Source organism: Urocitellus parryii, chromosome 1, assembly GCF_045843805.1.
Source record: "Urocitellus parryii isolate mUroPar1 chromosome 1, mUroPar1.hap1, whole genome shotgun sequence".
Classification (NCBI taxonomy): Eukaryota; Metazoa; Chordata; class Mammalia; order Rodentia; family Sciuridae; genus Urocitellus; species Urocitellus parryii.
In genome coordinates this window covers 255,679,876-255,824,054 of record NC_135531.1, presented here as the reverse complement: position 1 = coordinate 255,824,054, position 144,179 = coordinate 255,679,876, and the positions used below count along the sequence as shown (strand labels likewise).

Here is a 144,179-nt window from a genome sequence, read left to right as displayed (position 1 = left end):
CAGTCCTCACTTATTTCTGCTCCAAGCCACCTCGAGACCACCCCCACACCTGGTAAAATACCATAAGTGCCCCTCTCTGCCTCCCCTTTCCAGAATGTTGAAACCCTGCCAAGCTGGAACTTTTTCCTGCTCAGCAAGTTTAATAAACCCAGTTTTGTATGATCAGCAGTGTTCCCTGGTGGTCTTGAGCTTTGATAGCTCAAGAAGAAATTCAGGTGAATTGGACTCTAAGGCTAAATAGTTTCAGGAATGCATTAAATTATTTAGCTTACATTTACCTTTTAATGTATGTACAAGTGTGATCTCTGATAAAAATACATGTCTATTAAGTGTAGAAGGATTTTTGCAGAAGTGTAAAATGAACTGTAAGAAAGCATGTGTTAGAATTGATGAGTATCAATCTTTTCTTACTGATACATAAAATAATAGTAACATATCTATCATACCATTCACAGCATTTTGTGTTTACTAAGACATGGTAAGAAACAGTAATAATTGCTGGCTAACTTGTGCTGGATGCTAATCCAGAGCCAGGCAGTGTGCCACATGCCTCACCTGCACTAATTATTACTTCTACCTTTGCTAGAGGTAAGTCCTATCATCACTCTTTATTTTGTAGAGGAACAAACTGAGGTGTGGAGAGGGTCCACAGTTGCTTCAAATTATAATAAATGATGAAAGAGTTAGGATTCACATCCAGGTAGTCTGACTGTCAGGCTAGGCAAGGAGGAGAGAGATGGTGCTTATAGCACTATTTTCTTAAAACCAGCAGAAAGCATTAATTAACATGATAGTGCTTGTACCAGGCATGTACTAAATTGGGGGCTTTGGGCTTTTAAGGGTAATATATTTAGCAGTTCTTTGGTTCTTATGGCAGTGAAGTTGTTTCCCTTGGGTACTTAAAAAAAAAAAAAGATGCCTTCTGAACCTAAAATATATGCCAGCTCCTTTCTTCTTAAAAAAAAAAAAAAAAAAAAAAAAAAGAGTCCCTTGGTGTTTAAAGCCATGTATCAGGGTTAAAAAACATGCAACCAAATAAAAACAAACCCTGCACTGGGTCATCCATTTAAGTCACTGCTTGACAGCTGTTCTGGGAATGGCTGTTGCCAGGGGTTACTGCCAGGCACTCCGCATCCCAGCCTTACCCATCACCCCCAGCCTGGGCTTTCTCTCTGGAGAAGTGACCCTGCCTTCCTTTCCCCGCCCCACCCCCACTTTGGTGGTCATATTAAAGATTTTTTTTTCTCCTTTGCAAGAGAAATGAAGTAATCATATGCTGAAAATTCCCTCGGTGTTGCTAGGGTAGTCTCTGCCTTTGATGTTTTCCTTGCCCCTGGTTTTTCCTGGCAGATCACAGCATCAGCACCGCTTTTTCTATAAGCCTCAACACAGGGTTCCAACCTGCGGCTTTCCACAGGTGGGGCTGCCATCAGGCATTATCACCCACGGCTGTGCCAGTGTAGATAGGAGTAGTCCATCGTGGTGTATATTTTAAGACTGGTTTTGTTCTTGTTCTCCGTTCTCAAACTCTTCCTTCTTCTCTTGACAGTACATCCATATATTCCTTTTGACCAAGAAATTTGATCAGGATATAGTGATGTTCCTTCTATCACCCTCTTTTCACAACGTCACCTCCACCTATATGTTTTGGGAAAGGGGGGTGATTTAGTCACATCACCCTCTATAGTACTGTTTATTGGAAACATACCATCAAATAATCTGCTATGTGGGTTGATTTAATAGTTCTGTTCCTTAAAAGCTTCAAAGTCATGAAATGTATTTTCATCTGTCACACTGAAAGATGATTTGTGGGAAGCACTTTGAGATTTTTGTAAAACAAAAAAAAAATTGGCATATTCGCATTCCTTTGTTTTGGGTATTGGGTAATGTTTAAGAATCACAGCTCCCATTGATGCTCCAAGTCAAACCAAGTCTTGTCAGATGTGCTGTTGGGTTCTCTGACATTTTATTAAAAGGAATCTGTTACCCATTATACTTCTTTTCCCTTGCCTTTTCTCCCCATCACCTGCTCCCCAACCATTACTTTCTATTCGCACATGCCCCCTTTCTAGGGTTTGCATATAGATTATTAAGAAAAAAGATGTAAACGCACAGGGAGGATTAAGGTAGACACAGCTGGTGTCAACAAAAACAGAGAGAGATGAAAGTGCATTGAGCTTGTCTGAATGGACAGCCCTGGGGCTTTCTCATGACTCATCCTTGACCTTTACCCTCCCAAACCATGCCCAAGGCAAGTAAACAGCTTTTCAAAGCAGACTACCTTCTGGGACTCTTCATACATTTTCATTTTAATCTCTTTGCAAATTGGTCAAAAATAAATGTACCTATGAAGAGAAAGGCTACTGACAAAAGTCAAATCTGAAATGACATAGAATCACTCCGTGCCTTACACACAGAGGGTCCTAAATTGCTTATCAGTTTATATCAAGTGAAAGGGAAAGGAAATGTCCTCAACAATCGTTTTAATGTCTCTCTGCATCTTTCATAAGGGTTACAAAGGCTTTTGAAAATATTGCCTTGAGGCATTTCTAAGTGCCTTAATTTCTTCTTTGTGTTTTGTGGGTTATCTATTACTAGTAGATATACTTCTATCATGAAAAAACACTGCTCAAAAAAAAATGGAATTATAGTATAAATTTTTTAAATAAGAAAAGTACCACCCAGTGAGTTATTTTTATAAATGACTGGAATAAAAGAAGCAGCTTCTTAAAGTTGTACTACTCGATGATGTAGATAAATTGTCATATGGCTAAGAAATACCTTCTGATATAAAAGGCAGGTTAAAGATGGACTTAAATTCTTCTTCATTCCCAACTTAGTATTATATCTAAAATCATACAATAAGTTTCCCTTTGTATATCCCTTAGCCCAAACAGGAAATGGGAATTTTTCTACCTATGTTTTTCATTTGCAATTTTTTATTAGTCACGTTCAGTTATAAAAAGAAACTTGAGACCACAAAATCATTTGACCTATAAAATCTAATGTCAGTCTCATGCATCACTTGATAACAAATGGAGCTTTTGGAAGAGAATACAACAGAATGACACCTGGGCAGAGGTCTCTTATTATCCTTCTATCTCATTTTCATTTTTTTTTTTTTTGGTCTGACAGTACAACTTTTTACATTTAAAGTTCTAGTGGTTACATATTAAAAATATGGATAACCAGTTCTCAAGGTCAACATAGAGAGAGGGGAAAACAGTCTTGTCCCATCCAGTAAGTTCACAATGGAAGGGAGAGTCTACCAAGCAGTCATGGAGCTTACTTCTGTTAAAGAAAACTAATACAGAGATGTGTTCTAAGTTCTAGTTACACTAAATCCTAAACATCCTGCTTGAAAATGTTTTCCACAGACTTAAAAATCAAATTGCTTTATGGTTAGAGGAGCATTTAATACAGTGTGACCAGTTTAAAGTTAACATTTTGCATTCAGGATGATTAATGACACTATATTGTATTTCAATTACTACAAGATACTTCTCTGTAATAAACGATGGCAATAATATTCACATTAAGTCAATAAAAAGCATCTTCAAAGTGTGATGTATAAGTGCCATTATTATAGTATAAGTTGATCACATCATACAATGAATTATCAACAGTGTAACAGGAAATCTCTATATGAAAGCATATATTTTCATTTCAGTGCACAAGGATTTTGGCAGATCACCCTCATTAGTATTAATAGGAGTCAAGTGAAAATCCTCACACTCATCAGATAGAGGACTACTCCTTCTTTCCCCAGTCTAACTATCCTTTCTTCAAACTGAATTTTAGGAGGTTCAAGTATGAGAAACCAACCCCGCCCCCTCACCCTCACCCCAGGGCATTCAAATTCAAAGAGAGATGTGGCGAGTGACTTTACTATGTCCCAGTGGCTTTACTATGTCCCTTCTGGGAAAAAAAACAACACTTGGGAAAGAATAGACATTTATTTCCCTAAAGAGACTTGATCACTTGCAAGAGGGATTTGGAGCACCATGGAACATGGAGAAGTTTCTGGATGATAAATCCCCAGGGGATTGCTGCTTTTTAAATTGCTTGGGATAATACCTGGTTACAGAAGCTAGGTCACTGATGGTCCAGGGGGCTGTGAAAGTAGGCAGCAAAGAGAAAGTGAGGAAAGTGGGTAGTTTCTGCTTCTCCTCTGTCTGTATTCCTGTCCTTCCCCACATACTTTCAGCTGACTTGGTCATCATGACAGAATGCCTGAATGATAGGCATCAATGGCCATGGTTCTGAGTCTGGGAGCCAAGGCCACCCACCTGACAATGCCATAGAGCTCTAAAGGTACCTGTTTGTTGGGAGGACGGTGATGTCTGTTGGTAAGGTTGTCTCTGCTTGGTTGGGTAGGCCTGTATTGTCTGGTTGCACTTCTGTAAAAGTTACACATAAATATGATCTCCAAAAATAAGGGGAGATCCACAGGATCTCTCTCTCTCTTTTTTTTTTTTTTGCTTGTATCATTTTAAAATATTAATTTTCTAAAATAAAATTCTATCTTGCAGACTTCATGATAGTATAGGTCCAGGTAATTGCTGGTGATGTTGTGGAATCAAAATAGTTTTAAAAATAACTTTAGATGTTCCTTAAATTCGACATTAGAAGAAAATTATCACTAGTGAGAAAAATACAACCCAAAGTCATCAATAAAGAATTTCTAAGTACCCAGAGATAATGGAGAGCCAATAGAGTAGTCATATGAGATGAATGCAGACTTCAGAATGTAGTTTAGTTAGATCTTTTTTCTTAGAAATCTGGATTTACATGGCCCTGCCCTGTGACTCTGCATAGTTGAGGATAGTGGGATCCTTATAGTCAAGTCCTAACCTGCCCGTAATTGTAGTTTGGCAGATTGCAACTGAGTTCTCAGATGACTATGGGAAGGCTGTCACCCACCCAGGGCCTCAATCCAGCAGGTGTATGGAGGCTCTCACAAGTGCCTGCTACTTCATAAATCTTCTCTTCATCCACAATCTCTTACTTCTAATTCTGAAAGTCACCAAAATTATTTTTAAAAAATGTTTTTTTTCCTTGTTTGTAATTTGGTGTCAAAACCCATTTGGTAGAAAATCTGACCTGAGCTGACATGAGGCTATTTATTGGCTCTAATTCCACTTAATATAATTTGCTGCAGAAATGTTAATGGATAAAATCAATTTAATTAATGTATCTAAAATCCCAAAATTACAAATTCCAAAAAACATTCAAGGCCAAGGAGTTCAGAGAGGGGACTACAGACATCTACTGCTGATGATGAAGAAGTTGGTAATAATACCAACAACTCTCATGAGCTTGCTTCATCCTCCTGGTTGTGATGCTTGGTTTCTGATTCTTTATGTCTATATGTCCCAGTGACCTTCTTGTATGTGCCTTTGATCCCTTTGTGACACAGCTTCTCCAGTTTCTGGCACTGACTTGCCAGCATATCTTTGGTTTTGAGTTCACTCAACCTCTGGTGATCTGGGCTCAACAGTCAGTGGCCTCCAGGAATGAAGAACTTGACTTTGTGCTTGTCAATTGGTAAACACTCTATTGTGCAATTTTGAGTAAGGGTGGAAGGGCACAGAGCATGGGGATGATTCGTCTCCTATAAATTAGTATCCATTCACATGCCAGTAGCCTCTTTGTTTCTTATTCATCCCAATTAATTCTGGCTCCACTCAAACAACATGATCAGAAATAGGAATTCTATGGGAGGTCCATGGATGTCACCTGGGATGTGTTCTCTCTCCTTGATCCTTCCTTAGTGGATTATGGCTTCTTGGTCTCTGCCCCATTAGATGAGGGTTCTGTCTCTATTCACATATAGCCATAGCCTAAGGGATGCTTAGGAACCTGCTTCAGGCACCAGGGAGAAATTTCCTAGGCATTAAAAAGAGCCTGTCGCTGAGATACTCACTTATGGGCTTTGCATCAGCTATTTCCAGGACACGAACAAGGACACTGGAGCTTTCTCACTCTTTTCTGGGTCCTTTCTGATTCACATTGTCTAGAAACACCTTCTGGGGCTGGGGTTTTAGCTCAGTGGTAGAGCACCTGCCTAGCATATGTGAGACACTGGCTTTGATCCTCAGTACCACATAAAAATAAATAAATAAAACAAAGGTAATGTGTCCATCTACAACTAAAAACAAACAAACACACACACACACACACCCCAAAAAAACAACCTTGTTTCCAAATTTATCAATCTCAGTGTCATGCAAGATGCATACATTTGAACTACATCCAAAAGAAAATTAGTTCCTGAAGAACCCAAAGGCTTTATTCTAAGTAAGTTTTACCTGTAAAGTGGTCCCTTATCTTAGAACCAAAGGATATTCTCATTGAAGAATAAAAATGGGACATAAATCCATGAAAGATGAAGTTTCAAGGTTGGAAGGATATGATTTATAGCATAAATGACTCAGGAAATAGGTGTTAACTACTACAGAGTTTGGTGAAGAAGGCAGGTTGAAATATCAAAAAGATGTTTTTAAAGGATGCTGGATTTAAAGTGGACTTAACATGTGTGTTTGACTAATGAAGAAGAACAATGGTGCAAACTGTGGATTAGGGAAAAAATGTGGGTCCAGGACATGTGGTGAGAACTACTGAGGAGTGGTGTTGGGAGAGGCATGTTTGGAAGGCCTTTAAGGGTCTGATGGTAAAAGACCTTGACTGAGAGACCAAAGTTTTTGTCATTTCTCTGATGCCTCATTTAGGTTTTGAAACAGCTTTCCTCATTTTTGCTTAATTCTAGTAAGAGAAAATTGAAAGAGGAATATAGAGCAAAGTAAAGAGGGAAGAAATTGATTATGCAAAACTGCTGAAAAATAATGTAATCACTTGGCATACATTATCTTGATCATTGTTACACCCTGAGGGGTAGTTACTTATTGTTATCTTTGTTTTTCAGATGAGGCTTGGAACTGTTAAGTCACTTGTCCAAGGGGACACAGCTAGTAAGTGTCTGCTCCAGCATTTGAACCCGAATTTGTTTGCATCCAGAGCTAAAGTCTTATCTGCTCGCTCACAAATTAATGATCATAATGACTCAGTTTTTAGATTATAAAGACCTCCACTAGAGTAATAGCTTGGAGAGTCAAAATAGAGGCTGGAGATGAGAGATACTGTAAAGGAAGTATCCACAGACCTGGCAACTGACCGTGAGTGGCAACAGGGGGGCAAGTTGAAGATTTGCTTTCATTGCTTCAAGGCCGGATATTTAGGAGGATTGCAGAAATATCAGTTGAGAAAGACAGTTAGGAGGAAGCTTTGGCTTGAAGGGATAGAATATGAATTATTCATGAAGCCACGGTCAACACTGGCCTCCAGTTCTTTCTCCTCTATCTTATCCCCCATCTCTGCCTTTTATTACCAGCATCTTTGGAAGGCAGTAAGATACATGTTTTAGTCCTATTCTGAGCCATGTAAGATAAAATTTATATCATATATGAGAGGGTGAAGCAAGTACAGGGGGAAAGGGGGAAAGGGGGAATTAGTATTTAATGAGAATCCTCAACTGAATCTATCCTCAGTCCTCAGGATTTATTGCAATCAGATTTTTTTTTTTTTTTTTGTAAAAACACTATTATACTTACTTTGCCCCATTCTCCCCATGGTGGCATTGGGCCCATGGTGCAGTTACAGGACCAAATCTCAGTAGGCACTTAAAATTCATGATCTTGCTGCTGCACGGCAGAACAATATAAATTGAAAAGCACAGCCTGGATACCATCTTGTGGTTTTTATAAGGGGAAAATTAGTGGCACTTTGATTCACGAAAGGCTTATGGCAAGCCTGGGCCCTGTGGTGGCACTAATATAGCCATCACTGGAATGCCAAGAGGTGGCCTGCTGTGTTAACAGCTGTCATTTCATGCCAAACTCATATAACTGAAAGGTTATGGGCCAATAAAAAAAAAAGAAAAGAAAAAAAAAAGCTGTTGCTGCTCCTCTCCTTTGGTTATGAGATGCAGGAGCAAGCACTTTGGAAAGCAAGCTACCTTGTTTCCTGCTAAAATATGCCTGTCAAAGTGGGCAGTTTCTACGGTGAGAGGGATTTCATGAGCATGTCCATGTTGGCATTTCTTTGTCTAGCAGTGAGCCTTGCTGGAATATGTCCTTAGAGCTGAATACAGAGCCAGCAGGGGAGAGTGACTTAGTATGGTGTTGCCTTGACAGTTCAGTCAGGATGGTGGCCAAGGCAACTCTGGGGCGGAAGGAAGTAGGACAGAATGCCGGAGCTCAGGTCTGAGCGGTAGATCTGATTCTGCCACTTAGCAGTTACTCAATTTGATGCAAGTCACCTGTCTGGTCTGTCTATAATGTCCTATTTGTACAAAGGATTTAGTACCATTTGTAATTGAAGTTTGTTTTGTTTTGTTTTGTTGTTTTTTTAAAAGATCAGAAATAATATATGAAGGGTTACCTTAAAATAATAATCAGAACAAATGTATTTTTTATTATCCTCCAGCCCCATGTTAAGCAGTTTCCATGCATTATATCATTTGATTGTCATTCTTGCCCAGCGAGGTAAGTGGCATTCTTATTCCCTGTTTTACAGATAAGAAAACTGAGTCTTGAAGAAGCAATTTGCTGAAGTAATTTCCCCTTTCACCCTATCTTTGGCTCTGAATAGTGTATTACTGACTACCAAGTTGTAAGAGCTAGTCAGGCCCCTTAGAGGCTGTGAAAGAACTCATGCTCAAGGATCCAGGGCACCAAGGTGAGCTCCTTGGGGAGTTTCTTGGCTCTGTAATCCCAGGCTGTCTGGCACACTGTGAGCAAAAATCTCCCTTCCTGAAGAAAAGTCCCTCACAGAAGCTGATTTCCAAAATCCCATGTGTCCCCACATCAGGGCTGGACTGCCTGCTTCCCCCCTGCTTTTTCTTGCCATCAGCATTCACATATGCCTCTGAAGTGGGCTACTCGGGCTGGGCTACTGAGCAGGGAGGCCCAGGGAGAGGGCTCAAAAGAGCAGCATGGTGGAATGGCTTCCTTCTCCCAGGGCCAGAAGAGGTAGAAAAGAAGACAATCTGAATTGGAAGCCCCGTGAGTAATCCAGAAGGCAGCAGTGGCTCGGAAAACATGTGCTCTGCCCCCGATGAAAGGGAACAGAGAGTCTGTGTGCTGACTTTGCTTCCTCAGGGGTAGCCTGAGTGCAGGTGCAAAGTCAACCAGGAGACAGGCAGCCTCGGGGGTGGCCAGAGTGCAGGCATTGATATCCTCACTGCGAGCACAGGAATGCTCAAAAGCAAGCGCTGCAGTCAATTTTTCGGTAGAGAGAGTTGGAGCAGCTCCGCGGAAGACAGGATCTGAAACAAGGCCACGGCAGGGTTTGGTTCGCTGGGGTTCAGTGTTTCCTGCGCAGCAGCTTTCAATCAAGGGCCGCCCCTCCCAATGTCTCGCGGAGGACACAAGTCTGCTCCCTATAAAATAAACCCGACAAAACAAATAAGAGTTAGTCACGCTTGTGATTTAGATTCTGCCTTGCCCTATATAATGTCAGCGTAGTAGGTTCTGAGCATATCTCATTTATAACCCACGTCCATGTTGAACTAGCTCCATTCTTGTCATGCTCTGAAACTGCAGGTCCATGATCCGGAATATTTATTGTTTATATAGTTACAGTTATTTGGAAGAGAAAGAAGCTTAGCATTTATAGAAATGGGAATAGGAATTGTGATTCCTCCTCCTTTTTTTTTTTTTTTTTTGTCTTTTCACTTTTCATTGCCACAAACTCAGTGTGTATTTTATTCAAACTATTAGAAGTCTACATTTGGATTAGCCATCAGGAAAATGCAAATAATCGTCTTATCTAGGAAATGTTTCAAGGAATCAATTAAAGTACAAATAGTCTTGCTAATCTCCCTTGTGGAGCTGTTCTGGTGCCAACACAGCGATTGTGAAGTGTTGAAGATCATTATCCAACCAATGGGTGGTACACAAAACACAGGGCATTTTAATATCCAGCAAGCCACTATCAGAGAGGAAACTTATCTTCCCTTCTAGTGTGAATAGTTCTAGAATGCTCTATGGTTTTGCATAGTAATTGTCCACACTTTTTCCTAGTAGTTGTTTCTAGGGAACATAGGTAACCCCTATGAATTCACTCTTCCTTGAAAATGCATTCTAGCATTCAAATGCCTATAGTTCCAAATTAGCATATCTTAGACTCTAGAGACTTCTTCAAAGTAGGTGATCAGATGGCTGAAGTCAAGATGGGTTCTGCATCTATAAATACCTTCCAACATCCAAAACACTAGAACATTTCCAGGTGTTCCTCTGAATCTCTTTTTTGGGCCCTCAATGTTGTATTTATGCTTCATGACTACCCTATGGGTAGACATTATTTTATCTCTAATTATGGATGAAAAAAGGTGCAGAGAAATTGAGGTCACCCAGCATGTGGTAACTAGACTTCAAACATAGGCTTGGAATTCTAAAGCATAAACCACAGAATTCTATAGCACTCTGAGTCTTTCATTTTAGCCTTGGTCAATTACTAACTTCTAAGAAGTACTGGGGAATTTCCCTGGAAACATGATGTGATGGTTATTGAGCAAAGCACTGAGGTTGAGTTGGGGCTCTGGACATTGTCTGATCTTAATCTTGATTTTGCTACACATCTGTATAATCTTAGGCAAATTACTCACTGTGTTTCATTGTTATAAATAAATAGTTCTTAGGATAGTTATAAACATTAAATGGGTTAAGACTTAAATAACACAAAGGAACAGAGAATACACTCAGAAAAAATAGGCACACAGTATGTACCCAAGAAACATTTACTCTATAAACGATTAAATTAATGAATACCTATGGACATATTAGAGATAATAATCCAATTCTTGGGGCCAAGTAAGATTTAGACTTTATTAGCATGGTCCTTCTGTTTGAGCATACTGTGGAATTTAGGAACAAGGAAAGATCTGTAATACCTGCTTTTCCTCACTGTGATTGAGAAGCGTGAAGTCCCTAGAGGATAGGTGACATTGTGAGAGGTAACTTCATGAGTTGACAAAGCCTGAATTTGATTTTACCTCATTTTACTTTTGTAAAAACTTTGTAAACTTGGGTGATTTGAACCTGCTAAAATTGTTAGGAAATTACTTTTTCTTTAGGTTTCCATGGAAGGAGGGAAACAGTGGAAAAAGGAAAGAACATCTTAGTTTTGAAGTCATGAGTTAGTTCAGAGTGGAATGTCCATAGTATTTGTGATACAAATCTGCATTTTGGATCTGATTCCTACCTTTGCATGTCGGTTAGGATTTCAGCTCTGTACTAGGTAGACTATGCAACTTCCAGAAAATCACTTAACCTTTCCAAGCTTTGGCATATCTCATCCATGGGATTAGTTGTCATGAAGACTCAGGGTCACCCTGAGGAGGACCAAATGAGAACATGTAACTTGAATACTTAGTACAGGACTTGGCCCAGAACAAGTTCTCAGTAAGCAGAGCAGCGGACCATGTTGATTCTTTCCATGTAATGTCTTACTCGACTATACTTTTTCATGTGTGGACAAATCTACCTCATATAGCTGCTGGTTTGCTAAATATCTCCCAAGTCATCCTTTGGTTCTGGCTTCCTATTTAAACACCAAATCAGAACTTTCTGATGTTTTTCAAAACTCTCATCATAAAACCACACTTCACCTCTCCTACTACTTTCCTCAGGACTCCCCTCAAAGCGCATTTTTCCATCCAACCCATCTCTGCTCTGTCCATGGTCCTGACTCCTTGGGTTCCTATTCTTTGTTCTCTCTTCTTTTGGCCTAGTCAAATCCTCCTTATGTTTCAAGGAATGGCTGAAGTTTCAGACCTTTTAGGAAACTATCTCTGATTACTTTGAGTTGTTATTATGAGTTTTGACAGTGCTTTGGGAGCTGTTGAGATGGCTCCTGATGTTCACTGCAGCAGGGGACCATCAATTGTGACTGAGGTTGAATTGCATAAACTATTAGTGCAGTGTTATATTAGGAAGTTACAGCTAATAATAAACTGCATTAAATATGTAATTTTAATACTGACATATCACATTGGTACAATGATATATCAGCAAATTATATAGAGTAATAATGAATATATGTATGAATTTTATAACATAGGCATAGATGAGTGAATACCTAAACTTAATTTACTAAAGGGAGACCATGATATTTAAAAGAATATTTTGTCTTATGAAAACCATGCAGTTATTAAAAAGAACAAAATGGATCTATATATATTGACAAGGAAAGATGTCCTTGATATATTATGTATAAATAGTAGGCAGAGTAGTTTATATGACTGAATTTCTGGAAAACAAACATATAGTTTGTTTCTCTATGGATAGGAAAAATTAGATAACCTACTAAATCGTTGAAAGTGCTTATCTCTGAAGAGTTAGAGATTGGAGAGAGTGACAAGTTTCAACAAAATCAAGATAATTATGCATATTTAAAACTACCCCCCCAAAAAAAACCCCCTGTGCTTGTTTTCTTACAACTTTAAAGTGCTTTTTAAAATATAGCACTATGATTCTAAGAATTGAAAGTTTTCTCTGTGTAAATTTTCTCCCAGTGTTGGAGATCATTTCCCTTGACCTTAGAGCTACATTTGGATTTGACAGTATTTCTCTCAAAAGCCAGCAGTAAGTGTTCTCCAATTTCAGAGATGCAGTAAGGACATTATGGGTATGATATCTTATAAATATATAGCATGTTAAATGGCTTTTACACTGACCAGTCAGGATGGATGCTGACTGGTGTGTCAAGGCACCTTGGCAGGATACCAGCCCTGGCCTTCATAAACTGGCAGAAATTGGTCTCTTGAATCTATTACTCACTTCAGAGAGTTAAGATGATAGAATAGAAAGAGTGTGGGCTTTGGAGCTGGTAGATCTGGACTTGAGACCTGACTCCATCATTTCCTGGTTTCATGATGTAGGGCAAGACAGGTAATCTCTTTGAGCTGCTATTTCATCATGTGTAAAGTGATGATGATAATCTCTATTTCCCAGGGATGTTGGTTAGGTAAAATGAGCCAACCTGTCAAGTGTCTCAGGCATAATAGATATCATGAAATGTTAATAAACTTCTGGTACTCCCCTTTCCCAGTCCTCCTTCCCATATGCCCTTGACCTACTCTAAAAGTATGTGACTCAGGTCTTTTCATCATCCACTAGAAAATTAATTCTTTCCTCTGCTATGTACTATCTTTATTATTGCCCAGTGCCAGATCACACACCCATGATTTCACTGGATTAAAACAATGGTGTATGGAAAACAGGTGTTTATTAGGCTGCTATGAACTTACAATCCTCAAACAGCTTAGAGCATAGAATACACCCATGGAGTCATTTAGGCCATAATGGCTAAACATATCAGTTTCACCTTTTTGAACTCCATCAGAAGCTCTTTGAGGATAGAGACCATTATTCTCCTAAATATACAGCAATGCCTTGCATAATCATGAGTACATTTGTCACATAGTCATTAGCTGATTGACTGTCTCAGGGGTTGTAGATCCTCTTTAAGGTGTGGGCAAAGAAGGCTTCAAACTGGTCACAGGACTTGATGAGAAATTAAGCCCAAATCTGGCAGTTGACGCTTAATTATACTCCCTAAGCAAATATAACTACACCTAACATTGCAGATTGTATAAAATCTTCCATCTATAGCTATTTTTCATTTTTCTCATTGGCTTTCTGGTGGCTGATTAGTGCAATAGAGATGCCTTCAGGCAGATTTTGATAATTTTAGAGCTTAGGCAGACATCCCTGGGCTTCAGGAAGTACCTGGACAGGCCTGAAAACATGAGGGAAAGCTTTGGAGAAGGCAATTGAGACACCTCCCAGTGAGACATTGTCTGCGGATCACTGGCCCGATATCACATAAAAGCCCCATCTGAGTCATTACAGCCTATTGTGTCAATGTGTTTTCTGGGAGGCTGTCATCATAGATCACGGTTGGCAGCGGAGGTACTGCCTCCATGGGAGCTGTTACTATTTCCCATCGGTGAACTCTATTAAAGGTCCGTGGGCTACTGCCACTCGAGTTCATATTAACTTGGCCAAAGGGATGGTGATTGATTCTGTGGAATTTTGTGAATACACACAAAATACATTTCATACTGTCATCCAGGTTTTCTATTGCACTTCTATGAGCCCTGCTACATGGTAAATCCAATATCATCTACTGACATTGCTATAGAGGAAAAAAACCCACAAATTCCCCTTGCCATTTTAAGGCTGAAATACCTGCCCATTTCCTTTCTTCTCCAGTCATGAAAGATTTAGATCTGACTATAAACCATTGACTTCTCTCCTGACTTAACAACTTGATCTGATGGAAAGGGCATTTATTGTATGCCCACTGTGTACTAAAAAAAAAAAAATAGCAGGGGGAACGACAGGATGATACTAAAAACTTAATACATTAAGGTTTGTACTCTCAGGGAATTTAGTTAGAAGACACCTAAACAAGGGTTAAAGAATATAATTATGAAACCAATAGGAAGTGCCAAACTAACATGTAGGTGTGCCGCTTAGTGTAATAGCTATGTTCGTCAAAAGATGAGTGTGTGCTGAGTCTCGTGAGGCAATTTGAGGGGTCTTTAATAGAGTGAATAGTGAGTGATTCCTTCTGTAGTCTAAAGTCCTGATATTAAAAGTTCTAAGTTTTGTGAATCATCCTTTCCTTTGAAGTAGCGGTTGTCCCTCTTTACCCACAAGGGGTACATTCTAAGATCCCAAGTGGATGCCTGAAACCCTGGATAGCACCAGGATCCAAATAAACTGCTTTTCCCTAAACACATATACATATGATAGTTTAACTTTCAAATTGGGCACAGATTTAAGAAAATAATAAATTAGACAATTATAACAATACACATGCATACATAGAGACACTTAGTGGTCTTTTGACCCTGTGTCTGAACTCTTGGAAGAGAAACAGTCCCCTTCAAGTCGTCCTGGGCTACTGTGGTCAGTAGCACCTGAGTGGAAGGCCCAAATGTCTCATTTATTATAGCAATTCCTTCATTTCCTCTGCAGCTCATCAAGATGTGAAGATGGTCTCTCTCAAAAGAGTTGAAACAAATATTAGTATGTTCAGACCGTGTTTGACCATAGGTATCTAAAAACCACAGAAAGGAAACTATGGATGCAGGAGGAGGGAAATATCTGCATATGTTTGGGGCTACTGGGTCAGGACAAGCATCCAGCTTAGGGGTAATCATGGAGTTTTCTACATGAATTGAATTTCAGTGAGAGGCTGAAAGTGAAAGATAGGAATTGGTTGTAATTTTAGTGAAGAACAGCCACATGCTCTGAGAAGAAAAAATAGCATCGGGTCTCCATTTCCTTCCTGAGTGGGTGTTGCTCAACACAAGGAGAGCTGGTACCAAGACGCTCATGTGGCTTGCATGTGGAGATGTGTTACTGTGATGAGTCCTTTCTTTAATATGTCTTTCTGAACTGCATTCTGATATATCCTGCATTTAGTACCATGACAGCCTGAGACCACATGCATACGTAGAGACACCCCGTCGTCTTTTGACCCTGTGTCTGAACTCCTGGAAGAGAAACAGTTCCTTTCAAGTCATCCTGGGCTACTGTCGTCATTAGTACCTGAGTCGAAGGCCTGAATCTCATTCATTATAGCAATTCCTTCATTTCCTGTGACTCCTCTCTGTGACTCATCAAAATCGCAGACCATGTTGATAGATTTATGGGCTGGAGGTTTCCATTCTGAAGATGGAGCGATGATCCAGATGGGCAGAGCTACTTCTCATTCCTTACTAAAGCCTTTTACAATGTCTTTTCAGTCTGTACTTCTCTTTAATTTCCATAGTTCCCTTGTGGTATGGGTTCTCCTAGATAGATAGATAGACAGACAGACAGACAGACAGACAGCAACAGTCTCTGAGCTGATTCCTCTAATTTCCATCTCTCCCTTATCTAATCATTCTAAACTCAGCTGGTTATTCAATTGTCCTCAAGCACAGAAACCATCACGCTCTTATTAATGGTTACCTATGGCTTATATCAACAGATTCCAATTCTTCACTCTAAGGTCAGCATCCCTCACAAACCCCCTCTTAACACAACTGAAACCCTCTCTCAATCTCCCTCGTATCACTGACTTTTTCCTTCCTCGGTACTCTCTGCTATCTCCTAAGTAAAATCCATTTCCTCTGCTTCTGTGGCTTTCTGTGGAATATTCTAGGGCTCAAAAGCCCTACTCACTTCTCTCATCCAAGCCACACCCTGTGAAGCTCAGATTCAAATGCATCTTTTCTGGCATATCTTCTTTAATGCAGGATTCCTCCCTTCTCCTCAGCTTTAACCTACCCTTCCCAGTTCATATTTTGGTCAGTACAGACTTGTTTATCTAATCATGCTTAAGGAGTTTTATGTTTGGGTTATGTTCTTCAGTTAGAGTTCAAATTCTTGTGGACAGAGGCTGTTTTTCCATTTCTTTTGCCTTTCCTTGGCCCCCGACAGCACCCAGAATCCATTATTGTTTTTAAGCCTAAGGGTAGATACAGGCAGTCACCAAATAATGACTAGATTATTTTCTAAAATATTTTAAGTTGACCTTTTGGATTTGGAATTATTCCCCCTTAAAAAGAAAATTTAAAATGGTGCTTAGGCTTCTTGTCAAGTATTCAAATGTCTGTTTGCATATTCAATAGCATTAGTAACATTAAATTAATAGAAGTGCTATATTTTTCCTAATAACGTTATAAGTAATGTATTCATTCAAATATTGCGTATAGTGGGCTTTCTTTGAGCTAGTACAAGGTATATGGTGGAGAAAGCCTATCTTCTTATGAGATAGGTACATGCTATGGAGGTAAATAACAGCAAGCTGGGGTAGGAAATAGAGTGATCATGGAAGGCTTCCCTGGGGAGGTGACATTTATACTGAGACTTAAAAATATGGGAAGAAATCATTCATGCAGTGAGTGGAGATGTGTTACTGAGCACCCAGACAGAAGTAATCCAGTGTGAAAAGGCCCTAGAGTAGAAAATAGCTTGTGATGCTCAAGAGCCTGGAAGGTCAGTGTGGCTTCAACAGGGAGGTAAAGATGGTGGCAAGAAATGAGAATAGAAAAGAGACAAGGACCAGGTCACATAGGGCTTTGGCCACAAAGAGGAGTCCACATCTAATATGAAGGTGACAGGAAACTATTAAAAACTTTCCAGTGAGATTGTATTTTTTTAAGATAATATATTACAAGAACTAGCTAGATATGGAGATGTCATGTTTCCATGGGGCGATGGTTTCCACAGAGTGGACAGGAGGGATCATGGAGGATAGAAAATGTGTATGTGGGATTCCAAGACAAGGTCAGAATGGAGCCAGATACCCAACCATCCCCCTTGGCAGGGATTCAGGGATGGCCAAACAATTTGAGAAGGAATCTGGGGTCCCTGCCTCAGGCAACCCTAAGGTCTGAGAATTACCAACAGAGGGGCAGTGTAAGCTAAGAAAGTTGCAGGGAAAAGCTGAGGCACAAGTTCCAGAAAGACCAAATCTCAAATTCTGAGGTCAGAAGGCAAGGGTCACACAGTTGAGTTAAGCAGGAGGCAAGAGTGAGTCAGTAACAAAGAACCCCAGGGAGCTTAGGGTTTCCTCCGGGTGGGGGCAGAAGACCCACCTCTTCCTTCCCGGAATCCAGTGACAGGGATCCTTCTCACTCACTTGGCCTTGAGGGATTAGAGTGTTCCCTTGACATTAACAAGGAAGTTCAGGGCAGGTGAGAATTCACAATAGGGATGATGGTATCACGTGCTCAGGGAGTTTAGCCCAGGAAAGTAAAGTCCAGATTTGTCTAGCTCTCCCTCAAGCCTCGCAGGTTACTTAGAACTCAGTTTCCAATTTGTATGTAGCTGCTGAGTAGGGATGGCTGTAGGGAAATTCAGATGAAATAATATTTGGAAGGGCTTAGCCAATGCATCATATATATTGAAAAGCTCATTTAAGGATGATAATCAATTAGTGAGCAGATGAAATTTGCAATGCTACATACAAGTGGCAACATTTTGCCCGTAGAGTGATAAATGTATTTCAGAAAGAAAGAAAAGACACAACAAAACGAAAACGAAAAGTCTTGTTTGTACTCTGCAAAAACTCACACCAAAAATACCAGTGCTTTGCAGGGGTGGGGTGAGGGTAGGGATTAAGATTGAGACAGACCAATTAGCCCTGAGGCAACACTTCAACAAAGTACCAATAAGAACAATAATTTTAATTAAATTGTAATAGTTTAGAAATCAGTCATATTAATTTCTGACTAAATATACTATAGCAAACATAAGATTTTTAAAAATGAAGGAACATTTAAGGAAATAACAGATTTTGTCTATAGATCATGAGGACACAGTCGACATACACACAGATTAAGGGAAACTAAAAAATAACTTCTAAGGACAGAATAAAGAAGACAAAACTGAATTCCTCTGTGGTTTGCTGCACTGAACTGACCGAATGTGCTTTGCAGTCAGCAGCCATTACTGTACCGGGCAGGCAGAGAGCTCTGTGAGAACCAGTGTGTCCTCTATATATTCTTAACACATGTCCCTATTTAGATAATTTAAGATATGAGCTATTTCATATTCTGGAAAACACGTTTGAGCATGGTGGACTGGTTTTAAAAACTTTGGATAAAAAAGGTCAATAGAATGCTCTCTCTTAAATCACAGACTTGGCACTCTGTTAGGCCCACGATGACTCCTTTTATGTGGTCTGAGCAGTATTTCAAAGTTTCTGAATTTTTAAAATTCAAACATTCAGACATTTATGTCAAAATCTGAATTTTTCTGTTCTTTATTCCTTAAAGGTAATAATTCAGTGGACTGAGAGTGGTTGCTGCTCACTCAGTTGGTGGCTCTTTTCATTTGTTACCTGCATGGTACTGTAGGCACTGGGGTTGGCAAGGCTGGTTAAACATTTCTTTTCTGCAGGGCTCTGCTCAAATGTATGTGTATTCGTAAGTGACATGTTTGTGATTATGGAATGCCTACATTTTATTTATATCCACAGTCTTTTTTTTTTTTTTTTGTATGTGTGTGGACTTCTCATTACCCCAAAATGCGTACTCTTTCATTTAAAAGTGACCCAGATCTATACTAAACAGGTCACAGGTAAGTGAGATAAATGAATTCCAGAAATAGAAAAAGAAATAATGAGTTTTATGGGCAAATCAAACATTACCCTCCTAATTATCACAGATGCTTAAGGAAGATCTGTTGATCACCTTTGGGTAGTGAGTATTTTAGTGCATTCTTTTAAATTTAATTTGATTTGATTGCTATGGTTCTTGTAGAAAGACAAGAATATATAGTGTCAACATAATTTTATTAGCTGCCTTCCATATAATTGCTTAAAATAAGCTAATTCTTCATTGCTATACCTTGAGGTTCTATTCTTATTATTAATGTAAACAGAGCTTAAAACCTTTAATTTTTTATGTCACAACTGTCTAATTATTATTTGAATGTTGACCTTGTTATTGAGATACAATCAATACACACATATTTGATTTGTATTTTTCAAATAAGATAATGCATACCTCTCTATATTAATCTAGAAGATAAATCTGGCACTAGGCTACTGCCAATATAATTCTTACATCTAAAAAAGTTTTGCTTTGGAATTTGGCATTTCTTCATATCTGATTCTCACATTATGTAACCATCCCACCCCATCCCCAACAGAGTGAATAATGAAGATCCCTGTTTCTATGTTTGACCATGGAAGGGCTTATATGATATTTAAGCCCTATCTCAAACAGAGATTCCAAGCCATAGACTTGCACTTGATGGATGTGTGTTCATTGCATCAAATTCACCCTGTCTTGTTCCAACAATGATTGATAGCTTTGATTTAAGACCAATAAGTTAGAGGCAGATTGTTCTAAGAATGCTCACCATTTCTTATCAAGATGAGAATGTTCTATAGAAGATACAAAATGCACAGCAATTATTAATTATGGAGAGATTATAAAAATAGGCTATATGAAATATTAATGTAATAGGTTCTTTTCTCCTTATTATGATTTTACTTGGTTAAAAGATTATTGACAAAAATCAGGAGCAATCATCTGGCATGAAGCAATTTAGTGAATTATAACTGAATTTTTAAAAATTATGAATCTAATATCCTCTCACACCTTTAAGCTCAATTTACTATTCCTTTTGATGTTATTGCTAAGTATTGCTGATTTCAGGGTCAGAAAGATTCCATGCATTTTCCCAGACCCCTCCAACACTCAGTGTTATGTAAATTTTTTTAATAGATCCTAGTTGTTGACTCTGTTGTCAGTCATAGATGTTATGATTTTTTACTATATCACAGTATGTTTCCATGAAAAGTAATGTGTAGTAAAAGATCAAGTGTATTTCTCTCCCTAAAAGGCATATTTCCTCTCCACTTGTAAGTACCATCTACTGCGAAATTTACTGCTGATGGTGTTTCAAACCATTCTTTACAAATGTTTCTTTTTCTTCTTCTTTTTAGGTTATATCACTGAATTGCTAAGTCAATATAAAACTACACAAATCTCTCTCCTTCCATTTTTCTAAGTTCCATATTATAATGGTTTCTAATAGGGCTTCTGTTTTCTCATTTTTGGTCATTTTATTCATGATTATTAAAGAAGTTATTGAACAGATGTATAAATTTATTCTGTTTTAAAAAATTTTTTAAATAATTTTTGAAGAATTTCCACTTAGAAAGCCTATGAGTGTGCCTAGCACAGTGCTTGTACTGCAACTCCTTGAGGTCCCACGGACACAGCAGGTGTCAGTGACTGAGGAACAATGAGCCCACAGTCCTTCTGACACTGGAGAGAGCACTGAAATGAGTGTCAGGAGAGCTGTCCTGTCTTTTACAATATGAATATTTATCCCCTCCTCCTACCATAAGTGTTTTGAGACTACTTAACAATACTAAAACAATAATAAAGCCATAAGTAGAGGTTATGATCTAGGACAAAGGAAATGAGAACCAGAAATGTCCCAAGCCTAAGACCAAAGTAGTCACTGTTGTTGAGTTGAATTCTAAAGGATGTGGTGATAATCCCACAGGATCTGTCCCTTAGTATGCTTGGGCAAGACACTTCATCTCTCTGGGCTATGACTTCCTCAACTGGAAAGAGGAGGGTGAATTGTTAGATAATTCCTGTGATCTCATCCAGCTTCACAATACTAAATCTCTGTGATTTGGATCATCTATGATATTTAGCTAAATATAAAGGGGAAAAATTGTTTTTAGGGCTGAGGCACGGCCTTGCAAGACTTAGCCAGTTATCTTGCAGAGGGGTAGCACTTTTGATCATGATATAGATGGCACAAGAGAGTATGGGAGATGTATGCTGTCTCCACTGAAGGTGGAGAGATAGGAAGGAGACTCAGAGCTGACCACAGGGACAGCGTGTGCAGTTAGCACCAAAGAACATTCAATTCTGCTTGGGTCTGATCTGAAGATCCCTTAAACACTGAAAGTGAACACATTTTCATGTTTATTTATCCTTCACGAAGATGTGGATATCTGACTTCTTTTAAAGGAAAATTACTTTATAGATTTTGATACAATATTTACTTATATGACATAGATACTTTGAGCAAACCAGAAGTGTAAAAGGAGGAAGCAAAAACAAAGCAAGCAAACAAGAGCTATATATACTAAAGTCCCACAAACCAGAAATGAAATCATTGATTGCTCAGGTAAAGCTATTTTAAGAGAGAACAGGTAAATAGGAATGGTCTTATTATACTGAGTAACATCCAATTTACTGTTTTAAACAATAAAAGATGATTCCAACTTAACTCAAATTTGATACAAAGAAAAATAAACTAAAGTAAAATAAAAGGAATTTCCAAGCTTAAGATAAATGCTTGCTCCCCAATACATATTGCACAGAGGAGACTTTTGTCCTAGTTTATCCCAAGTATTTATGGTCACTTATAAGGAGGGAACAGAGAGCAGAAATCCTAATGCTGAACTTGTCCACACACACCATTCTTGTTTTCATCTACTGTGATGTTAAGTGTCATGAATGATCACACCTTGGAGTATGATTCCAGCTAAACTTGAGTATTTGGACCAATGGTACCATGGGCATAGGGATTGCTTAGCCAAAGCTGATTAGAGTTGATGTGTGGCCCCGAGTTTGAGCACTGCATAGCACATACTCCTTCACCTGCACAAAGTTACCTCCTTTTTAAAACTGCAAGATGATCAAGTATATGTATTCAAGGAAGCCCAAAGATCTGCCCCATTTCCACACCCTACTGAATCATTTGGGGATTTCTCAAACAAAGTGTGCACATGGAGAATGCAAGCTAATCCCTGAGAAGAAAATGACTTTGACTCATTCTTACAAAAGCTCTGTTTTGGGTGTATGTTTTATAACGTCCATTCTATCTTAGTACCATAGTGCAGGTATATCATTTACGAGTAAATGAATAAAAATATATTCTTCAGGAGTGCCTGCTTTAAAGACCTTCCTTAGAGGTAGGAGTGCCCAGTCAAAAGCTATAATCCTGCATTAAATGGCGGATGTGGAACCAGTCGGGGACTTCCTCTGCACCTTTGCCTCTCTGTGTGCAAACTGAAGTTCTTCTCTCTTTTTTTTTTTCCAGAAAAGTTGGGAGACCCAGAAAGAACACTGTGGTCCCAAACAGCAAAAATCCCGTAAACACTGTATATTACCTGGGATAATGTAACTCAGATTTAAATATTATTTTGCTAAACTTATTTTAGATCCTGTGTTAATGGTTTCCATTTCCTGTGTTTAGTTTATCCTAGTGAAAATTCTCCCAAATGTATATTCAGAATTAAGAAGTGCACACTCTGACCCCCCCACCCTACCCACCCCAAAAAAAAATCTATGAGAAACTTTCAGTCTACCTTACAGATTCATACTGTCTTCGTATCTTAATATATAACTAAAGGGGAATAATATAAAAGTTCTCTGGCTTTCTCCTATATAGCTTGTTTATAAAAATACCTTGGCTTGTTAAGAATTTGCCTCTTGTTGACCATTAGAACACTTATTAGAATATTTATTGATTATTAACACTGAAAGTGTGTTTTCATGTGTGTGTGTGTGTGTGTGTGTACTCACTGAAAGAAACAGCTCTCTGGCTACTCACTGCTGGGCTTGATTTAGATTACACACATTCATGGAATTAAAAATCACTAAATCCAAGAGCAGATTTAGCTGAGGCTCAGGAGTAGAAGGCTCAGTGTCCAACAGGGGCAGAAGAAGAGAAAGAGAACTTCCTGCTTAATCTTGAGTTTCTAGGATTCAGAGACCCAATCACCCAATAAATCCAGACACCAGGGCTAGTTATACCCAACACCTTGCTGTTATTTGTTTGCTAGGGCTGCCCTAACAAAGTACCTGGGTGGTTTAAACATAGATATTTATTCTCTTACAATTCTAGAGGGTGGAAGTCCAAGTTCAAGGAATCACCAGGATGGGTTCTTCTTAGGTGTCTTCCCTTGGCTTGTAGATGACCATCTTCTCCCTGTTTTCTCATGGTCTTTTCTCTTGTGTCAGTGTCCTAGTCTCCTCTTCTGGTGAGGTCATCAGACATATTAGACTAAGACTTACCCTAATGACCTCATTTTAACTTAATCCCTTCTTTAAAAATTCTTCAATCACAGTCATATTCTGAGATACAGGGTATTAGGACTTCAACATCTAAATGAGGGAGCTGCTATTTAGCCCACAGACAGGGGTATTCCCCAAGGTGATGGCTACACAGCCATCTCGACAGCATTCTAGATAAGTTACAGCTAAATTTACACTGGATGAAAGCTTTCTGTGACTTGGACTACCTTTACACACAATTGTGAAATGCTTTATTGTGTAACTGTTAAAAAAGAGTTTGTTGCTTTCCAAGGCAGAGATGACTATATTCCAGAAATGAATGAAGGTTTCCTGTGCCTTTTCTGTAATGAAGGAAGGAGAGGAAAGAAAATTGGGAATATTAGTGCTGTCAGTTACTATTATAAGATATTCAGCAAGTTTTAATCCCATTTGGAGGTTTCATTTACATGGAAAGAATCAGATTTATATATTAACATAAGTTTCATTTGTTTTTCTCCTGACTCAATCCACCCGAAGGGACTTGAATTTGAACTCTTCAGATGGTAGAGAAGAGGGTCAAAATACAATTGGTTTGCTAAACTGTCATATGAGATTCTCTTACCAATATCTGCAGTGTTTTTCTTGGCTGACCAAGCACTTTTTTTTTTTTTCCTGGAAAGCAAACAGAAAACAGCTGTCTATGAAATGGGTCAGAGCAAACATATTTGGTCAGGTGCAGGATAAATAGATCACAGGTTGACTAAAATTGTCCTCTGCAAAGAAAAACTAATCTTTAAGCCAGACAGACCCAACCTGAAGACTTTCAAAAGCAAAAAAAACAAAAACAAAAACAAAAAAATCAAGAAATTGAATGTGCTCATGACTAGCCCTTATTTCTATAGAAGGTATGTTTCCTAAAGATTTATTCTTGCAACTACAGGTGACCAAAGCACCAAACAATCAACCCAAAACCCTGAGCTTGACACCTTTGTGACAACTCTGATCTTCCATGATGTCATGAACAACAAGGTGGTTTAGAGACGGTACAACCCTAAAAATCATAAAGGACATAAAGGAAAGGTCACTGCATTAAGAAAGAGATGGGTAGAGAATACGCTAGGTTGATAACAAAGTCTTATATTCCAGATAGTTATCTGATCTTTTAATGAACAAGAAAGAATTGGAAGAGATTTATGGACAGAACATCTAGAGAAAAAAATTTAACTTGAGGAGGAAATAAAGTCTATCACCTCCACTAGAAGTGAAGCAAAATAGTTGTTCATTTTGTGTTTGCAATGACAATGAGAAATTGAACTAATCCAGTAGATATCAACATTTTTTGTTATTCTATTTAATTATATCAGTTCTCTATCAAAACTCATGATCATTACAGCTGTCAACTGGGATCACAGAATCCCACATTAATGAGAACTCAGAGATTTTCCTTCCTTAAAAGTCCTTTGGTCTTGATGATATTGCTCTATCTTGGCTCCCCTCTACCTCTTTAGATCATTTTTCTCAGTCCTCTATGCAGACTCTTTTTCCTTTGTCCATCCTTAGATGCTGATGATCTTATGCTTCCTAGGTGATCTTATTCACTCTCAAGCTGTTAGTTAATATCCCTGAACCGATGACTTCCAATGTATATCTTTCTTCTGAACCACAATCTATTAATTCACCTAGTACTACTTAAGTACTTTATATTTAAAATTGGACAGTCCAAACTGTAGTTGTCACTGGCTCCATATGTGATAGCCAGGACCTAAGATGAGCCTCCATTATCCCTCCTTCTTGGGTTTTATGTCTTTGGGTTTGTCTTCCCATGTTAGATAGGGCTTATTCGTATAAATAAAACTTTATAAAAATGATAATATGGCTTCCAAGATTTGGTCAAGATGACACTGTGGCTTCTTTCATCATTCACTTAGGGGAATCCTGATGTTATGTCATGAAAAACTATTTCCTATGGAGAAGACCACGTGACATAGAAGATGCCTCCTGTCAGCAACCAGCACCAACTTTCAGGCATGTGAATGAACCAAACTGGAAACAGCTCTCCAGCCCCGGATAGGTCTTCAGATGATTGCAACTTTGGCTAACATCTTGACTACAACCTCCTGGGAGACACTAGGCCAGAACCATCTAGCTGAGCCACTCTCAAACCCTACCTCACAGAAACTATGAAATAATACATTTCTATTAATAGTTGGGGCCACTAAGTTTGGGGGATAATTTGCCATGTAGCAAATACATAACTAATACTCCAAAAAAAAAAAAAGCAAACTCTTACATTTTCTCTGTCAGTTGCCCATAGAACAATCCAAATTCAGTAATTCATGGAAGAAGTAATGAGAACTTTGGTTAAGATAGTGGGAAGAAATACATGGAGTAAATGGACATTTTAAAATATTTTCTGGAATTTAGTGATAAGAAATGATTATGGGGAATATTAGGAAATAACAGGAGTTTAGGATGAGAGGCTTATTCACTTGGTGTTAGGTTTTCTTGAGCTCAGTTCCAAAAGGAAGGCAAGAAAAAGCCATCCAAATAAACTTTAATGATCTAAGACTTCTTTCATAAGTCAGTTTGCACAATTTCTTCATAGGAATTGGATTTTAAATATCTTGACTAAAGAGAGAAAAATAGCGAGAAAGGTCAACTTTAAGGTCAAATGGAAATAATCTTTCGTATTTTGGTTTGTACTCTTGAAATTTTCTTTATATGCTTTATCTTATTTGTCATTCATAACAATACTGTGGTGTATTATTAGCTTAGCCAGTTTTTATGCAGATGTAAGTAGTGAGAAAAAATAAGATAGTATGTCAGTTGGTAGATTTTTTATTGAAATTGTGACAGGATCCAACTCAAACCAGCTCAAGTTTTTAAAAAATTGATTTTATTACTAAAAGAACAGAAATTGGTACAGTTTCAAATCACAGTGATTCAACCCGTCCCCAGTATCCATTTCTTGCTATGCTTCATTGCTTCCTCTGGGCTACCTCATTCTTCCACTCTATGTGGTGTGGCTCAGTGACGTCAGGCTCCTAGTATGACAACACTGACACCACACCAGATCAATGGAGCTAAAGCAAATCTCTTCAGGTAGCTTCTAGGGAAGCCCTGAGATTCGGTCTGATTGGCTGCCCACCCCTGAGTCAACCACATAATGAAGGAAAATATGAGCTGCTTTCATATGCTTCAATACTTGAAGTTGAGGAGGCAAGTCTGTCCTGAAGTTCATGGACTCTGTCTTAAGGAGACAGTTCTCAAAGGAAAAAATCAGAGTAGAATTGCCAAAACAGGAAACCTAAACTGCACATCCTAGGCGACCAAAAATAAATCACTGTCCAATAAAAATATTGTATGTAAAATCTGAGACATGCACCTGAGGAACTGCCAATAATAATAATAATAATAATAATAATAATAGGCTTAAATATAAAAACTAAGGCAAAAAAAATGTGCCTGAACTAGAATTAGAACCCAGGTTGCTTGCATATCAGATTGATAGTGCTACTTCTAAGGTGGGAGGTGAACAGTTTCAGATTGCAGACGAGATGGTTTCTCTCCCTTGTCGACCCTCGTTCACCTTCTCATTTCATGCTGGACTGAATCACTCTGTCTTCCAAGGGCTAACCGTGGAGATCATGGCCATGCCCATCCTTCTACTGTTTTCTCTGAGCCTCAGAGAATCCTGGGACTAGTAGAGCAGAACCCAAGTGGGAAACGGCTCCGGTGAGAGGACACCTTTACCCTGAGCAGTGGGTGGGACTAGTTGGTGGCACAGGGAACATGTTGCACATTCTTCCTTAGTGCTGACACCAGCATCTATCTTGGAGTCCCCTGGAAGGGAGACTGAGCTCTAACATAACGGGGCAGAGTCTGAGCAGGGACACTGGTGCAGAGCTGAAGTACCATAGGAAAGTATGTTTCCCTGGAGGGCTAAAGCAATTCTCCTTAAGTAGAGGGCTGGGAAAATGTGAGTAAGAGGTGGGGGAAGCAGTCTAGGCATGACCATTTCATCAGAGCATCTTAAAATTTCTGCTCAGAGTCCTTAAAAGGTTGTCCAATAAATGTCCTGGCTCAGGTGGGTCAGCTTTGAAACCATCCAAAATACCCAGGTCTCCTGGACAGTGTTTAAAGACATTTGGAGAGGAAGATACCTAATTTGGAAACATGTTCCAATGCTGAATCACCCTTTCAACTGAAAATTCCTTTTTATGTGTTGTCACACTCCGTTTTCTGTCTTTCAAGAGAGTTAATTAATTCCAATCTAGGGAGTGGGTTAAAGGACCAATTTTTCATGACTGTTTGACCTCACTTCATCTTGCTCTTCAGTGCCCTGGTTTTTACATCTGTCAGGAATGATAAGTAACACATTTTGTAGGAACACAGTGCAGATGAGGAGATACAGTCAGAAAGACAAAAAGGACCATTTAATCCATTATTTAACTATTTAATCCTCATTATTACTAATAATGACAGTTGTAGTTGTAGTAATAAGTTTATAGGAAGAAAATAGAGTAATTTCTAGGGAAAAAATGTATAGATGAATGTTAACAATTAGGTAGTTCTTGATTTTGCATTTGTTGTAAAAGTACCAAGGAGAATGTCTGTTTTGGAATGTGTGTGTGTGTGTGTGTGTGTGTGTGTGTGTCTGTGTACTGTACACACACAAAATATTTGACTTCAGGTGTTGTCCATCAACTTTCATATATTTCTAACAATAGACCCAGATATGTTAAAACCAATATTTTATTGTCTAATTTGGGAATGTTTTCTCATGTGGATGGTCATAAATCTTGCAAGACATATTGCTCATTTCTTTGAAGAATTCATGTGGATTCCTTGGTGGGAGCCTGAAGTCATGTATCATACCCTCAAACACCTTGTTTCTGCCCAGCAGAGGAGCCCCACAGAAGTCTGACAGTTTTGTGGTCGAAACAATTTCATGATTACCATCTGCAACCAAAAGGGTCCATCATCAAATCTTCCTCCTACTACAATCTTGTCTTCCTGGAATTTGTAATATTTATCTCATATGGATAGGGGATATTTTTTGGAATGTGCATAGTCATGTTAAAATAAATACCCTGGAGAAATACTTTCAATTAAAATTCAGAAGGTTTAAAAATCCAGGCTAGAAAGGATTTCCCTGACCTACAAAACCTAATAAGATTTTTTCCTTTCCATTTCTCCCTCCTCATCCCCCCTAAGTGTGTGGAGCCGTCCTGCTTTCTTACCTGGTGGCCCCATTTAGCTCTGCCCTCTAGACATTTCAGTCAGAAAATGGCTTTCAAGAATATTTTGAGAAAACTTGACATACTGATCTACTCTCAAACTCAATGTTTTGTTTTGTTTTGTTTTTTTTAGTGAAAAATAGAAATCACAAAATCAAGAGACAACAAAATAAGAAAGACCTGATCAGAAGAAAGAGAGGTCAAATTTGTGGTGATTGAAGGATTAATACAAGAAGAATTTAGACAGTAGAGATTGCAAGGCCTGAAGGAAGTAGACCCGGAGGGAGATAGACTTATGTTAGAGTATGGGCCTGGAGTGGGATAGACTTATGATAAAAAGGGCCCTCTTTTCTTTGGGGATGGGGCCTAGCTTTCATCTCTCCTGGTCTTATCTATAAAGTGGGGGCTATGCTACGAATCTCTAGGTTGCACGTTATCTTGATGAGTTTTTCCACGTTGCATATGTAACCTTCCTGTCTGATTTGAGCATAGTGCCTCAAATCAACATACTTGATTATTTAGAGTTATTATTATGAAAAATAAAAGGCCTGAATCATATAAAATTTACTTTATCTCTGAATGCATCCTTATTAGAATGAAAGAATAGATATTCTAATAAAATTAATGAAAATATCCAGTTAGAACTAAGATGCAGACCTGTAGCAACCGAGATGAATACAAGGTGATACAGTGTTCACTAGAGATTATTCTTTGCCAGGGCTTGGAGTAGGAGGGGCAGGAGCAGCACCTGGAAAGATATTTGGGAGGTCCTCAGCCTTGAGTCCTGCAGGCCTGTGCTTGCACAACACTGAGAGTACATACCTCCTTTAAGTTTATGCCCCAGGTGACCCTCCTGCTCTACCCTAGTGACGGACCTGTTCAGAGGACATCCTGCCTGGCTCATTTGTCAGGTACCCTGTCCTCTATCCAGAGCTTTCTTTCACAGTCAATATATGGAGATACAACAGCCACTGTTGCCAGACCTCTTCAGCTACCCAAAGGACTCCAAGAGAGATCATTAGAGGAGTTGGATGAGGAAGGGTGCAGAGGTGCATATAAGATTTATAAAGTTTAACTGCAGAGATGATCTCATATTCAGTGGTCAAGCACATGGAGGGACTTGCTAAGCTTTCCACTGTTGAGGGTAACAAGTCATGACCTTATTCTATCTCATACCAGTCTTAGTAAAAGCACTAAAAATAGCAAACAGGATCTTTTTAATTGACTTTTAAAGAACCACATGGAGAACAGGAAGATAACAGTCACCTTAAAGAATTAGCAACAAAGGGGAGTTGGATGGCAATTGGTGAACAGTCCCCAACAAGGACATTTTTCTTACATTTTGTTTTTAAAATGTCTATGAAGGTGTGATACTTTCAGTATTCAATTTACTCAATTCCACTCGCAGTGTAAATTATTTGTAAACACAGCCTGATACCAACCCTTGTACTCTAGGTTGATTGGCATGATTTGATAAGTTCATACAAACTTTTTTTTTTGAGAATGGCAATTTATTAGGAATGTGTTTGGCTGTAAGTAGCAGAAATGACTTTTAGTATATGGATTTATTTTTCTCATGTATCAAGTTATTCGGTCAGTTATTCTTGTTGGTCTACATCCTTAGTCCTCTGGATCTTTCCCTCATAACCACAGTATGACTGGGCAGCTTCAACTATTGAAGTAGAGTGAAAGAGGGACAGTGGAAGGAAGGTACTCAATCACTGTCCCCTTCTACATGGAAAGCCCACTCTCCCTGCATGTTAAACATTGAATTACATCCCCCTACAAAAAAGATATGTCGAAGTCCTCACATTCAGTACTTTAGAATGTGGACTTGTTTGGCTAGAGGATGTTGGCAGAAGTTAATTAAAATTAGGTTGTTAGGGTGCATCCTAAACAATAAATGCACTCTCAGTGTTGTGGATATCCTTATAAAAAAGAGGAAAGTTGGATGCAGAGTCATGCCTACTGAAGAATGTCACATGAACAAGAAAGGCCATCGATAAGCCAAGGAGCAGAGAGATCCTTCCCTCAGGGCCCTCAGAAGGAACCAATCTTATGAACACCTTGATTTCAGATTTTCATCCTCCAAAACCGTGGGAGGATTTCTTGTGTTTAAGTCACCCAGTTTGTGGTATTTTCTATGGCAGCCCAAGTAAACTAACACACCTCAGAAGACTTCCATTTCCATGCTATTGAACAGAACTGTGCCCCTGGTCACACCTCACTATGAGAGGATGGGTGAGAATATATTTAGCTGAACATATTCCAACGTTTGTGCTTGTAAAATGGACTTGCTAGGAAGGCTAGTACTCCCCCCAGCTGAGAGTGAAGATTTGAAAAAGCACTTTGGAGATAAAATTGTGCAGTGGAAAGAGACTTAATCTCTTAAGTCTCAGCCTTTTTATCTGGCAAATGGGAATGACAATGCTCTTAGCATTTTGGTGGGGAGTGGGGGTACTGGAGTTTGAACTCAGGGGCACTTGACCACTGAGCCACATCCCCAGCCCTGTTTTGTATTTTATTTAGAGACAGGGTCTCACTGAGTTGCTTAGCACCTCTCTGTTGCCGAGACTTGCTTTGAACACCTGACCCTCCTGTCTCAGTCTCCCGAGCTGCTGGATTACAGGTGAATGCCAGGAGCCCAAAGCTCTTCGTATTTTAATGTTGGCAATGTCATAAAGCTGTGGTGAAGACCAAGTAAAGTAGCAGATATGCACATTGCTTCGAAAGTATAATGGTCTACTTAGATGTAAAAAGATTATAAAAAGAAGACATTTCAGTTTATACACCTAGAAAATGAAGGAGAGTTAAAGCAAATTAGACTTCTCTTAGAAATTCAAATAAGTGGAAAGGGGAATGGCAGTTCTTCTAAATCTAATTTTTACCAACAAGAAGTCACCATTTGATGAAGTAGAAATAACACCATAGACAGCAGCTCCATTTGCTCAGCGGAAACGGGAGTCGGGCAGGTGGATGTGGCCAGGTGGAATTGGCTCCAGCTTCAGGAAGCCATTTACCACAAGTTCAGGAAAAGATGGCCCTTGGCTTGTAACCATGCTTCGCTACCTTTAATGTGCACACAGATCACCTGGGGATTTCATTAAAATGCTTATTACAGTTCAGTAGGCCTGTGTGGGGCCTGCCATCCTGTGGTTCTCACAAGCTCTCAGGTATTGTCAGTGCTACTGGTCTAAGGACCACACTTAGAGCAGCAAGGTCTACATCACTGAAAGAGAGGAGGGTGCAAGTGGGACAGGTTTTCAAATCTATAACATATTGGGGGAATCACCCTTCTGGGCCCCCCCCTTCAAAAAGTGAGAAATCTAAAGATAGTGTCCTGAGGGTCTTGGGGGTATCCTCAGCAAACAGCTTCTAAGAGAAAGTGGGGAAGTTGGAAAGAGAAATACAGCTGAGGACAATCAGAAACAAATGGTGTGGACTTGTCTGGAACACATTAGAACAGAGTAAGCAATACTATTTAAAAGTTATTCAAGAGCAACAAGAGAGATACCTGGGAGATAGACACCTCCCAAGAGCCTGTTCTCCCAAGTGACACGGGGATCCTTATGACAACTGACTTAGGAGCCAAGAAAATACCCTCCTGAGTCAAGACCATATTTTGATTCTTGACTTCATCTTCTCAACAAAATTCTAGAATTCAGTATTAAACTGATGGAATTGTGGACCATCAATCTTCAGGAACCAGTACCTATCTTTTAAGCTGGAGTTGGGCCAGATAGCACAACATCGATGTTTGAGAGGTGACCCAGCCAGAGGCAAAGGGCCCATGGATGCAGTATACACAGGTTATTCAAAGGTTGATATATAAAAGGGGAAAGAGATTATTTTGGGGTGGGAGGTGAGCAATGGAAGACACAACCATGCCCAATCTGAAGACCTTAGAGGCCAGGTAGACCTTATCTTAGTCTTAAGAAGAAATGACTAAGAACCTTGCCCCGGTCAGGTGTGGAGGTATCTCAAGGTCAGACTTCCTCACAAGGGGGGTCCATTTCTGCTTTCTGCTCCCCTCCTACCCTCACCACGCAGCAAGTTCTGAACGCCAATATTTGCACCTTTCAAAGTTGCTGAAGCCTCTCCTCTTCTTTTCACCTGTCAGCTGTGTTTTCTGCCCGGCTTCACATAGACACTGCAGTGGGATGATGCCATGCTGATCATTGTGCTTATCATGGAGGGATCCCTTTCTCTTGGAAAGCAGGCTTGGTGAGTTCACACCACATGGTTATTTTTTCAATATTTTTTCTTCATCATGTATTTTTATCTTTTGTCTCTATTTTCTGTTTGTTCTCAGGGAGCCTTCATCCAACACCAGCTGATTTACCTTTGCTGGGAGACAGTGACCCCAGTGGAAGGCCATGTTCATGCTCTTTCTCACAGCCAGCCAGTGTCAGGAAAGTGGGGCTTTAGAGTGCTCCTCAGATGCCATGCTGATTCTCTCCTTCATTTAGATTCTAGCCCAATAATTCATTATTATCTTGTTAGTTTATCAATACTTATATCCATAGACATATTTTTTCTGAGCATTTTGGCTTTTTTTACAGATATAGTGACTGTCCTCAATAATCTACTCTGCTGCATCACTCTCATTACTTTTTATTTAAGTCTGTCTTAGTTAACATGTCAGTTCTAAGAAGGACAAGAAACATTTCACCCACCTTTATAGCCCCAGTCCCCAGCCTATGTGCTTGACAGAATGGTTGTCGATAATTGTCAAGCAAATGAAATTATGTTTTTAAATAAAAATATCTGGGTGGTGGGCTCATCAGAACTGAAGCTCAGTTTTTCCTAGTTTAACAACCAAATGCTTAAATTCACAAAGGTGAGAATTTGTGTTCTAGGGACGTGTGTTCATAAAGCAAATTTACAAGGAACTAATTTATAAATAACAACATGACTTGATCAGTGTTTAATGGGAGACACAGCTAGAATGATAATGGATACCTGTTATATTTCCTCTTCCCTTTTCCTTTTGTACTTGACTTCTGACTTTTATTCAGGTTGAATTTTTTTTGTATCATAGTTCCTGTTTTTTATTGTGTTTATTCAGACTTCCTCTCTGAAACTAGAAGAAATAATAAACAAGTATGAAAATAAATAAAAATCGATACCAGGTGTTTACCAAGCGCAATCTCCCAGAAGCCAGTCCACTCAGAAGACGAAATCACAGACTAGAAGGTTGCTATGGTATAAGTGAATCAGAAAGGGGAAAGTCAAGGTTGCCAAATACTCACTTTAAAGCGACTCCAGAAGATCTCCTTCCACTCTAAGTGATCTTTAAAGGTCAGTTAGTATCAGGACATACGTTGCCCACAGACAATGTGGAAGAAATTGTAGTGAACCAGTTCTTCCTCCCCAGCTTTCCTTTTTCTGATGCTGTTGCTGGTTCCCAGAAAGGTCTGTTCTTACATCACTTTGTGAAATGTGACAATATTCGAGATTGCAATCTCTCTTAAAATGTAACAAATTTAAGTGTGACTATTTGCTGATAGACTGGTGTGATGGCTTGGATCTTAAATTCTGGCCAGAGGTCCATATGCTCAAGTCTTGTTGGCCAGCCTGTGGTAATGTTGGGGGGTGGCAGGACCTTCAGGAAGTGGGAAGAAGTTAGATCACTGGGGGTGTTCCCTTGAAGGGGATATTGTCCTCTGAGCCCCTCACTCTCTCTCTTTGCTTCTCAGCTGCCATGAAGTAAGCAGGCCTCCTCTGCCATAGTGTCCTGTGCTGCCACAGACCCCAAGCAATGGAGCCAAGCAACTATGGACTAAAAGCTCTGAAACTGAGAGCCAAAATAAAACTTTTCTCCCTTGAGGTTGATTTTAAAGTCATCACAGTAATAGAAAGTTGACACAACTGGGAAATAACTTATTATTATTTTTTTTTAAAAAAAAACATGTTATCTCTCAATCACTCTGTAAAGAGTTATTTGACAATGTGTCTGTGTTAGTCATCATTTTGTCACTGGAACCAAAATACCTGACCAGAACAAATGAGAGGAGGAAAAGTGTATTTTGGCTCATGGGTTCAGTGGTTCAGTCCATGGTTGGCTGACTCTTGCTCTGGGCCTGAGGTAAGGTAGTGTATCATGGCAGAAGGATAAGGAGGAGGAAAACTGCTCACTTCATGGTAGACAGGAATGAGAGAGCAGGACAAAGTATATAATCCCTTGCAGTGACCTACTTCCTCCAGCCATCCCCCACTGCCTACAGTTATTCCATTAGATGGATTAATCCACTGATTAGGTTATAATTCTCCTAATCATTTCACCTCTGACCATTGCTGCATGATCTGACATGATAACATCAGATATGGGTGGGAGTGGTGCCATCTCATATCCCAATCATGACAGTATCCTGTACACTCTGCGTAGCTTTGGGTAATTTTAATTACAGTCATCCCCCCAGTATCTTCAAGGGATTGGTTTCAGAACCCACTGTGTATACTAAAATCCTCAGGATATTCAAGTCCCTGACATAAGATTGCATTGTATTTGCATGTAACCTGCTCACATCCTCCTATATACTTTAAATCATCTCTGAGTTACTTATAATACTAATGATAAAGACTAGGAAAAAAGTCTGTATGTTCAGTACAGATGCAATTTTTTTTACATTGTATGAGAATATTTCTGGTCTGTAGTTGGTTGAATCCATACATGCAGAATCCATGGGTATGGAGGACCAGCTGTACAGAGATTTTTGCCAGAAGCTTTAAAACCTCCTGTGTTTTCTTTCTTTGAGATCATATGAGTTAATATCATCTCCTCCTGTTCAGGCCAACCTGATAGAAGATGAAGCAAACAATATAATGTCCAAACAACCCTGGAGAAAGAGAAATACTACTTTAAAGTTTTATTAAAAATATATTTAAAAAATACTTAATGATTTTCTTTAAAAATTATGACTTCATGTGTTTCATAGGAGATATTAGATTTTCTCTAGGGTAAGCAGATAAATGTTCCTCTGGAATTTATAATCTCAAAAGGGCAATGTTACACATGAATACATAGAAAGAACAAAACAATAGGGACAAATTTAACCCAAACATTACTTAAAGACTGGGAATCAATATTGCAGAAAGGCAGAAGATATGTTAACTGGGGGCATCCAGAGAGGTGTGTAGAATCTTATATTTGAACAACTGGGCATAGGAAGCAAGACTCTCAGTTATATTGCATTTTAGCCTTCTCCATCCATGTTACCTACCATGAGAAAAGCCAAAGTGAAATGACCCTGTTTAAAACAGGGCCACTTTTGCTTAGAACAATCTTTGAGCAGTGCTAAGCTGTAGAAGGAGATGAGACTTGGGAGAGAATTGTGAACCTTTCTTTGTTTGTGGCATTGGAGATTGAACCCAGGGGCGCTTAACCATTGTGTCACGTCCCCAGCCCTTTCTATGTTTTATTTAGAGGCAGAGTCTTGCTAAGTTGCTTAGAGCTTCACTAAGTAGCTGAGGCTGGCCTTGAACTTGCATCTCAGCCTCCCAAACTGCTGGGATTACAGGTGTGCACCACTGTGCCCAGGGAGAATTGTGAACCTTCTGAGATGGGCACCGAAGCACAATTTCCCCCTTTTAGACTGTACAAATGGAAGGTTAACACATTTGCCTAGTTTGCTCTTGAGAAGCTCAGTAATCAGAACTAAAAACTGTAACTCAGCTGACTTCTCTAACCATTCAAATAAGCATCTTTCTGGTAAAGAAAATTCAGTGGAATTCAAATGAGTGACCAGTCAGCAAAAAACTGCTGCTGACATTATTAATCTTCTAAATTACCCAGATCTATCATGCACATAAAAACTCATCATTGGGCACTTGTGGAATAGGTATCCCTCACTTAAAGAAATGGTCATTGTCAGCAAAGTTTGCAGTAGGGAGACTTTCTATCAAATCAATCTTATTCTCCCATTGATTTCCATTACAAAATCTGAGATGCATTCTGCTGTTTAATCCCATTAACCATCTACCAAACCCTTTGGAAATGGCACATTTAAAAGAAAAATGATGATATTCTGATAAAACAGTGATACCTAATATATTAATAGTAACACTGTGTTGTATTCAACATGTCACAACAAAAAAAACCATTCAGGATGAAATACAATACACTCTTACAAACTGTGCCTCACATACTGCAAAGGGTAATAATCTCTAAAGTATTAACAACTTAATTTCTCACTAGTCTTACAACTGCTTTGGCATTTCTATCATATAGCTAAAGTAATCCTTTTTATTAAATACTTTTTTTTCTCATTTCCTACTGGTCTTTTTTCTCCAATCTTTGTCCAGAAACCCTTTAATAGCTTGTGATACTATTCTTGGGAGGGGAACATCAGTCCACCAGGCTCACTCTTAAGGGCTTATCCCTGTGCGTGCTGAGATCTCCTCATTGTTGGAGGAATTGGGCATCTCCTGGAAGGAACGTTGCAAAGAAAAGCAGTGGATCTGATTAAGCTTGCACCAGACACTTCAAAAATCTTTTCTAATTTCTAAGACATAGCACTACTATCCAACACTGGTGTTGTGACTCTTTACCATATTATTTTCAACCCACGTGCTTTGCATAATATATGTTAAAAATGAATGTTTTACCTAACATACACTAAACGACTGGATTCTAATGATGATTTTTTGTTCTTCATTAGAAGCTACTGACACTTCTAGGTGCTGACATCTCAAGCTACTAAAGTGACAGTTGATACTGATATCCACAGGAAGCAAATAACAAAGTCATTTAATGTTCAACACTGTAAGCTCTGGTGGGGAACATTCTTGACAGTGGACTTTTGCTGAGTTCTTAAATTCCTTACCTTTATCATCATGGTAAGTGATTTTAGTTAAGCAATAGAGCACTAGAGTTAGAGGGAAATAGCAAATGGTCTACCCAGGCACCTGCCCATCACCAGTGATACATCCAGTCCCCCTTTTGGCCCATTTGTCTGACTCACAACAAGACAAGATTCAACATTCAGAGTTTACTTAGCTATTTTATTTAAAAATAAAACATTAAACATAAATATTTTATTTAATACCCATAGAATTCTGAAAAGTTAATGGCAAGATTGGGATGTTTCCTGGAGAATGTTAGCAGGCTACATGCAGAGAGATCTTGGTCAGTTCCCCAAAGCCAACATTGTTTTTAAGCCCATCATGCCCAGAATCCACAACAGATCAGTCCCTCAAAATCAAACACACCAAGAGAGTGAAATCCATGCCAATTAAACTCACAAGGAACACACATATAACTAAGATGTCTTCGAAATAGTTGACAATAACAATTAGTAGTAGCATAGTGACCAGTTCCTGTGGTCATGACCAGCACATCGGTTCCCTTCAGGCAGAACAAGTAGGAAGCCAGATTATGAGCAGAAAGTGAACACAGATTGGAAACAAAGAGAGATGTTTATTTTCTAGCAATACTTTATCCAGGACGTGAAAGGCCTGATGAAGCTGCCAGGTTTTTGTTTTTGTTTCTTTTCTTAATCATGAAGCAACTCCCAAGTGCTACAGACATGTTCTTCCAAATTCAAATCATGTCTTCTCACACAGTTTGTTTTACCCACCTCCACCCTTGTGACAATCTTGTTTTCTATAATGCAACCAAAACACACCCCCTACGTTCACGCTTTGCTCTATTGTGGTAAGATCGTTGCAGGGAAGCAAAAGTCATGAGTATGTGAAAGCATTTGTTAAGAGAAGTGCCATTTATAAATTAGTCCCCCATTCAAATCCCTCTTCTTTTGAATTTTTTTATTTGTTTTTAGTTATATATGACAGTAGAATGTATTTTGACATATCATACATACATGGAGTATAACTTCTCATTCTTGTGGTGGTATATGATGTGGAGTTACACTGGTTGTGTTTTCATATATGAACACAGGAAAGTTATGTCCAATTCATTCCACTGTTTTTCCTATTCCCATCTCACCTGCCTTCTCCCAATCCTCCCTGTCAGATCTGGTGAACTTCCATGCCCACACTCCCCAGCCTACTTGAGCCAGCATCCACATATTAGAGAGAACATTTGGCCTTTATTTCTTTGGGATTGGCTTATTTCACTTAGCATGATAGTCTCTAGTTCCATCCATTTCCTGGCAAATGCCAGAATTTCATTCTTCTTTATGGCTGAGGAATATTCCATTGTGTATATGTACCATATTTTCTTTAGCCATTCATCTGTTGAAGGGCACCATGGTTGGCTAGTGTAAGCTGAGCTGCTATAAACATTGATGTGGCTACATCATCATAATATACTGATTTTAAATCTTCCGGGGATATGCCAAGGAGTGGGATAACTGGGTGGTTCCATTCCAAGTTTTCTGAGGAATCACCATACTGCTTTCCAGAGTAACCCTCTCCTCTTAATACTAGTTTTCTCCCCTCCCAATGTGGACAAATGTAATATGATGCAAACACATTCAATTCTGTTGCAAAATGAGATCGAAAAGCTTGCAAAAGGTGTAAGGTTCCACGATGTCAGTAAAGTGGGTCTGTAAAGCCCCTGGCAAGGAAGACTGCAGAATTAAACCAAAAATGAATGAAAAAGTTAACAGAGAAGATGATCACACGTTTGCTTCAGAAAGAATAATTCGAATATCAAAGAGCTGAGACCCTTGGGGAAAACAGATGATGCCCTCTAACATTTTTACAAAACGATCCTCCTTTGGATTAGGCTGTAAAAGTCAATTATGAAATAAAGCATGTTGTAATGTGCATAGGGGAGAAAAGGTGTCTTTTTCACACTTACCATGAGGTTCATGGCTAACATGCCTTTAACAAAAGACTGGAGCGGAAGAAAAGAATAAGCAATTAATCTAATCAAAGCTTTACATGATGCATGAGTCTTCAGAAATGAAGGCCCAAAGATCTAGGAAAAGCTGAATTTATGCTTAGGTTTGATGAAGAATAGACAGTCATGTGGAAGTATGATTAGACAAAAGGGATGTTATGGTTTGGATGTGAGGTGTCTCCCAAAAGTTCACAGGTGAGACAATGCAAGAAGGTCCAGAGGAGAAATGATTGGGTTGTCAGAGTTTTAACCCCAATCATTAAATGAATCCCCTGATAGGGGTAACTGAAGTGGTAGGATATGGCTGGAGGAGGTGGGAATTGGGGGAATGGCTCTGGGATATTTATATCTGGTGAGTGGAGTGTCTCTCTCTTTCTCTCTCTCTCTCATCTTACTGATCATCATGTGAGCTGCTTCCCTCTGCCACACTCTTCCTCCATCATGTTCAGCCTCACCTTGAGCCCTGAGGCACGGAGCCAGCCTTCTGTGGACTAAGACCTCTGAAACTTGTGAGCCCTCAAATAAACTTTTCCTCTTCTAACTTTGTTCTGGTTGGGTCTTTTAGTCACAGCAGTGAAAAAGCTGAGTGAAACAGTGGGCATGACCTGATGATAACAAACCAGGGGACAGTTAGCGAGTTCTGTTTACTCAGATTCTTTTGGGCCTCTCTGGGTAGGGGGAGGACTCCTGTCATATGAGAATCTTCAGGGGAGAAGTGGGAAGTCAGAGAGTGACCTTTTAGTCTTTTGGCTCACTTCAGAGGTGAGGAATTCTAGTTTCTGTGACCCTCTTTATGGGAGTAAAGGAGAGACAGGGGAAGGCCAGAAAAGTCTTCTTGCTTCTGTGGCTCTCCCACTCTCCTTCAATACAAAATACTCAGCATACCAAGGTATCATGCTTTGAGGTGTCTAGTTCTGAACCCCGGCAGGGACTTCACATTTTGTAGGCAAAATTAAGCCTACTTCCATTTTCTTAATTTCCTCCTCCTCCTCTTCTTCTCTTGAAGATGAACAGAATGCCTTTATTTTATTTGTTTATTTTTATATGATGCTGAAAATCGAACCCAGTGCCTCACGCATGCTAGGCAAGCACTCTGCCACTGAGCCTCAGCCCTACAGCAATTTTCTTGATTCACTATTTATTCATTCTGCAATTAGCACATCGTTTTACTTAAAACATAAATTTTGTTCAATATAGTGTAGAATAATGTCTTAATAACACTGAGTTTTATTGTCCAATAAAGTTCCAAGCAAACTTCTTTCACTAATTGCTCTAAAATTTGGTTCCTGTTTTGAGGAGACTTTACCAGTACTCTCACACCAGGATAATAGTAGGCCTCTGTAGCAATGAAGCACAACTTTGTTGGTGCTAACAATATGATGACTTGATTGTGTCTATTTACATTATTAATTTTTTTCTATTTTATTCTTAAAATATCCTCCTGAGTTCTTAGGGAGTAATATTTACTCTTCGGTGTTTCCTATTGGATTACTTCCAAAAGGTGATATGATTAGAATATGATCATCAGTGTCTCCCAAGGCAATACTTGTACAGGACACATACTTTGCAATCAACCAGGAGGCAGACCCATATTTTGAATTTGCTTCTGCTACCTGACGGACATATGGTAATGGGTAAATTATATGTGCTCTCTGAACTTCAGAATCTTCACCTGTAAAAACGGACCACCAATAGCTCCCTTACATGATAGTGGAGAAGATCTGACATGAATATGTACAAGATGCCGGGAACTGAGAAGGCGTTCAATTTGCAGTAGCTATAATTGTGTACTTTATTTTTGGTTTGCTTGACTGCCAAAGTTTTTTGTGATCTTAATTTGTTGGTTATTTTGTTTATTTGGATACTTTGCATGTGTTTTGCAACAAGAACCTAGGGTCTCTAGGATATATATAGTAGCTAAATACAAGGAATACTGAAAATGTACTCTTTGGAACACCTTGTTGCATACATCTCTTGGAATGAATTTTGAAACATTCTATAACGCTTTCAAAAAAACTTCATAATGAGACTTGCATGATTTACTTTGTGAAATTTTGGTTGAGTTCCCCCCCACCCCTTTGGTAAGTTGGGTGGTTGATAGCTACTCAATGGCAGTTCCCCAACCTCACCCAATTTTTATAAACATTTTGTCTTAAAGCCAAGAAACTCAATCTTTCACTATGCAGAATCCAGTTCAGAGCAGTCGTGGAAGTCGGTTGATACTGTATTGGAACCACTTGCCTGCTCATTTCGTGGTTGTATGAACTTGACCAACTTATTTAATGTTTCCTAGCCTGGGTATCTTTAACCAAGAGGTTTGGAATAATGTAAATGCCTACCCTTTGGGGTGTTCTGAGGATTAAATGAGACATAGCATATGGAACATTTAGGTACACACAGTAAGTGCTTAATAAATGGTACTAGTATTTATAAAATCTTGAAACTCACAAGTTAATAAATGTCATACTTTGTTCAAAAATGTTAATATTGTAACAAAATAAAAAACTTAATTTCCTTGAGTCACAAACACCAAATTATATGCTTTGGTGTTGACTTGCCTTTTGCCTGTATCTAAGTTCATTTCATTTCCCTATAACTCAGAAACATATCTTCTACCCCAGTGCCTCTCAATGGCTTCCTGCTAAGTGCACCCTGGTTTTCCAAAGATAGCATGGGGTGGGGAGGGTAAGAAGGCAAGATCTTACAACAAATTAGCAAGGGATTTCTGCTTTCTCTCTATCTGGATGACTCTGGCATGTTCCCCTTGGGGCCTATTAGTTCATACGTTATTTAGTACACTTAGCTAAAGTCTGGAGGCAATGATAGTAACACCTAGTATTCACCTAGTAGTGCCAGATGCTATGCTAGGTGAGTCACAAATGTCATTTTGACTCTTGATAACAACTAGGCAAGGCACATATCAGTATTCCTGTTTCTGAGACCCTAGGCGGAAGCTTTGACCCAGTAATTCACTGAAAGTCATGCAGCTAGTGAGTGGCAGCACATTCCATGCATCTACCTTGGAGTAAATGTGCCAATTATACAATGAATGCTGTAAATACGACCAGCAGAATTCCAGACATTAACAAGTGAATAAACTATCCCTTCTTCAATTCCAGTAATTTGTTTAATTCTCCCTGGAACTGTATTTCAAGTTGTGCTTGTTCCACAAAACAATCTTTCAAATATTGTGATATGGAGGCCCTCATGGTCAAAGGCAGGGAAAGGTGAAGAAGGCGATCAAGGGAAGTCTATTTTTTCCACTAAAGGCACAAGGAAGTTTCTCATCTCTTAAGTGCTGAATTCTGCAATCATCTCAAAAGTAGAAGTTCAGCCAGCAGTGCGTTTTGGAGAAGCTTGAACCACACTAACCATTTAAGGTCAAGCAAACAATTGGTCAACTCAAACAACACGTACTGTGCAGGGGTTTTATCTTTGAGATAACAGAATCTATCTCTATATCCCAGCTCCAGAAAACAATCGGGTTCCTCAGCTTCCCATCCACGCTCTGCATAGACCCCCTCGCCAAAGCCATACGGTAAGCCTCACATAAAGACCCCTTAGCAAGCTGCCAGTCCCCAGCCGGGGGTGGGGGGGAGTGGGGAGGGGTGGGGGGCAGGTCTAGGCTGGCTCCCGCTCTCCCCTTTAACGCCCACTCAAGGGCAGGCACGTTTTCAATCTACTCTAGCTGGGCATCAGACTCCCCGCAGGGTCTCGGACTGGGGTCAGAAGAAACACGCGGGAGGGCGGTGTCGGCCGCGCGCACCGCGGCGCGCGGGTCGGGGCGGGGACTGCGCACCGCGCCGGGGCGGGCGCAGGCCGCTCTCTCTGTGCTGCTCCCCTTTGTTCTCTGCCATTGTGAGGCACTTCCTCCTCCGGAGCTGCTTCTCTGTAGCCTGGGATCCTGTAGGGAATTCGTTAAGGGGCTTTTGGTGCTTTTTTATTTTTATTTTTTGGTTTACTTTGTAGTACGTGACCCTACCCCTTTGCATCGCTTTCCCTCGCGGCCCCTCGTCCGGGTGCCTGCGAGGAAGGCAGAGTGCAAAGTGTCACTTTCCCCTTGACAGCTTCTCCGCGGCTCTCCTCCCTTTCCCTCCTCCAGGAGGCATCCTAACCCAGCACTCTGGACTGGCACCTCCTGACCGGCCGCCTCAGCGCCACAGCGGCGACACGGAACCCCCTCCCCTCCGAGGGGCTCAGGCTCCTGTCACCAAGGGGCTTCGCTGGGCAGCCTAGCGAGGGTCGGAGGCCGGCGTTCGGCCCGAGTGCGGCTGCCTCGGCGTCCCGGGAGCCGGCGCGAGTGTCGCCGCGGCCCTCCCCGGCGCTCGTGCTCCCCGGCCGCCGGGCGGCCGCCTCAGCCCCCTTATATAGCCCTCTAAAAATAGCTCGCCTCGCACCGCCTTGTATGGCAGCAGGGAGATCCGCTGCGCGCCAATCCGCGCGGGCCGTCAGGGCCAAGCCCCGCCCCGGGGCCCGCTCCGAGCTCCCTATTGGTCCTCAGTGACTTCATGAGCCCCCTGTTTACCTTACATGGTCACACGCGGCCTAATGGATGCCCTCCTCCGAGATCCCACGGCTGCGCGGAGAGCCGGGAGGAGGGAGGGAGTTTGGGGAGGGGGAAGAGCAGGAGGAGGAGAAAGGGTTGGGGGGGGGGAGACTACAAACTAGCAAGGATGGGTGGGGGGTGGGGAGGGTAGGGAAGGGAAGGGGTGAGGGGGAGAGAAGCGATCGCGAGAAAAAAAAAAAATGCAACCTCCCAAAATAAAGAGCAAAGATTGCATTAGGAGCGAACAGCGCTGCAGAAATAGATGGCAGCTTCGTGTCAGTGAGTTTGCATCCCCTTCCTGATCCACGAGCTGGAGTGATTAGAGCCCTGGAAGGGAATTGTTACTCCCGTGAAGTCCCCTTTTCCTGGCAGTCATCTGCACTGTACACGCTGGATGCCTCTCTCCATCCACCCCACTCACTCTCTCCTCTCTCACCTCCTCTCTCCCTCTCTCCTGCATTGATTTTTTTTTTCTTTTTAGTTGACTGAAACAAAACAAAACAAAAGGGCCACTGGATGTCTGCCTTCTTGGGGGGTGAGCCAGACAGACTGACAAACAAACAGACCCAACTGTGCTCGGGGGAGGGTTTCTCCTCCCGTTTTGCCCGGCAGCAGCAGCATGGACGTGTTGGCTAGTTATAGTATATTCCAGGAGCTACAACTTGTCCACGACACCGGCTACTTCTCAGCTTTGCCATCCCTGGAGGAGACCTGGCAGCAGGTGAATGATTTAAATTACTTGTGTAAATCGTGTGGTGGCGGCGGAGACGCAGGGGCTGCGTTGGTGTGGGCTTTGGGTTGAAATTTTTGTTTGTTTGTTTTATGTTTTTTTTTTTCCCCGTTTTGGCTGTATGTTGTTTAAAATGTTTTCTTAAAGAGTCATATGCGCTTACCTCTCCACCCACCCCTAACCCCTTAGTGTGCCGAGCTGAGCAGCGATCCGAGCTGCCTGTGTTTCAGTCACCAACACACATCCTTGCGCACACCCCTGTCCCCCAGCGGAGACCTGCCGAACTTTTGGGGTTCGGAGGAGCCGGGTGGGAAGGTGGTTTCGGGCTTTAGAAGCGATCGCTGACAGTATACCACATCTCTACATCCACCGAGCTCTACCTGTTTGGTACCTTAAATCAGGTTCATCTATTTCAACTGCTGCTGACGACTGTCAGATGGGGTGGGGGGAGCAAATCGGAGTGTTTTCCCAGTAATTAGCGAGTGTCAATAAAGAACAGGAGCTTGATTTTGAGATTAGAATGTGGACCTAGGGAGAGGAGCCCAGTGACAAAAGGTACTCAAGGATATCTACAAGGAGGACGGGAAGATGTGTCTATCTTAGGCTGACAATTCCTTGTAGGTTTCCCCAGTGTAATGCCTCTAGGAAAAAAAAAAAAAAAAAAAAAAAAAAAACACCCTCTACATGTGTCCTTGTTTCTCTTTTTTGTTTGGGGTCCCTCTCCGGTTAGATAGCAAAACCTCAGACAAAGGGTGGTGTGTGCTTCCACGCCTCTGACTTTGTCTTGGAGGACTAGTTAAGAAACTCCTAGGATGCTGAAGGGCACCCGTGCCAAGTTGGCTCTGCGTCCCAGGGAGGATGAAGCAGGGCTAGGAATAAGTTCACTGGGCTTTGTGAAGTGGAATAAAGAAAATGCTGGTCAGTGGAAAGTGCTGGGTCTACTGCAAAAAAAGTGTGTTTTTTTTTTCTTTTCCCCCAGCAGGGATTAGAAGCTGCTGAGGGGACATTCTGCAGGAAAGATGGTGGGGGGTGGGGTGGGGGGGACAGGCGGGTATTTAAAAACCCAACAATATGCACCATGGAAAGTCCAAGAAGATGGCCTGGATTTGCACATCGGAAGTGTGAACTTGTACAGTCCGTCCTGGAGACAGACACCCACTTGCCCTTGAGGAGGACTGCGAGAGGCTTGGTGTGTGGCTGCTCTTGTAACTTCTCTGCTCAGTGACAGCAGCTTGTTAAGGCTAATGAACGGCTGAATTTCCTCTGCCAGGATCCAAAGCAGGATTTGCCAGCTTGAGGCTGCGATGTAACAGTTGCTGCTTTAGTGAGAGAGGTTTGGCTTTTGGTATGAGTAGCCCAATGGTAAAGCTGATCCTCTGACTGTACCATTGTTATTAGTTGTTCTCTGGTTAGAAGCTGCAAGATTTCCTCCAGGTGTTGGCCTTTGGTGTCTGTGTGTCCTCACATGCATTCTTGTCTGAAGATGCTGGCAGATACTCTCTGTCTAAATACATGCACAGTTCACACATTTGTAGCATAAAGCATTTCTTCATTGCCTTCTTTCCCTCGTTCTTAACAAGACTTTATCTCATGAAGGATCTCACTGGATCTTTTTCCTTCTTTTATTTTGCATGCTAATTAACCAAAATGTTGCCAGAATTTCGTTTTCTAAATCGCCTTCATTTCACACTGTCAGCTCATTGGTGTCGAATCAGTTGCATATTAACGACTGTCTAGACAGGTTAGGGAAGGGAATCTGTTGATTTAGTCAGCTTGCCCAAGGCAGCCCTTGTTTGTGACTGTTAAGCAGTGTTGGAGGAAAGAAAGTTGGCTTTATTTGTTAGAACGTTCCCTCCTGATGAATCACACAACTTTGTTTTGGTTCAAGTTTTCGCAGTAGTAAAGCCTGCTTTGGGGGAAGGCCTCTCCAGAGGAAACCTGCTTTTCTAGATCTGGCTAGACCCTCCAGGAGAAACTCTAGATCTGCAAAGAAACATCAGTGGCCTGACAATTAGGGGATAGATTAGCTCTATTGTCTCCTCTGAAGCCAGCTCTGCTCTCCCTTTTCTCCTCCTCCTCCCTTCCCCTCCTCCCCCTTCAAGGAACCTCTAGCTTAGTTTCTGTCTGCAGGCAAAGGAATTCTTGCCCCTCTGAACCCCTTCCTTATTTTTTACCTTAACTCTCTCCAACTGCTCTCATTCTCAAACCTTTTACCAAATTATTTCGGAGGCTTGCTCATAGTCTGTACAGAAACAGAATTGTGGGTGAGCAATTATAAACAAGGTACCACTCCATGACTGCTCTGCAGCCACAACTGCTCTCTCTATATAAAGGTAACTAGGAGCCTAAGTTCATATTGATGACAACATCTCTAGCCTCCATCACCATCTCTTCCTTCCTTCCCCTCTCTGAACCCCCTTGCTGCTTCTGAACCTAAGTGAGGGGAGTGATTATATGCAACTCTTGGTTCCAAATCAACCATCAGATGGTGAAATTTTGAGACTCCTTTGCTCAAAACAGCTTGAGAAGGTTGCTGCAAAGAACCCCAGGCAGGAGGAAGTTTCCTGATGCTGTGGGGTAATCAGATTTTAGAGGTCAAATGAGGAGTAATTATTAGATGTTCTTCTTAAAGTGAGCAGTGTACCTGGCCTCGGGGAGAGGAGCAAAATACTGAGATCCACATAATCTGATTTGGTTTCTAGAGGAAAGAGTGTCTAGGATGATAAACCCAAGAACATTTGTGCATTTGTAATTGAGGATGGACTATTTGGGGATTTTATTTCAAACTTATGAAATAGGATAATTTCCTGTGTCAATGAGCCCATGACAAAGTCCCGGACTGTGACAGGGCCACCTCCTGTTTTGGAGATTATCATTTTGACATTGGATTTTCAGGCAGTGATGCTGTAGCTGCATACTGCTCCAACTCTGAAAAATCATTGCTGGTATAATTTAAAAACCCAAATGGACATCCCACATTAACAGCTCTCCATTCCTGGGCTCTGACTGCATACTTAAGCACTTGGCCCAAGTAACATCATCTCTCCCTGTCATATAACTGTAAATTACACTGTGCTTATGTGGTCTATTATTTTATGGAATTCAGCTGACACAACTCTTAAGGCTACCAGCCTTAAGCTCTTTGGAAACTTGCAGGAAAATTTCCAAGAGCTGTCTGAGCAAAAGTAGGAAAAAGTCAAGGGTAGGACAGAAGCTGGAGGAGATTATAGGGTATAATTTGATGGCAGATAAAGGGAGACCCATTCATGACTTTTATTGCCAATAGAATAAAAAGGATTTGACACAATACTTTTTTTTTTTTCAGACTATTTAAAAGACTTCTAGACTTTTATTTATTCATTATACCTAGCTGGCTATTCCCTGAGTACAAGTCAAGTAATGATGCTCTAAGTCTTACCTGGACTTCACTTTGCTTCATGTCATTGAGGGGCATGGATGGCATGTTTACTTGAAATCTCTTCTGCATTTATGTTCATTGTTAATGCTGATTCATAATTGGCAGATGGGGTCAGTTTCAGGCCTCCCTTTTGCTTGGAGAAAATTTTCCACTGCTACTGGAAACAAATAAATAAATCATAGAACATTCTTCCCTCCTCCTCTATTCCCCCATTGTTTTAATCTAATGGCATACTTGGCCACTGTAAGGACTGAAGTGTCCCCATAACACTGCAATTTCATCTTGGTTTTAGGCACCCTGAAACACTTTTTTATGAGGGCCTTTGGTAGGAGGCATCTCTAGGGGAAAACCTACAGAAAGAAATCCTTGCCTTCCAAGAATAGCCTCCTGGTACCAGGGTTGGGATTTAGTCTACGACTAACAGTTCTTTCCCCTTTGTATGATCTTACCTTTGCCTGCCTTCTCCAGGCCTAAACACCTAGGTACTTTCTCAGGCAGAAAGACAAAGCAAACTGTAGGATCTGTCCATCCGCAGGTTTGCCACTGTCCCCAATTTGCAGAAAACCTTGTCATGAATTAGAATTTCTTGGCAACAGCACCACCCTGAGAAATTTGTAGACACAAAGGAGCCTTAGTAACCATGCTGAAAGGATAAAATAGCTGGCTTTTAAAAATATATTTAACTTGTGCATTCTTACTAACTGTAAATCTGTTTCTTTATTCAAAACAGTGTCTTGGTGGATTAAAAAAAATTAGAATTTCCCCTGTTAATCCAGATTTTGCTTTATGAGGATGCAATCACTAAATAAATGTAGCTTTAAAAATGAAAGCACATGTGAAGGCAATCAATCACACACTTAGCCTTTCTTTAATAAATTCATTTTCATGTTCTTTTAATAGATACATCTTTGTGTGGATTTAGGGGCTCTCAATCATTATTGTTCAGTCTACCTGTTTGAAATTTAGTATTTTAGAGTGGGTGAAGATTTCGATGCAGATATTTTTACTTCATCTGTCCTGAATAGGGGGAAAAGAAAACCACTATTCTTTGTTCTCTATGAATCTCCCACCCCCACTCCCTACCCTGAGGAGAATGGAATATTGGGGTCCCATCCATTTAAAAGGCAGAGCAGAAGATGCAGGGTGACAGCTTTGCCCTGAAATGATTTATGGATGGGCATATCAGAGACCTTAAGTGTTCAAATGTGGGCTCTTCCTCTCTCCCAGCCCATTCTAAATATAAATGCCTATGGGGGCTAATTTGCCTCTCCACTTAAATGGGATAGTTTAGAGAGGGTCAGAATGGGGTTTTTAAATAGCCATTCTCTTATAAGTCTTCAAATTCTCCTTTCAGAGAATTCCCGTATTTTAACTTTTTTTAGTACAGGCATTGTAGTCATCTTTCATCACTTTGTGCTTATTAGAGAAAGAAGAATATAGCTTACTCGAGCCAGTCACAGTGTCTCCTGTGAGATAGGACAGGTGCTCGGATAGCTGCCTGGTTTGTAGATGCCCCCATCTTTGCAGTTTGTAGTACTCTGGGACAGGTTTTTAATCACCTATGGCTGGTGAGTGCAGAGAATGCCTCTGCGATTCTGGTTCACTCTGTATGTCAGTTAGCATGAGTGTTAGAATAGGAATTTGCTGAAAGTTTGGGACAGCTCCCCAACTTAACTTGAGCAATGCCAAGAAGGTGAGGTGCTGAGGTTTAGTCTTCTCCAAGTCCCTTTGTTCTCCCCAATCAGCTCAGTGTTTGTTTAGCATAAACTGGTGGAGATGTTTCAACCCCAGATTGCCAAAGTTTACCAGGTACAGTGATCAGAAAACTCTACAGCTGCTAATGATGTTCAAATTGGAAGAAGTTACAGTATCTAATCATTAATGTTACATATTTCATTGAGAAGTTAAAAAATACTTCTTCTCTTGTTACATTGTATGCTCATTTTAGAACATTCATGAGATAAACTATCCTATTAGACCTAATGTAAGAGTTCCTCCAATAAACAAAGTATTGGCATCACTAGGACATGCTTTGACCTAAGATGGGTCATGATCTTACTTCTCCTCTTGGCCTAATTGTTTGTTGTTAATTTGCAGACTCATTTCCATTGCCTTGGGTCATTTTGTTTTTTCTCACTTGATATTTGGTGTGACCCTGAGAAATCGGTCCTCTTCAGTGTATTCTGTCTATTCGACTCTGCATTGGAGCAGCTGTACCCGCCACATGCTTGATGTGTAGATGTTACAGCTGAGTGTCTGTGCCAGTCTTGGTGTGAATCTACTGTCAGCCTGCTTGATATGGGAGAGCCGACTGCTTTCCTGGAGAGACCATTCCTGATTGAACTGGTAGATGGACCTACACCTTGTGGGGATTTCTTATTTATATTAAATCCAGAAAATATTATACCTCTTGTTTTGTGCAAAATACTAGGTTTGAGTGATGCAAAGTAGAGTTGGGTGTAGATTTTTTCCTCTAGGAACTTGACTAGCAGGGGAGAAAAAACATGTTTTAAAACACACACACACACACACACACACACACACAGAGTAGAACACAGTTGCAACAAAACAAACAAAAAAAATCTTAAATTCTGTGAGTTTCTAAATACTCACTGGCCTGTGCCTATCTGCATTTATGTACATTGTTACAAACTTGCTTATAAAACACACTTGAGATTTCCTCAGTTCTACCCTGGGCAGACTTTTAGTTAAGGACATGTTGAGGGCTGGATACTCTTAAGGCAGATGAGTGTACAATGTGAATGAATACACATGTCTGTAATGGCCAGGAAACAAGTCATTCGGAAATGATTCTAGGTAATTACAATAATTAATGTAGAGCCATATGTGATATCTATTTCTGAATATGAATTTATTGACATTTTCTGAGGGTCATATTGAAAGTCAGGTCCCCAGCCTGTGCCAAAGCTAGGAACATAGAGTATTCGAATTGTAATTCTTGAAAGGGTCTTGGTTTTCTCAACTCTTAAGAGAGTAGGGTTGGACCAAGTGATTGTTGAAGCCAGACAAGGCTTTGAGGTCTTTAAGGCCACTGCCCTATGTTAACACCCGTGGCTCCAGGGCACAAGACTCTTTCAGATGCCCAAAAGTTTGCTTGTTTTCCATCATTGCCTTTGAATAAACTTTATAATAGACTAAATAAATAGACTCGCTTTTCATTCTTCTCCCCCACCTCCATAAAGGAAGGTGAGAAAATCCCCCCCCCCTTTTTTAACTTCCAAGAATATGAATACATAGAATTTTGGAATTGGCTGGGTCCTAGACCAAGCTATTGAATATTTCAAAGAAGCCTTACTTGTTTAATTTAATCTCTTTTCCACTTTAATAATGTGTGGTAAATTGGAAAATATACACTGCGCTGGAAAAAAAGCCCCCAATTACAACACTAGTCTTATAAAAAGTACTGTCATTTAAATAATAAGTGGAGTGGGCGTAAGGAGGGTGCATCAAGGCAGACATGGTAGGGTGTTGGGTGAAAGATACAGTGTTTTATGTAGAGAGGAGCAAATGTGCAGTGGCTTTTTTTTTTTTTTTCCTGGCACCTTGCCAACAGAGAATGGCGTGAAACAGCAACCCATGTGCCAGTCCATGACATTCTTCTCTGAAGCAGTTTAAAATTCTTAAGAGGGTTGGATGGGCAATGGAATTGGAATGTTTTATAAATTTAAACAAAAAGTACTGCATACTTTAATAAGGAGTAGGGAATGAATTCAGCCTAACATAGGGAACTGGATGGTCTGGATGGTGAAGCAGGCCTAATTTTCACGACTATCCCCAATTATCGCTCCTACATCCTGGTTCTAGTTTGTTTTTTTTTTTTTTTTTTTTTTTTGTATTAGGGATTGAATCCAGGGGCATTTAAACCACTGAGCTTCATTTGTAGCCCTTTTCAGTTTTAATTTTGAGACAGGGTCTCTTGAAGTTGCTTAGGGCCTTGCTGATGGTGGAAGTTCTCTCTTGGAACTTATCTCACAAATCTCTTTCACCTCTAAGAAGAAGTTGAATTTTCTTTTTTGAAATTATTTGGAGACTTCTTTTTTTCTTCTCCAATCTATAGATCCAGTCCACATATTTTCCTGCACTTTGGGCCTGCATTTTAAAATTAGACCTATGCAACTAACATTAAATGCTTTTTGGGTTGAGTGTGTCCCAAACCCCTACTTCATCATCTTCTACCATGGACCTCTTCCTTTTCCTGGCCTCCTTATTTCTTTTGTTAACATGACCATTCTCATCATGTTCTAGATTTAACTTGCAATCCATCTTTGGCTCTTCTCTCTCCCTCGAATGTAATTTGTAAAAAATTCTAGATTGAAAAATTCCATTACTGAAATGTAAAAATAACTGAAAAAATCACATTGCTTTGGCTTCTGTAGTATATTAACATTGGTGGTTTTCAATTTTCTGCTCCTTCTGCCACCTGGGGAGACCCCTGTCACCTCCAGGTAATTCTCTTTCTGCCTTCCTCACTTGTGTGGCTGTGGCTCCCTACTGCACACAGGATAAAGGCAGACTTCTAAGAGTCAAGGTGTTCCAAGGCTGGGCCTACATAAGATCTGCAAGTTCTTGCCTGTTTTGTGTATGGTAGATGCCATCCAAATGAAGTGACTGTGCTTTTCCTGCTTCTGTTTTTAAATTTTTTTTTCTTTATCTTTTTCTTTCTTCCTCCCTCTTCCTCTTACCCCTCCCACTTCTCTTTGTCCAAATACTACCTATTCTTTAACTTTCAGAGAGTTGCCAAATCTTCCAGGAAACTGCCCCCCTCCCCGCTTCAACAGTAATTGCTCTGATTTCTACACTCTTGGGTAAAACTTTGTACTTCCTTATGATGTTTTGTAGTTTTTGTCTTGTAGTAGGGCCTACCTGCCTGCTTTTCTCCCTCTCCCTTTCTCTCTCTTCTCATTTTTCCAGTTAGGTTGCATGATGTAAAGCAGAATTGATACCTTGGTTATAATTTTGATAATCAGCTTTTAATATGTAGTCTGCTTTTTAGAGAGCTTTGCACATACTCAGAATTCAATAATTATTTGGGGAGCATGCTCTAACTATGACTTAAGATTTGACTGTGTTTTTAATAGTGGTTCCCAATCAGAGCTGCACTGCAGACTAGGTAAATCAGTATCCTTTGAGAAGGGACCCAGACATTAGTATTTGTAAAGCTTCCAGGGATTCCAGTATGCAGACAAGGTACTGAGCCATAGATCTTTAGAGAATTAATGCTATATTAGAGTTGCAGGTACTTTATTTCTTATGTTGAAATATCAAATTTCTTGTATAACTTGGAATTTAAGTGTACCAGTGGTTTATAAAAAGCAGAACAGAGCTGGCATGTGCACTTCATTTAGCTCACTGGTTAATGGCAGCTGCTCAAGAACTCTTCATTCTTCTTGTTTTGCTTTCCCTCACCTTAAAGTGTCTAAGGCAGTCCTGTTTGGTTCACATTTCCTATGACCCACCCTGGGTTTGCTTAACCTGGTCAAATTCCATTTCTGGAAACTGTGGTATTGGGCATGAAGCTCCTACCATGTGATGTTTCAAAGAATTCATCTTTGGTAGGTCCTCAGCCCTGATTTTCCACTTAGCTCTGCCTACTCCATGGTTTAAAGGGATGACTGTCTGGATGTACATCTGTTGGCTGATGCCAGATAGGCATTCGCTACCAGCTCTTCATTTTCTCACTGACCACACTGTTTGGAAGTAGACTTTATTTATAAAGCATTTTCAAAGGAACCATCTTTCTAGTAAGAGAAACCAAAATAAACTGTGGAAGAATTGCTGCTGAAGACATTCAGGCAAGGAGGCAGGCTCCATTTCCATAGAAGGCTTGGCTCCTGTGGTCATGACCGTGGGCCTGTGGTGATGTCCACAAAGAAGGTTTAGAAATACCCCTTTTTCAAACTGTGATGTTTGCAAAATTGTTTGTACTATAGCTACATCGTTTCATCTATGAACTGTCTTTGATGGGGATATGGTTGGCAAGAGCAGAGGAGCTCAGAGCTCAGGGTTGAAGGATGCTTTTTGGAAAGCTCAACCCAGCTGTGAAAATGGCAATTAGCCGCGGAGCCTTTGCCCTACAAGGGAGTGCCCGCCTGCTCTTGACCCCACTCTAACATTCACCTTCCAGAGCTCAGTTAGCAGGAATTCAATGGAGTGGTCAGAACGTTGGCACTTATTTTTGGAGAGGCGGAAAATTTGCTCGTATACAAAGGAGTGGAAATAGATTCTTCCTACCCCCTACCCCTACCTTTTGAGCTTTTAACGTTTGTTCCAGTGGCCACTGTAGACCCAGTTCATGGGACACAGTTCCTCCTGTGGTGTTGGAGTTCTTCTGTGAGGAGGCCCTATGCACAAGTGCTTCTCCTGTGAGCTACTGAGATCTTACTCAATGTCGGACCTGAGTTGTTGACTTTACCTCTGCATTCCAAGATTGCTCAGCCTTAAAACATGCACTTTCCTATCTGTCTTGAGGCTCTTGCTTCCTTTAATATGATTGGCTGCATGATGGCATGATGGGAATTTTTATGTTTGCTTAGGAAAAGTTTTTTTTTTTTTTTGGATACTGAGGATTGAACCCAGGGTTGCTTAACCACTGAGCTACATCCCTAGATCTTTTTTTTTTTTTTTAAATTTATTTATTTATTTAATTTTGAGAGACATTCTTACTGAGTTACTGAGGGTCTTGGTAAGTTGTTGAGGCTGACCTCAAACTTGCCATCCTCCTGCCTCAGCTTCCCATGTTGCTGGAATTACCTGTGTATACACCATGCCCCATGGTGTCTTACAAACATCTGTATGAGCTGTTGTTCTGAAGGGCTCGGGGTGTTTCTTTCATGGTTTCTTATTGACATGTCCTTGCTGTAACTAAGGAACAGGCAGATATTACAGAACTTACCATTCAGAGGTGAGAAAATTGGGCTAGAGGATGATTAATTAAGCAAATTGTCTTACTGTGGCTGCAAAGCAAACAAGTAGTGGATATATTTTTCTCATCCCTCTTCCCATCTGGCTATTCTTCCTGTCATCATAGTTATGTTATGTGTGTGTGTGTGTGTGTGTGTGTGTGTGTGTGTATGTTATGTGTGTATATCAGCTATTTCCTGAAGATTATCTCCTTTGAGCACCTTATATTCATTATTTCATTTATTCTTGACAACAATCCTGGGAAATACATATTCTGCTTATCCCCATTTTATAGATGGAGACATTAGGGTTTTGGGTATTAAATGGCTTGCCTAGAATCATAGCCTGATAGTTTTTGAGTCAGAATCCAAGCCTAGGCAGTCTGACCCACACTCTATTTTTATTTATAGTGACTCCTGGTTAGATAGGAGACATCAGGGCAGAAGCCAGAGTAGTAGACCGGCAGTCAGTGGACCTGTGTGGACTGGAATAGCTTACTGGTCTGTTTGCTTTCTGGGCATTGGTTTTCTCATCTATAAATAGGCTAGTCTGTGCAAATACTCCTTAAGGTCACACTGTTTCATTGACACATTGCATGTAGGCTTTGACATCAGGCACAGGTGGAACCCTGCGAAAGTCACTGAATGTCTCTGAGTCTCTGGTCATCTGTGACATAAAGTTACAAATTCCTACCTAAGAATTGGCTCTCTGACCGAGCTGCCACTCAGTGAATGCTCCATCCTTCTGCCTCTCTCCCTCAATGATACAAAATGGCACGATGCTCTTTCTCGAAATAGTGTCACTAGGTGCTTGAAGATCCCAGTGAGCCTAGAGAGTGTCTAAGAAAGAATGAATGAAGGGAAGGTGGGGAAGTCAGAATGGTAGGCATTGGCTCTGGTGTTCCTTTATCCATCCACGGAGAAGCTGTCATTAAGAACTTGTACTTAGAACTGGGGAAAGGATAGAAATACATATTGCCCCCCCAGAAACTGGATTTAGGGTGACATCCTTGGAATTTGTGTGCTTGCTCATGCAGGTATCCAGCGTGTTCCCTTTCTTTCTCTGTAGTCTTTTGACTTGTTTCTCCTAAGTTTTTCCAGCATGCAGTTATTTATTATTATTATTTTTTTTAGGAGCCAGAATTAGGCACATATAACATAATACAGTGCTGGTTACCACACCTGCCATTCTGCCTTACCTGATGACTGAGTTTACAGCAGCTTATGAGAGCGAATCAGGTTTTATGAGATCTATAAATATCTCAGATAGGATTTTTATTACATTTTCCTCCTTCAAATAAGACATAATGGAGGTGCTCACATATATAAGGAATGTTCTTTCTGTGATAAAGTAGGGTGTTTTTGAATTGGCTTCTGAAAAGCAGTCGTTTGATGTGGTTGTTCCTGTTGGGAGTTTTATGGGGGAGGGGCAGAAACATGCATATGCTGCTATAAAACTCAAAGATTATTTCTTCATGTTTAAGGTTTAGCCTCGTACCTATGGAGAGATTTATTTTAGAGATGCCAGCCTGGTGTGAAGACTGAATTCCCTCCTTCTGCGGGTTGTGCATTTGTTGTTTGCTTAGATATATAGAAACCAGGGAAGGAAAGTCCCGCTGACTAGCACAGCGGAGTTGGGCTCCAGTTCTTTGTCTGGTCTGCTTCCAGCTGCCCTGGGTGGGGGTGGGGGGATGTTCTCATCCTTCCCTCCACTTCCTGGGCTTTCCTGGGAAGATTTTATACCACTTAATGTATCTGAAAGGTAATTTTTTCCCCCCTGGAATAACACTTAAAAAATATTTTTAAGTGTAGTCATTTTCTTAATGTGTATTAACCAATAGCAGGAATGGAAAAGATTTTTCTTACCTCCCTTGGGAGAGTACCCAGAAGAAACCCTGAACCCATAACTTTAAAAAATACATTTTAAATAACAAACTATGAAACAACAGTTGTAAGTGCCTCACTTTCCCTATCTGTAAAATGGAAATTATGGACTCTTTTTGTCATATCTCACTCAGGGCCACAGACTTGGTCATTTTTTTTTTCGTTTTAAATTTAGTGTCCGACTTTCTGATCAATTAATTGTTTACTTTTTCTTTCTTTCTTTTTTTTTAGCATAATTTCCCTTTGTATCTTCTACTAATCCTCAATAACTTTGTATTTAAGTAGTTGATAATTTGTCTTTGAAAGAATAAACCATATAAAATTGGTATACCTGAACCAAAAGGCATTCAGAAGACTTTTGCCTTAATTTCTTTTCTTTTTCATTCTTTTTTTTTTTTTTTTCCTTGTTTAACCTCGTCTTGGGTGTAGCATAAGTCTAGTGCTTTGGCTCTGCTACATACAGCCACCATTCTGTGCTTCTCAAAAAATGATACAATTTTTCTGTTAAGAATAGTAAGATTATCAGAGATTTAAACAGTAAGCTGTTAGGCTATAGTGACGTAAAGATGTCAATTATTTGTCCAGCATGCATATTTCAATTTTCTTTTTAACTTGGATGCTTTTAGACACAATCATGTACTTTTCAGTTAACCATGTCCCCACGATTTCCACCTAACTTAATTTCTGATGTGGCCCAATGAGCATGCGTTTGGGTTTGTAACCTCCCTAGACTAGGAGTACTCTAAGCCACCTTCCCTCCAAAAACCTATGGTTGGGGGACAACCTTTATTTCTCTGTACCATTTCATGCTGGTTTACTCTCTGCTCTCACCGAGAATCCATTTTAATTTCTTTTTCAATTTCTCCGTCTTGTTGAATGTCTTTGTTTGGGATTCTATTTTATAAAGCAATTTCCAAATTGCATCTCACTTTTTCCTAGTCATCCAGGTTCTGTTGTAGATCATCGAAATCTGGGATGGAAAAGACCATCTGGCTCAGCCCTCCCCCTGCCTGGGTTGAGCAGTTGTCTTGAGCATGTTCATTCTTTATTGGTATTTGCAACATTTTCCAACTTGGAAACTGACTCTTAAGTTTCCTGTATGTGGAGCCTCTTCTTGGTCTCAGTAGGAGTCAGTTGGAATAATATCAAACATTTTTTTTTTTTTTACTAGACATCCCCCATTAACAAAAAAGTATGGTCTCTTTTTCCTCTCACAGAGACCCAACTGGTCAGTGGTGGGAAAAACCCCTTTTCTTGGAAGAAAAACGTGTAACCTGCTCTGGAATTTTCTTAGTCTGATGTAGATACACATTGTACATAATTCCACTAACTGTTTTAATTGCCTTTTTGTGTGTGTGTGTGTGTGTGGAAGTGGATTTTATAGGGCTTGTTTCACTGAGGAAGTGATGCTTTTTGTGTGAAGAAGTCCAAGGTATTATAATAATGTACTTTCCTGAGAATAAAGTCATTTGCTTTCTTCCTCCCCTCAGCATTCAAAAACTGCTAGCAAGGCACTTGGCCTGCATTTTCAAATGCTTTCAGGGTGCTATTGTACATTAGGGGTGTTTAAAAGAATTGTTCTTTTATATTGGCTTCCTTCTATTACTCAGGATATCATTTAGGTTGACCAGATGGGGATTTTCAGGGTCATTCTTTTCCGGTTAAAAACAGCCATTCCTTTGAATTACTTGGAGGAGATCTTCTTTTCTCCAATCTCCGGTTACTTTTCAAAAATTTCTGATGGCTAAGTGAAGGCCCAAGGTCATCATCGTGGCATGCTCTCTCTTGCTTTCTCTTTCTCTGTATTATTTTTTTTTTTCAAAACCAATAAGTATTTATCTTACTAGGTGAATTAGCTAGTATGAAAATATTTCTGAAAAAATATTTCTAGAAAGGAATAAAGGAAGAAAAAGATATGAATAAAGGCTGACATGTGGACATAGGATGTCTTTGCAGGTTTTCCTACATAGCAGAAGCAGAATGCAAACCATTTTTCCTTCTACCCAGCGTACACATACCTGCTTTTACATCCACAAGACTTGGATTTTGCAAATATTAAAACTTTCTTAGGAGCACTAAACATTTCATTCTGATCCCTCCTTCTCCCCTTCAATTTGCAAATAACCTGCCTGAGCTTTAGGGATCATTAAGTCCAAGTGAGTATTAGACTCTCAAGAATCCTGAGCCCCTTTTCAATACTTTTGCATGTTAATACAATGCATGGTGTGGCATGACAGAACAATGCTTCTCAAAGGGTGGGCTGCACTCGGTGGGGCTCTGAACACAGTGTTAAATAACACAGGATCACCTGAGAGGTTTCCTTCTAACTCAAGGAAAAAAGTCAGCTTTGAGGGAGCTTCTTTAACATCTTTCAAGGATTGATAATCTCCTCTTCTCTCCCACCCTCCCTCTCTCCCTCCCTTCCTTTGATTATTATTATTTTTAATAAAGAGAACACGTTTCAGACCCAGAGCTTCTGACAGACAAACGTCCACTTAAAAGTTCATGATATTGTTTTGATTTTATTGTTTTCAAGTTTATGATGATCATTTATCAATGGACATTTGTAGGAAAAAAATTTAAACACATGCAGCCTTAGGGAGAAAACTGAAAAATAAAAATTGGGGGATGATTGTACAGATGGAATGTTGAAAAAATGTGTGAAGGTGGAAGGAAAATGAAGTCTGAGAAATATCGGTGTTCTGGAAAATTCGAGGGGTTTGCCATTGGAAAATGTGGAACTTAGTTCTAACTTTTAAAGTGTAAACCAGGGCAAATTACTCAACCACATTTTCCCATCTGCAGTGGGGGAATTATAATAATAGGATTGTTATAATCAAATGATATTTGGATGTGAAAGTGCTTTGTGAACTGTCATGCGCTATGCGCTGTTATTGTGTTGTATTCCCTGGTAGGGGAAGCTTTTGTTTCAAGCTTTAAACTAATGCTTCTTGTTGACTTTCTTTCTCTCGAGATTTCTACTGTTTTCTGAGTGGAAACTTAGTAGCTGATTTGTTCAAACAGGGCTGTTACTTGTCGCTTAATTGTGGCATTTTGAAAACTTTTCTACCAATTACCTAAATGAGGACATAAAACTCTTATATATGAATTTGTGTGTTCACTTTTAACTACATTTTATGAAAATAAACTTAAATCTGTGCTTTAGAGCTTGTCAGAAATTCTGGTTAAAAATAATACATTTGTTTTAAAGTTTTAAACACATTTTTTTATCATTAAAATATGTTATCACACTCACAAAACAATTGTGTGCATTTGTGTGTGTGTGTGTGTGTGTGTGTGTGTGTGTGTGTGATGGTACCCAGGAATGAAGGAAGTCTAGGTTTTGGGGTGGAAGTGAGAGCTCTGAGGGCAGTTTGCTTCTGAAAATGGAAGTCTGTGGGGCTTAATGACTCATCAACAATGCCCTGTCACATGTTGTTAAATGATAAGAAGATGGGGACTTACCTGAATAGGAAGTCCTGAGCTTCCCAGGACCTCTGAGAGCCTGACTTGCTGGGAAACCTGCCAGTTTATGCCACACTGGGGGTGGGGTGACAGAGGAACATCTTGCTATCTGGAACTGTGGACCCTTATCCCAGCCAGAGGGAACCTTGGTAGCAGGTCATTGCAAGCTGAACTCTCAGACACCAGGGCCGCATTGCATTGTTGGCCAACCCCCATGAACTCCTTCACTGACCATGCTCAGGCTCACCTTACTATTTAAGGCAGGCACCATACTAGCAGGGGTTTGGGGGCCCAGGTGTCAAGTGCAAAGTACCCTCTCACCCGGAGCTCTGGTGGGCATGAGGACATATATGGAACCTTGTCTTTGAGAGGCTCTCTGGTGTCTTCCTGTCACCAGCAACTGTGGCCGGGGTGCTGTATCCACACTGGACAGTGCTATTCTGAGCCAAGAGAGCCCAAGAGTCAGCCAGGATGGATCCTTGATTTCTTCGACGACTAACGGCGTTTCCAGTAGAGCAGATGTGGGCAAGCCTGGGGTGTGGGCCCAGGAGACCCCTTCTTCTGTGCAAGACTGGCACCCCTGCTGAACCTCAGCAGTGATAATGCTAGAAAAACTTACAGCTAATATCGAAGACAAAGGCAGAGAGCCGCCTGGAGAGAGAGTGACAGCTCTGAGTGGGGGTGTTGTTTTTAACATATTTAAAATTTTTCTTCCCAGAAATTTATTGAAGATTCATCACAGAAAGGAAACCACACCAATTTCTTATTTTTGACGAAGGAATCAACATGACTGGGTGGTACTTGGAAAAAGATTTATCAACCCCTAAGAGCTGACGGAAAGTGCATGCTGTAGCTAGAACAAAGAGTGGGGTGTTAGGAGACAAGCCTTTGTTCTTATGGTCTTGAACAAAAGGGGGGACATTAGAGGGCTGGATGATGACCGGGTATGTCATATGTAAAGGGCACCAAGAATTTAGAGGATGGAGACTAGATGGTGGTAGAGATGATAGGAGATGCTTCCCCTCAAAGTGGACGTTGGCAAAGAGAATTAGGGGAGCAGGAGTCCTAAAGGTGGCCCTGGGAGCCAGGCTGGTAGTGTTGAAGAGCGAGGCAGGCAGAGTGTAAGGCAAGAGTAAGTGTTGGGGACTGTGGCAACATAGTCCAGATTCCATCTGAAGGGGAAAATGCCATTCAGCTCTAGCCAGATGCTGCTCTAAAGGAACACAGTATCTTTAGCCAGATCTGTTTTTTCAAAAACTACTAGAAATCAGAATTTTTTAAAAAATCCAATCTTTTGATTTAAGCGCCACCAGTGTTTAGCCCATCTCTCCTTGGGGATGAGTAGCTCTGTCATTATACATCCATACAAAGTGAAAGCTTACATCCAGGAAGCTCTGGGAGGCAATGGTGTCCAGGGACTTGGGCAGGCCCCTTCCCTTTCATCTTCCTGGGTAGACTCTGGGTAGCACTGGGTGCTGTCCCTGAAGTTCATTGCTACTGTTGGCCCTAGCTTTAGACTTCCTTGGGGAAGAAGAGATGAAGGAGGACAGGAATGTCAGCCTCCAGAACCTTCCCTAGGGCCTTGTTGGGACATACCTTTGGCTCAACCTCCCACACGAGCAATTTGATTCTGGGGTCAGGAATGTGACAAAACACTTGAGCATGCAGCTGGGCTGTTGCCATCAGTGTGATTTGCAGGGAAGTGAGGCTATAAAATGCTTGAGATCATGAGTTGGATAGCCTCCCCATCTGGAGAGCCATACCTTTCTCTGCAAAATTAAATATTTATGTACTTTTAAGATTTAGTTTTGATTTTTTTAAAAAGCATAGAACCTCACTCTACTATTAAAAAAAATAAAATGTTTTAGATCAAGTGGTAACATTCCAAGCTCAAAACCATGTGCTCTATCGGAAAACATTATTTTGTTCTTTAAAGAAAATCAAACATGTCCTAAAACATTTCAAAAAACTGGCTGAAATTACTACTCTGGCTCACAGGGAATTATGGAAGCAGCCAGGCCAGGAGCTGATGTCCACATTTGGCATATAATATTATCAAAGCACTTCGTCATTAATTAGATACTTGTTGTCCTCCATTGAGCCTTTCTCCATTAAGCACTGAATTACTTCATTAAAAAAAACAAAAACAAAAACAAAAACTTTTTGTTTTGAAATAGTTATAGACCCACAGGAAGTTGCAGAAATAATACAAAGAGGCCCGTGCCCTTCCCCAGCTTCTTCCAATGGCAATATCTTATTAGCTATCCTATTATTCCATATCAAGGCACACTCTGTGTGTAAGAGGATGTGGTTGAAGAATTGCCTAGGAAAAAAGGGGTGAAGCCTTGATGGGGTACCTGCAAGCTATAGGCAAGGGGAGGAAAGAGGAGAGAGAAGCATCCAGGCCTCCCCTCCCCCCAGCCTTCCTGCACCTGGGGTCTTTCAACTGATAAAATGAAAGCAAATTATCTTCTATATAAATGAGAGGAGAAAAGGAATAAAAATGTCTATTATACAGGCTGATGCACATAATATTTCAAATAAAATAACATTTTAGCACTTATTGATGGGGGAGGATACCTGGGGAAAAGAAAGGGATATTTTTACTTTTTATACCTTTTCTATTCTGCTTAAAACTGTTTTTGACCTTCACATATGATCATTAGTCTTAATTTTCTTAAGTACAATCCAGATAATGGGATGATGGACTACTTATATTTTCTTAGGCTTATGTTTACTTAAAGACTTATCTATTAGCTTAAAAAATAGCAAGCTTCTTGAGAGGATCAATAATTTGAACCATTAACAGTTGTCTATAATTATAGTACAATTGCTGTTCTTTCAGTGGGGATAATAAATGAACTCCCTTTCTCCCCTATCTTAGCCTATTTGAGAAAACAGACATCGGAACCAGGCAGGTGGAGGTCAAATATCAGCTTTGTTATTGAATTTAGACCATGTTGGCAAAAGCAGTCCAGCCTCCTGATATTCACTGGGTCCCTAGCCCCTTGTAGCCACGGGTGAGCCAACAGTGGGCAAGTGTATATTGCCCAGCACAATTCAGGTCCTCCCTGTCCCACCTAGGCTTGAGTGGGACCACCATGTCTCTCCTCCATGAAAAGGGGCAGGGTAGAGCTGTCTGGGAGATGTCAGGGGAATAACACATGCTTGTAGGAGTGGAAGTCTCTTAGGGAATCACAGGACAAGGGAAAGGCCTCCCCCAAGGAGAAGACTGAGAGGAGAGGAGGTGGAGGGGAGGGTCCTGTGAAGCAAGGGCAAGGGGCGGGGGCAATAAGGAGGCCCAACACTGGTCTGACCCTAGGGAAGGGGTCAAGGGGATATTATCCCTTGGTATTTGAGAAACATGGGCCAGAAAATGACAGAATTGTCAGGAAAGTGGACTGATTGAGCAAGTGTGTCCTCACCTGGAAGCAGAAATGGAGAGATTAGGAACATAGATGGGTAGCATTAATCAAGTGTGGATATGTGAGAACAAAAGAAGCCCACGTCTCCAAAACGCCCTGGCTGTGGAAGCTTGCTGTGTCCTTTGTTGTCCACCTGTCACTTGCCTGTTCTTTGTCACTTACATCAGAACAGTAATTCCTAGTAATTCAACTGGCTGTTGCTAGGTCTGGGTCCTTCATTCACTAAGAAGGGATGAGGTTCTTAGAATGATTACATTCACAATGAACATTTGCGTTCTTGAGAAGGAAGTAGAGGGTGCTTAGTCTGTAGCTGTACTTCATTTTTCTTCTGTGACTTCTGTTTAATTCATTATTTAATTAATTTAATTAGTTTTATTAATTATTTAATTCCTCCCTCCTTCCATTCTTTCCTCTATTTCTTGAGGGCTTTCTGTGTGCTATGTAAGCCTTTGCTAGGTGCTAAGAACACCATTGTCCCTGCTTTCATGGAGCTCAGAATCCAGAAGTTGCTCCAGAGATACTGAAATTTGGGAGGGTGAATTGTTGGTGGAATATAAGGAAGACTGCCAAGAAGGAACATTCCTTAGTGACTTTCATAGTCACATCTCACAGGGTTGAGGAATTATCCTGCTTATCTTCCCCAAAATGTTCTTCTAAAACTTTTCCCTAAAGTTTACAGTTACTATTCAAAAAGAATCTAAAATGGAACAAACATTTGAAAATGTGTATAGCTTTTAAACATCTGTATTTCATTCATTACAAGTTCTCCTCTCGGGCTTGGGCTTTATAATGTCCAACTTATGTATCTAGCTGGAGTTTTCATCTTACTAAGCAAAGACATTGCCACACTTATATTTTTTTTGTGTGTGTATATAGTTAGCCTTTTATCTGGAGATTCTACCAACTCTGGATGAAAAATCCTCATTAAAAAATTATGTCTGTACTGAACATGTATATATAGTCTTTTTTTTGGCTGAACAATACGCATAGCAACTATTTACATAGCAATAGCACCTACATTGTAAAAGGCACTATAAATAATCTAGATGTGATCTAAAGTATTTGGGAGATGAGCATAGGTTAAATGCAAATAATATACCATTTTACATAAGGCACTTGAACACATTTTGGTGTCTGAGGTGGCAGGAGGTTGCTAAAACCAATCCCCCAAGATTCCAAGGGAAGATTGTATATCATTAGCACTGAATAATGGTGGTGTTGTTTAAAGTGTTTTTTTTTTTTAATCGTATTTTCTAGTAGATTTATATTATTTATTCCATTGGGGAAAAACATAAAGGAACTAAAGAAAAGGAAGAGTTAATGGGTCTTTCCCTGTTACATATTAAATCACCTCAGATAAGAAAAAGTCTTAATTATAAGTTACTGAACAGCACTTCCTAACAAAATCCATAAATGTAAAAGCAGAAGGTTGGTTTATGGTCATCACTGGCAGCAATTTGTTTTTAAAATACAGATGTGATAAGCATTCCATTCCTTAGGTTCTGTTCTAGGACTGATTAGCAAGTTGCTCTAGTCCCCTGTTGACAGATGTGAATAACATCAGTAAATAGAGCGAGTGCATTTGTCTGATTCTGGCTTGGTACGTGGCTACAGAGAGAGAGAAATAAAATCCTTTCTGGGAAGAGTGATGCTTTCTTAACAGCAAATGGATTGAAGTGATGTAAGTCTGATTTGCAACAGGGGATGTTTAACCTATCTAGAATCAAATGCCAGAATCAGAGAAGGCAACCATGACTTCACAAAGATCAGACATTTACTTGATCTGCAGGAGTGGAGGAAAGATTTGGGAATTAAGATGTATCTGGAAACTTGTTTTGTTTACCTTTAATATCAACAAATTTGCAGTTTGCAACAGACAGTTACCAGCCCTACTGTGAGGGATGGTGGCAGGAGAGACCAGCCTATATCCTCCTAAGAACGCAAAGACCAAATGAGTCCCTGCTCACTGTCTGTTGGTGAGATTTATTGGTGCCATTGACCTGGAGATAAAGGTATTTGGATTGGTTTATAACGACCAAGGAAGGGAGCAGTGACCCAGCTGGGAGAGAGTCTGCAGTCAAACCTAAAGGAACTAAAGGATAGAGGTGCTGGCTTCATCTTCATGCAGGTTTACCAATAGCTCTGGATTTTGTTCTGGTGAAAAAAATGGAAAGCATTCATTTTTTATTTGTGGATGGTCCAAGAATTTTAAAACATTCCACTTTCACTAATTTTTCAAATAGTATGAAAAATTAGTGAAAGTGGAATGTTTTAAAATTTGTGACACCAGACGAAGGTGTTTCAGTCACACGTAGGTGATGTATTTAAAACTTTTGTCTTAGGTCATCCCCAGCTTGACTTGTCCCTTGCTGACATATTGGAAACCACCACCAACAACTCTTTGCTGTCCAGACTTTGCTTGGCCTAGCTGTACTTTTTTTCCACTGTGACAGCTCTTGGAGCAGGGGCAAGATTTTCATTTTCGTGGGAGCCTTTCAACACTGGGCTCCTCTGTTGAGCCTGTGCAGCCTTCTCCCCTGACCCCCAGTTGGGACTTTAATGAAGCTCCCATCCCCCGCCTTCTCTCCCTATCGCGGCCCAGCGAAGCCCTCTCTTATGATATTGCGGAGTTCATAATGCTGCTCTATTGATTTTGTGAGACTCTCAGTCACGGGAGAGCATGGGGGAAGGGCCAGAACTTGCAGTGTGCTTCCTCCCACTCCCTCTCCAGCCCTGGAGCTTTCCTTTTCAATCTGGATGCTTCAGACTGGGGCTGGATTTCTAAAGGTCAAATGTGCCTGCACATTCTGTCCTTAATGAGGGAACCTTGCCCTGGAGCCTCCCAGACTGACCACCATTGAACCTAGGTAGGAGCAACAACAGGACCATAACCAGATAGACACCCCAAACACACCACCCTGCCACCCTGGAGAAGCAGCAAGGAGCTGCCAGGGGCCACTGGCCTGCGTGTCTACAGGAATGGGTGAGGTTTCCTCTTTGCTTAGAAAGCCAGAAAAACATCCACAGAGAGAGGCTGCAAAAGAGAAAAACATACTCAGGCCCTGAACCTTTGGTTTCCTCACCCATAAAACCTTTGAGCATTTCTAATGGAGATTTCACCTTTTAAACATTTTTTTTTTTAATGGGGGGAGAGATTATTATTTTTACCATATATTTCCCTCTTTTTCCTCTTCTTCTCTCCCATGTTTTCTTGTCCTCCTCTTTCTCCTTTTATTTTAAACATGATGTGCCGCACAACAATCTCTGAGGTCCTCACTGAAATTCCTTTTATTTGATGATAAGGATTTCATAACTCACGGTTGATCTTTCTGCCTCTGCTCCCAGGCAGATCAGCACTGAATTTAATTCTGTGCTTGATTCAGTAGGTTTTGGTTGTTTTTAGTCTAGATCTTCTGGGGTAATATTTATATTTATTCTTTTTTTAAAAAAAACATATTTTATTAGTTGTTGGTGGACCTTTATTTATTTTTATGTGGAGCTGAGAATCGAACCTAGTGCCTCACATAGGCTAGGCAAGCTCTCTACTTCTGAGCCCCAGCCCCTATAATTATTCTTAATATTTTTTTGTCACTGTTGTCCTTTTATGGTTTGTTAGGTGTGTACTTTGCATTAGAGGGATAAACCTGAACAAAAATGCCTCAGATGACTTTTGGAACACTTAAGTTCAGGAATATTTCTCAGCTATATTAAATGACTATTGGGCCTCACTCGTGTCTTCTGAGTGCTTCAGTCTTACTCTGAATTATCACTGAGGATCTAGAAAAATGACCAGTGGTTTTTAGTAAGTGCTGTGGTGAAGCTGAGCCTGGAGCAGGCCAGCAATACAATTGATAGCCAAAAACACTTGGCATTTTCCAGTCCCTGAGGATGCCTTTCTTGCTGTTCCAGAACATGTACCACAGACTGCTCACCCTTTCCCAAACACACAGTAGGACTTTTGAGCCTCTTTGCCCTTGTTCTTGTGGTCTGCTCTCTCAGGAATGTCATTGTCCCTTTCTCCATTTGGCAACAGCTCACTCACTTTTCAAGGTCTAGCTCAAACGGGACATCTTCACACAGCCTTTACTGACCTCTGCAGTTTGAGTGAACCGGTTCTTTCTCTGTGTTGATGTAGCCCTGGTTCCTAGTCACACACATGCCATATGTGTGTATACCTTCAGTCTTACTACTCCATGAGCAGCTTGTAGGCAGGCATGAAGCCCTAACATCTCTTGAACACTCTTGCACAGTGTCTTGTAAAGTGGAAGCTCAGTGAATAACTGTTGAATTAATTTTAAAACAGTAAAAGATACTATCCCTGCCCTGAAAGACTGACAGAGTTTCAACAGGTGCAACCCATTTATCCTGAGAGTTCTTCCCTAGTCATTGGACAGACCTACCAATCCAGGACTGATAAGCAGGCAATGAGAAGGGGCCCCTAAACCAGATTTTAAGAATAATCATACAAGAGGAATTTATTGAGCACTACTGATTATGACAAACATGGTACTTAACCCAAAAGAAGTTTAAAACTTTAAGGCTTCTGTGGATTTGTCATAGCGAAGCCTTGGTATTTCCTGGTTCAGATCTCTTACTCTTTTGTCTGATTCTTCTTGAGAGCAAGGATTCAAACTGAGTGGTGCTGGGCAAGAGTAGCTGAGCAGAGGGGTAATTCATTACTTCCTCCAGCCCTGTTTCTCCTCAAGTAATGAGTTTCATAGGAACCCTCTGTGGGAAGTGGCCGGAGTTTCCCCAGCTGGTAGCTACTCAAAGGCACAAAGTTCTACAGCTATCTTGTGCCATAATATGGGTCACAGATAACTGCCAAGATCTGCCTCTGTTTTCTCTTGATCTCTCCTTTCATTTGGAACAGAAGCCTCAATTTGGCCCCTAAGAACCTCTTGCTGATCTCATACACACTAACTTTTAATACTATTTATCAAAATTTTTAAAAATTCAGATTTCATATAGCCCTCTGGATTCTTTTACTTCTCTAATTTTTTTTCCTTGCCAACCTTGGACTCCATCTCCCACCTGACACCAATGAGCTGAGCTTTGTAGCAACCTCCTTTTAGATGGTTGATTCAGTCTGGTTTACCACACGCCCACGCCTCCCTACTATCATAGTCCTTAACTATTTCACTAGTGTCTATTATTTTTCTGACCCCTATATATATTTGAGGAGGGCCTTAGCTTCTAAAAGAAATCATCCTTCGATATAAAAACCTATCTTCCCTAGACTTTAGGGGTAACCAAGTAGCCTCATATCTTGGGACTCTGTCTAGGAGAAAGGACAGAAACTGCAGTCCAGAGTCTGTAATTGAGATCCTTGGAAACATAATGCTCCTAAAACATGGCAGACGGTTCAGAGTAGTGAATCCCATCTGCTTCTTGCTTAGCTTCCCTAGACAAGCAAGATTTGATCATGAGAAATTTATTATACTCACACTCAGAGTATTTCCATAGCACTGGGATAGATTGTACATAGCTAGTCCATTTTATTAACTTCTTTGGTTTCTTGGTGAAGAAACCGAGGAAGAAAAGGAGTTGATTCATGGAAGAGCACATAGTTAATGACAAAAGAGGAGATGGTAAAAGTCCTTCCGACTTTGGTTTGTGTTCTTTGCATGACCACTCCTTGCTTTTGATTTTACATGCTTATTAAAAGTTCCAAAGTTGGAGAACTTTGATATTCAAGACTGCTTAGCCACCCCTTCCTAAAAATATGCTGTTACCTAATTTTTAACATAGATAACCTTCTACCACCACATATTTCCAAATCATGATCTTCTTCGCCCATGCCATCTATTACTACCAGATGATTAGACAAGCCACTTCAAAATTAAATTTCTGGTAGGAAGCAGAGCCACGTGTAAATTTTGCCCTTGAGCTGACTTGCTTCTCAATTTTGATGGACTCTCTTTGTTAGAGATCTTACTGATAAAAGACAGGTATTGGCATCCACATCTGGGATTTTTATTGAGGAATGAACTGCTTGCTGCTCATCTGTTTTCCATTGCTCCCATTTCTTTTCCCCTTTTTGATGCTTCTATTTCTTACATGTTTTTTTTACTAGCTGTGTTTTCTATTTTATTCTTGAACAAAGGGGATGGGTTATTGATACTGATGCTGAAAATGAGCTAGAACCACTATTCTGGAGAAAAAAAACATGGAAAAAGTGGAATCTCATTTAATCAAATTTATTTTTGTATTTATTAAAATTAGAAAGTATTTATAAATTTTTTAAATAATAGATTTAAATCCTTGCTTTAAAATAGTATATAAATTTTAGTTTCTAGATATTTGGTATTGACCAAGTAAATAAAATAAGGTCTTCAGTAAGCTATATTTATGTTTCTTGGTTCACATCTTAAAAAATGATGCTAGTTTCCATTTCTTTTTACCTCAAAGGTTATACTTGATGTTGACAGATTGAAAATGACTGAAATCCCATTTGCTGTTAATAATTTCACCAAAGTATGGAATAACCACAGAAAACTAAAAAATCTCATAATAAAAAGTATTGTTGAAATCAAGCCCACTCATCCCAGTCTCATCAGAAGAAATGACACAGAGAAATACAGTCCAAAAGCTTATGAGTTGTAGTTTAGGATCTGTTGTTGTTTCTAATTTGGAAGATTCCAAACCTTCATCAAGATGTAAGATTTCAAAGGGATGATAATTTATTGAATTTCTAGAATGTTTTGAGATACTTGGTGAAAGATTTAGCATTGGATTGAAAAACAGTCTAATTGTTAGTGGCAAAGAGATTTTTGGTTTTGTTTCTGGTCATATTGGTAATATGACTGCATAACTATGGTAATCCCAATTTTCTTAACTTCTCTGTGTTCTCCCATAAAGAGGACAGGAATTTTAGCCTTTGCTGCCTGTATGGTCTCTCAGGGTGTCTCCTAGATGAGATTACATGACAAATATTGACAAGCATTTTAGATGCTTTCCACAAAAGAATTTTCTGTTAAAAAAAAAAAAGCCTGTCATTTTATATGGGTTAGACTGAAAAAGTCCCAATTTCACCTGAGTGTTACAGTTATGACTTTGTTCTCTTTCTGTCAGCCTGTTTTCTAGAGAAAATGGAAGGTTTCCATAGATCTCTGATTCAGTAAATCGTGGGTTGAAAGCTCACTGTGCTTTTAAGAACTCTGCAGATAAAGCATCTCCTGCCTTAACAAAAGTGATCCTTTCATTCACATAGTTGTTAGCAAATCCTGATAGCATGGATGTCATTTTCTTTTTCTCTTTCCAAAAAAGCACATACAAGGAAAAGTTATTAAAGATCAAGCCAAATATGACCAAACTTCGTGGCAATCACAGACATAGACACAAACATCAAAATAACTCCTTAATTAAGTCAATAGCTCTGTTGGGGCCCACATTCCAGGATTCTCAGTAGAGAAAACATGTTTTCTTTATAGGGGAGTTTTATTAGCAGCAATGTTCTGGTATGTGATTCAGGTTAATTAATGATATAGTCACACTGGTGTCTTGCCATAAGATTTTTTCCAGTAAGTAGGGCACTAGAAAATCACATTGGCATATCTTGTCATGCCAAAAAGGAGTCTTTAATTTGGACCATTAAAATATATTTCTATGAGCTTTGTCAACAAGGTAATTTCAGATTTCTTAATGTGTATCAGCTTTAGATTAAGAATCAATTCACTATAAACTAAAGGTTTCAATAAATATATACTGGTCTTAAAAATTTTATTGGTTTAGATGATTGAGACCTCAAAGATCCACACCACACACAAGTTCTGGGGGACTGACCTTTCTTGTATGAGGAGATTGGTACCAAGAACCACCTTTTTCCCAGGAGAGTTTTTTAAAATTATTATTATTAATTTTAAATCATGGTGATGTTTTAAAACTTAATTTGTGTTGTGCATATGTAGCAACCTTCCTTGGAGGTTGAAACAACAAAGCAACTGGATTGGAAATTAGATTTCCCCCCTCATGCTGCTAATGTAGTTCTTGTTCCATTGGGATTTCCCCTTTGCATGGGCTGATGATTTCTTTGAAACTGTATGGAAATTGGTTCAGACAGGAACAAAGGGGAGAGGGGATGGCAGCGATGATTCAAATTAGTGTCTCTTCTTCAATGAGCCTGGTGTGCTTGAGAGTGCATGTCATCTGATATCAGTTGAGCCACCTAAGGTTAAGTGAGGTGCCAGAGTGACTGGAATCCCAACTTCAGAGTCTCAGCACTAGATTCTTCCCTGTCAAGTTGGGTGGAATTGTTAATTGGAAATCAGCAACATTGTCACGTGGTTCAGAAATGGGCCAAGTGCAATATTTACTTTACTTTACATGATGGAAAACCATCTCTTCCTTTCTCCTTCATCTTTTCCCAGTCAACCCATGAAAGATTCCCATTGCCTAACATAATGAATAGGAAAAGGAACGGCTTTGTGACTCTGGAAACAATGACAGGTTTAGAGAAAGGCATCTGAAATACAGTAAAAAGAATATACATTTCATTGTCAGTGTCGTGCGTGGAAACACACGTACACACACATTCATGGGAATCCTGTACAGCTTCTATTCAATATTTTCACCCTCGGCTCTTGCCTGGTTCAAACGCCATACCCTCTTAATTGGATTTTGGCTCACTTCCAGTGTCAGAGAGTTCTGTATCTGTGAAATAATGATCCTGAAATAAATAGCACCTCTCAGTAGAGATATCTTTTTATGTAAAATTCTTAAAGGGAATGGAGGGGAAGGAAATGCTCAGTGTTTGGGAATTTATGGGGAAGACATCAGAATTGGCCAAAATAAGAATTTCGAAGGACCTCACCTGGTGTTCATGGAGTGTGGCACCATTTAGGATGAGAGAAAACACGAGTCCTTGAAGACTGCTAGATTTGAAAAGACCTTTGCACTTAAGGACCATTTATTTAAGGGCTGATGGATGTGTGGCTGATAGTGATGGGGACCAAATTGCTATGAGTCTCAAGTGCTTCAGAGATGTGTGGCCAGAGGAGCCTTTCTCGGGTAGATCCTTTTAGGTGATGGAAATGAGAACAAATGATATAAATGATATAGGTTAAGCCTGGATCTTTATTTTATTCCCTCAGGACACCAGTTAATAAGCACCTGTCATGGAGGTGCGGAGAAGGGCGGGTTTTGTTCATCCTTGCGACACTCAGGGCACATGATGCAATACGGACTGCTGGGAAGAAATGGGCAGGTGTTTGCATCTGTCTGAAACAGCGGGTGTGAACACCTGGGACAGACCTCTTTGTCTTGAGAAGAGGCTCCCTCTCACTCCTGTTTGATGAGTGTGAACAGTGAGTGACATTTTGGGATTAGAACTTAAACCGTGGAGAAATGACGATGGAGCCTTTTAACCTAATAAGGCAGGAATTTTAGGATAGATTTCTGGGCTGGAGAAACTGGCTCAAGTGTTCCTTGGAATTTCCATATTAACTAAGGGCTTCCATTATTCATTTATTCATTCAACTGGTATGTTTTGGTTGCTTTTTCCAGGCACTGTGCAGAGTGCTGGGGCTTCATTGGCACATGAGACTAAGTCCTTATTCTCCTAGAATTTTCATTCTAGTAGGAAAAGACAATAAAATAAACATGCAAACAAATGATTGAAATCTTTCCGGGACTTGGTAAGCATTAAAAAGCAAATAAAACAAGGCAGAATGATGGAGAATGAATAGGGTGTTTGGGCTTTATGTTCAGTTGAGTCAAAGAAGCCTTATCAGGGCAGTGAAGTTGAGGCATTAAGGGAAGCAGGTGACCTGGGAAGCCCACATTCTGGGATGCAGAAAGGCAGGTACTAGAGCTCTTAGAGAGGTATGAATGTGGAGTGTCTGTGTGAGGAGTGCAGGGAGAAGGGTGGGGGTGGAGGAAGGTAAGGCCAAGTGAGGCAAGGGCTGGTTGGAAGTGCAGTGGTAGGCCATGGACAGATTATCAGCAAGCAGTCAGAGCAGGAAGGGGTCTTGGAGAGTGGGGTGCACTCATTTTGCAGAGACTGAGGTGAACTTTCTGCTGTTTAATGGAATGTGCTGGGTAGTGTGGGAAAAGGAGGCACTGAGTCTGATTCCTAGGCTGGGGTTCTTTTCATCAATAAAAAGAGTTGAAAACAGGATTGTGTCCACTTGTGTCTTTTGCCTCTCTTCCTGTGTTTTCTGGGGACCAGAGGAGAAAAGAGGAAGTGGCAGAGGGAGAGGGACATTCTCTGGGGACAAGGGGATGGCTTTTATCCCTACACAGGTGCATACTTACAGGGCTATGCCATGAAATTAAAGTTGCCTCGTAGTTTAGAATACTAGGTCCATCCCAGACCAAACATATAAAAATGTTTTTCAAATGAAAGACAAGTAGATAAAGATTAAAAATACTGGTGTGTTACACGAGAGATACTAGTAATAAACACATACACATTGTTTCTGATGTTCTTTTGGAGAAGAAGGAAGAATTCTTGGCATTCATCCTACTCTTGGATCCCACCTACCCATGATTGTAATCACCATGGACTTTTCAATTGGAGGGAGAGTTCGTTCGGTCGGTCGTTCATTCGTTCATTCATTCATTCATTCATTCATTCATTCATTCATTCATTCAATGCCTGAAGTCTGCCACTCATTTGAGGAGCCCACATTTTGGTGAAATCACATTTTAAGTGTTGGTGAGGCTAATAAAGTTTCAAGCATTCTGCAAACTTGAATTATTATAATAGAGCCCCTGAGGTCTCAGTTCAGAGGAGGGTCTGAGACCCAATCTTCTCCTAGGTTTCCAAAATTCCTTACTTTCCCCACTGGATTGATAGTAGAGCCTTATGTCAGTTCCTCCGAACCTGTTCTGCATGAACCTGTCTCACTTTCTAATCTTTACACTCTGTTGCTATTTCAAGGCATCATAGCATTCCATACTAGTGGGTCCTTTAGAAGTTCAGCACACTCCCCTGGTAGATAACAGAACTGAGCCCTGAGAGACGAAATTCACTCAGCTTGTTAGGCTGATCTTCCCAACTCAGAGTCCTCTGCTTACTTAAGTTTTTATATTTAACTGGTTTACTTTACTTTGAAATTATTTGATATTTTTGATTTTCCATTCCCATGTCCTTGATACATTTCTTTATTGTCTGTGGGAAGTGTAATGGAAATAGCACTGGTTACATAATGGCTACACCCTACATAGTGTGTGTGCCAAGCCCTGTTCTAAATACTTGACCTATCTCTGCTGATTAATCTTTCCCAACCCTCCTGGGTGGTAGGTAGTGCTATTACCCCATTTTACAGATGAGGAAACTGAGAAAGAGAAGGGTGAAGTAACTTCCTCCATAGCAGTTGTGTTAGTAAGTGCTATGATCTGACTTTGGGCCCTGGAAGTCTGGTTCTAGGTGTGATGCTCTTCATCCCCCACTCTTCTGCCTGTCATGTATACAGGGACAGTCTCTTTGCTTAGTTGGGGTGAGCAGTGCAATGTCTCAGCCATGCAGCCACCTTAAATATTTGGGAAGTATCTCAAGTATTTCAAGTTAAGTAAAAGTGCAGTCATCCAGGCAGGAGAAGTAGCATAGGGCTTAGTGTCATTGTTTTTGGCTGCCATTTTCTGTGGTCTGAGTAGAACAAGCATTCCCCTTAGCGCCTCTACATTGTCTTTGACATTCTACACTGGAGGTTCCTGAAAGCTCTCAGTTTTGCAAGTATCCTCTGTGATCACCAGCCACTAAATTACATCTGCCACTGAAGGCCCCAGTGGGCTTTGAACCTGTTGTTCTTGAGAAATTCAAGCCGAGAGAGAGAGAGAGAGAGAGAGAGAGAGAGAGAGAGAGAGAGAGAGAGAGAGAGAGAGAGAGGAACACTGTACACACGTGCAATGTGTTTTGAGTCAAAGAAGTAATTGTATATGAATGTATTTTTTTTATGGGGAGTGAGGGAAAGGTATATTTAATTAACCCAACTGAGAAGGACATAACAATGTTCCAGGAGGGAGTCAATGAAATGAATTTGCTTAAAAAAAAAAAAAAAATCCCAGTAGCCTGAGTCAGCCTGTGCAAGTGATTTGGGAGAGGAAGGGGAGATGATGTAATTGGTTCGGCATGTTCCCATCTTGGCCACTGAGAGTAAAGGGGCCCAGGGAGTTTGAGGAGGGTGTGTGTGTGTGTGTGTGTGTGTGTGTGTGTGTGTGTGTACGTGTGCATGCAAAGTTAATAGGAATGGGTAGGGGGGTGGAAGAGGGGGCTGTAAAACAGGATTAATAACCCCTTGTCAGACCTTTCCCTGTAACTGTGTTTTTCAGTAATTTTGGTTTGAATGAGGACTCTCTAGCCAATTAATGTTTATTTGTTTCCTTTGGCAAGACCCGTTGGGGGAAGGGATAAGAGTGGTGAGTTTAAAATTTTTGTTTTGTTTTTGCATTTTGGAAGAAGAGGCGAGTAATGTGAGTTTGGGTTTTCAATGATGGCTCCCCCCCTTTCCCCTCAAGAGGCAGGAGGCAAGACATGGCCAGCTGGTGCTTGAACTGACACAGGTGCAGAGGCTGTGGGGGGTGGGGAGCCAAGAATAATTACAGGTTTCTGAAGCATCAGGCCCTGCCTGACACAAGCGCTCGTCAAGAAAACTGCTCTTTATGGAAAATTAATGGTGAAGCTGAAAACCCGTCAGGCCTATTGTTCTTCTTTGGAAGCCATCACTCTTCAGAAGAGTGGCCTCCCCAAATCCTTGGGCTCTCATGAGGAGCTGGATAGAGTGTCCTTCTTCCCTACAGGACCTGGTTGGCTTTGTCATGGGCCCTGGTAGAGTTTTCCTTTAGGACTATCTCTTCTGCAATTTTTTTTTTTTTTTTTTTTGTAAATTTCTCCTTTAGTCCACATCTAGCCCTTTGCTCTTACTCATAGTATACATAGAGTAATTTCTTATTGACTCGAAAGGCACAAATCTTATTGTTTATGGAAATGTAATAACTAATACAGGGACATTTACTGAAACTTGCTTTCAAAGCCACCAAGTAGCAAATGGGATTCCACCCGTGTGTGGCAACCTAAATAGCAGCTTGATTGGGAAATAAGAGTTTAGGAGACTTGAACATTTTCAGCTGTGCATGAACTGTGGCGTCTCTTGACCAGTTGGAAGTTAGAATTTATAGTCTAGTGTCCAAGGAACAGTGAGCAACACATCTTAAGACTGAACTGCAGTTGTGGGTGGAGGCTGGACCAATAGACTTTAAGTTGATATGTTCTGAGAGGTAACATCTGGACAGACAACACAGAACCAAGGTAGGATGGCCCATCAATGACACCATTCATTTTGAGGATCATGGACGTTCTAAATGGGGGAAAAGGCAGTTCTAAGTTGTTGAAGATGCAAGGGATCCCAGTATCTTCCTCAGAGAGCAAAGACTAGGCCACAGCCCCCAGCTCTGCCTGGGGTTACGTGACTTTAAGGCTTACTTTAACATTTAATTTGGATTTGTGTTGTTTAGGGGATTTCTTTTATGCACTGCAACTGAGGAATCCTTGGAAGATGAAAGGAATATTTGAGGCTGCTTTGCATCATGTGCCTAGGGAAAGTAATTTCAAAGACATCATCCTCTCCCCAGGCCTTTAATCTTGTCTCCTTCCTCCCTGGCCTCCCCAAGGAAAAATATACAAACAAATATTTTCTTTGTATGTTGGAAATAATTTGGGGAGGAGAAACACTGAAGAGGTTTCGATGAAAATTTCCCAACTTTCATGTTTGTTTAGAAATAAATTAATTTTCACAGCATTGTCTTTCAGAATTTACAAATTACTAGAGGGAAATGTTTAATTTGGTCTTAGCTCCAGCAACCAGTTGATGTGAGAAACAGTCAAAAGGAATGGGAAATTACATTGGATGTAATACTGTGGTTATTTTGTGAAGTTCAGCAGTTCTGACAGTAATGTGTAATACTATTGTACCTCTGGTGTGTGCTATTGTGTGTGTGTGTGTGTGTGTGTGCACGCACGCATGTATGTGTGTTAATCTAATAGCAAAAAAAAACAAAACAAAAAAAAAACGGCAGCAGGAGATTTTCACTTACACTGTATACTTGCTTACCTGCTAACCTACATTTTCTGGACAAAATTCATTCTTTCTTAATCTTCTACCCTAACATTGTCTGGGATCAAAAACAAGAAAGAGTGAACATTTGCTTAAAATCATCTTAGGACTCAGTTTTTAGGTCTTAGGAGGTTCATTCTTGTCACTGGTTCATGTATCCTTTCTGAAGTAGGTTTAATGTCACCATCCAAGCAAGTTTCAAGTGCTTGACAGCTGAGGTTCTCCTGCGGGCGTGCTGAGTTTATTAATCATGGTGCTTCTTTCCCCTCTTCCACCCCCTGAGAAAAATGGCACCAGATCTCTCTGGCTGTGCTTTCCTACTTCCTTTCCCATCTTTCAACTCTGACCTAATTTTAAAAGACGAGAATATGTCAGAATCATTACATCATCTCATTCTTTGAAGGGGGAAAGCTGCAAAGTTCCCATCAATATCCCTCTTTGCAATCCTACAGTTTTTTAGGAGTCAGAGGAAAATGCCTTTTTGGCTAAAAAGTGTGAAGTGTAAGCACATCTGTAATGTTAGAAAAGAAGGCGTATTTTAGAAGATGACTTGAAAAAAGAAAGCCAGATTTTTCTCCTGTTAGTAGCTGGTCTTGTGTCTCTCTGAATTTCCATTCTGGGATGTGTGTGAAGATTTCAAAGTGCAGAAAAGTCACTGAGCCTTGGGCCCTTTCCAGGAGCAGGCAAGGGGTTCCTTTCCTCTTCTGTATTTCAGACTCTTTGGGGATGATGGCACCATGGTTAAAAGCACGTGACAAAAACCACACATCATAAATGTCAGAAAGAGGCTCCCAAGGGCAGCCAAGTGTAGTTGGCGTATGTGTGTAATTACCTGGGTGAGCGTTCTTGCTTGGAACCAAAGTTCACCCCTTCTTTGCCCAGGAAAAGCATCAGCGGTAGCATCACCAACAACAATATCATCATGATCATCATGAGGTCATAGTCTGATTTCAGAAGAAGCCTGACTGTTCAAGTTTCTAAGAAGTGGAAAGTTGCCATTTTCCCATGATTTTGCATCTATATACTTTCCCAAGTTTGTTCTATCTTTTGTGCTTTTAACTCTTGCCCTTTTTTGGTAAGATAGGTAGAATGACTGAGATTAAGGGCAACTAGCTAAAGAGACCATGAATGACTGATAATTGATTAGCAACATAAGTGTAGTTGGTAAATAAAAGATGGACTTTTATTTCTTTGATGTTGTCTCATTCCAAAAAACAAAAAACAACAACAACAACAAAACTCATTAGCAGAATGCAATTTCTTTTCTTTCTTTTTGTTTTGACTTACCAACTTTGAGTATTCGTGGATCCAATGAATTCAAATAATTGCTTATTACAGCATAATTGTTGAGTTGTGGCAAAAGTGTTGCATCCATGGTTTTGTCTTGTGTTCATATTAAAAGTATTAAAAATCAGAATTTTTAATGTCCTAAAACACTTTAGAAAGGACTGGCATTGAAGATATTCAACTAGAGTTTACACTCATTGCTTTTAAGGTCATAACCAGACATCCCACCAAGCTGTGGACTCTTAGATATGTTTTGGAGATAACTGTTTTATTGTCCATTGAAAAGGGTCATCTTTCAATATTTGGCAGTCAGCACATTTTCTTTACACTGTTATTTCCAGACCAGGCTTCCACGGTCTATATGGAAGAGACTTCCACGGTCTATATGGAAGCTGCTGCATGTTGAACTTCGAACAAAAGGATGATTAGTGGGAAGGAAGGTGAAATGTTTCAAATAGATAAGAAGGAGGGAAAGTAAACAGGGAAAATAGATGTCAAAGTTCTTTAGGGAAGTGTCATGGGGAGGTGGTAAAGTGACAGGAGATGTCTACCATCCTGAATGGCAAGTTTCATGTAATTTCTGATGAGCCAAAGACAGGTTGAATAAAAGTCTTTTGATAACTTTGACTCCATGCCCATAGTTGAAAAATGTCTTATATCTTTCTTGAACCCATAAAAGTAACAACTTCTTGCTGGTAGCAGGGAGATTTTTATAAACTAAATATGTGCTGTAAGACATGAATTACCCTGTTCTTCCAAGAGGAAAGTAGTAGAAGTATTTTCTGAGGGAGTAGTAGAAGGTATGGCAGTCATAAGTTTGAAATCTTTTTTTTTTTTTTTAACTAGGTCTTGGATTATTACTTTTAACAAGCATGTTTCAACAAGTAAAAAGGCCATGAAGAATGTATTAATAGAGCTTTCAGGGTGATCGTTTCAAACCCAATTTCAGGTGATATTTATTAGGAGTCTAGGAGAAGATGAAGCCACGCATTTCAAAGTTGAGATATTAGAGTTTTCACAAAGCACATTTGTGACTCATAAATACATGAGACAATCACTTTGCACTTGGGAACATTCTTACCCAGGGCTGACTGTAATGGGTCTTTTTTTGTGTGTATTGTGGTGTTGGTGGTGGGGTGATATCCAATGACTCAAGCCCTTAAGTTGTATTGTTAGGTCAGGCCTAGGGAAAACTCACATCTCCAAGATGTGGTACCAGACAGGCATAATTTATATCACTAAACATATCTGCTGACTCAGAGTTGAAGTTTGCTGGTTAGTGCACCATCAGAATAGAGTGACTCTGCTCCCGTGGACCCACAGACATTGGAATTCTAGATCCAAATTTATAATACCCTACTTTGTTTGCTTTCTGTCCACACCTACGTAATCATAATCTAATTATCATTATCAGGAAATTATCTTTGATACAATGCCATTTATTAATGTGTATACTTCATTTGAGTTACATTATTTTTCTTCCAATGTCCTTTTATTCTAGATCCAGGATTCAGACGAGGATCCATGGTGTTTAGTTGTCACTTCTCTTTAAATCTCCTCTAGTGTGCAACAGCTTCTCAGTCTTGGTTTTTTTTTTTTTTTTTTGACCTTGATACTTGCAAATACTGCTTAATTATTTAGTAGAATGGTCTTCAGTTTGGATTTGACTGATGCCTTCTCAGGATAAGACAGAGTTCCTGCATTTGGGGGCCAGATTATCACAGAATATCACAGAATATTTCAGCACGCCCTATTAGCTGTGCATGTTATCAGTTTGACTTATTACTGGTGCTGCTCACTTTGATCACATGATGAAGGTGGTGATAGCCAGGTTTCTCCACTGCCAGGTCATTATTTTTGTCTTTGTAATTAATAAAAATCTTGTTGGAGGATAACTTGAGAGTAGGCCTTTATCTTGTTTCTCATCATACTTTCATTTTCATATTGATTTTAGCATTCATTGGTGGTTCCTACTTGCTATCATTATTCATTTTGTGTTTGCCTCATGGTGATTTTTTTATTTCCATCAAACATTTTACGTTTATTCATTGTAATTTTACTATAAGGAAGAGTTGACCTCCTGTTTCCTTATTTATTTATATCAGTATGGGGTTTTATTTTATTCTGTGGATTGTAATCCAATATTATCACTTCCATTTTCTTTTTGTTGTTGTTGTTGCTTAAATTGTTTGATGTTTGGCCATTGAGAGCTTTCTTTAAGTGAGCGGGTTCCTCAGTGTTTTGCTGTACTTCTCTTACTTTACAAGCATTTCCATCTCTTCTGGTTCCACAAGCTGTTCTAGGCTTATCCTGCAGGTTCTTTGTCCCAGTCCTTGAAATGACTGTTTCTCCAAGGAGCCCTGTTTTCCCTTACTGGATAATGATTCTAGAAACCAAGTTCTTTCTGCTCATTACTACAGCATTGCCTTTGCTTGTAGGCTCTTCAGTGGGTGGAGCTAGGAAATATGTGTATGAATAATTTGTCTATGTATGTACACAGTTATTCCTATATATGCTCTGTTGATATAGCATCAGTTTGCCCTTACATAATTTGTGCGTCTGTTACATGTTTATGTATGTGTATTAAAATCCAGTAAATACTGATACCATAAATTGCAGATAAACATCAAGAGCATTGATTAAGTAAGTTTTCCTAATTATTTACAAATATGATTGGAAATAAATATTATGTTTGGGTTAGAAAGATTTCATCTTAAAATTCTCCTTAAAATTCTCTTTAGCATTTTACTCTCCACACTCTTGATGAGAAAATATTTTAACTTCTACATTCCAGGTGATGAGCTCTTTTCTATCTAAGCTTCATCTCTAGTACATATTGTAAAAAAGTAGATTTCTCAAGACAAAATCATTCTGTAATGATTTCACAGGGATACCTAGCACTTCCTGATGGGTACTGGTGCTTCTCTAAGTCTTAGAACAAGAATGCCCTGTGTCCAAATTGCAAGTGGTAGCCTCTCTGAAGTGGTCCAGATTTTAGTGAACAAGGTCTCCCCATGTTTAGATCACAAGTATGACTCATGTGCTCCTGGGATGCAAACCAGGGAATATTGGGAAGGTTATTTTTTAATGCTCCCAGAATAGAGCATAAATGTGTTTAGAATATCTCTATTTCTCAGAACTCTGACTATGAAGAAAGATGAGCCCACATCAATCACTTCCTTGGTGACTTTCAAATCTTTGAGCTAGAAAGCGTGTAAATGGACAGGGCACACAAAAGCTCTATCCATAGACAGTAGCAACTGGGTGTATGAATTAGTCCTTGTGTGGGAGGCAGGGACAGTCCTGTAACCTCAAGGACATCCTATAACCCATGATTCAGCTGATTTTTTTTTTAACTTGGAACATATCCATGTCTTAAAGACCTGGTTCTTCTCTTTAGGCAAAACTCAAGAAGCATTATGATTATGTTCTTAAAAGACCCACGTTAGTGGTCATTTCCAAGACCTCCAGCCTCAGCAAGATGGACCATACTCTGGGCCATAATGTAAACCTCAATAAATTTGAAAGGATTGATATCCTATAAAGTATGTTATTTGAGCACAAATAAATCAAAATATAAATCAATAATAAAAAGATATCTAGAAAATTCCAAAATATTTGGAAGTTAAACAACATTTTTTTTTACTCTGTCCCTAATAATAATGGATTCCCCTAGTGAAAATAACTGTAAAATAATGAGCATAGTATTAAAGCATCTACCTGAAGGCACTTGAAAGTCAACAGAAACAGTCAGATTTTGATGACAGATACATACTCAGAGGAGGAAGAAAGTAGGGAAACTGTACAGATATTTTCCCAATATTTGGGAACATGGAACAGTGTCAAGGATAAGGTGGGTACAAGGCTTGGGTGTCAGAAGATGGGTTTTGAAGAGTAGAGGAGGTAGAATGACCAAAGTAATAGCACATGGTTGATTGTGTCTTTGGCAGATACTATGTATCTGGTGGGTACCAAATACTGAGCTTGATTGGCAGCATTTTCAAAACAGGAAGAAAAGATTAAGAGAGGTTTTAGGAGTAGGCTTCTATAATCCAGATGTGAACTGACTGAAGCTAAGACTGGGGGTTTCAATATTTCAGAGAAGTAAATGATAATTTCTGGCAATAAGGTACAAAAGGGAAGAGGAAAAATTTGGAGACATGGTGTTTCTGGAAAAGGAGCAAGTGAGGAGGATAATGCAAATTTCTAGATCTGAGAAGGTGCTAATATTGGAGTGTTGGTTTCTAATATAAAGTGCTGAGAAGCTACTGAGCCAGAGCTACCATTTAATCAAAAAGTAAAACAATCAAATCTCACTTTTTCATCAAGCTTTCCTTGATGGATACCTCCATATTAGAGAATTCATTACCCACTCATCCCATCTCCAATTCACTTTATAGTATGGTGTTTATTTGGGGTTACTTTGCTTTGTAAATTCATATCCTCTCTAGCTTGTGATTGTTCATTCTGTACCTACATGTATATTGCATGGATCTATTCCCATGTTTTATCATTCTGTCACATACAAAGCCCTGCAACTTGCTGTGGGCACAGTAGTTGAATGAACACTTGTGACATTAAGTGTTGAATGAAGATTAGAACCATTCATTAGTTCATATCATTAAAAATCAACTGTGAAGCCCAAAGCTGATTCATAGTTAAGAATCTGGTTTTCTTATTCAGTCATACAGAGGTTTTCTAGAAGTCTGATTAAAACCCAATCTTTTGAAATGTCACCAAAATAAAATCCTTGACAGATACAATATGACTAGGTATATCATTAAAATACATGCATAGCAGAATAAAAGCCTAGAATCAGAACTCTGGTTGAAAACATAGAAACTTCACATAGGTATTCAGTTGGGAGCCAGTCACATTAAAATGTGCCATCAGAAGCCCAGAAGATAGAGCAAATTGGACCAATAGTGCAAGTTAGCAATATAGTTTCATACTATAGTCCAGAGAAGTAGAGTTTTTAAGGGAGGAGAGCATTAGAACACAGACTTCTTAAGTATCTACTTTTGCCATGAAGTGCTTCTATAATCTTACAAAGACTTATAGGCACCAAGGATGAAGATTTGTTGAAACTAAACCTTCTGGTTCTTCTTCTCTATTTCTTTATCAGGAGAAAAACTTTATGTTGAGATATATAGGGTCCTATCTTTAACAGGTCTCAACAGCTGCATCTGAAGTTATTATTATCATATAGTCAGAAATGCTAAACCATTGTATGTAGATGCCACATAGTGTGTAGAAATTGTATTTTTAATGACTTGCTGTGAGCATCAGGGGTTTTGTTGTATACCTCAAAGGCTTTATGCTAAGCACTCTTTAGAACAAGATCCATTCTTCCTGGTTGGAAAATCTATGCTTAAGCCAGGTCTTCTTGTTGGTTAATTGCTATTAAGGTCACATTTTAGTTTGAGTGGACATGCTTTGTTCTCTAGAACGAGTTGGAAAATAGATTTATTGTTGTGACTTGATCAAACCTATTTAAAAAATGGAAGTGACACTATGAGAAGTCTTATCTGTTTCTATTTGCTTCTTGCTTCCATGGGAAATCCTGGGGATACCTGGTGCATCTTACCTGCTGAATGGGATTGAGGGGCAGAAGATCATCATTTTGGCATTTGATGTTCTCTGGGATCTTGAAGGTGTGAGATAGGCCTTCTGGGACTCTAGTTTTCCTTCAGCCACAGTAATTGAAGTCATATGATGATGGGACCCTTCTGAACCCTTCAGAAGTATTCTGAAGGTAAATAGCAGGGTCAGACCTTTCAGTGAGAGCATTTCAGATACCAGCCATGTAACCATTCTCTGTTCCTTGCCCCTCTGCCTGTCCACCGTGGCCTCCCGGTGTTCTTTGCCTCTGATGGTGATTTCTCTCCCTCCCTCCTTCCTCTCTGCAGACATGCCTTGAATTGGAACGCTACCTACAGACAGAGCCCAGGCGGATCTCGGAGACCTTTGGTGAGGACTTGGACTGTTTCCTCCATGCTTCTCCTCCCCCGTGCATTGAGGAGAGCTTCCGGCGCTTAGACCCCCTGCTGCTCCCAGTGGAAGCCACCATCTGCGAGAAGAGCTCTGCAGTGGACATTTTGCTCTCTCGGGACAAGTTGCTATCTGAGACCTGCCTCAGCCTCCAGCCAACCAGCTCTTCTCTAGACAGCTACACAGCCGTCAACCAGGCCCAGCTCAACGCAGTGACCTCATTAACGCCCCCATCGTCCCCTGAGCTCAGCCGCCATCTGGTCAAAACCTCACAGACTCTCTCAGCCGTGGATGGCACGGTGACGTTGAAACTGGTGGCCAAGAAGGCTGCACTGAGCTCAGTAAAGGTGGGAGGGGTGGCAGCAGCAGCAGCCGCTGTAGCACCAGCTGGGGCAGTTAAGAGTGGACAGAGCGACAGTGAACAAGGAGGGGTAGGGGCAGAAGCATGCCCCGAAAACAAGAAGAGGGTTCACCGCTGTCAGTTTAACGGGTGCCGGAAAGTTTATACAAAAAGCTCCCACCTAAAGGCCCACCAGAGGACTCACACAGGTAGTGGTACAAGTTGGCCGCATGTGGTTTCTTCCTCTTTCCCCTGCTTTTGCCTTGAGGTGGGAAGGGCTCCTCTTTGTTCTAAGAAGTGGCCTTTGTGCTGACGAGGAGGTGACCCAAAGGCAGGAGGGCCCTGGGTAGGGAAGCAGAATGACTCACTCTATACCCTAAAACCTCAAGATGTCCCAAGTGCAAGACCTGGGTTCGTAACTGGCTGGCTAAGAGTTGCTTTCAGAGGCAGTGCCAACCACAGCATGAACTCAGAGTTCTGAGGCTGATGGAAGGGGATCTGGTAGCGTGACTCACGATAAAACGAACATAGTGCAGACTCTGGTCCCTTTGCTGACACTTGTCTTTGTTTTCTGAGTGTAGCTTGCAGGTTTGATCAACACCAGAATCCAAGGAGGTACACTAGGAAGCATCCACAGTTAAACAAGGTGGTTAGGGTGTCCCTATTCACTCTTTTCCCAGCATCCCTGATTTTTCATCAAAGTCACCAACAGCAGGAGGGTTTCAGAGTTCATTAGATGTGATCATTCTATAATTAATTGGCATCTCCTCTTTTGCATTGTTCTCTGGCGCGTGCTTTATGGAGAGATGGCAGAATTGCTTTTTAATGAGCTTGTTACTGAGAAGTTGCTAAAGTGATTACATTGCTATGTGTGTGGTAAGGGCGGGTGGGGGAGGGAGAGGGCCTGTATGTTTCACATAGGACTTCCGTGGTGATTCCAAGGACTCATATTGATCTTTCAAGCAATGGGATCATTTGGAAGACCGGGGTTCACACAAAAGAGGGAGAGATTGACCGTATCCTTAAGCTGGTCTTTGTTCTCTACTTCAAGATTGTAGCTTATGGGTAGCATCTCTTCTTGGTCTACTAAGGTGCTACTAGGAGCAATTACTGTGATTGGTGGTTTTTAAGTGGGTCACTAAGAGCATATGACTTGTATGGCTTTTCCACAGTGTTTGCACACTGCAAGCTGAATAGGGAAAATCCCCAAAGGTATAAATGGAAGAATAAGAACATTCTCAGAGAAAAGTGGATTGTCGCAGCTGAGGTGGGAGAAGTGTCTGGTATTTTATGTGGTTGTGGATTGTGCCACCAAGGAAGCATGCATCATAAAGACGATTGGCTGGAAGATCAGAGCACCCTGGATTCTAGTTCTAACTGCCACTAACTAGCTCTGTGACCTGGAGTACATTTCTTTATCTCTATGGGCCTCATTTTCTACATCTGTCAAACAATCTGGCTCTTGAGGCCCCTTTCAGCTCCGATGGTCCATGAAATGTCTTTGTGCGGTACTAAAGAACTTTTCCTCAAGTAGGAATGCATAAATATGACTGGATAAAAGTGCTGAAACTCAAAGTCACTCCTGTGAGATAGTGAGACCAGACGTTGCTTCCTTATATACAAGACAGGCATGTCCTCTAATTCTAAACTTAATTTCCCATGTGGCTCTTCCTTGGTTCATGGGATAATCCCCTAACATAATTTTTTAGTCCTATGGATCAGGTGTAGCGTTCCATTCATGGCTTTGCTGCAGAATTTATATGTAAAGCCTAATGCTTCCTTATATTGTTAGGTTGTTTTCTTCTCTGATTTTGTCCTGAAAGTAATTTTTATTTATATTCCTTTCTCTCTAAAGTCAGTAAGTAAAGACAAGATATTGCAGTGCTCCCTGGTTTCAATGCATGATTAATCTCCTGCCCCCACTCCAGGAAGCCAGAGGAAGCACCATGAACCAAGAATGTTGACGTTTGTAGGGGTTATAGAGTTCATAATTTGGACACCTTTCAGAATTATTAACACTAAGGCTACATCCTTGTATGGAAGCTGGACCACTCTGGTGAAGCAGACATTCTTTGGGGCAATCTGCAGCATTTTCTTCTTTCTATCCCCTCTTCCCAGCAGAGATGATGGAAGATGTAATGATTGATGCATTATTTGGCATGTTGTTTTTGGAACATTGTCTACTCAGTGTGATTACCAAGGTGGAGCTGATTATGCTACCCAGCACCTGCAGCCACTGCCTTGTGGTGGATTGCAGTGCTCCTCCCTATGGGCAATGCCCTGAAGGAGGCAGTAAGCATTATTAAAAAAGTAGCATGGCAGCAGAGTTAGAGCAGGGCTTTGTGGGTAGGTAGACTTGGGCTTGTTTTCTGTATAAATTATTTATCTTCTCTGTTTCCTCATCTGTAAAATAGTCCAATTCCATCTACCTCAGAGATTGTTTTGAAGATTAAATTAGCAAATTACTTGGCAGATAGTAAAAACTCATTACTGTTATTGCTGATTATAGTTATTAGTATTGTTCTTGACACTGAATAGTGATAATTGAGTGAAAAGCAGCTTTATGTAAACGAGAAATGAACCAGTTAGCCAGCATTAAATACAGATCGAGTATCGCTGATCCAAAACTTCAAAATTGTTTTGCTACTGGAATTTCTCCCAGGGGTGTTCTACCACTGAGCTACACTCCCAGCCCTTTTTATTTTATCTTGAGACAGGGTCTCCCTAAGTTGCTGAGACTGGCCATGAACTTCTGATCCTTCTGCCTCAACCTCCCAAGTAGTAAGAATCACAGGCATGTACCACTATGCCCTGCTTCAAACTCTGAAATTTTTGAGAGCCTACAGGTATCACAAAGTAGAATATTCCACATGGGACTTCATGGGACAAGTCAGTCAAAATGCCAGAACACTAAAAATGTTGTTTAAAATTACTTTCTGGCTATGTGTATAAGGAGAACATGAACTATAAATGAGTTATTTCATTATGTGCATGCAAATATTCAAAAATCAGAAAAAAATATTTTCTGGTCCCAAACATTTCAGATAATGGATATTCAGCCTATACTACCAAAAAGTAAGAGAATATTTTCCTAGTGGTTGATCAGTAGGGTGTGGGGTGATAATGCACATGGGCACCAGGGTGGAGGGTAAAACTGGCCCTGCAGACATTAGCCCACTGAGATTGGCAGTAATGTATAGAATGGCTTTCCTGAAGACAGCTTAGAAGTAATTGCCTCACATCCTACAGAAGCATTTTGCCTATAAAAACCTTCCTCACAGACAAGCACGGAAGGAAAAAGAAATAGATAAGAGGGGAGGTAGGATAGGGATGGAGGATGGAAGAGAGAATATGAATTAATTTAGATGAAATGGAGGAGAATCAGAAGTATTTATTTGGAATTGGTGTGAATGGGGCACATGGGGAACTGAAAACATAGGTGATAATTTATGTGGTGTGGATGAACTAAGACTGATGAAAACAGCATGAAGGATGGAATTAAATTAAGTGTAAACATATAAAGGAAATGGACTGGTAAAAGCTTGAGGGCAAAGGTATATGGGCAATGGAAATTCGGGTGGAAAAGAATCTGCTGCTATAAGAATTGGTGTGAAAAGACTAAATATTAAAATGAAGTTTTCACAAATTTTCTCTGGATGAATTCAGGCACACTATTTTAGTGTAGACTTAGTTTCTTAAAAATTATTATTATTATTATTATTATTATTATTATTATTATTGGTACTGGGGAAGGACTCAGTTTAATTCAATGGAAAGGTATCGTCTTTCAGCTGGAGAGGTGTTTTGAGACAGAAAACAAAGAAAGGGAGAGACATAAGAAAACCATGCCAGAGAAAGAAGACATATAACAGCATTTTGTTCTCTAGAGTTATATTTATGCCATATCTCTTTTATATGGTAATATATTGCAAAGGAGACACAGTTGCACAAGTGAAATAAAATAAAAAATGTGTGAGTCTCCATCTTCTCTGCATAAAGAAAGACAATACATTGTCGGTGACATGGATTTGCTTGCATTGAGGAATTTTTAAAGTGTTATTCATTTAATCTTTATATAGATAGAATTCACTGAACTAGAAAAGATATGCAGTTTTTTTTTTCCTTCTGTGGCTGTTTTTTTTTTTTTTTTTTTTTTTTGAGGATGCTGAATCCTTCAAACTTTTTGCCCTGGAGGATATTAAGCAATGAGATTTTTTTTTTTTTTTAAAGCTAGCAGATGTTCAAGTTGGTAGCTGGGGCATAAATACTGGTTGCCCAAAGAGGTGAAGTTAGGGATGGGAAAGCAGGCTGTAGATGGAAGAAGGTGAGGTAGGGAAGGAGACAAAGAGAATAACAGGATCTTAGTGAAAGGAAGCATATGAAAGTGAACATATGGTTTATTCATTGGGAAGAGTACTTAGTGCTGGCACAGGTGTACAGATGTCCTTCAGCAGCCAAGCCATGGCATACCCTTGTCTCCTACTCTTGTTTTCTGGTCTTTGTATGATACATTTTTCTCTCTCAATTATTCAACCAAGTGCAATCATGCTGTCGTCCATCTTCCTGGAGTCAGCTAAATGATGCCGATATTTCAATGCAAGAAGAAACTTCATTTGCAATATAAAAAATAATCCCTTTATGATGCTTAATTTCCATCAAACACAATTTGTTAAAATGCTCATACTTTCTATACAAAAAGAGAAATAATTATTTCCCACATTTCTTCTAGGCCACTTCTTAGAAAAAAGGAAAAAACCTGAAACTGAATTGTGCTAAGTGAGTTGCCTTTTTAATTTTGCAAATTCGTAGAAAAGCACATCTACATTTATATTGTTAAGAGTGAGTCGTGTTGGTAAAGTCCAGACAAAAGCCACAAATTAAATCTCCAGTTGTTGGTCACTGTTAAAGGTTATATGAACAAGCCACGTTCTCTCAGGTGCTACTTGGGAGACCCTTTCCATGAACTGGAGTAGCTGGAATTGAGAATGCAGGTGGTGATAGATTTGTGCTGAAGGGTGTAATTGGATGCTTTTTCAGGTAGAGGATAATACAAGTGTGCAGTTTGCTTAATGTTTTGCGTTTGCTTTGGGGCAAGCCTTATTGGATCCAGAGGTAGCATGATCTGTAAGTTCAATCAGGGTTTATAGCTCATTTTCAAATGAAAAGGTGGTTAAACATATTTCAAACAAAAGGACAAATGAAGCCTGGGGGAGGCAAACACAAGTGCTCATAGCCTGCACTTAACGAAAGTTTTTTAAAGTTGGAAATATAATTTGTTTATTTTCTTTGTTCAATAAGTGTTTGGAAAGCAGTTGCTATGTTCCAGGCATTGTTTTATCTCTTTTACAAATATTAGCCATTTTAATTCTCATATTAAGTCACATGGGTGCTATTATCTTGTCTTACAGATGGGGAAACCGATATGACCCAAAGAGGTCACTGATTTGCCTAGCATCACACAGCTCAGGATTCGAACCACAGTGTTGGTCTAGCCCAATCTCTTTACCTCTCTGCTAATTAATGTTGGAGAAACAGTCAGATGGATTTTTTTTTATGATCCATTCTCAAGAGAAAATGGAGCACATATATTTTAAATACAAACAAATAATGAAAACTCTTTTAAATAAACAGATAAGAGTTAGAAGGATCCTTAAACATATTTAGACATATGACCTCTCGGGTGACTAAATCAGTACAAGGAAATAACACAAGTGAATGAATGGTCTCCTCTTTCTAGGCCAATATAGTTGTTGTTGTTATTATACTATTATCATGCTCATTACTATTATTTTTCTTTTTAACCTTAGGATTAGGGAGAGACTTTCTTGTCGTAGTGTCAGTTCACTCATTCAAGTGACAAATGTTAATCTTTATTCCTATGAAATAAGAAAGGCAAGGATTATTTATATACTGAGGACCATAGGTGTAAATATGACTTGACCTGGGCTATGCATCTCCCCTACTGGCAGAATTGAAAGTCTCCTGGCCCTTAGGCTTACATCCTATTTAATAATTATCTTACTTTACATTTCCTTTATTTGTTCCTCAGTCATTTCACAAGTGAATGTTAAGTGCCCATAGCAATAATAAAATAGGTATAAAAATAATAATATGGATATGAGACACTATGCCATTGAGTGACCATCAAAGGAGACTAGGATAGACTGATTTGAGAAGTCTCTGAAGGAGAATGGGCATTGGATGAGAGCAGGGGCCTGAATCAGTAGTAGGAGGAAGCATGGAACATTCTGGAGCAAGAGTCACCATTCTGGACAGGGCATTTTTTTTTTATGCGGTTCATCTTTTTAAATAGTGCAATGTGACAATACGCTAATTGATATAAATAGAAGACCTAATTCAAGGTCAGGCATATCAGCAGGATAAAATGAAATATCTCAGGGTTGTGGTATGGAGTCTATTGCCTACTTTCAACTTTCTCAGTGTCATAGATAAGAATTCTTCAAATTTATATAAGAGCAGCTGAAATGGGACAATTTTAAGACACTAAAGGGCCTTTAATATGCTGAGACACTTGCTACTAATGAAGTTTATCCATGAGTTGAGGCAGAAGCTCATTAGACTCCGATTACAGGATGGAAACTAGAATAAGGGTTAAATGTTCAGTTCACAAGGTGGAGAGAGTTTAATGGGAGAATCTGATAATTTGGATTTAGCATATTCAGAAGCCTAAGAGGAGTTTGAAATGAAGGGGTATGAAATGAGGAAAAAGTGGATGGGAGAATTTTATGATTCCAGAAACTTCAGAACTTTACCACATGATAATTTAGTCATATGATCATAACATTTATAAAGATAACTTTATGTAGACATGTATTGGATAGAATGGCTTCAACTTGGCATGCATAAAATAAGCACATTTGCTTTATCATTATAATGTGATAATAAAAGTAGACTTTTGTGGGCTATTCCAGATGTCCTTTTAAAGGATAATTGGTAGTCACAGCATAAATAAGGATGTTAAAATAAGAACCAAGAAGAAAGGAAAAATGTGAAATTAATGAGGTTTTCATCATAAACAATTAATTTTTTGAATACTCTCTATACTACATGCCATTTCTTCCTCCATCTCTGAGAACCTCATTTTTTGGTGCAGAAGCCTAAATTATAGTTTAATAAAGCCCATATTTGGAACCTGTTCTCAAAAGAGTATAGTGTGGATTGAGGTGAGGGGGGCTGGGTAGGAAGGAGATAAGAGAAGAGTAATCTCATTTCAGAAAAGGCAGTGGAAGTAACAGAATTTTATGAATTCTAAGAGTTAAAGGGGAAGCCCAGCTCTGTTTGATAAAAAAGAGAAAAAGTGAACCATAAGATATCTGTACAAATGAAAAGTTGATGTTGGGAAGGTCAGGAGTGAACTTTGGAGTGATTGTGCCCTTGAGTATACAGATAACATACAGAAGTCTTCTCTGTTATAGTAGGAGAGTCACTGACCATGATGATCATGCTGTCCTGTGCATACTATGTTGGGAAGTTTAAGGAAAATTAAATGGAGATTTGGAAAGACCAAAGGCTAAGATGATGCTATAAGAACTTCCTGGTGGTAGGCAAGAATTTTCCTGTGTCTCCTGAAGTTGAAACAATAACGGAGTGATTCTGTTTGAATTAGGGGGGGAAAGCAGAATTGTGGAAATTTGTGTAATTTACAAAACTCTTAAAAAAAACCAGGAATGATTATTTTTTTCTAAAAAAGCTAAAAACAGAGGACAGATGAAAAGATATTTGTAAAATATGTGACTTTGAAAATCATTCACTTTGAATTTAGTAGAAATTACAGTTGAAACCTTGATAATGGATCATCAGAAAGAAAAAAAAAACCTTTTCATATAAAAAAAAATGGTTCAGCAAAGCCAAAGGAACTGTTGGAAAACCCAGCCCACATGGGTTCTGCTAGGCTGTGCAGGTGCCCAGTAGAGAAAGGCTGATCCTTCCCAACCAGGTATTTCCTCTTTGTCCCCACCCTAATGATGGCAAATTGGATGGCTCATCCTTTCTTCCCATTCCCCACCTAAGCACCTAGCCTGATACCCTCCACACTCCTCTCTTCCTGCCTTGCGAGCCTTCTTCTACCCTTCTCCACCTCAGGATTTGGTAGCAAGACACTGGAGATGGGTAGATTACTCATCAGCCAACAGTGAATAACTCATTAATTCCTGCTTATTTTCTTAATTTTCAATAATGGGAGACTATGAATAGAAGTTCAAGAGTCTTCAAGTAAGAAGGGAGACAGTGATGTGAAGTGTTGGAAATTGGGGGAGCATTTCCCTCTCTACCCCATCCCTGGGCTGTCCTCCCTCCCCTACTACTGTATTTTCTACATTTTTTAAAAAAGTAGCTTTTTTACAACCAATTTTTCAAATAATATATTGACTTGACAGTTTTCAAGCTAAATGTTGTTAGAGGTAAGAACACCCAAAGTAATCAAAAGGCGACTTTTTAATGTGCTGGAGTTAGACCCTATTTCTGTAGTGTGCCCATATTCAGCCATCCGCAGTAGGACCTGGTTAGCTTATATAACGGAGCACAAGCCACCTAAATTATTTAGGAATATCTGCAGTGAGAATAAACTTACCATTTCTGTTTTCCTTATCCTCTCCTTCACCATCTGCGCTTATGGGTATAGGTGAGTTGTGGATTGACTAAGAATTGGACCCCATAAGCTTTGAAGGCATGGAAGATCAGGGTGCCCCATTAGTAGTTTCTCAGAGTCTAGGTCCAGCTTTGTCCTAAACCAAACTTCCTTGGAAGACCTCCTTCTTTTTGAACCCTACATCTTTTCCTTTCTTCCCTTCAAAATTTATCTGCATTTGGAGAAGGGTCTTTTTAAATTTTTGTTTGTAAAATAAAATGCATTTATAAGCTAAAGCTCTTTTATATTATAAACCATCCATCTGGTTCATGAGACATATATGTAGGCTTCTTTTATTATTTCTACCTTCCGAATGTATCTTCTTTTCATTATCATAATTAACATTTAATCTGTGGAATTCAGTGAAGTGGTATATACTGTTTTCAAACAGTATTATAATTTTTTTTTATTTGTTGGGAAGTTGTTTTACCTGTTTCACTAGTCATCTAAGGATAATAAAAGCTATTAATCCTTTTGTTGTAGATGAGGAGGCAAAAGCCATCCTCAACTGAGAGGGAAAAAAAAGCCCTTTTTCTCCATAGTAGAGAATTGCCTGAGTAGATGTGTTATGGTACCTTATACCTTCCTCTGCAACCCCTGTTGTTTTCATATCAGGGATATTTTAAAAGAAGTCCTATAGGTTTTTCCAATATGGATGCCAGTATTAACTGAGAGAGGTTCTAGGAGTGATAGATGCTCTAAGAAATGTGGAATTATATATTCTGTGTGCTAATGAATGGGACCCAACAAAAAGGTTAACTCTGACCTGTATTCTTCTCTGTATAAGCAGAAAGATGTGGTAGGAAACATGTTAGAGTGACTTTTCAGTATTCATGTTTTGAAGTTTTCTGTCCTCACGTTGTGTATTCATGTAATTTAATGTCACCTCAGTGGAATTCACTGCTTGAGTGTAAACTTATAATATGGTGGTTTCACTCTCCTTACTATGGGATGTATAGCATCTTTCACTCCCACTCAACTTGAAGAAATGAAATAACAATTCCTCATATATTGAATTCTCAATTGGTCATGAGTCTATTGAAACTAGAATTGTTATTTTTATTTATAAACATTTTTGTTGGTTTACATGGACACAATACCTTTTATTTATTTATTTATTTATTTATTTGTATGTGGTGCTGAGGATCAAACTCAGTGCCTCACACGTGTTAGGCAAACGCTCTACCACTGAGCTACAGCCCCAGCCCCAGTATTGGTATTTTTAAAAGAGCAACAAAAGATACATCTCCTGTTTCTGATATAGGTAATAAGACATTTTATGTTCCGAGCTTTTAGGAGACAGTGTCAGAAAATCAATGTGAATAAATTCAACTATACAGTCTAGTAAACCTATTTGAAAATGTAGTGTACAGCAAGCAGAATGATGGTATTTATTATTAAATGTTTTTCTGTTTTATTCACATGTAAATATACTGACATGTAGAAAAGTTAACATAGGTTACCTCTACTTAAATCTAAGCAGAAGGTGATTTGCTGGCTTTTTTTTCCCCTCCCATTCCTTTTTGTTGTTGTTTAGTATTTCAAGGCTTACAGCTAAACTGAATTTGAAACTAAATACTGTCATTACAGAAGATTTTTTTCTGAGTTCTTCCAATTTCTCTGGGGACAAAATAATAGTTGCTTGAAGCAGTGGAGAAACAGTAATTAGGGCAAATAGTAATACTGTGCATGATTGAGGAAAAAGGGGAGGGGGAGAAAAAAATGCAACAGACAGACTTGTACAGCTTGTTACTAGGAAACCACATCAGCATTAAATACAGTGTGTTAATTGGCTATCCTGTTTCTGCCTGGGTACCAGCCTGGGCCTGCTACACAGCTGTTTCTGCTCTTTCTGGTTGCTAGGTAACTGCATCATTTCCCCTCCTCCCACCCTCTTTGTATTCTGGAGGGTAATTGGCTACTTCTGCTCCTGGTGTTGCTGCTGGGTACCAGCCTGGGCCTGCTGCTCTGCTGTTTTCCGGAGGGATTTAATGGGGGGAGGGGAGAAAAAGGGAGAAGAAGATATGCTGGCAATTAATGGAGCATAAGTGCAAATTCTACACAATGTCTGGCACCTGCGTCCCCTCATCCTGCTTTCTCAACTAAATCCTTCAGCTAAGAAAACACATTAGACTCTTGAAGTCTTTCTTTTCTCTGTAGATACCTTGTGATTATAGTTTAAAAGAAACAAGATATTTGAAAACTTATTACATAAACAATGGATTTAGTCTTTTTAAGGAAAAAATTGGCAGAATATTACACATCTATATTTGACATGGACACTAGTAGAATTTGCAGAAACATTGAAATTGCTAACTTGATAACAAAACAGCATCTTTAGTGTTTTAAAGGTATGCCTCTTGATCTCTTAAAGAGACTGAATTCTTTTGTAATGATTCTTCTTAATAGAATACAAAATAAAATGCACTAAAAGCATTATGGGATTTTCTCAACTATTTTATTCATGATGAAGAAATACAGGGAGGCTTCTAGACCCTTCTGATTTTCGATTACTCTTCTGTGTGCACAGCACATGACCACATGTTTGTGGAAGACACATTGCAATTTTATCCCTCGTTTTGCACACTTATATTTCTTAGGGCAAAAGAAGAATATGGTGCAATATCAACTTGAAATCAATTTTGTGAGTGAGAAAAGTAAAAAAGGTCATTACTTTTCATATTGATGTGAACTTCTATTGAAGAAGTTTCCACTTCATCATTATTGAAATTCTTCCTGAAAGCGTGAGGAGGAAGATTCTTCAGAAGTGAAATCATGCTCCAAGGAGATTTCACTTTAAATGGTTGAGAAAGTGTATGTCAGTTGGGCCCCTTGAAGAAGCAACTTCATCCTCCTGGGAAGAAGCTGTTTTATTGAGAAAACTCAGAGCATGTTGTGTGACTATGCACAGAAATAGTTAGCAAAGGCGACTCTGATTTGACACTAATGGCTGACACTGGTTTCCCATACTAATGAGATCTACCATCCCCTTTGAAAAGTGAAGCAGACAGAGCCCTATTCTAAGCTACAAGCTCTTCCACTGTGAGATAAGATCAGACTCTATGGAATCATTTCTCCCTAACATATCCTTAAAATTGGAGGAAGGCCTTGGGGCAGGCTAGGCCAATAGAAGGAATATTGTAGCAGTCCATAGGTCTCAAGGAAACCAAGTACCCACTAATAGTATTTAAAGAGCAAGAGAAAAATCTTATTATGAGAGGATAACTACCAAAGAGCTATGTATTATTTCTGCTGTCTCTACTAAGAAGACCTATTGTTTATCACTCATAAGTATTTGTATACTGAAGGATTTAGCCATTTGCTTTGGAGAAACCATCAAAAGTTAGAATATTGCTTTATCACTTGACATATTATGATATTGGAAAAGGGCTAGTTTTGATTGTCTGAGGGTTTAGTCTTTGTTGACAGAAGATTGCCAGATTAACACATTTTCGAGAGTTTTATGAATCATCGCTACTTGACTTAAGCAGGATGTGGATCAAAAAGTCCAAAGAAATCCTGAGCATTTGTCTTGCCTAGATCCATTCTTCACCCACTGGATGAATTAGATATGACTGTGTATCCACATTATGGTTCTAGAAACACCCAGGAAACTCAAGGTGGAGGTCTTAGGAGGCTGATGGGGTCAGTTAGTCCTAGTGGTGAGGGAACATCAGTGTTTACTTCTGGGCTCCCTTTCTTCATGCTCTCTGGAAGAACAGATCTTTTTCTTTGGCTGTCTCCATGTTGAAAGCACTTGTGAGAGCACAAATATACAGGTGTGCTTTAGGGACAAGGAAAGAAGTTATTCCACGTATAGATGCTTCAACCCTTGGATTCTCCTTAGTCCCAGAAGCATGCTTGCTAGTTCTCATGCCATACAAGGCTGCTACCTATCATATCAGGTAAATCACCTGATGAATCTGGAAAGGAGAATCTGATGGCTGTTTGCCTCCCACTCCCACCCCAGAGCTGCTGCTAACCCATAGTATACCTTTTTGGGGAGGAATCAGTCAATGGGGGCCTTTATATTTGGCAGTGCTGCCCTGTGCTTGAGAAACAAAGCTGGATTTTTCCTTCTTGTGCTTCACCTGAACACCTTTGCTCCCAGTCTGGCATGGCTGCCTGCTCATCAGAGGAGTGATCCACCCAAGGGACCTTCTCTGACCTTTTAAGAATTTCTGAGGCTGATGAGGGTACAGTAGGAAAATGAAAGCTACACAATGGTTCAAGGAGGGTGTTGGGATCTCCTTTCAATGGCTGAAGAGGCATTCCCCATGAGAGAAGACCTTTTCCTCTGGCCCTTCACCCAAAATGTGAGATCATGAGTTAGCTTAATGCAGTGGTTCTTAACCAGGGGAGATTTTGCCCCATGGGGGACATTTGGTAATGTTTGGAGACATTTCATTGGCACATAGTGGGGATAGGGGGGGGTGCTGCTGGCATGTAGTGAATGGAGGGCCGGATGCTGCTAAATACCCCACAGTACATAGGACAGCCCCACAATGGAAAATTATCTGGCTTCAAGTGTCAGAAGTGTGGCTCAACACGACCTTCTCTGTTCTCACCTTCTCTGAATTGCTCTGAACCACTTGAAAAAGATTTCCTTATTCTTTTATGACTACCATCCATGTCCTGCCTTTCATTTTATGCTCTTTAACTGCATTGACTAAATATAAAATAATATATAATTTGTTATTTCTATTGAGACTTACAGAGATGCTATTTTCTCCTTAGGATATAGAGAAAATTGCAGACCCCCACCTAAGCATCTAGAAAGATGCTTAGCTTTCTAGATTTAACATTTGTGATGGCAGCCTTTCTTGAGCACCATCCCCTTCTCTTTTGCTGAAGGCTCCTGACCTGTAATAATTTGAGATTTTGCTGAGACAGGGGTTTGAATCACACGAGCTGCCAGCCTGGTATGTGGGAGAGAGGCAGTTTGCCAGGCAACAGGCCTAACAGACCTGGCCCTAAGAATCTTCATCGCCATGTGGTATAGTCCCACTATACCTCTTGTATGGCAGCCACATTGGTTTATAACACTTGTTTCCTTATTATCTAAAAGAATATTAACTGTTAGCACAGAAACAAGATAGACATGTTTTCAGATAGAAAATAGAATTTTTGTTGGAAAAACTGTACATTGCATGTTATTTGCTACTTGAGTACATTTCCTGTTATTTGCTATTCTGGTTAGCACCAGCACCATAAGGAAAGTACTAGAAAAACTTTTGAGTTCCTGGAGAGAAAGGTGCTATTTCAGGTAAAAGTATTTCAAGGGCATTATCTAATGGACACATACTTTATGGCCTGCATTTTGTTAGGAGATGTGAATTATGCATTGGCCCTTTTAGCTACATTCACATGCATAGAAAATAACATTGTCAGACGTGCCATCCCCAGATACAATGGACAATATGCTATTATAATTGTATGGCATTGTCCTTGCTGTTTGGAGATAATACTGCTGACATTATTCCTCTCATACATGTGAATGCAGCTATAGGGAGTACGTGACATCTGTGGCTTTCACACAGATTAGCTTATCCCTTGCCACTTGGAGAGATTGCCATTAGTGAGCTGGCCTCATGGGGTCATGGTAAGTGCCATGTTTTGGATCACAATTGTTATCGGACCTTAGTTTTAGACCCTGTTGGGAATTTGTAATATTTATCTTGATGACCCGAAGATGCAATGGTTATTCAGTCAGTTCCCCAGAGCAGATGTGCTCAAGAAAGGGTAGGCTAAGACACTCCTACTCAAATTGGCTTTGGGAGTAAGAAGGCAGTTGAGTATGAAGCCTGGGAATGGCTGCTTCCACTTTCTTGCATTTCCCAACTAAGCAATAACATCACTTGCATTGATCTTTATAACTTGCCAAGTGCCATGATATTTCATCCTGACTTACCTATAGAGTTAGTATTCTCAGCATACCCATTTTACACATTAGGGAACTGAGGCTCAGAGAAAGATTGTTAAAGTTATCACTGATGAAATGTAGCAGAGCTTGTTGCACTTTGTGTTTTTCTTTATAGAATGGTTATTTATTTGGTGGGGCCTAACAATACTGAATAAAAATGAATTTATTTGCATTATGGTTCAGGAAATAAATGGCTTAATATCTGCCATCCTGCTTAAAATGGGGCATATGATCACTATCCTGTGAGGTGACATCTGACTTGTCCAATGTGACTACAGATTCAGGGTAGCTAAGAAAACAGAATGATGGTCTTGTATCATCTGTTTGTTTTGGTTGAACCTGGGGATGATCTTCACTGGTTTTTCCCTATTTCAACTAGTTTTAAAGATGCAAACAAACACATAGTAATTATTCTTGAAAGAGATCTGAGTGCTAGTCACCTGCACGTTGTAGAGAATATGTGGCAAGAAATAGTAAATAGAAGCTTTTCTCTGATTACTTGAAAGAATGCGCTTTAGCAGCCCTCTCTGATTACAAAACTGGGAAATCCAGTGAAGGTGGCTTAGAGAAGAAGCTGAAGGAAGCTAGGGATGGATGGACCTTGGCATGCAAGTTGCATGTTCCTCTGCTCATGCCAGAGGTCTACTAGGTTTGAACAAAATCATTTGAACAAATGATTTCTGTGCCTTTATTTTTGTGTGTATGGCAAATATGGACTTAGGGATCTTTCTGTTTGATTCTTTTTTTTTGTGCCCACTTTGTAGAGGATAGTTGTGAGGATAGTTTGGATGGTGAGTTAAATGTCTTAAGGATCCTTGGTAAATACATGGATTGTAAATCCACTAATGGGCAAAGATCCCAAACTCAAGTTATGATTCTCCTGGCATGTGCAGTGGTCTCTCCTCTGTATTCAAGAAAGCATACAGCACAGAAGAATAGCTGCTTTCCAACATTCTGCCAGAAGGATCCACAGGAACATCAGAAGGTTGGACACTTGCATTGTCTTCCAGAGATCTGAAGAAAGAAAAGATATTAACACCAAAAGACAAATTCTTGGAAGGTGGAAGGAACAGTATACATTACCACTGAGGGCACAACTCTTCTGAGCATTGTCTGTCTGTAGATTTTTCTTTGTGTCATCCTGTGTTCCTGTATGTCTTTGTATTTTTGAATTCCCTCCCCTTTTTATTTTATTCTACCTGTCAAGGAAATAGTAAGTCATTATAATTGGCAGGGCCCCTCCATCTTCATTTGATATTGGCTCTTGTGCTTTCTAACCCACCTGTGTACCTCCCCTCCCACTGTCAGATCTTGAAGTTTTTCTGTGGTTTTCCTTAATGTCTTCTGCAGAGAGAATGTTTAATGAGCAAAGCCAGGGACTGGACAGAATCCTTTTCAACCCAGGGAAACTTTGCATGCATTCTTCTCACTATTGTCACTGTATAAGACAGAAAGACCATAGGTACAAAGCTTATGGGATCAATTGCCACAAGTTCTCTGTTAAACATTTTTTTTTAAAATCTGTTGTGAGAAGAATAAAGCAATAATTAAAATTAACAGAACAGCTTTTGCTCTGTTGAGGCGTTAAATCTTTGTGTAAACATAATCACATTGTGCAAACATAGGTCTTTTCAGTTGGGTGATTTAGACAGCAAAACCACTGAAGTTCTGAGGTCTCTGGGTCAAGGGCCCGTTTTGACACGGTTTGAAAGGTCACCTGCTCATTTGTCTGTGTTCTGCTGCAGAGAGCCGTGAGCCTGTATGGTTCCCTGCCCGCTGCTGCAGCAAGCACAAAGAAGAGCCGGCTGGCATTTGGCAGATAGCGCTCTGTGACAAGTGGGAAGGAAACTGCACACGAAGCGAGACTGCTACACACGGGGCCGTGGGGAGTGCTTGGGAACCCATGGGGCCCAGGCAATGAGGCAGCTTGAATGTGGAGAAAACAGCAGTTATAAAATATAAATGTGTTTATTATTACACTGGGCCCATGCTATATAATTTTACACATGCTCATATTTGTGATTTACGGCTGCAGGTCCATATGGAGGAGAAGCTTGCTAATTTACCCAAATTGATAGGGAGGCCTCTGAAGATGATCAGATTGGAAGGAGCAGTAGCTGGGGGAAGGAAAAAAAAAGGTCTCTTAAAGCAACCCAAAAAAGGTGGGGGCAGGGACTGCTATGTCAGAGGCAGCCTTTGTTCATTTATTTTGATAAGCAGAGCTTCGCTTTAATTATTCATGATAATGCTTGCCCTGGAAGGAGCCAGCCTCCAATGTCAGAGCAACTGCATTCTGGTCTCTGGTTTTCTGTGTAGTTAACACTAAAATAGCCCACCTTGCTCTTCTTGAGATTTGTCATGTTTCCACCTGGGAGAGGTGAGAAAAGCTGGAGTTTCATTTATACCCACCACCCTCTCTGTATTGACTCTCTGTATTGACTGGGTTTGAGGGGAGGAAAAATGTCGATCTATAATAGCCCTGGTTCTGGAATGTTCTCTACAGACCTGGTAGGCCAGTGGTCCTCTACCTGTCATTTCACCAAATTCTTACAATGTAGACAAGGTTTTCCCACCTTAAGGATGAGAAAATGGAAGGCTAGAGGGGGCCAGAGATACCCAGCTAGTGAGTAGTTGAGCTGCCTATTGAGTCTGCCTGACTCCAAAGCCTTGTCTCCTGCAGTGCTGTGCCAGAATTCCCAGGGGAAGAAACCAAGAAGGGGGCCTTAGAGAAAAGACCCCCCCACCCTCCCCTCACCCCAGTCAGTCCCATTAGCTATGCTTTCAGCTTATTTTCTGGTCTAGCATCAATTACCGTCATCATTTCCAGCGGCATTTCAAAGTGTTTCTTTTCTTGGCAGAATCTTGAGGTACTTGCTCTGGGAGCTCTTCGGGAGGAAAGCACTTTGGAACAGCATGCACTAATTCCAAGGTCCCCAGAGCATCTATGATTCATGCCCCTTGCAGGGAAACTTCATGCAAACAGGCTGCTGTGACCCCAGGATGCTTGATGAACCATAAATACTGAATGGCCTGTCCACTCTGCTCAGAGCAGAGCCTGGGAGGCACTCCTGATGCACACCCTTCCAATCAATGGCCATATCTTGTGGACACTGCTTTCTAAATGTTTTGTATTTGTCCACTTTCCTCCATCTCTGCTGCTGTAAGTAATAAAATCCATGCTCCAGCCACTGTCTCCTCTCTTAGACGGTTGTAGAACTTCCCAGAGAGCCCGCCAACCCATCCACTCCTTGCCCTGTCTTGCCCATGCTCCATTTTAAAGCCAGAGTGATGTTTTCAATTCTGATCATGTTATGCCTTGACTTAAAAATTCCCAGTGACTGCCATTGTTTGTAGGGTGAAATCCAAACTCTTAAGTGTGGCCTATAAGAGTACTTTTGGATAGAAAGTTAATGTGAGACACATATATAATTGTAAATTTTCTAGAAGCCACAATTAAAAAGCAATTAATTGTGCAAATTAATTAATTAGAATACTATATTTCATTTAATTCAGTATATCCAAATATTAGCATTTCAACGTGCAATCAACATAAACAATTATTACTGAGCTATTTCACATTCTTTCCTTTTCCATTTTGCAGACTGTGAAATAGTGTCTGTTTTACACTTACAGCACGTCTGCCTTCTGAGTGCCCACGTTTCAAGCACTCAGGAGCCACCTGGCTAACAGACTGCAGCCTGTGAGTCGCTCTAAGTCGGCAGGGTCTTGCTCCTGCCTCTTCTCCTGCCACACGTTGTCTCTTGCTCCCTGTAGGGAACACACTCTGATCCTCCTCTTTTCCTGGATGTAGGAAAGGATGCGGCAGAGGTATGAGAGAACCTCGTCCCTGCTAAGGAGTTGGAGGAAGTAGCCCAGTGTGGAGCTGTCTTCCTTCTGCCTTCTGCAGGGGTCACCAGCATCAGAGGCCTGGTGAAAAAAAGAAGCCCTGGCTTTGCGCTCAGCCTTGAGGGTCTCCACTTTTGGTTTACCTTGAACTGAGTCAAACCACATAGATGATTTTTGAGAAAGGACTGAAGTGGGGAAATGCTGGTGGAGTTGATATGCAGTTTCTCTGAGAAAAATTGACTCCCTCCCCACATGAAGGTTCTGTGGCAAGTAGACCAAGCCTTGAAGAGGGCTGCTGGTCTCAGGAGGTTACATTCCTTTGTTCATTCATTTTTTAAAAGTTAGAACAGCTATTCTTTGGGTGCATCTAAGGAGTTCTGAAATTCTTTCCCATTGAAACATTTGTTTTACCAGTACATATTTCCAAAGGGAATGTAAACATTTATTCTATTTTAATTGTTGGCATTTAAATAAGAGGCAGTGAGGTAGTGGTTAAGCACATGATCTCTGAAGGTGAGACTGCCTAGGTTTAAGTCTTGACCATGACACTTGTAAGCTAAATGAGCTTGGTGGTTGGCTTAATTTCCCTGATCCTCATTTTCCTCATCTGGGAAACAGAGGAGGCTAAAGAATGTGTTCCCTAGGGCTATTGATAGGATTCAAGGACAAAATACATTTAAAGCCCTTAGTGTTTGTAGGGCCCAGCATATACTAAGTGCTCAATAAACATGAGCCTACAGCCCATTTCCCCAGGATTTGTAAAATACTATCATCTATTGAAAAGTGGTGGAATGGGGCCACAAGTCAGGATGATCATTCGAGGTATTTTCTCTGCAGGGATACATTTGCTGCCAAGCTTACTTATGTATAACACATCACACCTTTCCTCCCACTCCTAGTTTTCTACTAGCTGTGTGTGTATGTGAGGAGGAAAAATATCGACATCCCATCAGGGTTTGATCCTGCCATCTATACATCCAATAGAAAAAGCCAAATAAATTTTAGTGGATGAGATATATGGTGTGGTGTGATATGTCCTATATTTTAATTGTGCTGGAACTTTGGGCTGTTTTTCTCCGCACACTGATGAGTTTGTGCTGCTTGGTTCAAACTCATTGGTTTTCTGATCAGCAGTATGTTACCTGTTGAGGAACTGGAGTGGGCATCTTATCATTAATGAAATGCCAGTCTCAGGAGGTGGTAAGCTCTTTACACCTTCACACTGGTCTCTAACCATCTTTACTAAAAACAGGTGACTACAGGCACCTGTGTAGCTGGGTACTGAGTGTTGATATGAGCCATGTTGCATGAAGAAGGATTTGTGTGTGGAATAGTTTAATAATCACCCTATCTATCTAGTGCCTCCTGATACATTAAGCACTTGTACAGAAATTATCTCTTAACACTTTTCAATAGACCTGTGAGGCTGGTGCCAAAGACAGGATTATTAGCTCCATTTTATAAAGGAGGGAGGCAAGATTCAGAGTGTATAACTCTCCTAAGGACACAGAGTGATTATAAGAGCTGCAGCTAGAACCCAAGCCTCCTGGTTGAGAATGTGTGTGTGTGTGTGTGTGTGTGTGTGTGTGTGTTTTCCACTAAACCTTACTTGCATACAAGATACTATTTCTAGAAGCTCTGGCAACCTTTCTGCAGAAAATAACTAAGATTGAGCTGTGAAATAATTTTTAAACCATAGGTATGGGCCATTTGGACATGTATCTTTTTCACTTGTTTCTCTTACCCTTTGAATGAATTAATTAGATCATAAATGAAGTTTTTGTGTCAGAGACCTAAGCTAACAAAGCTTAAATTTTTCTCTTGCCTAGGGAGTCCAGGCTCTTAGATAGCTCTGCTCTGCAAAACTGTTGGAAGCTCATTCTTACTCTTCACCCAGTTTTCTCCATCCCTATGATTTCCATTTCTAAGGAATGATCATGTTAGTGGGGTTGGAGATGCTGGCCACCATGCTTGCTTTCTAGGGACTTAGTTCTTATGCAGTTATTTTGAAAGTGGGAAGGGCCAGGTATGTCCCAACCTTTATAAGTAGCTTGAAATTGCACTTGCCACTTCTATTCACATCTCATCATCCAGAGCTTAGTCAGATATCAATAAGCAACTGCAAAGAAACCAAGACAGACTTTATTCCAGGTGGCCATGAGCTCAAGTAAAAGATAAGGGTACTCTTATTGTAGAAAAGAGAATAAATATAAGCAACAATGGCAGTTGCTGCTATGCTTCTGGTCTTGAGAATAATTTCTTTTTAGCCTATAATGCAGACATCTTAACATGAAAATGCTTGAGTTCTAAAATTCTAAATGTGTGACTGGGTGAAAATCCTAGTATATTAGTTTATGGCACATTGCAAAGTCAAAAAAAAAAAAAGAAAAAAAAAACTTGCATGAAAACTAGGTTCCATTGGAATAGCAGAAATCCAGAATGGAAACTTAAGGTACATTTTACACTTCATGAGAATATTGCCTTATCAGAATAATATGAAGTGACTGGGAAATTACTGACTGAGAGCAAGCACGTAGGATCCAATGAGCCACATGTTTATATGCCTTACATCTTTTTCACCTCCAAAGTGAAAAGTTATATTGCAGTGACATTTTCCTCCCAGATGCTTTCATTCTCCAGTAGAAGAATGAAGAGAAAGCATCTTGTAGCTGTGGGTTTAGCACAGACAAAAATTAAGGCTCTTTGAGGTTAGGGGTATATAGTCTGACAGATTGTGAGGGGGTGTTTCTACATATGTGGGTGTCAATATGTTTGTACTGAATTGTTTGCAGATTTTTTTGGGGGAGGGGAGGCTGTGTGTGCGTTCATGTAGACTCCAAAGGCTTTAGTCTTCAAGGGTTCTTCCTAATGACTCCTACTAGGGAGCAGCAGACGCAGGATGTAGGAAGATCTTGTAGGCACAGTGCTGGAAGGAAGTTTAGGAAGATGCACTAGTAGTATGTGCATGTGCTTGTTCAGCTGGGTTAATGGAGGGTCTTTGACAGGTCTTTAGCATTTTAAGTCTGGGGAGCACTTAAAATGATGGATAAGGCCTGGCTTTTGTCCTGGAAGGGACCATTGGTTTGTAAACAAATTACTCAGTACTGTGAGTCTCCTCCAGATTAAGTTATGAGCAGAGGAAAGGAATGCCCACCTCTGCCAGAGTCACTCCCAGAAGATGTGCTTTTGAAAGTACTAGGACTGTGCATTGTGCCAGCTATAAGCACAAAGATGGGGACTCACAGCTTGGGAGGCTGAATCAGGAGGATCACAAGTTCAAAGCCAGTCTCAGCAAAAGCAAGACACTAAGCAATTCAGTGAGACCTTATCTCTAAATCAAACACAAAATAGCACTGGGGATGTGGCTCAGGGGTTGAGTGCCCCTGAGTTCAATCCCTGGTACCCTTGTCCCCCCTAAAAATAATAAAAAGACAGGGACTCTGGCCTCAAGAAAATCAGTCTCTTGAGGGGAGAGTGTTGTCATCAAGGTTCCTCAGGATCTGAGTGTTACCACCTCTCAGTTCATTCTTGAGGTTGCACCTCATATACTTATTCTTCACCTGCATGGTGATAAACTCCAATGTCACTGTTCCCTGGGCCTTGACACCTGCCTGTCCTTCTCCCCGAGATGTATAACTGCCCTTGTCCCTGGCAACTTTTCATTGAGGCTGATCTCCTCTGGGGCACCTACCTTAATGGTTCTTCAGAACTGTAGGGGTTCTCTTTTCCATGTGTGTACCCACACACCCACGTTTATCGAACTCACCAGGCCCTGTTGTGTTGGTTTGCATGCCTGGTGCTTTTCCACCTGGAATCTCTTTAATGCAGTGACTCCTTTTTACTTTAATCTCTAGCAATGTCATTGATAGGTGCATATTAGAATCCATTAATGCTGGCGAAATCTGATGTGTCACACTGAAGAGACTATATTTTCCCTGTGAGTGAATTGGACCAGAAATTTAAGTCTTTGACTTGGGTGGTTTACCATGGACAGAGGTGAGGTGTTCTGGAGATGATGCATGTTAGGATTTTTGTATCTGGAAAGCAAGGTGAACAAAGCTTTTTGTACTGATGGATTCTGATCCATGGCTGATCTATTAGTTAACACATGTCCTACCAAATGTTGTGCCGGAACCTGAGCTGGACTGGCTCCTCTACAAAGAGGCAATCAGGGAGTGTCTAACCGAGTGCCTGGACACATATTAAGAGGCAATCAGGGAGTATCTAACCGAATGCCTGGACACATATTAGACACTTACTTAGACAGGATCTACTGAGAAGAAAAAAAATACTTTGGGAGAGGATGACGTGTGGCAGACTGACACCTTTTCCCACCCTGTAAGTGGGAAAGGTGGGGAGGGACATTTAGTGATGCAGAGGACCAGCAGGCTTATGTAAGGTGCGATGGGTGATGAGCATAGAAAAATAGGTGCCTTGGTTTCATGGATATCTTTTCTTCTTCGGTACATGGGCAGTGGTACATAAAGAGCATCTCTCTTAGTTTATCTTTTTGTCACAATAGGAAACTACAGTTTTCTTTTGGATTACTCTTTTCTTGAACCTCATACTTGGGTATCATTTGAGTTGCTTTAGCCAATGGGAAAATTCAATTTCTGAAAAAAAATTTGATCATCTTGGAAGAGAATTATGTGGATTATTGATGTTTTAAGCCTTCACTGATTTGATATTTGCTTTTAAAAATCTCGAGGGAACTGGATCTATATCTGTTCAACTCAAATGGTAGCTAGTCAAGGGGAGGGCCCTGCGCTCCATTATCTGTATGTAAATGGTTCCGTTTGGTTTCCTTAAAAATTGATAAAAGTTACCTTTTTTATTATGGCAGATTATCTTATGAAATATTGATATTTTTAGGCTACTTCTCCACCATCTGCATTCCTATAATCAGGGAATAGCAATCAGTGTTATTATGAGCTTATCAAAACAAATTCAGGATGCTGAAACCAATCATCTTGTTTCCAAAAGCAGATCTTAGGTGACTTTTGGATTATTTTATCCTATAGGATTTTTTTAAATACTCTTGGTCCATTTATTTTCATATATATCATGTATGTAGGAGAAAGTTAACTTTCTAATAGTAAGGATTTTATTATTTAATTTTAGCAAGAAGGAAAATATTTAGCATATTCAGGACAATAAACTAGACACCATCAACTAAGGTGCCAATTGGTGACCCCAAGGGTCTCTGATATGTTGAGTCTTGTTTTTGTCTTCCCCTCCCACACCTGTACTGGCCCTCCATGTCTCCATTTTCCATGAGTCTCAGACACCTGATCGTCTCACACTACCCTTAGCTCCCCCAAAGACCTCTGCGGGAAGCCTACCCTCCTTCAAAGCTATGTTTATTGCTGCTATTCTTTTTCTTACTACCCTCCTCCAATGCAAAACTAATGAATGCCTTGCTCTATTTATTTGGAGTTGAGTATGTGAGTTGCCAACCTCTGGAACTGAATGGATTTTAGGGGAAGGTTCCTATTCTAAGCTGATTTAATTCTAAAGGTTGTCTGTCTGCTTTAGGGGTCTCCTCACTTTTAGTTGGCTCAGTGATGCCCTTCATATTAACCATGTGGTTTGGAGCTAAAGTAATTTTTTTTTCCTCTTCATTCTTGAAAAATTTTTAAAATGAGGCTCAGGAGACTAAGACAGGAGATCAGAGTTCAAAACCAGCCTCAGCAAAAGTGAGGTGCTAAGCAACTCAATGAGACCCTGTCTCTAAATAAAATACAAAATAGGGCTGGGGATGTGGCTCAGTGGTCAAGTACCCCTGAGTTCAATCTCCAGCATCCCATCCCCCCCAAAAAAATTAAAAAGTGATTCAAAACTTAACAGTTTAGTTATTATTATAGTAAAAGTCTGCTCTGCATGTCTTCTTTGCATTATGACTAACTTTACATTTGAAAGCAAAAACTAAAGATTGACCAAAGGTGAGCTTAAAAAGATGAATGGATAAAAAAATGTGATATATATATATATATACACAATGGAATAAAGAAGCCATAAAGAAGAATGACCTTATGACATTGCTAGTAAATAGATGGATCTGGGGACTGTCATGCTAAGTCTAAGTGAAATAAGCCAATCCCTCCCTCCAAAAGGTCAAATGTTTTCTTTTATATGTGAAAGTTAACCAAGAAAGGGAGGAATAGACATTCAGTGGAGTAAACAAAGAGAAATGAAGGGAAGGCAGGAAGGATGGGAATAGGAAAGACAGTGGAATGAATCTGACACAACTTTCCTGTGTTCACATATGAATATACCACGGTGAATCCCACCATCGTGTACATCTACAAAACTGAGATCCCAATTAGAACAATATATATTCCATGCCTGTAGAAATATATCAAAATAGATTCTACTGTCATATATAACTAAAAAGAACAAATTAAAAAATCATAGTTTTTTTAACAATTAAATTCCTACCTAAATATATTGAATTATAGGGACTTGGCTTACAGAATAATACCTGTAGTACTCAATGGAAGAAACATCTTATCAATTAGTCTCAATAAAATTCACACAATGAAGTTGTCATTTTTGAAAGAAAAAAAGTGGCTCTTTTAGTAACCTTTTTCTTCTAATTTAACATATCTAGCTTTTAACTTTATTGTAACTGAAAATCACCGAAGTGTATTTAAATTTCCAAGACACATTAAACTTTCTTTGGATTGATCACTAAAATAGCTAATAAAAATAATTTTTAAAATTAAAATTGAGCACTAGGAATAAAAAACAAAAATATAAAAAATATTTTTAAAATTTGGTACAAAAATTAAAATGTAGGATTTCCAAATGGTCATACTTACCTATTTCAAAACTTGAGAACATATAGCTTCAGGTATGAGTGTGTTGAAGTCTAAATTCTTAAGTGAGTCTTTGGGGAATAATAACAATATCTATCTTAGGAGTTGTAGGGTTTTGTTTTGTTTTTTTGGGGAATGTAGTGTTAATTGGCTATACTTTGCTGAGCCCACTGGAAATATTAGAATGCTGCATACATTTTTAATTAAAACAAAAAGAACTTGACTCTGAAAATTCTGTATTTTTAAGGCTTAAGGGAAATGGAACAGTATCTAAAAACATATATTGGAATGGCCATTCATTGTAAAAGCTTTCTCCAGCATTTCTAACAGATTCACCAGAATTGTAACACTGTCTCCCGACAAACATTTCGATAAAGTTAATAATTGTTAAAAATGGAGCATGGATTTGTTAGATCCTGTGTTTTCCCCTGACCAGTGGTACCCTATGCAGAATGGGCCTGTAAAGTGACTCTGTGCATTGCCTGACTCCAGCTGAAGTCTCATGGAGAAACCCGTGTGCCCTTGCTCTGCACAAGGGGCTCTGTTCCCACTACCCTCTCTAGTCTTTTCCATGCCTATAAATTCCTTTTGATGTCACCACCATCATAGTGACACCTTTCATTCACTTGGGGCTTTGTAATCTCCCAGCCACTGTCACATAGTAGGCTCCATTGACTCTTCATAACTGCAAGGGAAGCAGGACATTTAAAAAAAAAAAAATTCCTTCCCCACACAATTCAGAACCATAAGTCCCAAAGAAGTTAACTGACTCTACAAGGCCACATTGTTATTATGTGGCAAAGCCAGAACTAGAATAATTGATGTTTTGATGAGTTGTCCATTTTTCCCCCTACTATAGCAATGGTTCTTGAAGTGTGGTCTCCGGACCAGCATCGTCTAGGAATTTGCTAGAAACGCAGATTCTTGTGCCCTCCCCTAGTGAATCAGACCTACTGAATCAGACACTCTCTAGGGTGAGGTCCTGTTTTTTGTTTCTTTTCTTTTTTCTTTTCTTTTTATAAATCCTTCAGGGGATTCTAATGCACGCTTGGTATAAGAATCACTTCATCAGAGGGCTACTGCTGAGAGGGCTATAGGGGATACAAACTATTTAAAGGTCTAAATTACTTTGGGTTTCTTATGGCATTGTTTATGGGTAATATATAAATAAGAGTGTTATCTAAGCATCTACTATGTGTAAAGTTCATGCTATGCTCTGTGGATAAAGGAGAGAATAAGTTAAGTGTCACTCCTGCTCTCATGAAATCTACACTCTGTCAGGGAGAGACCCAAGCACACATGAAGTTTGGGGTGAGATGTGAAGACCAGAGAGGCTTCTTTGAACCCCTTGGTTTAATGACCATTCCCTAAATGCTCCAAGTTCTGCTCCCAGGACCTTTGTACTATTTTCTTTTTTTAACCAAGTTCTTTAATCCTCTGCATTTAATCACTGCTTTCTCCTTTGCATCTTGACTTAGGTAAGCATCACTTCCTCAGGTGCCTGAACCCATACACAGGGATTCTAGAAAAGGATTCAGAGAGAAGGTCTGAGATGGGAACCAGGAATCTGCATTTTTAGCAGTGGTCTGAAGTGACCCTGGTGCGACTGAACAAGGAGGAGAGCCCTAGAGACAGGGAAGGGCTGTGGTTGCATTTGGTGAGATTGCCAGGAGCTCTAAACAGTAAGGTTGACAGTGATGAGAATGAAAAGAAAGTGGTGGAGATGAGAAATTCCACAAGGGTGGAGGAGCAGGGCTCCCTTGCTCAGTCTTTCCTCCTCTGTCTTCTCAGAGCTAGGAAGTACCCCAGGGTTTTGAGCATGGGAGAGTGTGTCTGTCGTTGGTAAGAATATGGTCATGGGAACTCTGGCAGGTAGACCATGGGTGGGCACGGGCCAAAGTACAGAAAGGACCAGCCATGGAGCTTGAGTTGATGCTGGGGTGTCTGTAGAGAAAATATCCTTTCAACTCATGCTGTTCAAAATAGAGATATATTCAGGCCACATACAGAATGTAAAGTTTCCTAGTAACTTCATTTTTAAAACAAGTAAAAAGAAACAGGTAAAACGAAAACTAATAATATATTTTACCTAAATGACTGTATGAAAAATATGATCATTTCAACATGAAGTAAATATGAAAAATTATTAATGAGTTATATTTTACTTTTAACAGCCTATCTCAATCCATAGGCTAGTTTTTCAGTGGTGAAAGTTAAATGTAATCCTGAGCACAGCATTTTTCATAGAGTATCAATTTTTTAACTTTTGATTTAAAATTAAATTTAAAGTTTACTTCTTTAGTTACCTTAGCAACAAGTCAACTGCTTATAGTCACATGTGCTGTACCTACTGTACTGGACAGCACAGCTTTAGGATTATGTCACAATCCTCTTTCATCTCTCTCCATATTCTGCAGGGGTTGTACCTCATTGAGAATGTGGTTTAATTTTGGACTACAGAATTTGAACAGCCATTTTAAGGTGGTGATCTAGTCTATGAAGAGGTAACTTAGGCCAGTCACTGTTGTAGAGTTGTTTCAAGAATTTTTTAAAAATAGAGTAAATATTTGCCTTGTAAAGTGACTGATATTTTGTGTAAATGCAGTAGCTCAGGTCCTAACACCTAGATGGCCTTTGGGTGAACAAGTGCCAGATGAATGAAAAAGCAAAATGGAGCATAAATTTTAATAGAGTACACATTTTATTTTATATAATATCTAATATAAATGATGCGGAAAGACTGGAAACTAAAGCCTTTGTCTTGTCTCCCATCAATCAGCAAAGTGAAAAATCTTGGGGAAAAAAAAAAGAAAATAATTAAGATTTTGGTGGAATTGAAGGGAAACTCAGGCAATTTTCCAAAGCAGACTCAGTCAATAACTTGGTATTTTTTAATTGTAGAACCTACACTCTGAGCAGGCATGGCCAAGCTGTGGAGTGATGTTTACTTGTTACTATGTTTCCAACGTTAAGAAAGCTTAGTGACTTTTCTCTCTACAATGGCTCATTTCCCAGATGGCTTAAATTCTCTAGTGCTGCTGAAAGTGTTGCAGACGTAACTGAAGGGTCTTCACTGATTTCCTCTGGATGCACTGGTGACCCGATAAACCCATTACAATATGTTCTTCTTCCTTTACAATTTGCTTTTCTATTTCTTTTTTTTTTAATTGCTTTTATTTTAAAAATACATGACAGGAGAATGCATCTGCTTTTCCATTTCTTGATCTGAGAAATTTCCGAGTCCTTAATCCAAATCCTGAAGAAACTAGAACCATTGACATACCCAGATGTCTAGTAATCACATTTAAAATAATAACAATAAGAGATAAAATTAGTTTTATCAGAACTTTGAGCATATCAAAGTCCTAGTGTTTTTAGGAGTTGGATTAGAAACTTAAAGTTTTGCAGATTAGAAAATGGACAAAGAAACTTTGTATTAGCCATGTTTACTTCCAGGGAACTACTAAACCTTGAGGGCAAGATTCTGCCACGTGTTCCTATTTCACGCTACAATCTATATCTTTAAAGGCCCATTTCTAGCCCCGTACAGTTGACATATCATTTATGCTCTCCCAGATACAGCTTCAGAGAGAAAAATTTTACAAACGACTTTCATAAAATGACGCACTTTGCCTCCCAGAGGGCACGTTGCTCAGGAGGCTGAGATCCTAGTGTGAGATGGAGGTTAGAGGAAGGTTTTCAGGATCCTTCTGTTTTAGGCTCTGAGAGCTAGGGATGAAGTGGAAATGATTTCTGTTGGGGGAGGGATACTTCATTCGTTGTAGAGGACTACATTTTAATCCCCATCAAAGAGGGATGTCAGGCTTAAATAACCAAGCCCACATTTCTGCTCTTAAGCCAGTTCCCCACATTGACAGCAGCGGTCTGTCCTGCCCCTCTGTGCGTGCTCAGGTCTTTGTTAACAAGTCAGAATGCTTTTTAAATTTATTCAGCGTATTCAGCAGGGTTGAGCAGGCCATATTCTGGTGCTGTGGATATCACAGTGAGCAAAATGGACACCTACATGATGGCCTAGTGGGGAAGCTAGCAATAACACATAAACAATATGCAGCTTAATTTCAGAATAATTAACTGTGGTGGATAAAGTGACTCCATCCACTTTTTTTTTTTTTTTTTTATGGAGGAGAGTAAAGATAGGTCTCTCTCAGGAGAAGACATTTAGGCAGACACCCGGATCAAGAATGAAATGAGGGAGTGTTCCAGGCAGAGGGAGTAGCAAGTGCCAAGGCCCTGAGGTACAAGCCTGTAAAAGTACAGTAGTAGTGGGACTCTGGAAAGGAGAGGGTACTGGAAGGGATCAGAAGGGTAGCCAGGAGCAGGATCATACAGATACCATCCTGTGGGGCCATATAGGCTTTTGACTTTTATTCTGAGAGGGACAGGGAGCTACAGGAAGCATTTACACTTTTATTTCATCTTAACCTTTTTTGAGTTATGAGTGTTCTTCACAGTCTGGTGAAGCCTTCTGGTACCTTTTGCAGGATAATGTTTTTGAATGCATAAAATAAAATCCAGGGAATGTCAAAGAAACCAATTATATGGATATATAATATATTAAAGTCCCTGAAAGGGACACACATGCTATGATTTACATTTTCATAGGATTCTTTGACTGCTGTGGGGAGAATAGACTGTGGGAGCATAGATGGGTCCAGAAGCAAAGCCCCATCCACTTATCCCACAGGGCACTGGCCTCAGAAGCAGGTTGTGCAACACAATCTTGCTGAGTGCAAAAGGAAAAATATATAACTTCTATTTATGTTTAATTTATGATCTTTTTGAGTGCAAGAAGAAAAATGTATAACTTCTATTTTAATTTGCCCTCATTCTTTTTAATTGCTCCATTGAATGTACATTTTATAATATTCTAATATACTGGAGCATTAGCACATTTATATAATTCATGAATAAATCTACATACATTGGAGGTGCATGCTCAGAAAATATTTATGAAAGTGTTGTCTGATCAATCAAATCGGATGATCACGATTTAGGGCGAATGACCCTGTCAGAAACTCAAAAAATGCCACCGTGCTTTAGACCACACTCCATTTCAGATCCATTTTGTGGGAGAGTGTGAATTCTTGCTATGATTCAACCTCGCTAAATGTCAGTCATGTTTCTCAAGCACCCTTTGCCTCTCCTCAAGAGCCCTCATCTGGCTGTAAATCTCTTTACACCTGATTAGACCTACTGTCACTTCTGAGGTGGCACGTCCTCCCCTAACTCCCCGAGGGAAACAAGTTTCCCAAGGTGATTGCCAGGCAGGAAAAGGGGTTCTCAATATCCTCCCTAAAATGCAGGAGGCTCTGGAGAGAGTGTCCACCTCTAGCGTGGTGAACTGGGCAGAATACCATGCCACTCACCCGCCGTCTTGGTGAGGGGCTCACCTTCATTCAATTCACACATCACAGCCTGGGGACTGGACTCCTACTGTTGTAAGTCTCTCTTCTCTGCCTTTCTCACATAGACCACTCTGGAACGCTTGTGTTCATTTTTGAGGTGCAGCAGACTGAGTGTGTGTCATTACACAAGTTGAGCAGGGGGTGATAGTCTGCTTTACCCCCAGGAAGAGTACCTGGAGTGGAGAAGGAGAGAGAGGGAAGGAGAAGGTAGAGGGGGAAGGGCTGATTTTTCAGGAAAGCAGCTCTAGTTACAACTGACCTGCCACCCCACCCTTCACTTTCTCTCTCTGTCTCATAAAGATAGGACACATTTCTTCTTTATTAAATAAAGAAATTCCTTTTTTTTTTTTGATACCAGGGATTAAACCCAAGGGTGCTTAACCACTGAGCCACATCCCCAGCCCTTTTTAAAACTCTATTTAGAGACAGGGTCTCACTAAGTTGTTAGTGCCTTACTACATTGCTGAGGCTAACTTCGAACTCATGATCCTCCTGCCTCAGCCTCCTAAGCCACGGGGATTACAGGCATGTGCCACTGCACCCGCCAAGAAATTGTTTTATAAAGAAAGAAACCCAAGCCACATGCAGAACGAGCAGAAATCTTTAGGTGGGGTATTAAGTTGGCCACTAATGCTTTGTAGCTAGAGGTGGGTCTACCTCAGATCAAGCCACGGAAGCATGCCATTTTGGCCATGCTGAAAATACTGTCAAGAAGAAGTTCACCGACCTGCCTCACCAAGAGATATTGGTTGATGGGACTGGGCACAGAACCTAAACCCACTACTCCTGTGCCCTAAATATGAAGTCATATTCCAATCCCATATATTTTTTCTGTTCCTCTGATTTCTGAACTTTGTTTCAGGCACTACTCCTTCATTTGTCCAGTTAGTTTTTGATTATTTTGACTTTCTTATTAGTGAGTATTTGCAGAAATGGCATCTTAAAGGTAAACTGAATAGACACTGGAAGAGTAGCCTGATAGATCACTGTAGTATAACTTGACCAAATATCAGGGCACAAAGGGGCCTGTCCTCTGTATTATCCTGTGTAGCACCTGGCCACAAACAGAAAACAGTGTAACGTGATAAGATCCTGAGCCACATCAGCTGTCTGCAGTTTCTCCCTGCGTGGTGGCCAAAGGGAAACGGCCACTGGAAGGACATTGACATAGCTCCTGGACAGGATAGTCGATGTGTGCTGGGAATTAACTATGCATCTGCAGCATTTTCTGGGAAATGACGAAAACCTTGATGTTATTTATCAAAATAAAACAAAACAAGACTGGTTAAAAGAATTTGGCAAAAGGAAAAGCAAATAGTTTGAACTGAAAGAAATACTCAAAGACCTTCACTTCAATCTCCTTTAATTTCTCTGTCCTTCCTGTGCCCTTGAAAATGTGGTTTCCTGTGATGGATGGGTCAGTTCGATTGTGGGATTGATTTGGGGGACTGGACGTCTCGGCTTGTTGCTGTAGAGTTTCATGGGATTTCCCGGGAGCCCTTGTTGCACTGAGGGTATGTTTGGTTCCTGAGGTGCCAGGAAACCATAGTTTTATTTATATTTGAACATCTTTGAGAATGGACAGCATTTTGAATTTCTGAAGTCTTAGGTGCCTCATTCTCATTATTATTTACCTATTTTTGTGCCAGATCCACTCGAAATAGCAGAACCTTGTGGGTGATCAGTGGCATTAAGTAAATGATGCCAACATGTCTGTCAGAGAGGGCACCGGGGTCCATTAATTCCCCTTCACTATCCCTCTTATGCAGAACAGACCTAAAGAACACTCAGTTTTTCAGATCCATTCTCCATCAATGTACTAAGAAAATATTAAAAACTTTAAAAAAAGGCTCCCTCCCTGTTTTCCAATATTTAGGCTGCCCCAAGTGAGCTCTTAAAGTTTTTATTGACAGCTGGTTAGACCTTTCTCCCTAACAGCCCCTGCAAACATAGGGGGAGGAAAGGGAATTGAGATTAACTGAAGACCTGCTGGGTTCCAGGCTCAAGCAACAGAATCTTGTGCATGACAACTTACTTAGACTTAATAATAAATACACGTTTATGAATAGACCCACCCGCATTTAGCAGATAAAGACACTAAGGTCTAGAGTCCATAAGAAATTGAGCAAGGTTCCAAGTATGCTGATGACAAAACTGATGTCACACCTCTAGTCATCTACCTTAACTTTAGCAGGTGCAATCTCTTGTACAATTTTGGCTGTAAGGAGCCAGAAGGTGACCTTTTAACACGGCTCCGTGATTCATTTTTTTCCCCCCAGGTTTCCAAAAATGAATGGGTTTCCTCCTGGGCTTCCAACCCTCCTTCATGTCCTCCTGGTTCTCTTTAAAAGAAACGTCGGTGTGCCATTCCTCTTCTCTGTGGGTCTTACAGAGCAGTGGCTCACTAGGGCACCAATTTAATGAAATAAAAATTTCGAGCATGTTTGGTTTGATTCTAGGTGATACAAATAGAGACTGTGAATGCTTTGTAGTCAAGTTTAAAGGGAAGAGAAAGGTGGAAAGAAGAAAGTAGGTCAAGTATAGTAACTGGTAATATCTTCTTAAGGGCTGCAGAGTGAAGATTTAGCTATTAAAAATGGAGAAATAATGTTCCATCCATCATTTGGCACCTCTGTATCCTGAAATACCAAGTTATGCAGTGTGTAATGTACCAGTTATTTGAATCTCATATGTGCCAGCCACTGTTCTAATTAATATATAATGTGTATGCATATTGATTTATCCTTTCCAAACATTTTGAGGTACATACTTTTGTGTGAGGCACAGAAAGGTTTTAACATGCCCAAGGTTAGCGGTTACCCAGGCTTACTCAACTTTGCCCAAGGTTAGACCCGTAGGGGCAGAAGAGCAAGCTGAACTTTGGAAGGTGGCTTGGGAGACCTTAACCACTGTGCTTACTTGCCTTTGGGTGGCAGGGGCTCGGTTTCATGATTTCATGGGGGTTTTAAACATTATTTTTCTTCTTAATTAGAACCAGTCCGAGACACAGTTGGAAGAGCAAATATTTGTCATGTTTGGTGACAGACACGTGATGAGTTAAAAGGAATTTTTTTTTAAAAGAAGGTCTCAGGCAAAGTTATGTCTTTCTCTTCATATTCCTTTATCTGTATTTCTCCTGTGAAAGGTCACTTGAGCACATGTACTCAAATTTCATGCTTCTAAGCAGCTACCCTGTGGCTGAAACCTTGCTCTACAAATTGGCTTCTAAAATATTGTGTAATAATATGGATGCACTGGAGTCATTGAGTTATGGGTTTCCTAACCAGAACTTTGGTGACAGTGTTTTCCAAAAATTCCAGGACTCATCAAGTGATTTTTGTTTTGCTTTCAAATCATGCTCCTCCTTCCTGCCTGTGCCTTCTTTGCTCACACTTACTGGAAGGCACGAGGAGCTTAAATTTGCCATAAACCTGTCTTACTGGGCTGTTGGTCCTGTCGATCAGCTTACCTGGCTATGGTTTGTGGTAGAAGGGGAGGGGACGGAGGAGACTAAAAAATCCCGAAATGGTAAATTACCGTAGATTCTAGAGAAAAATAGAATTAGAAGCATTTGTGGTTCCGGTGAAAATAGCACATTTCCTTTCTGCTTGGACTGTGGGGGGTCTTAGTGCTCCGGGGAATAGAAAATAAATAAAAATTGAACCTTCACAAGTCAAAGGAAATGCTCTGACTCTGAGCACTGAAATGACAGCTTCAGATTTGAAGATCTTGTGAAACCATGTTTGAAGGGTTAAAAAACCAAAACAAAACAAAATGAAGAGACTTAAAAAAAAAAATGTGATATGCCCTGTTAGGAAATCTAGCCTTTTGAGAATGATTATACAGGCTTCTTCTGAGACTGACCACCAGGCAGCACACCCGGATCAGCTGTAGGAGGTTTCGTCACTGACCCTGGTCTTTCCCTCTCTTCTGCAGGTGAGAAGCCTTACAAGTGCTCATGGGAAGGATGTGAGTGGCGTTTTGCACGGAGTGATGAGCTCACGAGGCACTACAGGAAACACACAGGTGCAAAGCCCTTTAAATGCAACCACTGCGACAGGTAAAGAGCCTTAGAAGCTGCTGGGCTAGGGAGGGATGAGGGGGATTTGGGGGCGGGGAGCTTAAATTTGCCATAAACCTGTCTTACAAATGGGTAGATTTAGGAGTGCCTTTTACTTCTCCACCAAGAGGGTATGCCTGCTTGCGTGTCATCAAGAGGTGGTATGAATTCTTGGTTCAGTTAGGCAAGCATTTATTGAACACTAGCTGTGGGCTGGGAGCCGTGTTTGTCACTGGGTATCAACAAGACATTGTTCCCACCCTCAGGGAGATGCTGTGACAAATAATTTTAGTATAATAGGAAAAGTAATAGGGTAGAGAATGGTCACCTGCAGCTGCTGCTTCGGATCTTTTTATTAACATCAATACCGTTTTCCCTCATCCTTCGTAACATGAAAAAATAGCTTGTTTAACAGAAGGGAGGTGAGTTTATAAGTTTTTTTTTTTTTTTCTCCTGAAGCATTATTGGAAATGAATTTACTGGAGAAAGCCTCCACTCTTTGGAGGCCTGGACCATTCCTTCCTCCCTTGGAGATAAGCATGAAGGTCCAAAAGATGGCAACCCTTTGAGAACTGCCCCCCGTAATTCAATTTCAGACCTTCAGCATTTGATAGTGGAAGAAGGATCACGTAGCAACAGATACTACCCAAGTAATAGTATCTGACAGCCCTGGCATTATCAACCAATAAACCCCAAAATGGAGACTCTGCAGGCCAAGGTGAAGGCAGGATTAGGTTTAGACATAATCAAATAATGGGCTTGCATCTGAGCGTGTTATCCTTCTAATCCTATTTCTGTGTTTAAAAGGAAGCTTAAGAAAATTAACCATTTTTTAATGCAATACTAAAGGTCTCAGTTATGATGAGAAAAATGCTTCTAATACGATAAAAGCCCCTGAAAGCCTCAGGGTTCCCCGGCTTGAGCAGCAGCTCTCAGGATGGCAGGAGGGGGTGGGCAGGATGTCAGCAGTGGCCTGGCTCTCCTTGGGAGGAAATGCGATCGTTTTTTGCATCCTGCCTCCCCCATCCCTGTGTCCTGCACCTCCCGCTGGCCAGGCCTTCCTCAGCAGTGTTTATTTGTTTGAAGAGCAGGACAGGGTTGCCCAAGTCTCTTAGTTGGCCAAGTTGTCTGGGTGCTTCTTTAAGGTGCCTCGAAAAGAGCAATTGTGTTTTTCCTCCTCCTTTTTTTTTTCACCCCCTTTTTCCTGAGAAGGCTATTTTCCTCTTATCTTAATTTTTTAAGAACTAAATAAGGATCCTGTGCCTCCTGGAGCTCAGAGATAGACTTCCACCCAGGGCAGCGATCGCCTCCCGCTCCCTTGGAATTCTGTTCTGCCTCCCAGAAACAGTTGTTGATTTCCATCCCACTCCCTAGAAGTCCTCCTGAGTGTCATGAATCAGCAGTTGTTCTTCTGCAGACTGTGTCCTAAGAAAGTGTCTCCTGTGTGGCGTCCTTCATGTTCCAAGTGTCCCTGCTTCACTCCTATTTAGCTGTAGCTAATAAAGAAGCTACACACACACGTTGTCTGTGCTCACAGTCTTGGAGGGAGGGCATTCTGTGACATCAGCCGGAATGAAGGTGGATTCTTTGTGAGTTGTCACAGTGTGTTGGCAGTAGGCACACCACAGGTCACCTACCTGTTTCTGAAGGGTGTTGAGGTTGTTCCTTGGGCCTGATGGGTCGCCATGAACCTTGGAACTAGACAGAGAGTTCTCAGGGGAAATTGACAGGGTTGCTATCCCTTCTCTTCAAATAAACTCACTATTGAGGGAATTTACAACTTCCGAGCAGTCAATGTTTTAGCCTTCCATCTGGCCATTTGTGTGATTTAGGTGGAAAAAGATTCCAAACATACTGGACATTTCAATGAAGGAGTTTTCAGTGATGGGTAATTTGGTTAGTCACTTGATTTATTTTCTCCATCAAAATATACCATGGTTTCTGGAGCTAGAATTGTGCTGGACAGTTGGTACACGAATATACTAGAGTCCTGGGGCACAGGATAGTAGTGCATCTTCAACAGTGTTGGAAAGGAAGGGTTAGGTTCTCATCAGTTTCTCATGACAGGCAGCACCTTGCATTTCAATTGTAGCAGGTGTGCTAAGAATAGACAGGTCTGGGAGGTGGCTTGGGGAACTGGAATGGTCCCAAGCAGATGAAAGGAAGGCCCAGAGTGACCAAGGAGTTGGTATTCCTTAGGAGACTTTTACATTCAGAGACAGCATCTGCAGCCCTCCCCAGGACTGAAGATTGGTACCAGAGGATATGTGCGTGTACTCCTTGCCCTTTAAAATTTGAGCAGACTACCCTATTTAGAAGCTAAACAGGGTTTGAGCTTTCTTTTTCTAGTACCAATCTCACTTATGCTTCTATTTTTGTCCAGAGAAGTTTAAAAAATACATGAGGCATTTTTATTTATTTAGCCAATATTTAAGATTGTTAAATTTCACATGGAAAAGTCTATATTTCTGACTTTGCTGAAAAAAATCGATCTGGACAGTGGGCTCACATTCCCACATGGCCCTCATTGGCTAGAACTGACTAGCCATCACTATCCATTTATGATGGCCACATGATGACATTTTTCCACTGTCCTCACCACCCCTTATTGCCTCCCCCACATGAAAGCAAAGCATTTATTTTCAAGTATTAGCCAACTTGCTCTGTTGTTCCTCTTACCAAAAGAGCAGTATTTCTTTGTATCCATGCTTAACCTGAAGTGGGAAAAGCCCAAGAGTGCTGTGGGTTTTCACATGTGGCTCACTACACTTATATGTCTTATCTACTTGACCCTTGAAGACACTGTTTTTTGTGACCTCTGACTTCAGGTTTCAGTTGGGGGAAAACCAGTAAGGTGACTGTGCCATTTCCTTACCATGAGACTGAACCACGAAGATCACACAGTGACCAGTTGCTAGAGGGATGAGTCATTTTGCAGCCCATAGAGCATGAGGCTGCTAATGGTGGTAAATAAGATTCTGCTTCCATTAGAGGAATATGCACAACACCGTCCTACCAGCTGAGCAGTTATATTCCAGGGGCACTGCTGTCAGGGTACTACCTGAGCTCTTGGGCAGTGTGGAGGGGGCATTTTGCTCTTTATGTCAGTGCACTGATAGGTAGTAGGAAATGCCAGCCAGTATCTCAGCCCATTAGACCCCTGGTAGATAGCTGTCAATACCCATGTGACCATACTGTGCCTTTTTATAAGCAAGAAAAGTGGTTGTGAGGTTTGACTAGTCCTCTGTAATGTACAGATTTCAGGCACTAAGAACCTTATTTAAGGTCATCTGGCTGCTGTATAGTTGTAAATGCCCTCTGGAAGTCTATTTCCCTTAAAATTATTTGATTCTGTGTTTCTAGGTAGTGAGTTTATCTATTAACTTTTAACTATTACTTTTTAACTTTTACTATTCCTATAAGGAATTCAGTAAGTATAAATTAATAAATAAAAATTAATCATGACTAAATATCTTGCTGATGTATTAAATTAAAAAAAAAACTCTTAATGGTAAGGAACCTGTTCTAATTCTAAGCATCATGTATTTCCTAGTATTTGAACAAACACTGATGCTCATTTGATTCAGTTCCAGTTCATATCAAGTTAAAGATTTGGTTTGATTTTTTTCTATTTCATTTTCCTGAAAAAGATGGAAGGATAAAGTCAGATGCTTGCACATGTATCACTAGATACCCAGTAACTGGCAAAGGCAGACTAAAGGTGAACACATACAAGACTGAGCAATGCTTTCAAATAAAGTTTTGTATCAAGAATGCTATTTTCCTGAAAGTTCCCAGGGCATAGAAAGGAAAACAAAGGGGTTTTGCCCACTGCCAGGACCTCTTCACTTCTCAGCATCTCAAGTCCCTGTGCCCTCTTTTGGAAGGGCAACATTCCTGGTGCCTACTAGGATACTGTCTCTCTCTGGTCTCAACCGCTCTGGCCCAACCACTTAACCTCTGGGTTACATTCTAACTGCCACTGTAACCAATCTCCACACATTTAGTATCATGTTTATTCACAAATTGACTCCCTTACCATTCTGTGAGTTAGAAGTCCAACATGGGTCTCTCTGGGCTGAAATCCGGACATTGGTGGGGCTACATTCTGGAACCTGTGCTTTTTCAGCTCCTGGAAACTCCTTTTCATTAGCTCATGACCCTATCTCCTGTCACCCAAACTGCTCAATCCTTCTCATGCTGCCATATTTTGAGCCTCTTCTTCAACCCCCTCTTCTATTTTTAAGAACCCTTCTGGTGACTTTGGCCCATCTAGGGAACCCAGAATTACCTCCCTACTTTAATGCCAGATGATTGGTAAATTTATTTTATACACAGCCTTAATTCTCTTTTGCTATGTAACTGCCCATAACCACAGGTGTGGGGCACTCACTATAGATGCTTGCAGACCACAAACTCCTTAAATGGATGGCTCAGCGATTGTTGTCTCAGCCTAAAAAAAGCAGATGTAGCTAAGAGTATGAATTCTGGAGCTGAGATCTCCAGGGTTCAAATCCTGACTTGGCCACTTTCTGATGAATATCTCATCTAGTACTTGAGATAAGAATGGCATTCTTTTTTTTTTTTTTTTAATAGGTTGTTGTCAGGATGTTAACTTTAAAAAAGAAATACCTAAAAAGAGAAATTCCCAACTTGGGTTTTTTCCTTTAGGTTCTTGGGATAAAGAGAGGTGGGAGGTAGAGAAAGAAGGAGAAAAGAAAGTAGGAGAGCTGGAAAGGGAACAGGCAGTGGGCAGTACTGAGCTGTGCCCAGGACAGGACAGAGTTGTACACCTTGGAAATTCAATCCCCAGCAGGCTTTTCCTGTGTACCAAAGATGCTTATCACCATTTTATAGCATATCAGATCTCCTTCATTGCTATCTCCAAGGGATTATCCAAATAGCTTGCCCATACTCAGTCAGGGCCTGAAAGAGGTGGCTGCAATTAACATTGTTATTTTTCAGTACGTTATTGGTTTAGGTGATATTCTGCTGAAATTTTCCAATTCTTCTGTGTTTTTCATTGTACCTTTGTCCTGTTTTGCTTCATTTCCTTGGGGTTCTATCCTGCACGTGAACCTATTTAAGGAATGGACATAAACAGAGGGTGTGGAGAATGTTGGGGTCAGGGGACAGGGTGGATTTTTTGGTTTGTTTGTTTAAAGAATGAACAAACACAGGGAAATCCTGCTCTGAACAGGAAACCCTGCTAACCTGAGCAGGGCAGCTTGCTAACATCCTAACAAGAGATTTGGATGGTGGGAAGCCTGGGTATGTTCTCATAGGTAAGGAAGTAGCCAGTTTCAAGAGGGAATTCAGAGGGAGTTCATACAACCAGAGTCAGGCATGATGGCTCTCTTACATGCTCATTTAACTGGGATTCCAGTGAAAACCTTAGATTACAGGCTGTTAGGATATGGAAATGCCCACGCTATTAGTCATAAGATAGAGAACTTGACTTGGACTGGTGTTAACACACACTAGGGGTGTGCATTAGCTTAGATAACTAACAAGAACAGAATTAGATTTGTCTTTATGCTTGGCTGGACCCAGGTTCTCAGACATTGTCATGGGGCTCTTTCTTAATCTTCCTATCCCCCGGATCCCTTTTCTCTCCATTCACTTGCTTCTCAAGCAGGCTCTTTCCCACAATGGCAATATGGACACCAGCAGCTCTAGGCTTATATCTTAGCAACTTAGCAATCCCAGTGGAAAGAGAGCTTCTCTTTTCCAATAATTTCAGCAGCTGTCTCAGCTTCCTCTCATGGGGCCCCATGGGTCATGTGACTGTCACTTAGCAGATCACAATGGCCACATTTCAGCCTTAGAAGGAAGACAGCCCCATACCATCAAGGATACAGAAGGGTGACAATGTCAGAGTTTCACTCTTCAATGACATAGTCTAATTCTTCTTTACTGTATTTATAGTATTTGATCATGACACATGTTTTCAAAGTACATTCACATTTGCTTCTTATTTAATAATTATAATTATGATCATGATAGTTAATGTGCATTGAGATCTTAATAGGTGTCAGGTAATTGTCTAAGTACTCTGCATAGATCACTTTGTTTAATCCTCACAACCAGACTATAAGAATAGCGCTGGGGTTATCCCCAGTTGACAGTGGAAATTAAGGCATAGGGAGCTCTGTGAGCTCAGAGTCACACAGCTGTGGCAAGGGCTAGGATTTGAACTCAAGCCACCTAAAACCTGAGTTGACCTTCCCACACTCACTTCATGTGTGCCATTTTTTTTTTTTTTTTTTTTTGAGCGTAAGGGGTGATGAAGGTAGAATTCTTTGCGTGAACCTCTCTAATACCCTCATTGTTATCTATATGTTCTAGGTGTTTTTCCAGGTCTGACCATCTTGCCCTCCATATGAAGAGACATATCTAAAAATCCTAAAGGCCAGAGTTGCCATGGCGCCGGCCAATGTTGGAAGGAAATGCCGTGAGGCAGGGGGCTGGACTTCAGGCGGGGACCGACTGCCTCGCAGAAGAAAGTTCTCACTTGTAAACCTCTGTGTACACACACACACACACCCTCTCACACACAGACCCACACACATCCACGCTGTCATGCACTCAACTATATTTAAAGTATATACGTCTATTCCTTATGCCTTGCCCTAGCCAGATGGTAGAAGGCGAAGACGGAGGAAACCAGGTGAACTCAGCAAGACAGACTGGCTGCTTACTTCAGCGCTATTGGAATTCTTCCCACTGTTGCCAATGGAAAGCAAAGCAAATGGATGTGACGTCTCTGCGGGTGGACGGCAGTACGAGGGGCTTATTTAACTCGCTTCTCAGTGCAACTTGATAGGAGAATACACCGGCTTAAAGTTGCAAATGTGTAGCACTAATGTTTCTTTTTAAATAGTTGGGGGAAAATGACCTAGAAAACCAAATTGCAGTTTGGTAGCCAAAATTAACTCTTGGTTTATTTGTCCTTTGTGTGTGAAAAGTCCTACTATTCCGTGCGTCAGACTTCCTCACAGAACTGTTGATGGTTTTTTTTGGTTCTTCTTAGTACCATTGAGATCTTTCGAGTCGGTACCAACGGCCTTAGCGGCGGCAGACTCTGGAATAACACCTTACACCTTTCTGGCCTGCATTTCTCTAGACTTCACCCTCAAGGGAGGAGTTTTCTTTTCTTACTTTTTGACTCTTGCACACCATATGCACTAGGGATTCTGGAAACTTCTAGCATGACTGCAAAGTGGCCAAGAGAATAAAGTCCTTGATGATAAATCACAGTATATCCCTTGAGCCTCACCTTTTTGCCAGTGCTAGATTTTTTCTTTTTAATCTCTGTTTTTTGCTAACGAAACTTGAAAAGCTTATTTGGAAGCTTAAATGTTTTATCTTTTCTCCATGGACTAAGCCTCTCCAGGACTCCTCTCTCTTTCTCTCTCAGCACCTGGATGTCCAGCTCTCGAAGCAGCCAATCAGACGGGACATCACAGTTCCCTCATCCTCCTTGAGGCCCGATGACCTCAGCTCGTAGTGATCAACCACTGTGCTGTGTGTCATTGCTACCCTATAACCAGTCACAGCATAGATGTCGCTAGTCTCAAAGGGCAGCTGCGTATTTAATCTAACTCTGGGTTCTGACCTGACAAAAAGCCAAAAAAAAAAAAAAAATCACTCTTTCCAGGAGTGGGGAAAACTGAGGATGCCTCCTAAGTCTAGTGGCTTCACAAAACATCATCCTATCTTCCTCTCTCATACCCACTGAGCTCATATTACCCACTTGTTAAAATCCACCACTCAAAATGCCATTGTGGGAATGAGGGTTGACTTTAAGGGGAGGTTGGAGGTGTCTCTCTTGGGATGTTTCTTGGGGTTTGGGCTAGACCCACCATGCCTTGTGACCTAGAGCACCCAGGATCAACAGAAGCCTCACACTACTCTGCAAGCTGGCTCCGAGGGGGTTCACATTCCTCACCTGTCATCCCACACACACATCCAATATTGGTCTCTATCTACCCGCATTCTTAGCTAGCTGGCACTGGCCTCAACTCCAAAGACTGCCTTTAGGACCATTACATGGCCTATGCAAGCAAGCGGGGTGGTTATTAGGACAGATTGTATATTTTGTATATTCTGGGACCATCCCTTCAAGACACGTGTAACAAACAAACATGGCATTTGGTCCACACATGGTTGCTGCTCCTCATACCAGCTGGCTCCCCTCCTGCCCTCCTTTGACTGTTTGACTCATTGACTGTTAAAATGCCACCCCATACATATTTGGGATGCAAAACTGAAGTCTCTCAAAGGAAATCATAATCTAAGGAACACAAACACATATATGACAGCAACCTTCAAGATCCTTGGCTTTTGGGTTTCCAGCTTTCTGCAAACTTTGCTTTCACTGCAGTGTTGAAGCTACTCGTCTGAGGGTCAAGGAACCTCCTTATCACAAATGCTGTAGCTGCCAGTTGGACACTTGGGGCGTTTTGAGGTCTGGCCCTTAGAATTTTCTTTCTCTTTTTTTCTCCTCCTCCTCCTCTTCCTCCTCCTCCTTCTACTTCTTTTCTTTCTTTTTTTTTTCCAACTTAGACCAAAAAGAAAAATTAAAAAAAAAAACAAAAAAGAAAAAAGAAAAAAAAAAACCCACCCTAAACACACAGACACACACACACACACACACACACACACACGTACACACAGACATACACAAACAGATTCTGTCCATTTGCCGGAGGCAATTATATATATGTTAGTTGGAGGGTATTTTAAAAAATCAGTTTTATTCCAAAGATTTAAAACTAGATATGACTTAGAAACAATTTCTGGAGCACTGTTTGCTGACAATCTCGTAGTCCTCAACTGCGTTTTGAGTGTATTCGTGGCCAGTCCATCAGGGCATCCCATGGGATTATATTTGAATGTGTGGTGCATCCTTTCTGGAAAAGGATGTGTGAGGGACCTTGAACCTCAGCTGTATTAAACTGTAGCGCCTCCAGTCAGTGCACTAGACGAAACTTTAGATGCCCCACATTTTGTTGGTTCGTTCATTTTCCTTTCTGTAGCAGCCTCCAGCGCCAGCGCACGCACACGCCAGTGATGGCCTGAGCCATGGCTGCCACGATTTACCATGTTCTCCCCTGAGCTGGAGCTGCTCTTGCCTCTCAAAATGCTATTATTAAGGGTTTATAATACTTAATTTAATTTTTGAACTGACCAATGCAAGGCTCTATTAAAAAGAAAGTTTAAAAAAACACAAAGAATGCAAAAGAGTAATCATTGCTGTTTGCTCCCCGTTGTCATCTGTGGTCTCATTTGAATGTGGCAGAACAAAGGCCCTTTGGTCCTCATCAGTGTCTGAAATGTTTGGTTAACTTCTCTCTCTTGTATCAGTGAGGTCCTTTGTAATCTGCTCCTGACCTTTCTCAGAGCAGAGTGAACTGAAACACCACGATGGTGCTTGCTTGCTTCAGTCCTATGCTGACTATGAGAAATGGCCTGAGAATTCGGTGGGTGCTAAGTGTATGGCTTTGAAACTGTTCTTCTCTAGCCCAGATTGACACCTGTGAATGATAACCAGCCCTCGCTGTGGGCGGGGGTGGCCCCGCTCATTTTGGAAATGGATTGGTGATGAACGGTCCATCATCTCTGATGTGAACAGGTTTTCCAAGAAAGAATCGGAATGTGTTTGGCTCCCTAGAGGGAGGGCTGGTTATTTTTAGCAGTGCTTTTTTTTTTGGTGGACATTGGAAACACATTCAACCCCTTTCTCAATTAAATGGTTACCTCCTAACATTCCAGGGATCCCAAATTTGAAAGGAGAAACCTGGCATGGTGTTTCTGTGGATGTCCTCTCAAGCACGCTCGATCCAGGGTTCAGAGTCTGATGTGTTTCTAAGCCACTGACAGTTTTCTTTATTTCAAGTTATGCTTCTTTCTCCTACCACATTGGCTGTAAGTCAGAGATGTGGAAACCTGAATGATAAAGCTGCTCCTAGCTGCTGGCCTCCTGTCCCCTGTTGGTTCACTGCCCCAGCATATGCCTGGTGGTGACCCGAGTATTATGTCCAGATACAGAGGCATTTGGATTCCATGACAAAGCTGCATTTTGTAAAAATATTGAAGACCCCAAAATGACCTTCACGCTGACCATTTCCTTCTCTCTATGTGCTTTCCCTTGCAAAGCCCTTCAAATACCCCTTTTCTCAAAGTCATCACCTCCCCACCCACACCTTCTGTGCCCTTTTACATCTTGATTGCCTGATTATAACAGGGTAAAAAGACAGCCAACCTCATGCACGATGAGCAGAATGGATTTCTGGTTTTAAAAAATCTTCTCTAAAGACAGAGAAAATTTTTTAAGAACTTAGTTTGGGATAAGCTTCCAGATTATCCATGTCTATTTACATCAAAGGGGAAATAAACAGAGTTTTGGGGTGGTTCATCCAGAGCATTCAGAACATTCTGCCTGTAGCCTTCACTCCTGCGTTCTATGGGAGAACCGGAAGAAACAGATTCAAATTGCAACAAAACCCAATGATTAGTTTTGATGGCTTAAAATTATTTCCTCCATGGAACTCACTTTGTAAAATAGAAAATATAGTGGGAAGTGCTCCTGTCTTCTCCTTTGCATGAGTTATGTTTAGGAGAAGGAAGAAAGGAGGGAGAGTCGAGAGATTTAACCCAATTGGACTACAGAAATTGATTTAACCCAATTGGACTACAGAAATTGTTTCTTTCCTCCTTTATAAAATCAAACAAAAAAATCTTCTGAGGGCCAGCATTTCGGGCCACAATTTTGCACCCCAAACATTGCCAAAGTGGAAATTCAGTGTGTAAAATCTGGTTGAAATTTACTCATGGAAGTTTTTCCTTCCATTTTCTGTACGTGGCAGGAGCAGGGGCAGGCAGGAGGACTCAAATTATGGATGTCTGGATTAAATTTCGGTAAACATGGTGATATCTCATCTTGGAAACTAGAGGGCCTGGCCGGAGGATACATCAATGTCTTTTTCGATGGCCTATTTTCCTCTTGGAGGACTTTTTGAAATACTTGAGATGGGACAACAGAGATGTGTGTCAAAGGAAGCAAAAACTGCTTGTAAATAATGTGGTATCTCATGACTAACTGAGGCTCCAGGGTTTCTCTTGCTTAAGTCTCCTCTGTTGGTTCCTATAATAAATCCCAGAAGGGGGACAAATAAAGCTGCAGTTAACTTTCTTACGCTCATCCTTCCAATATTATAGTACTGTATTCTTCAGGTGTTTTGCATTTACATATAAGTCCTCGGGAAACAGGTATCAAAAATGAGAGAGAAATCCTAGGCTGTCACTTCACCAGTATCCCAAACCAGATACTCTTTTCAAACAGGGCTCCCTCTCAGTGGTCACGAGGGAATGTTGATACGTTCTTGGTTGGGGACTGTTTGTACAATTTTTTTCAACTGTGAGCTTTGGAATCGTAAATTGCTTTGACTCCAGCTTCTGTCTACTGCCATAAAAAGGACCCCACGTCAGAATAATGAGGGTGGTATGTGCGCACGTGCCTGGATGGGCGTTCGCATGTGCCGATTGTACCTTCGCAGAAGGAAAACAGGCTACTGACGTTTAGGAGGAGTAGCCACCAGTGCCTAATATCTTTTGGGGGGGGGGGAATGGATGCTTGTAATTGCCAGTATATCAAAACCACACTGGGAGTTAGTTCCACAAGGAGGGGAGGGGCAGTGGGTGGAGAGAGGGGACATTTATATCCTAGGCCTTTAGACTGGAGGCAGATGATTTCTGCAAATCTAGGTCCTGAAGGCTTTGGGGCTCATTGGCTGGTTCTTGACCTTTAAGTTTTTTTTTTTTTTTTTTTCCCCCAGCATGCATATCCTATCCAAACCCTGACTTAGTTTAATTTCCTTAGTTTTCACTTCTGCTTCATTCCAGGGAGGAAAAATACACCTGTTATGGCCAAGATTTCCTTGCTAACACAGAGGCAAAAATAAATGTTTAATGTTTTTTGAAGCCTCCCCTTCCATTCACAACCCCCCTGCAAGCCCTTTTCTCCCCCACTACTCTCACCATGCAACTTCCCCGGCCACCACGACTTTATTTGAAATCTTGATCATCTTCTTCACAGTTGCTTGAAGAAATTTATTTTTGCACTATACATTTCCTTTTGCCAGATGTGTCTAACAAGTGTGTTTGGAAAGACCTACTCCCAGCCCCTCCCCTCACCCCGCCTCCCCGTCACATTCTCTCAGGCCTTCTCTGGTATTTATAATATATCACAGAAGTACCCAGTCTTATAGCCCTCGGTTATGCCTTTTTTTGACATTTTATTTTTTTTAAGCTTTTTATATATATATATAAATATATTACTTTGTCAAGTTTTTTTGCTGTACAAAAGTCTTAAGATTTAAAACTATTATTTGTATTATATGATGGTGGTATGTTAATGTTACAAAATTATTAATGAAGAAAAAATTTATTTTTGTTACTGGTCTGTTTCATAATTCTTTTTTAAATTGGTATATTGTAAGATATCTATGCAAAAAATGTTATGTGACGCATTTTTATTTAAGAATGTAATATGTGTAATAAACAGTAGAATGTGTTTGGCCTTGGAATGCCTTACTGTATTTCTCCTTAGCTTATTTCATTGGGGAAGAAAATCCTCAAAAAGACACAAAGGAGGTCTTATATACCTCTTGGGAATTTTCTCTCATGGAGAAAGGAAGGGTGAAAGATATTTGGTCATTTTTCTTTGTTTGGGAGGATGGTATGTGTATGTGTGTATGTGCGTGCACGCATGCATGAGCGCACACACACATGGGTGTACATTATGGTTTCAGTGAGGTAGCTCTGTGTCCAAATAAAGAAGGGACACTGAAGGCAGCTTATTTCTTCAAGAGGAGAATAAAAGAGCAAATAGTTGAAGATTATGAAAAGCAATATTTTAGAATGAGGCAGATGATAAGATGTTATTTGTTTAGGAGGTTGGGAGAGGCTATTGAAACCGGTTTATTTGGTGAGAGGGGGCCGTTTGTTCTGGAGTAGTGTTCAATTGGAGCACATTTGGAAAGGATCATTTGAAGCAGTTGTGGAACAAGGAAGAAGGGGGAAGATTAGGGGGAATAATGAGGTGAGGGAGAGGGGGATATATTTATAAGAGATGCTTGGTAACAAAGTGGGGAGGAAATGACTAGGCAGGGCAGGTAAACTAATGCTCTGCAGAGTGCTGAGAGGTAGATACAAATTCAAGCAGCCTTAGATTCCAAGAGGGAGATGAAAGGCCTGGGCAAATTCTCAGAACCCAAAAGATTGCTACTAAAATCTTCTCTTCCACATACGACTTTCTGGAAAGAACATCAAAGTAGAGAGGAAGGTGGAGCACCCAACGGGTGGTGTTATCCCAGCATCCCTTGCCCAGCTGATCCCCAGGAGAAGTGGTACCATTAACTGGAAATAATAAGCACATCGTCCCTGGGGGACTTGGTACTACTTGAGCTTTCTTCTTGTTCTTTGGACTTACCAAAGCAGACATGAGGGTAAGAAGCCTATATCCTTAATCACATGAATCTGGTGAGAAACTTCCTAATTTTCACCTTTGGCCTTGGAATGCCTTACTGTATTCCAATGGCTACAGAGACTGAGCTGGCTGCGTGTGTCCTGATATTTCTTAAGTCTCTGAACAGGAGAACAGGTGTAAGGAAAGGAGAGAAGCTTGGGAGGAAAGCTGAGTGACGGTGTCCTCAGTGATAAAATAGGAAAGAAAACATTAAGTGCCACAGAGGTCGGAAGAATGGTTTTGAAAATTGTAAATATCAGCTGCTGCATCTCCTGAGCAGGTAAGTGAGTTGGACATATAGTCATCCAAGCCTGACTGACATGAAACCACATGATCCAGTGGGGAAAGCACAGCACTGAGGTCTGCTGACCTATTTCCTACTCCCTGGCCTCTCCAGGACTAGCTGAGCAATTTAATTCTCATAACCAAAATCATTTACCTAGAAACTTCTTTGAGCAAGGAGGGTTAAGATAGCTTTGCAATATACCTAGAATAAATCTTATTATTCTGCTTCCCTGACTTATAAAAGAATATCAAATTGGACATTTTAGGGTCTGACAGACAACCTGTGCTGTGCTGAAATGTTAAGAGTGGTAAGTCTGATCTAGGTGGCATAAGGAAAAGAGATGGTTTACTTAAGTGAACATTCTAGAAGACTAAAGCATCCATATTGAGAGATACATATTTTGATTAAAATAGAACTCAATATATGTTACCCACTTACAATCTTTTGAGCATCCATTTTTGTAATACAATGTAAATTCAGGGGTGACTATAGACCATGGGGTTGCTTGCCCTATTGGATAGTTCTACTTTCCCTGTGGTGTTCTCTCTTTATGGAAGCTGCAAGAAGCTCTATGTCACCTTCTAGCAGTATTTATCTCCTTGTCAATCAGCACATCAAATAAGCAAGACTGGTAACCTCTTAAGTGAAAACAACAACAACTGTAATTGGCATTCAACAGACGGTAGTCTGAAAGTGTAACCTGGGTGTTCCAGGCAAGTAAGTTCCCGAACCTTGTGACAGCTCTAATCTGAGGCTGTGATGGGAATGCTGGGCTAATGGAAAGAAGCCTCATAAAAAGAGTTCAGTGGAATTGATAAATAATTTAGTATTTCTAGCTCATCTTCCACTTATAGGTTTAGGATGGCAGATGGCTAAAAATTTTTAACTAAAACAATATTTTGAGGTTACTGATAGGTTATGGCTTTCTGGTTTATCCATGATGAGCAAATTCACAATTTCTTCTGCAACATTAAATATTCTACCTGAGATTTTTTAAGACTCTCAATATTGATTGGTTTGAACGTATTTATTATTTCAAAAAAATCCTTCCAGATCATAATATAAACATATATATGACCATACTATATTTTAAGATAATGGAATGACAAAGAAATAACAAGTTTTTTTTTAAATGGTGCTGGGGATTGAACCTAGGGCCTTAGCATGTAAGGCCAACACTCTACCAACTGAGCTATATCCCCAGCCCCAAAGAAGAAGATTTTTATGTTTGTATAGAAGTTTTCATTTTCCATACACTGAATTTGAGCGGTCCATCAAGACTGCACAGATTGAATAGGTATTTTTTACCACGGTGACCATTTGCCCTCTCAAATAGGGAAACTGAGGGTACAGGAAGATAAATACTGCTAGAACTCATTTATATAAAGAATCTATAAAAGTTGAATTTATAGAAGAGAGTAGAAAAGTAGTTACCAGAGGCAGGAGGTGGAATAGTTAGGGAGATGTTTATCAAAAGATACAAATTTAAGCTAGGCAGAGTAAATTCAAGCACTGTATTGTACAACATACTTACTATAGTTAATAACAACACATTCTTAAAACTTGCTAAGAAAATAGTTTTTAAGTGTTCTCACCACAAAAAAATGAGAAGTATGTGATATAATACATGTATTAATTAGTTTTCTTGAGTCATTCTATAATGTATACATGTTTCAAAACACCAGGCAGCACACAATAGATACATACTATTTGTCAGGTTAAAAATAATTCATTAAAAAATAAATAGAGGAACTGGGGTTCAAAGAAAGTACATGACTTGGTCAAATTCCCATGACAAATAGTGGAGCTGGCTTGCAGGGTCCCCTGATGCCAGATTCAGCAGACTCTCCTCTGTCTCTCACTGCTTCAGGATAATCAGGAGCTAGCTCAATGCTTATGTATGTTTGTTTCCAGGCGTTAAGGTAACCAACAGTAAAGTTAGAATTGTCACATGCTAGAATTGGAAGGGAGTGTGGATATGTCTGTCCTTCAATGTCACTGAACTACATTGAGATTTAGAAAGTTCCAACTTGCCCAAGGTCATATAGAACATTCTTTGTAGAACAGGACCCCACCTAGGGATGTTGATATGCAGTAATGCTCTACTGGTCTTGGCAGTGTTTCTTAAACTTGAATCACTTGAGTGTGACCTTTAAGATTCTTGTGATATCCTTGCACTGGTAATTCTTTCCTTAGTACTTTTCTTTAAACTGATACACTTTTTAAAACCCTAAATACAGGTTCTAGCTTTGATCTAAGCAAAAATAGTCTCCAAACTACTGGCTTGATATTTTCCCTTTAAATATAAATGACAATAAATAACTCCAATGTTACATTAAAATGCTCAGTTATGACTAGTGGTACTTAAGAAGCATTGTTCTGTACCATTCTCTAAAATCTATGCCTTACCATTTCTCTTTGGCTAATTATTTAGTCCATATGATGCTCCTTGGAGCACATTTCAAATTGAATCTAAAAGTAAGTGCCTGTGAAAATTTAATAAAGACCGATTTGATGACTGGCAAGTTACTTAAGGACAGAGGTCTCTTTGGAGGAAAGAGAGTGTGGCCTGTGAGTGAAGTGAATGTGCAGTCTCTGCCTTGCTTTCCCCTCCTTGGAACACCCCTCTTCCTCCAGGGAAAGGCACTCTCAGTGGGTGTGCTCATTATCCTGGGGATGGATCCCTGAGCATCCGGCATTGACTGTATCAAGGGCATCTTATCCTTTCCTTGTATTCTGTAGTCAACAGTCAAGGCCTAGAAGCTAGTGTACGCTGTGAGGCCCATTTCCAATTGTGCTCACCTTCATGGCTGCCCTCCTGGGATCCCTAGCCTACCACCTCTACATGCACACAAATGCAGAACTCAGCCCCCAAATATCTTTTCCAATCAGCTTCCAGACACCTGATATTCCACTAATAAATCTTATTTGCCCAATGTCTTCCCTGGTTTCAATCTACAACTAGTCAGGAAGAGGTGAATCCTCAGGCCTTTTCCACCATATGTTCCTAAATAAGAAGGAATCGATTCCATACTTTCACATCAAAAAAGTTTTACACACAAAATGAATGGAAGATATGGAGATTATGGATGAGAAAAAACATGTATATGCAAGGGTCCAACTTTGGGACTCAGTTGCGGGGAGGGTTAAGCAGTCAGCCAGGTCACTGCAGAGCCAACGACCATCAGGCGACTTCATAAAGGAGATGAAGCAGTAATTTGTTGCCAGTAAACTCTCCTTATGCAATCAAAATGAGAGTCTACAGGAACCTGGCTCTGCTGAGCTTATCACAGGAAACAGCTATCAGCAAATGGGTAGCCTCTAGTTAGATTATAATAGCAATTACATATCCTTACTTGCTCGGCTTGATTCTGTTCTTTGAAGCAACAACTTTTAGCATCCCTATCTTATTATGGGCATATAGTCAACATTTCCTTTACAAAGATAGGGACATATTTGATTCACTGGGGGGTATATTTAAAGGATTACCATGCATGGACTCTAAATAACATGAGAGCCAAAGCATTGGTGATATATTTTCTCTAGCTCAACAACATACAATGTTCTTGGGATTTAGTTTGCAGACTGATCTGACAAGTACGGGAGCCAGGATTATAAATTTTCTATTCAAGGAACCCCAGCTATAAGAAATAAAAACCCTGATATTAGTTTTTTTTTTTCTTTTGCACTGCTAGGGTGGAACCCTGTGTCTTTCTTGCTCCAGTCCCCAAACCCTGGTATTATTATTATCATGCTTTGGTGAACTCACAGAAATTCAGGCCAGAAGATATGCCACCCAAACCTTCAATGAATTGACTCCGTGTCCAATTGGTAAAAAAAAAAAAAAAAAAAAAATCATTTTTTTCATCCCTTCTTAGAAATAGCTAAGGTAAATGATATTTGATGACAGTATTATTGAAAGGCCAAAATTTACATGTTGTCTCATTCTGGGAATTTTTCACACCTTCTTTTCCCAGTCATGCTATCTCTGTTGTTTTGTTTTTCTTTCCATTTATTCTCTTCCCTTTCTCCCTTCTATCTCCTCCTCTCTGCAAAGTGACTGTGAAGAACTGTCCCCAAAGCCCTTGTTGGCTTTCCATACCCAGAGCTGCTCTGATGGCCTGGGACCATCTTCTCAAGCAGCTTGCCCTTCCTCCCACCCTCCTCTGTACTGGTCACTGTTTCCCAGTCGAAGGACATTCATTTTGCAGCAGAATTTGGGAATGGTGCTACTAAGAGAATGATGTAGGTGGCTTTCCTGGTTCTCTGAGGTACAGTTAGAGAAAGAAAATGCTGGGTGACACCGAGGATACTAACACAGCTTCATTTGTTGAACAGTATACAAGTCACTTAAGACACATGTGATGTAAGATTTGTCAGTTACATGTTTATAGGTTTCAATGCTTCTTATCAAGACCCTTGAACAATAAAAGAAGAATAATAAGATAGCTATCTGATAAATTATAGAGTCAAGATTATAATATAACCAAACAACCTTCTCCCTTAGTTCACCATCCTGTCCATTACAGTATATGAGGTCTTTGATTTACACAATTATTCTCCCAATAGAAATCAACTTCTACTTGTGCCCAGAAGCCTACTTTGTGCGGTGTTTCTTTTGGTGCTGGTAATGACCACTCACAGCAGAATCATTGAGGGTTCTCTCATAAAATGCAATTTTCTGATTTTTGTCCCAGACTTGAATTAGATGCTTTGGACTGAGGAGAGTGGTGGCCTGGACAAGTAAGTATATTTTGACAGGTGTTCTCTGTGTCATTTCGGAGAGTCTTAGAAATACTTATAAAGAGGGATTATTTTGTAAAAGAAAGCAACATTTTAATAAAGCAAATAAACACTCTCTAGGTTTATTCTGTAAAAATGAGGATTTTCAAACATCTGTAGCATGATGTGTTAGAAAATGGTGCATCAGTTCATTGGGCTGCATTTGTTTGGGGCCTGTCTCAGTGAGAACTGCCCTTCTACTACCTTCTGTGGGGTGACTTCAGGAGCCAACCATGTAGACACATGGGAGCCCCTCCTGAAGGTGTTGTAGGATGTGCCTTCCCTGGATCTTATCTTAGAATAGACCTCTAGGGTGATAACTGGGGATGTGGGTTTTTATTTTCTTTCTTTCTTTCTTTTTTAGTACCTGGCGCATAAAACCTGAACCACATCCCCAACCCTCTTTTATATTCTATGTAGAGACGGGATCTCACTGAGTCGCATAGGAGCTTTGCTAAGTTGCTGAAGCTGGCTTTGAACTCATGATCCTCCTGCCTTAGCCTCCCTGGCTGCTGGGATTACAGGGCATGTGCCATCGTACCTGGCTCTATTTTCTTGATTTCAATTCAGTCCTCTCCCTTGGACTTGACAGCTTGTGTATGGTGCTGAGATGGCCTCTGACAGAGCCCTCACCTGGACATAGGAACACCACTCTGTAACCAAGACCAAAGGACCACTCTCTTTGGGGATTAAGATCACAGCTTGGGCCCCACCCATGGCTTCAAGAGGAGCCAGTGACACCCTCTGTATGTCAAGTCCTATTTGTTTCCTAAACCTCTGCCTCTCTCCGCACTGCCACCTTTATGCCATTGAGGCTCATCTTTCAAGCAACAGTGACCTAAAGCTAGTTTGGAGGAAGCCCAATGTAAGACAGAGATCTTTAGGACCCATGTGTGCATTTGCCACTTTTGAACTAAGCCCAGTTTGAAGTCCAGACTTTATCAACTACACTAGAGGAAAGAATACATGTCACAGTTGGAGAATATGGGTTTTTTCTATATTCTGAGAAAGTTATTCTAAAAATAACACCTCTGGGAGATCTAGCAGGAAAAAGCATGAGCAAAAGAGGAATTTTCAAAACGATTGTGAAAGCTCTTCCTGAAAATGTTCGGATACAGATTCCTGCTTATCTCCTTCCTCTGACCTGCAGGACCTCAGAGATGATGTGGTTGACTCAGGGAACAGGAAGGGAATTGCCATAAATCTGAGCTAATTTGGAAAGGGAAGGATGAAGCAGATACGCAGCAATCAACAGAGCCACGTCTTGTTTTGTGGTCAATGTTTACTGGCCGTGCTTCTGGAATGTAATCCTGCTGCCTCCAAACATGGGCCTTCAGAGGTGAACTGAGTTCACAGAATGGCTCCCCATGTGGTTGGTATGCACTGTTTCTCAATGCTCCACCCTCACTCCTTTCCAACTAGATAAGAGGCTTTAGAGGACTCTCTTCCTTGTCTTTGCCTTTCATTACTGTGTGATACCCAAGAAAGAAAGAAAAAAAAAAAAAAAGTCTGATTTCTCTTTCTTTAGCCCATGTTTGCAGGACAGGATGTACAAATGCCACTTAATGTTTCCTTCCACTCCTGAAAATGCAAACAGGGAAACGAAACCACAATGAGAACAGGGACAGGATTGTTCCTTCGCTGACCACGATGAAGGAACGCTGCATTGCTTTGCCGCAGAGGGGGAAGGAAGCAGAGCATGTGTTTCCTTGTCATGGAGAGGAGAGGGTATAAAAAAATGCTTTGAAAGTGAGTGCACTAATTGATTGCTAATGACTGCACAGCACTAAATGTCTGGAATTTGGTTTAGATTCAGTATAATTTGACATTTGCCAACCATTATTAAATCCCTTTGATGCTCTCCCTGTATTGCAGTGATGAGCAGCTGATTGCCTCTTGGGGATGGAGAATATAACTGGCCAGGCAGCCAGTCAATGGGGTGCCATCCTCACCCACCCCCTCCGCTTCCCCAGGCTGACTCCTGGTGGTGTTCCCCAAGTCTCAGTCTTCTCTATTCCCCTTTCCTGTCTCTGCAGCCTGTTACCCTTATTCTCTAAGCTCCATATCACCTGTGTCTTTGAAAGCAACAATATCTCCTCTATTCTATTGGTTTTCTGTAAATCGAAGTCCACATTGCTACAGAGAACAAAAACCTACTACAATTGTATCAAGATAAAAAAAGACTCAGAAACAAGATACAGAGGGACTTCATGAGGCCCTACCATGGGAAAAATAGTCCCTGTGGGAATTTGAGTTATCAGGACCTCCCACTCTGTCTCATTTCTGTTTTGCTTTGTTCATTTGCTTTATATTTTCTTCTACGAACTTCCTTACTTCCTCATCCATCACACATGGTCCAGTATAGCTTCCACCATAGCTAATCACAAGGAACTCCCTTAGGTCCATGCTCTAAAGACCTGTCAACTGGCTCCCCACAGAAACTGACACAGTCTCTGGATCTCCATCCAATTTCCCATGAGAGAATTTCATTGGCCAGGCTCAGGTCTAGCTCATCATTGGCTGGATCAGCTGTTGCAAGACAGTAGAGCAAGGCATTCGTCCTGTTCATCCTTCCAGACCCCAGGGTAAGCCACAGGCAAAGAAGAAAGAATGGGCAACTCAGGTGGGCTTCCTTGGGGGCAATGTGCAAGGGCCTTTCCCTTCATCTTTTGGGTCAGTTGTCTTTGAATATTCAATAGGGTCTTGCAGATAGTTCTCTTGTTTCTGTTGATAGTTTATAATTTATGCCAACACTTACATTCACCCACTCACCTTAGAGAAACATTGATCTCTCCTTATCCATGCCTCTTCTTGCTGCATCTCCTTGCAAAAGAGCACTTTTCAAGACAGATCCATGAGACCCTAAAGAAAGGGTGCACAATGGTGAAAAATACCATATGTTTTTAAATAATGCCATAAGTCAAGGATGGTCAAAAGGTCAAGGATGCTTTTCTTTATTGCTATGGGTGAGGCAGCATGGTGAACAGGCAGCAAGGATGGTGGGTGAGCGGTCAAGAATCATTTTCCTAGCTCTAGCTATGCCTCTGCTGAGCTGTGTGTCCTTAGGCAGATTGCTTAGACTTTCTGAACTTTTCTACTACAGATGCAGAGAAGGGTATAGCTGAAGAGAGACACTGGGCCACATTTCCTTTTTCTTCTGTATCAGTTCTTTTAAATAGAACTTCCTCTTACAGTTTAGAATAACTTCAAAACACATTCCAAGATAAATTATAAATTGTAAAAACACAAGGAAACAAGCAGACATTAGTTTGAATTGTCCACCATGTTTACTGTTTAGCCTCTATTAGCTCCTCAAAGATCATTGTAAGAATCACACTGGTTCACACACAGGAAACAATAGGTGATGGGACACATGCTACATGCTCCATACTTGCCACCTGTTATTGTTGTTGCTAATAAAAATTCTAATCCTTTATGGGGAGGGTTTCTGAGACCCCCATCCAATCATAGTCCTTGGGAAATTGAACATGCTGCTCATGTTCACCCTAAGCCTGGATCTGGTGGCCTCTGCTCTGGGCTTAAGGCAGGGAAGATGGTTGTGTGGATTCCAGTTGTGCCTGCTGCCTGCTTTCCTGGACCCCCCCACCCCCACCCCAGGTGCCAAGGTCCCCACTCTTTGCAGAGCTGAGATACCCCTGAAGGGTGGGATCCTCAGGAGCCCCTGGGCGTTGCATCTTTCGCACATGAAGCTTGCCTTCCCCAGGTTCCTTCCTGCTCTTTCTCCAGAGACCTCATCCCCGAAAAACTAATCAATGTGTTCTCAGAAAACAGAATCCTGGTGGGAATGTTTGCCATTTTCTTTGCTAAGTGTTATTTGTTCCACACTGGAGGTCCGATTTCCTGCAATTCTTGGAGAGCACGGGGAGGAAGAAGGGCGAGCGAGCTGGAAACGGAGGGGGCCGTGATTCAGCGCCGCTCCCTTCCGTGGGGTCAGGGCTGCCCGGGCTCTTTTTGTGCAGGGAGGTCAGTGTCTCCGAGAATGTTCCTTAGATGATGTGAGCAGAAGAGTCAGCGTTTCCCCTCGGCCCCCTGCCCTCCCTGGCAGCGTGGCTGGCTTTCGGGAGCCTCGGCTCACTGGGTCAGTTTCTCTGGCTGTGACCAGGAGACAATGCTTGCTTGTTGGATGATCTGAATTTCCTGCAAAAGAAAACGTCCTGTTAGTCCTGTTAGTATTACAGGAGGCTTCTGCCTGGGGAAGTAGCGCTCAGTGAGAGGGGAAGAAAAGAGAGGGGGGCTGAGAAAAGGGAAAGGCATCTCAGAGAATCTCAGAAGATCTTTCTGAGACATCCTGAGCGCTCCCCACCCTAAGAGGAACTTTTGTGAGTTCTTGAAAATCCATCACAAGTGGTAGCACTTACCCTGCTATAATGGTAAAGCTGATTTTCATTGATTTGGTTTGATGATTTGGATTTTTTTAATAATAGCTCTCATTGGTATAGAAGAAAATGAAAGCTATTCAGGGGTTTACCAGGGATAGGATAGGCTAATGGTGAAAGTGTCACCCCTTTAGCTATTGCTTTAAGAGCTGGATGAGATCTTTAACATATTATTTCATTTATTATCCACAACAAACCTGTGAGGTAGGAAAACTGCTATTATCTAAGCCAAACTCCTTATCCCTTCTTTGTTTTTTGAACGAGGATGCTGAGGCCCGGGAAGATTGGCCTTAAGTAATAGAGCTGGAGCAAAAACATTCCTATTAATTCTATTAATTAATAGAAATTATTTCTATTAATTCTGTCTCTCATCCATGTGCAGATTTTACCCTTCTGTGATGGGATATCCAAAGACTTGATCCACTTAATTTGATTCACTTAGTTTGGAAGTTTGCTCAAAAGGTGAGCCATACTACATGTTTGTAAGTTAGTAGTCCAGTTTTGACAGTTAGAACATAACTATGCTGTTATATTTGCTCTTTTTACAAAATGGGGGATTTTTGTTTAACATTGTATGACACAGGATTTGGGATAAGGATTAATTAATTCTCTAATTTAGTTAATGAGTATACAATGAGCTGAAGACTGTTAAACATTGGGGACTCAAAGATGCACAAGGCAATTTATATTAGTTAGAACTGTGTATTTATATTTACTCATTTATTTTTGGTGGTGACAGAAGTTCAAACTGAAG

General features: G+C 40.4%; 1 protein-coding gene across 3 annotated transcripts; it reads left to right on the top strand.

Annotated features, from left to right (window-relative positions):
• Positions 1 to 44,396: 44,396 nt before the first annotated feature.
• On the top strand, positions 44,397 to 128,991 carry Klf7 (KLF transcription factor 7). Of its 3 annotated transcripts, none has more exons than XM_077803383.1 (4): positions 44,397 to 44,916; positions 85,288 to 85,716; positions 120,306 to 120,429; positions 126,778 to 128,991. In XM_077803383.1, exons 1-4 carry the CDS (start codon positions 44,815 to 44,817, stop codon positions 126,813 to 126,815), a joined length of 693 nt encoding a protein of 230 aa, XP_077659509.1. In that variant the 5' UTR covers positions 44,397 to 44,814; the 3' UTR covers positions 126,816 to 128,991. The 3 variants fall into 3 exon arrangements, with proteins under 3 accessions (XP_077659509.1, XP_026250390.1, XP_026250389.1); XM_026394605.2 differs by having other exon boundaries at positions 85,288 to 85,918; XM_026394604.2 differs by having other exon boundaries at positions 85,288 to 85,921.
• Positions 128,992 to 144,179: the final 15,188 nt, after the last annotated feature.

Excerpts from the sequence above, each read along its gene's own strand:
- Klf7 (XM_026394604.2), top strand. The coding sequence starts at position 44,815 with ATGGACGTGTTGGCTAGTTATAGTATATTCCAGGAGCTACAACTTGTC. Across the intron at positions 44,917-85,287 it reads TGGAGGAGACCTGGCAGCAG|ACATGCCTTGAATTGGAACG; the intron begins GTGAATGATTTA and ends TCCTCTCTGCAG. Across the intron at positions 120,430-126,777 it reads AAATGCAACCACTGCGACAG|GTGTTTTTCCAGGTCTGACC; the intron begins GTAAAGAGCCTT and ends TATATGTTCTAG.